The sequence below is a fragment of the Lepidothrix coronata genome, unplaced genomic scaffold (assembly GCF_001604755.1).
Source record: "Lepidothrix coronata isolate B3197 unplaced genomic scaffold, Lepidothrix_coronata-1.0 Scaffold40, whole genome shotgun sequence".
NCBI classification, from domain to species: Eukaryota; Metazoa; Chordata; class Aves; order Passeriformes; family Pipridae; genus Lepidothrix; species Lepidothrix coronata.
In genome coordinates this window covers 5,355,534-5,483,534 of record NW_016690220.1, presented here as the reverse complement: position 1 = coordinate 5,483,534, position 128,001 = coordinate 5,355,534, and the positions used below count along the sequence as shown (strand labels likewise).

At 38.6% G+C, this 128,001-nt stretch overlaps 2 protein-coding genes across 4 annotated transcripts; both read right to left on the bottom strand.

The window, feature by feature from the left end:
- Window positions 1–6,410: 6,410 nt before the first annotated feature.
- CLPTM1L (CLPTM1 like) lies at window positions 6,411–36,322 on the bottom strand. Of its 2 annotated transcripts, XM_017813254.1 has the most exons (17): window positions 36,058–36,322; window positions 35,050–35,150; window positions 32,638–32,827; window positions 31,678–31,820; window positions 29,644–29,722; window positions 25,774–25,891; window positions 23,369–23,463; window positions 21,180–21,264; window positions 19,411–19,514; window positions 17,913–17,978; window positions 16,776–16,826; window positions 16,061–16,143; window positions 13,801–13,835; window positions 13,451–13,506; window positions 13,309–13,353; window positions 10,097–10,212; window positions 6,411–8,696 (listed from the first exon to the last, which is right to left on the bottom strand). In XM_017813254.1, the coding sequence occupies exons 1-17, from the start codon at window positions 36,232–36,234 to the stop codon at window positions 8,612–8,614; spliced, it is 1,629 nt and encodes a 542-aa protein (XP_017668743.1). In that variant the 5' UTR covers window positions 36,235–36,322; the 3' UTR covers window positions 6,411–8,611. The 2 variants fall into 2 exon arrangements, with proteins under 2 accessions (XP_017668743.1, XP_017668744.1); XM_017813255.1 differs by lacking the exon at window positions 10,097–10,212.
- A 12,229-nt stretch (window positions 36,323–48,551) lies between these two features.
- LPCAT1 (lysophosphatidylcholine acyltransferase 1) lies at window positions 48,552–109,579 on the bottom strand. Of its 2 annotated transcripts, XM_017813303.1 has the most exons (14): window positions 109,326–109,579; window positions 102,772–102,914; window positions 100,997–101,211; window positions 91,141–91,253; window positions 90,418–90,478; window positions 87,931–87,989; window positions 82,856–82,890; window positions 80,268–80,322; window positions 77,353–77,435; window positions 65,898–66,023; window positions 58,883–59,036; window positions 57,952–58,050; window positions 53,613–53,751; window positions 48,552–51,255 (listed from the first exon to the last, which is right to left on the bottom strand). In XM_017813303.1, the coding sequence occupies exons 1-14, from the start codon at window positions 109,440–109,442 to the stop codon at window positions 51,071–51,073; spliced, it is 1,584 nt and encodes a 527-aa protein (XP_017668792.1). In that variant the 5' UTR covers window positions 109,443–109,579; the 3' UTR covers window positions 48,552–51,070. The 2 variants fall into 2 exon arrangements, with proteins under 2 accessions (XP_017668792.1, XP_017668793.1); XM_017813304.1 differs by lacking the exon at window positions 65,898–66,023.
- Between the last annotated feature and the right edge of the window lie 18,422 nt (window positions 109,580–128,001).

Genomic DNA, 128,001 nt, shown 5'->3' with positions numbered 1-128,001 from the left:
GGGGCGGGGCGGGGCGGGGCGGGGCGGGCCGGGAGGCCGCTGTCCAGCTCCACAGCTCGGGAACGATCCGCTTTGATTCCCCTCCAAGGAACCGTTTGTTTGTTGGTTTTTTTGGGTGTTTTTTTTTTTTTTTTTTCCCCAGGATCATCACTCCGTTGAGGATCTGTCTGAAATGGGAGCCGCTGTAGGAGAGGTTACGGTGGAGATGAACCCAAGTGGCTGCTCCTGGGTTTCTCTCCGAACTCATGAATTAAGAAGCCAAATCACTTGTGGTAGTGTGTAACCTACTACTCAGAATTTTTCTTAGCATCCGAAGACTTCATGGTAAAAAACTTGATGCCAGACTATGAGAGGGACTGCAATGGAATTGGGGGGAACTGTAGGTCTATGTCCTGATATTTATTCCAGGTGAATTAGTAGAAATCATAGAATCATAGAATGGTTTGGATGGGAAGGGACCTTAAAGTTACAACTTGTCTGCCATGGACAGGGCAATATCTGTGAAATATCTGTGAAATAGTAGAATATAGGATTAGTAGATGCTGGGAGAAATACAAGTTGCTTAGTCAACATTGCTCCTGTAAAAGGGAGTCCTGCCTTTGAATTCTGTCAAGTGTTGGAAAAACATGAAAATTATGGTCATCCGGTTGAAATATGCTACTTAAGTTCCCAAAAACCTCTGCAAGGAAATTTTATCAATAATAATAAAAAAACTAAAATACAAGGTGCTAGTACAGATATATTATTTTTAAAACATAAAAGATAGAGGTAGGGATAAATCATAGAATCATAGAATGGTGTGGGTTGAAAGGGCACTTAAAGATCACCTCGTTTCAACCTCATTGCCACGGGCAGGGATGCCACCCACTAGATCAGATTGCACAAGGTCCCACACAACTTGACCTTTATGGTCAGTTCTTTCAACTGAGAAAGATCTGCACCAGAGTTCCCCATTAGTCTGCACTGTGTAACTTTCATAAATTATCCAGAAGTGCCATAAATAAGCAGTAAGTAGAAAGATTTGCTGATGGGATAAAGTTATTCAAAGCAGCAAGGACACAAACAGAGTAGAAAATTGCAGAACTTTACAGGACTGTGTGATTGAGCAATTACATGGCAGATGAAATTTAATGCTGATAAAACAAGTATGGCACAGAGGTGAAACACTTTCCTAGCTTCGTGTATAAGATGATGAGTTTTGAGCTGATTAGTACTACTCAGAAGTGAGACCCCAAGGTTACAAGACCCAAATAGACACTGTGCTCAGCAGCAGTCAAAAAAGAAAACTGAATGTTAGGAATGATTGGGGAAGGACTAAAGAGGGCATCATTATGCCATTGCATAAATTCATGGTTTGCCTACACCTTGAGTGCAGTTCTGGTCTCCACATCTCGAAAAGGATGAACTAGAATTAGAAAAAGTGGATGGCCAAATGTATGGAACAGTTGTGTGTGAGCCATGACATGGTAGGGTGGAACTGGAAAAAGGAGAAGTTAGTGGGGAAGGACAAAATGCTGCATGCCATGATCCATCTCCTGATGCAGCTGAGTATGCACCCCGGGGCCTGACAGTCTTACAGGCTGTTTAAAGCATGTTGCAAAGGCATGGATCACCATGTTCCTCTCCAAGTTCAACTCTCCTCTTCCATCTGCTCTGTCCTGCTGGTCTCTCACATGCAGTAAGAACAAAAGAAAGGGACTCTAGTTCCCAGTACAGGTCTGCTGGTAAGGATGCACTCCTGGCCCAGGGGCTGTAGGTGCTAAAGATTAAGAACAGAGAAGGGTGTGGGACGACACATGGCAAAAATTAAAAAAAAATGCAGGACCCTAAAGTAAATGTTTAAGCAAGATGGAGTTAGCACTCTTCTACGGATGGTGGGGTGACTGCCTTCTAGCTAGGCTTCATAGTTGGGTTTCTGTGAGTACCCTGCAGGAATATAAGAGTTCTCTCCTTCCCAAAGATTAGAGAGTATCTCATCTTTGAGAGGAATCAACTAACAGCTCCCATTGTGGAAAAGATTTTTTTTTAGGCGTGTCACTAGGTGAAAGTTTTACCTCACCATATATGGATATTCGATGAAAGGAGAAAGGAATGCAGCATTACCCTGCAGAGGCTGCTTGGTCTCTGCCACCTGCCAGGAGCACTACCAGAAGAACTGACTGCTTAGGGTTACATTTGCATGTGTGGAGTAAATGCTGTACAAGTGCTCGGAGTATACCTAGCTCATGTTTGTGACTCGTTGTGCCAGAAGGCAGAAGTGTGGCTGCTCAACAGCCCAGTGTAAAACAATTCCTACCCCTATGACAGCAGGATATGAGAGCCTGTGTGCACTAACCTTTAGTAGTGTCCTGAAATGGTCCAGTGATAGAAAAACTCTGCATGATGAAGAATCTAATTCTGCTTCTACAAAGCACTTTTCTTGGCATTTACTCTTGGTCTTGGTGATTCTGTGTTACTGTCTCACTTCACAGATAGTCCATTCTGATAAGAAATTTTCAGCTTGACTCTAAAGAGTCAGTAGTTGGCAACTTCAATAGAGAAGGAAGTATCCTTTCACTTCTCTACCGAGTCCTCCAGAGCTCTGCCGCAGTACTGTGATACCACAATACAGTCCCAAGAAAGAACTATGGAACTGCATTTAAGCTGCAGAAAAGATGCTGGGGAAGATTAATATGAAAAGAGGCAAAATATATGATCATGATGGTAGCTGAATATAAGACCATTACCTTCAGTTGGTCAAATCTTCAGCAGAATAAAACACCTGTTTTGCGTATGAACTAAACTACCTTTGTCACTGGAAGACTTTCAAATAATGTGCTTCCTTTAGAAATGCAGAGGTCAGCAGCTTTTCTCAGCTTTTTTCTTTCTCTGTTTTTTTTTTTTTCTCTGCAAAGACTGGAAATGGCTGTAGCTAATTAGCAAGAGAAGAACACAATCCTTTCTGAGTTCCTGGGACAGAATATCAGAAAGTTTAAGGGACTTGTTTGGTACTCCAGCTACGGGTATTTATAACTAATCATGTAAAAACACAGCATAACCAAAGAACTGTCATCTTTTCCCCTTGCCCCTTGGGGCTGAATGCATATCAGGTTTGAAGTGACAGGTGGACAAAAGTAGTAGTGAAGGACATGAATGCTCTCAGAGTATTGTATCTTCAATTCTGATTTTTGAACTTTTGTTCAGTGGAGGTTTTTGATAATAAGCAAACATCCATAATGTACTGCTGATCTTGGCACATTTGGCATAGCTAAAGAGGATCAGAGCAGCGTGTATGAGGCTGCAGAGAATACTTAGTGTGTTCCAAGGATAATGGAGACAAGGTTTGTGATAGGGATTTTTTCAGATCACATGATCCTCTGATATTAATCTGAGATCTCCAAGTTTACAAAAACTTGAAACTACACAAATTCCTCTTTCAAGTTTTTTTTTTCTCTCTTTTTTTTTTTTTTCTCCTATGTACCTATAACAACTGCTGGGATGGCAGAGAGGCTAGCCAGTTCTTTCTCAAGCAAGTTGATGAAGGGTTTGTTGGTTTTACCAAATGAAACACTGCTTATTCCTTTTTGTTCTGATGGTCAGTACTAGGCAAACGAAACACTTGCTTATGATGGAGACTAAGGAGCAGATGTAGCAAGAGCTGAGAATTTCAGCATAGGAAATGTAAATTGCTAAGTCCAGTTGAAAAAGTAGAGGCTATACTCCAGTAGATCGTGTGAGTCCAAAGTAGGTACCTATGACAATCTTTGAGCTGAAGATGAAGTGCAGATGGGAGGTTGCAGGGCAGCAAGGAGGCAAAGCGTGCTGGATAGACACTGCTGGCTGGCCACAAGCAGGCATTGAGCTTTACACCGCACTGAGCTGGAGGTGTGCCAGGCCTGCTGTTCTGAGTGGAGTGTAGCTGTGATTCTCAGGTATATGCTCAAAGAAGCATCTTGCTTCCGTGGCCAAGTGAGTAGCTGGACCAAAGCATGCAGATGAACCGCATCAGTGACACATTTACCTGGCTATAGGCCTCTTGATACAGACTAACCTGTAGTTAGAGACTGCTAGAGGCAAATAATGCCTAGTAAAAAAGTTTGGTGTCAACCCTTCAAAGTCCAAAGTAAGAGTAAGATAGTCCATGAGTCTTTGAAGGTGCACGAGAATAGGACAAGAAATCATCATAAAGGCAACCAGCAGAGCTCAGTCTTAACAAGGATTGTGGAACTGTGGATGACAAAGGAGAACACGAGGATACAGAAACTGAGAGGCAACTCTACCCAAATACACACTTTTCTCAAAACAGCTTGCAAGAAATATTATGGCTAGTGTATGGCAAGTACTAAAATCACAAAGTACTGCTAAACAGAAAGCAAGGGGCAACAGGAGAGAAGCTTTACTATTCTTTTCACCAAACATAGGCAGGCATGAGCCAAAATGCCCTAATGTTAAAGTGTTTGTCTTTTGAATCTATTTTGTTCCTTTTGATGAAGGGGGGGTTGTAATAAAAAATAAATTTAAAAACCCCCACAAAATAAACCAGGATTTTTGGGGACCTGCTATTAAAAGGAGCAGTAAGAAACAGCATAACATAAAGGAAAAACTGGAGCAAACTGGTCAGCTCTAGATATTCTTAAAAAGGAGACATCACAGTTCTCCCTTTGTACTCAGAAGTCTTAAATAGAATCATAGAGCCATAAAATATGCTGAGTTGGAAGGGACCCATCAGGATCACAGAGTTCAACTCCTGGCCCTGCACAGGAGCATCCCCGAGAGTCACACCATGTGCCTGAGAGCATCATCCAAATGCTAATTGAACTCTGTCAGGCTTGGTACTGTGACCGCTTCCCTGGGGAGCCTGTTCCAGTGCTCAACCACCCTCTGGGTGAAAAACCTTTTCCTGATATCCAAGCTAAACCTCCCCTGACTCATCTTCATGCTGTTTCATTGAGTCCTGTCACTGGTCACCACAGAAAAAAAAGAGATCAATGCCTGCCCCTCTGCTTCCCCTTGTGAGGCTGTTGAAGACTGCAATGAGGTCTTCCCTCAGTCTCTTCTCTAGGCTGAACAAATCAAGTGACCTCAGCCACTCCTCATAAGGCTTCCCCTCCAGACTCTTCAACATCCTTGTGGCCCTCTTTTGGACACTCTCTAATAGCCTAATGTCTTTTTTATATATGCCTGTAACCACTGGAAAAGTGCATTGATCTCATATATACAGGACCAAACCTCTCCTAGTGTGAGAAGTGAAGCAGTCAGAGACCGTCATTGGGCATCTGGAGAAGTTGGGCTCTTTCTGGCTCTATTTCTCAATACTTATAGCTAGATTTATTCACTCAGAGGGACTATCAGGAAAGCCCAGTTAGTCTTATAAGAGGGGGAGGATGCTGTGTTGGTAACGGGCACCCACCTGTTTTAGATCTTATGATACGGCAAAGCTGTAAGCTGTAATGTAAGGGGGACTAGCACTATATATAAATTGCTATGTTTCACTTCCTCAAGATGAGATTTATCTTCTGATGGAAAAACTGGAAAGCGTGGTGTTTACAGACAAACTACAGGATTATCTGTCTTAGTGGTTCTGTCAGCAGCTGTAGATGCTGCAGTCACTGGAGCACTGTATTAAAAGGGAACATGTACTGGTGCTGAGTCCACATTTTAGCAGCAACACACAGCCCCTGCTCCAGCAGGAACAGAAGCAGAGCAGAGCAGAGCAGAGCAGAGCAGACTTCTTGAGCTCTGCTGGTAGGACAAAAACTGTCTGTGCTGCTGCCGATTTTGCGTATCAGTTCCTCCCGTGGCTCCAGACAAAAAAGTCATAAGGAGAGAAGGTCAGCTCCCGGAGAACAGGGTCACGGTGCAGGAAGTAGCAGGATATGGAAGTGGAAGGGCCATGCAGGAATACAGCACGGCCTCCGTCACAGCCAAGATGCACTGTGCCACAGGCCATGTACACCCACAGAGAGTCAAGCCAGCTGCCTTTTGTCACTTATGTCCTTCCATAAGTGTAAGGAATCACAACTGCTACGTTATTATGCACTACTAAATCCTGTGCAAGAGCAGCTTCCAGGAGTGTATGATGATTTTCTCATTTAATTCTAAAACAACCCCACCCCCCCAAGCCATTACAAGCTTAATGAAGATGAGGAAGTGAGATGGTCACCTAGTTGCCTATCACAGTAAATCCTATTAGAAGTGAGGAAGTTTTTAAGTTACTCTCAAAGAGTTAAATAGGTCCTAGATACTGATAATCCAGCATGAGCTGCAATACTTCCAATGAAATTTTATGTTTTTCTTCCACATTAATCACACTTTTAAGCTGATGCCATTTCCACAACAAGGTTAAAACACTTAATATCTCCAAAGTTATTCTACTTACATACTTTTTCCATCACATTTATTTCTAGTAACAAAAGGTAACTCTTTATCCCGTATGACAAGTCTTTTATTTGGAAATGGAATGCATAAACAATGACTTGAACGGGAAAGTCTTGCTCATTTAAAGACTTAAAATATTCTAATTTTATATGCTTTATGACTATTGTATAGGATATTATGAGGTCATTTTCATCAGAAATGCAAGACAGAGGACCAATAAACTCACAGTATGTAAAGGTGGAAGAGTGATTTTTCAACAGCTACATAAAAAAATGAGTGAGGAAACACCAGAAATATCCAAATATGGTATTCTGGATTTTCAGAAGCTACTCTAGAATAATCAGTGACTTGGTTGTTTTGAAATGGCAAAAAAGGGAAACATGCTATATGCATTCTTTATATCAGGAAAAATTTTCACACACATTTAACTTATTATGAAATAGGAGCCACAAATTAGTTTGCTTAAAAGAAAATAGCTCATTCCAAACAAATTCAAAACAGGTACAAGATATACCAAATGCAACCCCAGTTTTGCATAGACTTACTTATGTGTGTTTGATGCTAAAATCAACAGTCCTCCTTAGTTACAATTAACAGCATAAAGAGATTTTAACATGAACAAGAGCTAAATATTCACTTCAAAACTCCTTTCCATTGCCAGGAGCATGTAAGGAGGAATTCAGTATAGGAGAGACATACTGACATTTCTTTTGCCCGTGACAAAAGAGATTAGACACATTTCCTAATTTTTTTGGGACCCAAATATTTATACGTTCAGACTTTTGCAGTATCAGAACTGGATAAAATCCACTTCATTAACCAGTTACAGACCATAGGAGTTGACCTGTGTTCTTCAAGGTTATTCAGTGAATATTTTCCATCAATTCAGGTTTAACAGCTTTGCACAAACAGCATGCAATTGAAGAAACCTAAGACTCGTTAGCCTTAGTTTGTAAACATACTGACCAAAGCAAAACTAGAATAGGAAAGGAGAATTCTGCCTTTTGGAATTGTTTTAATTACATTTTATTTGATGCTGAAAGGAATGCACTCTGTATTTCACTTACTGTTACTAAGAAACTTGCTTTTTAAAATCTAGAACCATGGTTTCTAGATATAGCTGATAGCTGTGAAGTTTCTATTTTGGTATAATAATTCAACCCGATTATTTTACCACTTTGAAAGAAATAGAGCAAATACTTCCCTTAATGAATTCCATTTCCATGGAATATGCAAAAGCATATCTGTTCTTCACCACGATGGGGTTTTTTTCCTCTGTATTAGGGTAGTTTGTTGAACCTGTATTGTATTTAAGCGAATTTATTCCACCTGAATGAGGAATGTTTCATCTTATAAACAGGATGGGGCAGGTAGGGAGAGGAGAAAAAAACCAAGGAATTATTCCCTTTGAAACATGACAGAATTGACCTAGTAGGTCACTGAGGTACCAAATTATGAAGAATTTAAGATGTGTTACAAGACTTTCTTAGCACATAACAATGATTTGCATTATGTGAATAGCTGCCATGCAAGAAATCAGGTTTGTCAACAATGCAGAAGGATTTATGTAAACTTGGATACCTACCAAAGGAAATCATGTTACAGTTTTTTCCACAATTTCATTCAGTTTAAGACAACTAAAACCCTCTGCTGTGTTGTGGACCAAGAATGTGGCAGAATTCGAAGTTAACAACCCCATCTGTCCATCCGTCTCATCATATATTTCCAACAATGTATTTTTTAAGTTATGAAGTCACAATTTCTAGAATTTTCATTATCTCCATCATCAAATGAGAATTATTTGTAATTAATCCAGTATTATATCTTTTATTTTTGACAGCCTCTAGTTTGGCAATAATGCTTGGTTCTTTTCTAATGCATTGTCTCGTTTTTTCACTTTTCATAGCCTAGTGGTGTGGACACCACACTTTCACTTAATGAGTAGTCTTAAAAACATAGATTTGGATCTTAATTACCATGGTCAGGATGCTTAAGCTTTTACTGAAGAGAAGCTGAAATGCAGGAAGTTTATATAATGACATCTGGCAGACTTTGAACCTTGTGAGGACAAAAGAGGGTCTTGAAACAGGAGGATATCAAAACTAGATTTTGGCAATATAGAAGATGTATTGTCCATGTAGTTTTGTCATAAGCTTTAAAAATACTCTTATTAAATAAGTTTGTCCTTCCTTAAGACCAGATAATACACAAAGCAAGTAAAAGTCCAGGGGTCAGAATCTTCTTCAGTTCTTAGTTATTCTCTATGAGCTTTTTTTTTTGTCTTTTCTTCATAAGATTCTCCATACTCATTTACTCTGCTCTTATCCACAGGATAAAGCCTGGCAGAAAAAAAACAAATTATTAGTTACATTATAGTCTGCTATCTGAAGGAATTAAACAGCTCTATGATAGTTAATTTTAAAAGTGAATTTGTCATCATATTCTCAGTTTCATATTCTCTGCCCATTTGTGGCAAAACCCAAAAGTTTTAAAGATTAGCTACAGACATATCAGCTTCTTCACAACATGACTTAACCACTTGTCTCGTAACAGGACCTCTTAAGAGATGTATTAGCTCCCCTAAAGCTTGGCTGGAGTATTTCTCAAGCAATCCAGGGTACCTCTCAAACTTGAAACCAGTGTCCAGCCCCTATTTGAGCTCCTAACTTCCATGAAAATACCTCAGAAGGAGACTTATTTTACTACACTTACATATGATTATATAAACCCCAAACTGCATTTAGTATTCATAGAATCATAGAATCAGTCGGGTTGGAAAGGACCTCGGAGATCATCAAGTCCAACTCTTGATCCACTACCACCATGGTTACCAGACCATGGCACTAAGTGCCACATCAATGATTAGATGGTTAGATGTACACATCCACATATCCTGGTACAATGTGAACTTGTCTTAAAATTCTTGTTTGCTCCACATGTAAGTATTTATTCTTGGGAACAAGAAAACACTTTCTGTAGCTTCAATATGAACAATATTTCATGAGTACTGCATATAGCCTTCTTCCCCATCTGATTTTAGTTACTAAAGAATCTGAAACTCATTAGGTACTCAACTTACAAGAGAACCAGATAACTTGTGTTTGCAAACTAGATAAAGAGAAAAGCAGAGCAGGGAAGTCCCTCACCAGAAGACACCTTTTGCTACTGCCTTGCAGAGCAACTTGGAAAGCATGTCTCAGATACTGAGCATCTGCAGACATGTGGCCACTCAGCAAGGGTTAGAAGCCCAGAACTCATAAGTGGGTTTGTGAATACAGGTTTAAGAATTTCTCTCCTTCCCTCTGCTCCAGGTATTTATATCTCAGGCTTTAGTTGTGGGGTATTTGTTTGTTTTTGGGGTTTTTTTGGTTTTTTGGCAACTCAAAAATGTGAAACTATCTGTTGGGAGGCAAAAAGGGTAACTGACAAAACTTCTGAGTCCTATGAGAAGAGGAACTTTTTGACTACTCTGTAGCATGTCCACAATTACTGTCATTTATGGGAAAATGCTTTTGTTCCTCTTATCTCAAGATCTTCTTTACAGAATCCCCTGCTCACCATTCCATTCACTAGGCATATACACAACTACCACTATTCAGACCATACCATGCTATATATTATACTATAGTATAAAAATTCTGCTTGAAGTCTACTCCAAACTGTAGTCCTTTATAGCAATAAGACTGCAACCATCTACAGCATTTCTAAAAACTCCAATGAATATTAAAGAAAGTCATACCATCTTTGGTAAAGATACACCAGGAACACAACATCATCTCTAAAGCATGCCAGCCTATGAGATGTTGGCATAGTGATGATAAAAGCAAATATATCATCAATAAAGGTGTTGAATGCCTACAAATAAAAGAAAAGCATACTTCAGTGGGCTGTGAAGAAAGGAAGTCATCAGTCACACAAAGCTACAGATTTCCTGTTTTTCAGTAGGAACACAGACTACTTCCATATTTATTGCAACACTTAAGAGTTACGCTGAAAAACTAATTAATGCAAACTTTAAATGGCTTTCTTTGAACGAAGACCATACTGTCTACTACAAACCACACTGTTATAATTACAAGTAAAAAGAAGTAGGACTGTTTCAGGCAAATGAGAGTATTGTCATAGGAGGGGAAAAACATGGGGCTAATTTCCGTGAAATCTTAAAAAGAAACTGGAAAACCCCCACCACATTTGTTCATTTAGTACTCAAATATCTTAAGATTTGCAAAATGTCACTTCACTTTCATTTTCTGTAGAAATGAAAAACATGTTAATTTATTGCTCCTAAGAACATTAACTTAATAGCCTTGGAGAGATTTTAAAATATTTTCATTGATTTTCTGGAAGTAATCATGTCTTGACTAAGGGAGGGATAATGTTCCGCACCATTTTCACTCAACTAGGCATACTATAGGTTCTGTTTCTGCAGCAATAATGAAAGGTAAATAAACAGAAGAGCAACTCCTCTGGATCTGGCTCTACCCTACAGCGAGGTTACAGAAATCAACTTTTAACTGTGCACCGGCTCTAATACTCATATGTTGCAATAAACAGTTCCAACTCACAAAAAACATCAGGAAACAAATCCAGCAAAGAATATTCACTGTTGGGTTAACAAATTCAGTCATTAACATGGCTTCTCCTTTAAGTATCAGCAAGCTGTACATTAATCCATACCGTAAGAAGGGGGGAAGTGATGTATCTAAGCACAAAAGGACTCTTCAAACTGAACTAATGTTTATATGATAGAACAAAACATCAGCAGCAAATGGGAGTGTTGGAGAGTTCTGATTAGTTACAACAGGAGAGCTCTTTCTGTCAGGTCAGAACAAATCCGTTAATCTGGAGTGACTGAAGAATATGGATGGCACTTCTCAAGTCTGTGCAGAGGTTTGTCATAGAACAAAAAAACCAGGCCTTGCAAGTTGGAAGAGACAGTTTTTCCAAGTCAATACCTAAGTGAGTGATCCTACAATGATAAAAGGAAGAAAAAGCTAAGTGCTCTATCCTTCAGGCACATAGCCACTGCAAGTGAACGCATCAAGGCAGCCCATCTAATAGTGTTTAGACTAGATAATTTTCTTTTGAGAATACCTCACTTGAAGGTACTTCTCACAAATGTATAAAGGGCATAAACATAAAACCTACAGAAACTGGAAAGTCAGAGTTCAAATTAAGGAAAAAAACCAACAAAGCTCTCTAAAACAATAATCACAGATGAGCCCTCAGACTCTTCTTTCCACCTGAAGTGCAGGAGAGAGCAAGCAATTTTAAATATCCATTAAGAAAAAGTAAGTTACTCTCTCCAAAGCCCAGGAAGTTAAACATAATTGAAAACACCATATACTTCTTCCTCCATATGTACAAGCCTTTGTTCTGGGCAGTCTATGGCATCTAAACAGGAACCTTAAATGCTCTGTAAGAAAAGGCTATTCAGCAAGGTTGTATTACTTTCAAAGCTTCTTGCTTGAATAACCTCCCTTCACTGTTTAACTGCTAATGGCTCTGCTCAGTTACCATTTTTTGATGGTGAAGTGAAATTGTGAAATTATTTCACTAATACACCTTTTACTTCCTTTTTTTAAGAAACATGCTGATTTGCCTAGTCCATGCCTTAAACACTATGTTTATTGTTAATTTTCACTCTATTTCCACATCAAACACTGCTTAGTTGCTATTCTGCTACCAGCTATATTTCAGTCTGTTTTCCTAGATGTACTCTAGTTTCTTAAAAACATTAAGACAGTAGAAAGTTGGGCTATTGCTGTAGGCTTACAGAAATACTAAAGCTTTGAAAGGTTTTTTAAATTTTTAGATTTTAGTTCTTTTGTCCCAAATAATCTGTTCAGAATTGGACACCATTTCTTCAGTGTTTTTTAACACTGTTTCTTTTAAAGTACTGATGTTCTGTAGAACTGTAATACACCAACACAAAGGAAGAATGAAAGCATTTATGAATGGAAGCAGAAGTAAAAAGGGCACAAGTTGATGGCATCTAGGTCTCGATGATCCCAGCACATCCAGCCACGGTTTCTCAGGACACAATAATCAGGAAAAAAGGACAGTACAAAAATCCTAATGTCTGAGACCGGTAGGAAACGAGTCAAAACTAGTCAAAACTAAAGAACTGATGTTCTTTAGGGGTACAAGAACAAAACTAGCATATAGTTGCCAACTGAGGAAGAATGTAGGAGACATACGAACTCAACACGGGTGTCACTTGTTATCTATATCAGCACAAGGAATCCTGACTGGGATACTTGGATATATTCATCTTGGTGTCTGAATACAATACAAACCACGAGGACACATAAGTATACCCGTTATACACGTATCAAAGGGTTAGTAATTTGATTTCGTTTTGAAATAAACTCACCTTCTCCTTCTCCAAGGTCTGATATTAAGCTTTGTTGCAGCACTGCATTATTTCCTACTAGGGCAGACTAGGCAGGGGGGACACCACAGTGCAGCCCCTATTCCCCCCCATGGAACAACCCACCACACACCATTGCCCAGGAGCTCAGAATTACCACACCAGCACAGTGTGTATAACTTCAGTCTCTGGTAGCTCCTGGAACCTGCCAAAATAAGGTCTCTTAGCAGTCCTATCTGTTTCTTGAGAACTATTCCTTGTCACTATAATCTCTCTCTTCCTAAAAGGATGCATTAAATTGAGACTGATTGATTTATCTACAGGACCAACATCTGCACCCATACAAGACAGGTGACAGTACAAAAAGTAGTATTATAATAAAAACTAGGATGCAAGTATTCTCATTATACGGAAGTCATTATGAAAACCGAAAATTTATTTTTTTTTAAGGAGAGTTGCAAACAAGTTTAGTTCTTAAACAAAAAAAGTACTGTCAAGCTACATATTACTAAGATGTTTCTTACAGAAAATAATTTTCAAAATGACTGCACCAAACTTCAAACTAGAGCTTTACTTACTTTGTATGTGAAAGCCTTCCATGGCAAGTGTGCAACAGATTTCATCTAGAAATAAAAAATATCAATTTGTAATAAATTTGGAAGTCTGGAAGTATAAAAGAAGAGACTAGAAAAGCAGACTTACATTACTTTTCAATCTTACCTTGTAGTTTACAAACAGTTGGGGTAGCATAAACAGGAATCCAAAAGCATACACTCCTGAAGATAAAATATGGAAAACAAACAAATGCACACAGATGTACATCACACAACATACCTTCACAATTAGCGATTTAAAGTAATTTTTTTCTAAAGAGAGAAGATGTATCTAATTCTTTTGTTTGAATTTACTCTTCTCCCTTTCTCAATCACTGTGATTATTTTGGAACCTACAGCCAAGTTATTGCTCTGTATTATACTGATCCAACTGACAGCATTCAATTTTCCACTTTTGGGTCTTAGCCTCCATTTGAAGAAATAAGAATAGAAAAAAGAACAGAAGAAGGGACTCACCATTGACAAAACTGTTAATCAACCAGGAGTACCAGCTACAAACAAAGAAGACAGTCCAGTTATTTTTTCACTTCAGCCAAAATTATAACACATCCTCTACGTGACTGTATGCTGACTACACCAAGAAATAGCTATGTTGCAAATTACTTTACACAAGAACTAAATACCTCACATCTTCTTTCGATTAGGAGGGGCTCCAGAGAAGGTAGTTTAAGCAAAAGTTGCTTATCAGTCCATAGATGTCTGGAGAGCTTTATCAACTGCTTTTATAAGTTTTCAGACCATTCTAAGACTTCTGTATCCAAACTGACATCAGATAATACTGTGCACTGAACCCTGATTATATTAAAGCTTGCAAATGTAACACTCTATTCTAAATACCAAAGAAAAACTTAATATGGCACTGTAAGGACTTATCAAATTTCAAACAACAAATATCATTCAGTGCAAGCCATGATAGTAGGTACTTTAGAAAAAAAAAAAGTAAGCACAAGGAATCTACATTTTTCCTTCCTTACATCTAATAACCCTCCCAGATGTTCAACAGAGCACAGTCTTAGCAAAGTAACAGTAGTGATACAGACAGTGTTTGAGTTCCATACCTTTGCTAGTGTTTGTAGAAACAGCTAATAAATGTGATGCTCAGGTTGCGTCAATTAAAATTAAACTTGCACTGCTGTGTTAGTGATACATTAATAGCAGCAATACAGTTGTAGCAGCACTTCAATAATCCACAAGCATTTAAAAATGCATAAAAAATGCCTCCAAGATTAAAGGATAATCCACTGTCAACATTACTTGTTCTGTCACATTTCCTTACAGATTTAACAATGGTAAGAATTCTACAATATGAATTGTTTTCACTTCCTTAAGCTGCAGCTCATAAAACACCTGGCACACAGTATTTTCCAGTACTGAATGAATTCATGAATTTTGCGAGAAAAGGAGGATTTTTAAATGCTGCATATTTGCTAGTTCATTACTAAGACAAAAGTCCTTTGAAAAAACTGCTTTTCTAACAGCCCAGAAACTGTCCCAGTTTCTAGTACAAGTGCAACGGCTCATGAACGCAGCAACAATAATTCTCCCTGATGTTATTTTAGCTACTGCTTGCTTGTTCCCATCCCTTCTGGGCCTAAAGACTATAAAGAATATGTCTACATGGCTACCACCATGCTTGTGTTTGCAGATTTTTTCTGCAACAAAGTCTCACGGCTGCACACTTGCTTGCATCCCTCCAATACAAACCAGGTATTTTCACAGAATCGCAGAATATGCCGAGTTGGAAGGGACCCAAGGATCATCAAGGCCAACTCCTGGCCCTGCACAGGACCATTCCCAAGAATCACACCATGTGCCTGGGAGTATCATCCAAATGCTTCTTGAAGTCTGTCAGGCTTGGTGTTGTGACCACTTCCCTGAAGAGCCTGTTCCAGCACCCAACCACCCTCTGGGTGAAGAAGAACCTTTTCCTATTCCCTTAGGTCCTGTCACTGGTCACCTCAGAGAAGAGATCAGTGCCTGCCTCTCCTCTTCCCTTCATGAAGATGCTGAAGACTGCAATGAGGTCTCCCCTCAGTCTCCTCTTTTCCAGGCTGAACAGACCAAGTGACCTCAGCTGCTCCTTCTGCGGCTTCCCCTCAAGGCCCTTCATCATCTTCATTTCCCTCCTTTGGTCACACTCTATTTTGAGTGAAAATGGACAAGGATTTCACCTGTTCATGAAATATTGAGTCTCCAGCTCTTGCTGAAGCATTAATATGTTGCAGGAAATCCATAGATTTAAAGGAATAAAGAGGCATTTCTCAAAAATGCTTTTGCTTGCTTGCCATCCTAGCTATCTTGTTTAGGAACAGACAAGCCTCTTGGTCAGAGCAAATAATTTTGGGACAGTTTTTGCTTCTCTCTGTTAATGGACAAGTTCAACCACTGAGTTCATGTCATCTCTCCTGTCATCATATTGGTCCTCTGAACATCAATGGCAGCTTTCTTCCTCCTCTTCTGACTTACAGCTAACTCATGGATGCAAGTATTGAATTCTGTCCTACAATAATATCAGATTACTTGTGAAATACAACAGTCTGTAGCCTTACAGGGTGTTAAAAAACCAGTCAGACTCTTCAGTTTTAGATACTACAGAACAAGGAAGCTTTCAGTTTCTGACTTATGAATTAAATAACCCATCATCTCCAATTCATTAATATAGAAAAAATGTGAAATGTTTCAATTCCATATAAGATCATTTATAGAGTTATAGTACCTTTTGTATTTGACATTCAGCAAGGAATAACCTGCACCTCCAATACACAGTGGATAGAGCAAATATGACAAGTACTTCATAGCCTAATAGACAAGGAAAATAGCTTGTTAGTTCACATTTGATATACAGATTTTTAGTGGCATTAACCAGAAGACAGCAACATAATTTTTTCCTCAAAATCTTTTTCCTATTCCCAAATGTCTGCTATTATTTCCACTATGCTTCCAGTTCTAGTGGTGGTAGTGAAAATTCCAATGCCCAATTCAGACAACCCTTAGACCATAGGCACCAACAGGCAGCGCAAAGATCAGGGTCTAAGAGTAGCTCCCTACTTGGCAACAATGTTACCACTTATGCTCAATTCCTGTCAGAAATCAGGAAGCAGGTGAACTATCCTTCAGTATAAATAACAAGTACAAATATCAACTTTCGAATTTGTGAATGAACCCTTTCAGATCTCTCTTCTGGTAGTCAATTGCAATTCTACTTCTCAGAACAATGTTTCAACCAGATTCAGCTAACGAAAGAACTCTTTTGCTGTTTCTTTCCATAAATTATCAGAATAAGTCTTCACTATCTGATCATCCACACAGCGATGATCCACTTGACAACTATGAGAACATGAAAAATGCACTTACAGCAAAAAAAGAGCAAAATAAGTCAATCAGTAGGTCACATATATAGAATTCATAGAAGTCATATGATTCCCTCTTACCTGGGCATCATACTCCTCAGTTTTCTTTTCAGAGTCATTGTATGTACCAAACTGCAATACATATAAAAAGCATAATAAGTCAGAACATGGGGGGAAAGCACTTGCTGTCCAACTCCCTAAACTCAAGATTTAAACTGCAAACTAATCTGCTTAGACATTAAGTAGGTAACAGTTCAAAGTTCTTATAAGCTTCTATGCAAGAGAGTTATACATCTGTGCTGTGCAGCCTTACAAGGTAGGCAAAAAGATTAATTTTTCCCTTCATATTTTACACCAAACTTCCAGGACTATTTTGCTTAGAAAAATGTTGTCAAGACAGCAGAATTCAGAAAGAAAAAGCATAGTGAAGGAGCTGAGATTTTGGCAGATATAGGAAGCCTTTATTAAAAAACCATGACCACGTAGAGGTCAGTTCCACATGTCCAGAAACTATGACTGCTTAAACACAGTTCCTTGAATACTGACAAAGGAACAACAAGAGCTGTCAGTTGCTCAAGGCACAGACTTAAAGCAGCACAAAATTCCAGTACTTGTTGTGAAGTAAACACTGAAGATTAGACAACTGTTTTTCCTACCAACAAGATAAACTTTCAGAGTAGATTGCAATTTCAAAAGATTACACTCACATTAAAAAACGTTAATTTGAATCCCTGCTGCCAACTGCATGTTCTGCAGTTGCAGGACTTCATTTTTACCCAGAACAATCATCAGAGTGTGCTGTTCCCAGAACATGTCACATCTTCTATTAGTTCCACAATGGAGAAATTACACCTACAGCTTCATGAAAAAGATACTTTCATATTTCAAACCATGATGTCAGTTAAGAGCGTCTTTCCAACAAAGTGGCAGGAGCATGGTCCCACCTCAATTTAGCAGGACTGACAGAGAAGTTCTGAAGATTCCCACACCATTAATACAAATAGCTGCTTCCTCTACAGAGCTCAAAGAAAGTAATAAGTTTGAAAATGCTCATCCTGCTTTTGGATTAAGCCCTTCCTAAAGAGCAGATGTACACAGGAAACTTCAATGGGTTTTCTTTTTGAATCTTCATCTCACTAAAAGCCAAGTTGTATAGTAATGTGAAAAAAGATGGATGACTCAAGAGCATAATCATTAACAGGGCAATGTCTACTATACCTGAAATTTGGGTCTCAAGCCTTGCCACTTGATTGTCATCTTCAAGGCTTTCTTCACTTTCCAGAGCTGTGATTAGCAAAAACAAAACATGTACGTAAAAGGTTATCCAAAGGAATGTCTTATGCAGGATCCAGATAATTAGAATCAAGATTCCAGAGCACCTAGTTCAAGCACCCATTGCATAAAGCAGCCTGACTGCAGCCTTCTGCCTGTGTCTATACAAACCAAATGCCATGTCATCAGACAAGTAGAACATTGTGAGCCTGGACTATTATGTCTCTGTACCAGATGATGAACTTTAAATGAAATAATGTAGTCCTTCCAGGATATCTGGATTGCAGCGCTCAGGTGGAGGTTAGATACTCTCAGCACCAATATGCACCTGAGGCATTTAGAGTTTGACCCTAACGCAAGCAAAGGTTTAGTTCATCTGAAAATTTACTCAGGTACTCATGAATTTCTGACGTATTTAGTTGGTTCTTTTAAATTATTTCGACTCCAAGGATCAAAATATAAGATACTCTACAAAAGAAGGAGCATATTTATAAGGGCATATATATATATATTTATCCCTGAAACTTAGTTAAAATTTCAGACAGCTAAAGAACATTTGAAATATAAGACTAAATTGCTATATATAGGAACAAAACCACCAGAAAATCTGATACAGAAAACCTAAAACAGAGAAATACATCAGACTTTAAAATCTCAACTTACAGGAAAAAAAGGTTACAGTCAATGAAATGGTACTATTTAAGACACCACTGTTCATTACACAACAAACTGAAATTTGAGAATCACTTTCTGACTTTGCATTCAACAATTTAATCACTAGAAGTTCTGAACTGTTTTCCTTCCACAGGAAGTATCTGCAACTATAGTAGATGTGTAGTCAAAAATTCCACAAGAGTCTTGAACTTATTTTTAAATGCTGAGAAGTAAATAGACCTACAAGCAATGCTAGGTAGAGAAATCTCACCTTCCCATTACTGCTGACTTTGTGCTTTATTACACATAAATCAGGCTTCTAAGCAGTACCTGCAACCCAGTGACTGGATGTGGTCTTCTGGAATAATGAACACAACCAGCAGTCTCCCCCTTTTCCTCCTACCCCAGTCACCTCAGTTCGGGCACACTGTTTGACAGCACAAAGCCTGCTCTTTGACAATGTTTCCGTGAAGGTTTATTGACATGATTATACTTGCCTGGCCAGGAGTGATGCCTATCAGATGATGTGATAGGAGGAACCTCAGCATTGCTATATGTTTGGTTTCTACAATATCATCTAGACCATCTCAGAAAAAACTGATACTTCCAGTTTATTTATTTGATCAAGGGACACAATCTCCTCTGCCACTGAAAGCCAGTTAAATAATGATGCAAACACAGCATGGTACAGCAGAATTTTCCAGTAACTAGTTTAGCATTCTTTTTCTACAATAAACTGTGGATTTTGCTGCAAACACTTGTATTTGGTTCTAAAGCTTTAAGAACTCACCTCAATCAGTGCACCAATGCCTGCTGGGATCAGTACTAATAAACTTGTTTGTTCATCCAAAAGGAAAAGAAATATTACCACAGTACTAAAGCACCGCCAAAGCACTAGACAGAAAAAAAAAAAAACAAAAGGCTTATTAATATTTAAATGAACAGCTGAGATGACAGAAGACTCCTGGCCTATTTAATGTAATATTGTCTTACACAGTGTAAGCATGAACTCCTGTATACATCTTGATATATCTAGCAGCCCTAGAAACAGACAGTGAACTCCAGGCAAATAGGGAACAAAAACATTTTATGCAGGCCTTATCACAAAAGATGAAAGAAAATTGGAACATTTAAGGAAGACTTCCGTACTGCAGCAATTCAGCAATGTATTGCTACTATTATGAACTATATTCATGATTCTTGTTTCCAGGAAGCTGAAAGGCTGTGAGGTAATGTAATGTCAGTCTCTGAAACTCACACAACTAAATTAATGTTTGTAAATGTTATGTAATACATTTTATATACTGTCAAATAGATCTATTTTATGTATTTCATTTACTTATTTATATTTAAGTTTATTTTTCAGGTTTTGCAAAACCTTGGATGCTTGTAAGTGATTCCCAACTAATTCTTACATTGAATATCCATCCCCCCAAGCAGGGAAAAAAGGAAAAAATAGGTACAACACACTCAGACATCAACAATTACACTGTACCACTCCACACCAACTGCCTGTCAAACTTCTCCCTTAGGGTAACAAGGAGGCACAGGCAGAAAGGTGACTAAGGCCTGCTAAAGAGAGGATGGAACTATCAATATCTGAAGACCGATACTTTAACAGTAAAAATCCCTTAGTTGCTCTTTTCAATTTGACTTTACTGACTTCTGAAACTGAAAATTGACACAATTCTGGAATTCCATGGACCATTTTGAATTTTTACAAACCTTGTGGCATACACACGCCAACAGCAGTATAACTGCTTTAAAGAAAACCAAATGCACTCTAATAAAAATGACAGACATGGGAAAAACATATTGCTATTTATTGTAATTTAGAATGCCTTTTTTTCCCTGGTATTGATATTCCTCACATGTCCTAATCCATCTGTAAACATGCTAGAATTAGGGATAGTCTCAGAGGTCAAGTGACTCCAGGTTTATCGTTTTGGTTTATAATCAAAAATGGAAAAAATCTGTTAGAAAAACCTTCATCTATTTCTAGGAAGGCATGGCAGGATGTCAGATAACTATGTTCCCTCATCTTTTCTATATACAAGACAATTCAACCCTCCTATGCTCTCCCACTCCCCACGTCCCAGGAGTCTCTATTGCTCCTGTTTACATCAAAGCCCAAATCAAACAAGAGCATTACACAACAGCACTTTCCACCCCCAAATACTTTGGAACCTGGGACTTGCAGCATTACCCATGATAGCACACTCTCTCCACCCACAGAACTTTTTCTGGTCCTCATGCTTTTTTCAAAGTACTCTTCTGTTCCTTCAGTGAGGAAAATACGGTAATTGACTTAATATTAAATTCTCAGTTGCAAGACAGTCAAACCCAGAAATGACATGAGTGCTTAAAAGCAACTAATACTGAAGCTAATGAAGTTGGAACCATCTAACTCTATAGACTGTTAGCCATCTTTTTTCATACACAAAACCATCTCATTTTGCTATCTTGGTGAATCTACAAAGCGTCAACTTAGGCTAAGACTGAAAACACACAGCATATATTACACAGCATATGCACATCATTTTGCATTCTGGTCCATACCTGCTTTTGTAGACATCCCAATCATGCTCCTCTTTTTCTTCCAAAAACTTATGTCATTTTTGAATGCAAGGAAATCAAACAGAAGCTGCAAATAGCAAGAAACATACTCATTTACTTGAAACATGCACTAATTAGAGACTGCCAGTTGAACTGTTAGAAATGTGTTTAAAATGGAATTCAAGAAAAACCTGTTTTAGAAGCTTCAGAAATTAAAATTAAGTATCACAAATAAAAGCTAAAAAGAAAAGCTGTTTTAGGAGCCCAGGCTCTAAAAGCAGTGCAAAATGACAGGATGAATTTCAAATACTGCTTCTGTGCAGCTGCACAAATCAGCATTCTGTAAAGAAAGTCAATGACCCAATACAGGGTAACACATCGAGAGGGTGAAGAACGAGGACCCTGATGAACTGTGTACCTTGAGAGACCAGGGAAAGGTTCACTAAATTAGGTTCAAAGTGCTCTGTATTGGATTCATAGTCACTTTAGGTTTGGATAATACCAAAGCTTTTTTAAAAAAAATCCTACAATACAGCAAGTCAGGTTTCTTCTCTATTTTGTCACTGAACTGACCTAAATGTCGCCGGAACAGAGAGATTTCTCTGAACAATTTTTCCTGCACTCTGTAGGCCTTGCTTGCCATGGAAGTGACAAGCGTGTATTGTTGATACTTATAGACTGTGTGAAAATATGTGATGCTTATACTTGTTGGCTGTGTGTCTAATTATAAGGTTTGAGAACATAATATGTTTATAGAAAGAAAACCTTGAGAAACTGAAGATAATGAAACACCTGCAAATTTAGTAAAACCCTAAAAGGAGATTAATTAGAAAGAGGTTTCTATGCCAAGGATGATTTCAGAACATCAGGTCCAATAAACTGGAGACATGAGACGCATGCACAGACTGAGCTACCCAATCACCTTCTTGTAAGCATGTGCCCCAAACAAACTAAACTGTATAAAAGTTAACTGATTTAAATAATAAATTGGACATTGCTTTGATCATATTGATCGTGTTGCTGTGTCTCTGAACCTCCTCATCGATACCTAAACTTCCAGGATATTTTGGAATTCTTAGCAAGTTGGTTGTTTTTTAATGCAGTATTTTCATTTAATACATTTTTCAGTATTTCCTTTAAACATTCAGTGTCTTAAAAAAAACAGCACAGATTCAAAAAATTCTTGGGTCAGAGAATTTTGATGAGAAAGTTTTGGGGGGTTATTTTGTGTGTTTCCCCCTCCCCTTGGTTTTTTTGTTTGTTTGTTTGTTTTTGGCTTTGGGGTTTTTTTTTGTGTTTCAGTTTGGTTTTTTGCTTTTGTTTTTTGTTTGTTTGTTTGGGATTTTGTTTGTTTGTTTGTTTTAATTTGGGCACCCGATCATGGAAGTAAACAGTACCAGAAAAGCCTATCCCAGTCTACAGGTATCTTACAACCTGACAAAGAGAATGGAAAAAATAAATTAATATGTATGGCAAACCTAATGCTTTCCGATAAAATTAACTGTATGCAATGTAAGTATAAAGAAACATAGCAAACATTCTCAGCAAGTTCTTAACTTTCCCAAAGTAATTGTGTTGAGTGCAATTGTAGACTACAAAAATGTTCACAGTAGAACAATCAAGTCTAAAAAAAATTGTTCATTAAAACAAAGATTCAGATTTAAACCAAGACACGCACAATGTATGTGTGACATACACAATAACAAATAGCCATGACTGGACACCTGTGCTCTGCACTTTACAGCAACATTTTTGGAACAATTTATATCAGCTGATCTAAATTTCTCCAGGGATTAGAAGTCAGAGATTCAAACTCTACTATCAGTGCTGCAGCTATGCCATTGCAGTGGTAAACCTTGTGACATGTCAACAAAATTTGAACCAATGTTGACAGGCATATTAAATTTAGGGGCTTTGGTTCAACTACAGAATAAAAAAAAAGTGATTATGAAGTTTATGTTTTATATTTCATCAAGACTGTTAGTTTTTATGTAATTTATGTAATTTTATGTAATTATCCCAAATTTCTGTCTTATTTAGGATTTTTATAGCTGACTTGTACCAGAAAACACTTCCACTGCTCTACTGAAATTACTGTTTCCAAGACCAATTCTTAATAAACAACTGAAATTCAGACACCCGACTTTTTTTTTTTAAATATTATGTAGTTCCTAAAAATTAAAGCTACTTACATGGAATGCTGCTACGAAGAATGTCAGAGCCAGAAAGTAAAGGTTAGTATCAACAAAAATTCCTTTTACTTCATCTGCATCCTTTTCTGAAAACCCTAAGAAAAAGAACAAATCATTATGCAAGAAGTACCAGACAGTTCATTGCTGTTAAGCTAGAATATGAAAGGAATCGTATGTCACCTGCACAAGTTTCGTTAAGGAATCATAAATCCAAAACATGATGGAAACTTTATTGGTAAAACCCAAGTCTACCTATATTTTGACAAGTTTTTTGCTTGCCTTAAACTAAACCCATTAGTTACAAGCCTTTAACTTCTGTAATTACAATGTGTTTTGTAACATGTCTTTAAAATGTTGTGTGATTACAGACTAAGCTGAACATCTGACAGACAAATGCCAACACAGAGGAAATCATTTTGGCCTAAGTTGGAAGAAAAAAGGTTATTCAAATTGGCCTCTGAACTTTTGTTTGATAGACAAGAAGAGTTAGCTTCACATCAAAAGCTGAAAAGTCAGAAAAGGAATATACTGTAAAGGACAACAAAGGTCAGTGAGAAACACTGTTGTAGATGCAATGGTGTGATTCAAGTCTACAGTTCTCAGAAAATACACAAGGCTGCGTTTATAACACTGGTGCTAATTCTGACACTGGAGAGTTCAGCACCAATTTACTTCACCATCACAATAAGAAGAATGTACTCATTTTCAAGTGATTTTGGAGTTTTGCTACTAACCTAAGGTGATCTTTCAAAAATTTTTTCCAAAGGGAAGATTTCAAACCTTATGATTCACTACCTACAAACTTACAGAGAACAAGTAGCATCTTAGGCAAGCTTTTTTTCCAGGCAGAGGAAGCACTCTTAGGATAGGTCTTGCTATACATGTCCATCACAAGACAACCAAGATATGGAACATGAAAATTTCAATTATGCCTTTCTGAGGGGGCTCACCAAGAAAATCATGGAGAAGTGATGGTGGCCAAATACCCTATACAAACTCTGAGCAAGCAGTTACTTGATTCGTTCAAGACAGTTATTTTTATAGGACATACTTGCAGCTTCAATATATACTAGCCTGAGCTAAGGAGAAGCAGTTGGATTCTACTTGGGATGACTTTATTCCTTACTCGCCCTCTCTCCCCCAATAAAACATGAGAAATGCTTAGACTGCAAAAGAAATGGAGAAAGTCTAGGTTCTCAGTTAAGTTACACTGTACACAGGTTCTGTCTTACACCACTACATTCTGAAACCAGTGCTGAACCAGAGCAGATTATTTTTTCCCAGCGGAATCAACGCTTTAAGTGTTAAGTTGTCCATCGCAAAATATTAGCTCAGAGATGACAGTGAATAACCAAACCCTCTTGCCCTGACTAAATTTTGGTGAACAAAAAACCAACACTGAGTAGTATGAAAGCAGCATTATGTCTGTTGGGAAAGTAGTAGAATACTGCATTTATCTGTATTGGGAAAAAAAAGATAAACTTGGAAGAATATAAAAAACATTACAATAATAAAGCACAGAAGCTTCAAAGTTCAAATTGCTGTCTGAAGAGCTCCAAAAAAGAGGATCAGAAAGAATCCTACTCTCATAGATCAACACCAGTTCAGTTACAATGTAGCTCCTTAGAGAAGCATAAAGAAGCCAACTACAGTCTTGTAACAGAAAACTAAGTCAGCAAATATAACCCTGAAAATTAGATGTGGATTTTTTTAAGAGTGATAATTGGACTCACAAAGGTGTGCATCAGTGGAACAAGCAAAGATAGTAAATGTTTAGCTTGGCTATACTATCACCAACAGAGCACATGAACTTCAGAGTGAAAGTGTATACATTCCCCATTACATTTAAGCGAAACATAGAATTTAAGTTTCATGCATGTAAAGCCTCTAGTTTATCTGAATTACCTTATAAATATGTAACTGAGCCAAAGCGAGAGGTCAGACAGTTTTGGTGTCAGAATAGTATGATCAGAACCCAGATGATTCCTTCTTCATGCTAAGCTTGAACTCAGAGACTTTGCTGTGCCTGACTGTGTTTCACTGCAGATATATGGCTACACTGACCTGCTGTATATAACTTATATCAAAGTTTATGTACCACTGACCCAGCTTTTCTGTTCCACGGATGATAGGAGATACCCATGGTGAAAATTCTCCTCTTGATTATGTCCTCTTATTCTTTGACAGAGTACTATCCCAATAAATTTCCTTTTAAAAACGGCTGATTTACCTCTGTATTCTTGTTTCCTACCACATGTCAACATATATTTTCATCTTTAACTTAAAGCGAAACAACGCAAGATTTGTAGCATGAGGAAAAAAAAGGGTCATCTGTGTACTTAAAAGAAACAAATTGAGGGGATAGTTGTGGTTTTTTGGCCTAAAGACATTAAAAATAAACATACCAAATTGCTGGAGGGAGTACACAGCATCCTGCATGTGGATCCAAAATCGGAGTTTTCCAAGAGATATTTTGTCATATGACACTGTAAGAGGTAGCTCTGTTGTTGAACGATTTATAACCTGCATTTCAAAAAGATATAGTTTCATTTTTAATGGAAGAAAAATGGCAATGATTACTTCCATTCTTTCTTTTTATATAAAGAAAGCGATTGTATCATTCTATAATTTAATCGCACAATTTTAGGAAGTCTGTTTTTTGAAAGGGAATAAGATCTTAGACTTCTATACCATGCTGGAAGTCTTAGGGTTTTTTTCCAAGAAATGTTAAATTACCAGTTTGTTCTGTTCAAGTTCTTATATCAACCTCACTGTTCCTGTATACAAATGCCTCTGGGATGGCAGCATAAAGTGGAAAAAGCATACTTGAGATAATTCTTTTGACAGTACTTCTCTGAATGTAAATGCTAAGATTACCTAAACTAGAATATTAAAAAAAACCAAACCCAAAAAAATTGCCACAGTCAGAACTCTAGCAAATTGAGGCTGGTTTTGAGAGAAACTGAAAAGGTAGGGAAGCAAGATGATACTACTAGCTCAGACTAGTGAAAACGCCACAGCTAAAGCTAAGCAAGATACTTTGCGATCTGGGGTGTCACAGAAAACTTCTTCTTGCCCCAAAAGAAACAAATTTCAGCTAATTCTATTGTATCATTTACACTTCAGTTAGATGAGAACTACTTGGGGCCCCTTTAAGATGAGGAAAAAAAATGTCCTAAATTGCCTCAGCTCCTTCTGCATGATAGTTGTCCATCCTCTCAGATGTCAGAATTCTCTGCAGCTACTTCAGTACAAGTTTAGGTAGTATGTTTTACATTTCCAGGGATAGCTCAGGAACTCTGCAACAGTTAAAGATCTATTGCTCCAGGCTCCTAATTACTCCCAATCATGATTCCCATCTCAGTCCTGCTACTCTACACTGTATCTGTTTCTACAGTAATTAGTTATCTGACACTTAGCCAAGATGAATGGGCTGCTTCTGATTCTTGTGACACAGAACATGGTTTTAGCCTCCCCATGTATCAGTCAGGTGTGAACTGGAGTTACATTCACTCTCCCATTCACTGTTTCCTTCAGTGAGTACAAATGAATCTCAATCTCACCACCCTCCCAAAGACCCTGGAAGCTTTTCAGACTGTGGCAGAACATGCAAGTGTACTAGAGATACAAAGGGAAGCTGAGAAAGTTTAATGAATACAGCAGGGAGAAAAGCTTGAGAAACTAGAACAGTGCCAGGAATCTCTGAATTGAATGGAACAAAGCAAAAACAACTGGGTGAAACCAATGTGGATAGAGCTGACTGTAAGGAATGCTGCCAAGATTCTACAGCTGTTTACCAAAAACTATATAAACATCTGCTAGGCTGCTTTTCCTTTTTAAAGGATTCCTGTAATCTATCTACTCTCCTTCCAACTTGTCAGTCTATCCATGATAGCATTAACATTTTTGGGAGAAAAGGAAATTTTATCTGTGGAGGACAGACAGGAAATAAAAATTTTACAAGTGCCTGTAAATTTTACAAGGCAGCATGCAGCAAGTGTACCTCAAACAAAGAACTACTAAGAAGTTAGGGGTAGCATAGGGAGAAAATCGGATTGCAATACAAGACAGAGACAGGAATTCTCCAACAACAAAAGTAAATTAAATGGAGATAGAAGGATTAGAAGAATGAACCCTTTTTCACTGAGCAATTAAAAGTCCGCAAGTGCTGCCTCACAACCTTGATGTGAGTGTGATGGTTACTAAGCCTTTGACAGCTTGAAGTTACCAAACCTCTGCAATACAACCTGCTCTTGTAGTACAGCGTCAGAACACCACACATTACTTCTAGCACTCTACTTAATCAATACAACAAAACAGCATGTAAGCAGTATGAATTTACATTCTGCGCAATCCCCAAAACGCCAGCACTGCCAAGCACGTTTAAAAACACGAGGAACACACCACCTCTGGACCGCAGTACTTACCACAGAAGACGTACATCTTGATCAAAATAATAGTCAGTTCACAATCTACACAGCCTAGCACAAGCAGGGAAAATGCATCTTCAGCTCCATGACTTTAGATCTGGCACAGCAAACAGACAGTATCTGTTCCTCTATTTACAGCCAAACATTAACCTGGCTCCACAAAAGCTGTACCACCTTTTCCTGCTCTTCCCTTACCCCTCATTATCTCACAGTATATTTACTACAAGACCACTCTTTCTGCAGTGCTTGAGAGCAGTGTGGCCAGTCACTACTGAGGTGTCACATGAGTCAGTGCTGGAGGGGAAGTCAGCTAGTTTTAATGGATTGTCTTTGTAGCACTTTTCAGGATCTTCAATGACTTCAAGGCAGTGAGTTACAACAGCATTAACTGTAACTTGATGACGACTGGAAGAATGTCATTAGTAACATGAGAATGTGAATTTGTTTGTAAACAGGGTACATGACTTGATCAGTTAGAAGTTCATATGAATGTATTGAACTGAATGATCTGTGATAAAAAAACTTAAAACAAAGGATAAAACCACTAATAAAGACATTGCAAAAGTATACCCAAGGAAATATTGGACAAAACTATCTGCTATCAAGACTTGTAACAAATGCTCAGGACTTTATTTTGTTGAACAACCTTGGGGTGGAAGGGATACAAGTTCTTAAAGATTCTCCCCAACACTAAGTAGCAAAATTCTTTGAGCTAAAGTTAATGAATTGGACAGACAATTTAGAAGGTCTATGGAAAGTTTACAGCTACTAAGGCTTTCATGTAGAAGACGAAGTATTCAAACATACTCATTTAACAATTTTGAGACACTCCCCAAGATGGTTGGTCCCAGTAACTCCTAATTACCAAATTCCAATTGGTACAACTGAAAAGAACTGCAAGGCTTAACGAAGAGCTGCTAAGATGAACATGTTTTAGATACAGGGGACTGCCATATGTAACTTGTAGCAAAGGAACTGCATAATTTCCTACAAGAGAAGATTTGGGCAAAAACTGAATACAGAAAATTCTATTTAAATTTATAAAAAACTCTTTCTACTTTGTTTTTTTACTTCAGGAGTGACTGAACACTAAAACAAGTTGCCCAGGGAGGCTATGGCATCTCCATACTTGGATATACCCAAAACTCAGCTGGAGAAGGTCCTGAGCAACTTGCTCTATATGATCCTACTCTGAGCTGGGTCACTGTACTGGCAATCTCCAGAAATCTCATACAATTTCATCCTTCTGTAATTCCATTGATTAATGTGAGAGCACAAAATCATTGGATGTACTGGAACGTCAAGCTTTCAGGTGCTCAAGTTGCTCTAACATGACAGAGAGCAGTACCAGAAAATTTAACCACAGAAAATTTAATTTTGTGGAGATAAGAGAATGAGTAGCTACTGACTTGTCTCCTTGTAACTCCACTATCAGCTGTAGATATGTGAATATGTTTATTTCCTAGAAGATATCAGAAGCCACTCTGGGATGCTAACACAACTTCTTCAGGTTAGGGAGTCAAACTACTCATGAGACTTCTCCTGCCACAGCTACAGTGATGTCCTCCTATCACCCAAAAGACAGAAACAATGGAATCCAAATATCTTTTGGTGGAACAGAAGACAGTGCTTGGCAGATAATTCTGCCAGAAGGGAATCTCAAACCCGGATCCGGCTTCTGCAGTACCACAGTTGATCACATTAAGTTAAACTGTCATTGAGTTCTTTTGTGTATTTATACTTTTTCATTACAGCAAACAACCAATGAAAAAAATCTTAATTAAAACAACAGTGAAGATAACTGTTAAAACTGTTAAATGTAATTAAAGATATTCTCTTACTCACCATCAAATCTTTCACTCTGTTGCTTAGCTGATCAATAAATAATATTGGAAGGTAATGCACTGTCTTCCCCAACTGAACCCTAGGATGTTTAAACATGGATTTTATGACTGCAGTGATCTAAAAAGCAAACTACTTTTATTCAAATTAGCACTCATTCATCACTTTCAGATCTACCCATGTAGATATTTCCCACCATATTTTCAGGCACATTTTCTTTTAACACATAGCAAGAAATTAGCCACTGGCCTAGAATCTTTCACTGAAAGATATCTGCATTAAAAATTTTTGTTTCTTTTTACTCTTCTGTAGAAAGACAGAATAAGCAAATAAAAAGACAAATGAAACTGGTTGTGATGATGCTGAAGCTTTTGCATGATCGGGGTAGAGGAAATCTACAACTCCGTGGAAGAGAAACATGCTGAAGTCTACTACCATATATTTGTATCCTTTGTCTCAAGTATCCTGCTCGTATTGCAAAAATAACAACTCTCCACCATCTTCCCCACTCCTCTGCACCTGGCAGGTCATCTATCAGGTCAGCAGCATCATATGCTCTAGCATGAGGGCTGGTGTGCACACAAGGAGGCCAAATACTACCTCAGAGAGCGCCCAAGGAGCAGAAATCTCCTCTGCCATCTCCTCCACAGAAGGTCTCATTTGGATTGCTCTATCACCTCACCAATGTGCATGAATCCAATAGAAACCACCCAACCTTCGAGCTCTCTATCAAGTTGATTAAAGCTATTTAGCAAATTATAACCCACATGCAATTGCTTTGTCAGTATCTTAGAAAAGTACTTAGCCCAGTGCTCTAAGAGAGACAAATTCTTAAGGTCTTCACTAGAAAAGGAGTTATCTGCACTGATGTTCTCAGTAAAAGTCTATGGAACTAGTCTAAAAGAGCTTTGTAAAGCCTGAAAGTTGAATTTTAGTTGTTGACAAAAGAAAGAAGTATCTGTCCATTCTAAGAAAGACTGCATATACTAAGTCTAAGAAAGACTGTATATACTAAATATACAAAGTGCAACAGTAACACTGAAGAGTACTAAACTGAGGCTCAGAAATATTGCTTGGTTGTTTAACCAAAGCAGTTTAGACTTCTAAGTAATAACTACGATTAAAGCTATTGCTAGTGGAATTGCAGCAGGTTCATATCCAAACTATTTCCTGTACAATATAATGACAAAACAGCACTGATGCAAATCTAAACATGACCAGAAAAACATCCTCGTTCATCAACCCCAGTTCAACAACCTCTTCTTGTTATGTGCCTATCCTATGAGCTACTAAGTCTTTCTCTTCTGGCTGGAAAGCTATCCCAGAACCCCAGTTGCTTAATCAGTCTGCTGATTAAGCAACTAATTCTGGATACTTGTAGAGAAAGGCATCATCATATAACAGCACAAGCCAATACAGCACTACTTATATGGCTGACACTGGAAGTGACTTATGCAAGCTGTGAACAGAAGCTGCTGTCTGCATCTAGTGGCCTAAAAACCTATCTCTGCTTTTTAGTGCTTTCTTGAGAAAAATGACATAATGCAGGAATACATGCTGTGAAAGTAAAACAAAGCCAATCATAAACGCAGAAAAAAAGACACCATAGGAGACCACCTGTGCCTGTTTTCAGCACTTGGGGTTTGTACAAGTAACTCGCAGAAGAAGGATAACTGGAAAGGGTCTAGGGACAGTAACTGGTCTAAAGGCTAGAAGAACAACTGGAGAACAAAGACAGAAGCTGGAGAAGTCTGCTGGAGCATTTTACTTGTGTCTGCTTGTCCTACCATGATAACTCCTTACAAATAAAGTATTCTAAACTCTGACCTGCCCAGGAGCAAGGTATCTCCAATCAGGTTTTCTAGTACACAATAACTTAGTAATTTCTCTCTACGGAAAAGCATTCAGAGCACCTGTTCTTGTCTCTTAAGTGCCCATTTAAACATAAAATTACTAACAGTGGCCAGGGAGGATTTTTGAAGAAATGTGCCATAAGTTTATAATAGCAAATCTATAAAAACGAAGTAATCAACTTACATTTTCATGTAACGGTGAACATCAGCAGGGAGGGATGATCCATCAAACACAAAATCTTCCACCATGACATTTAAGGTTAATCTTGACCTCCAGTGAGAGATAGGTTCATCCAAAGCATTTGTGTGCTTTTCCGCTTCGATTTGCTTTAAAAGAAGAATAAAAATACATCCTGCTGAACAACACAAAATTTTGAATGGGATAATAATATAACTCACAGACTCTATGGAGTCATTAACTATATTACAAAAAAAAAGCCCATGAAGAAACACTTCACCTTAATTTTGCTCAAATGCAACAGAGTAGTATTTTGTAGTATGCAACAGATCAAGTATTTTGCTCAAATGCAACAGAGTAGATTGTAAAGGCCCACCATAATCTGACACTGAAAAAGTGGAGTGCCCAATCACAGCCTTGTTCATCAAGAATGAATATTCACCTAATTAACCTTAGGAATGTGTATACTAGTAAGAAAAAGTCACTTTGAAAACAGGACAGTACAGTAATTAGACTATATTTCAAAACAGTCAAAAGGATGTGGATGATTAACCAAACAGCATATCTGTTTGTTTTCATATGTTATTCTGCTATTTTACAACAGCAAAGCATATTATTTCACACAAATTCAATCCACTATAGAAAGCAGCACCATGCTGTCACAGAGAATGGATTCTACCATTCTATTACAGAGCAATATTTCTACCAAAAGCAATGAATTCTTTAAGTAATTAACGTTAACTAGGGCAGTGTTTTAACAGCAGTGTTAAAGAAAGAGCTCTGCCTCTGCTCTGGGGAGTGGTCTACTGTTGGCACACGATAATCAAGGAGTTTTGATTTTTTTTTCCTCCACGATATCATTTTCAGTTTAAAGATGCAAGCACATCACATACTAACACTACAAGTGTCTATAAAAGAAATCACTTTTTTTGCAGTTTTTCTTTTGTAGATGGAAGAGCTACCTACCTGTGTGGCTGATTCTCCAGTGAGCAAATTAATCTCTTCTGGTTTGGGGACCATGTATGTGGTCAGAGGGCTTACTATATGCACCTGCTTACCATCATGCCAAGGCAAAATGCCAGCGTGATGAAGAAATATATATGCATATAATGTGCCATTATTTCGCGTTTTCTTTGGTACAGAGACATTCACTGTCCTAAAACACAAAATAAATACATTATGAGATGTACATGCCAAAATATTTAGCTATTACTAAACATTTGGGTTGGCTGGAACACAACAATTACTTCTAGCTAGTATGTCCTAATGATGCATGCCTGGACAGGATAATTTTTTATGCTCCAGTACATATTACAATATAAGCATTTCCAAAGTTTTACTATTATCTTAAGATAGTTTAATCTTTTTCCATTTCATACTTTACTGCTCTAGCTAACACAGGACTGCATCATCAATTCTTTTGTTGCCTTCCTCTACTGCTATGTCATAGGGCCAAAATTATGACAACACTCACAAAAAACAGCCTTCCATGTGCTGAATATGTATCACAGATTGTATACACAATACAAAATTTCATAAGAAAATCACAAAGTTTTGCCATGCACTTTGCATTAATAAAATATCTTCTCGGCTATGGTATGCCAAGCACAGAACTCTAAATTGGAGCCCCAAACCATGAAGTCACTCCCCTTATTTTAGCCAAGAAATCATTCTACTTGCAACCTTGCATAATGCCTCCTCTGTTCCTGTACTCTGAGACACAGGTAAGATGCCTCTGCATTTTTAAAATAAGGCATTTTTTCTGGTTTACCGAAATAAGTTGTGTAGATCTTTTTTATGCGTTATGTGTGGTATTTGGTAACTAGTATTTGAGAATTTGTATTTGGTATTTTGGATATTTTGGTATTTTGGATATTAATTCGGGAGTTCGGACTCATTGGTTTATTTGCTTTGGGAACCAGTATTTGGTTTATTTTGTATTGTGGGTTCTTCAGGTTCCAAAGATGGAATTGTGAAGAAATCACCTTTGGGTTGTATTTTAAAACACTGGAGAGAAATGGGACAGACCTCTGGAGGAAGAGCTAAAATTGCTGTCCTGGGTGGCCAATGTAAAGAAAAAAGGCTGCAGGCAGAAGCATTGTTTGCTGCTGAGCTGGAAAAGAGGCTACAAGCAGAGGCATTGCTTGTTGCCGAGGATGATCATATCCAAAAGCTTCAGGTGGAGCTTTGGAATGCGCATGAGAGAATCTTACAGGAAGATCTGCAGGATGTAGAACCTGTAATGTTCTCTGAAACATGGTCTTGTAACTAAAACTTACTGTGTCCACTGGAGGAGCTGAGAGACTACTGTCTCAAAGCAAGTCTGTTGTTCTGATAAAGAGCAAAACGTAATGTTTGCATTGACATCTGATGACGACAAAGTAGCATGTCGACCCTTAATTAAAGCTGAAACCTCAACTGACTGCCACAGTCAGCAAACGGCTACTAAAACAGTGCCGCGTACAGCTACCAAGATATCAGAGTCTGGCCATATATCGGGTGAGATTGAAATCCAGTCAATATTAATGCAGTGGGATGCCGAGAAGCTGGATCCACTTCCCAGATGGCAGCCAATCACTGGAGTAAACTGAGGAAGTGTTATCTGTGTAACTGATAAGGCTAATTCATGGCTCCAGGGTAAGAGGCAGAAGCCTGATAAAAACCCTAGAAGAAACCCAGCAAAAGCAGCAGTGGCTTGTTGAATTTTTACAAGCAGTCTCACTCCCTCCAAACATGATATTAATTGGAGGAGATCCCCCTGAAAAGATGGGGCAAGCAAGAATAGCAGTGCAGCAAGCACTTTATGAAACAGAAGCTAAAACTCCACCTGAGAGATACCAAGTTCACGCAGTCAAACTTCCTTCACTTGGTAACTTGTAACAAGGGGTAACTTGTCGGGGAAGTCTGTGTTGTTTTTTTTTTTCTAGGAATGCCAGCATCCCCCCCATTGAAGATCAAAGGAACCACTTCAGACTGGGGAAACTACCAGAGGAGTTACAGGCAAAGACGTGATAACCATTTTTCCCTTAGGATCTGTCACCTTTGTGAATCTCAGCATTTCAAACTCAAGTTACTGCTTTAGCAGTATTATACCAGCCTTGCTTTTAATAATCGATCTGTATTGGGCCAAATTTTCACATATCTTTTTATAGGAAACTGCCAACAGATGAGATAGAGCTGTGTGAAACCTATGAAACTTTTAATTGCCCCATAGTTGGTTGTATTATCAGTTTATTAATTCTTGTGATTTGTTTGTGTTTGTGAAGCCTAACTTTGCTTCATGCACACTTCTGTCCACGTAACCACCAGTTAGGATTTTTGCTTCAGAATTAAACAATGAACTCTGACACCTCAGATTCTACTAGTTCAGATACTTACCTTTCAAATTTGGACTCAATATCAAAATCCTCCACATTCAAAACAAGATCTATATTACTCTCAGCACCAATGCTTGACCTTGTGGTAGTATACACGCTTAACTGAAATCAAAACACAGCATGAAGAAATCAGAGTATGGAAATAATAAATCCATGAATTGTTATGCCTAAAGTACAGGTCTGTATTTTGGCTTCACTAATTCCCCAGTCACAGGAAGGTTATATACATAGAAAACAATGTTCTCAAAAAAAGTCTTAACACAGCTTTCAGCTCCTTTTGGGGACAAAAATACATGATAACACAGCCACTAAATACATTTTAAAAGGATGACCTGTCCTGGAAGTTGAAGGCAGTGGAGCCATCTCACAAAATCACAGATTTTTTAGGGTTGGAAGGGATCTCTGGAGATCACCAGTTCAACTCCCCTGCCAATGCAGGGGCACCCAGAGCAGGTGACACAGGAACGTGTCCAGGTGGGTTTGGAAAGTCTCCAGAGAGGGAGACTCCACAATCTCCCCGGGCAGCCTGTTCCAGTCCTCTGCTACCCTCAGTGTAAAGAAGTTCTACATCAAGTTGAGGTGAAACTTCTTATGTTTTAGTTTATGTCCATTGCTCTTTGTCCTGTCGATGGGCACATCTGAAAAGAGCCTGGCACCATCCCCTTGGCACCTGCCTTTGAGATATTAACGAGCATTAATGAGATCCCCTCTCAGTCTTCTCCAGACTAAACAGGCCCAGCATTTCTCCTGCAATGCTGCTCTATCCAGTGTGTGTGTGCCAACAAGTACACGAAATCAATAAAAACCCCAAACCCCAAACGCTTCCACTTTCCCCGTGCCAGCAGCCACGGGTGCTCTGCACAGGGCAGGGACAGGGACGGGGGCAGGGACATGGGTCATGGACAGCGGCCAGAGGCTTGGGCAGGGGCCGAGGGCAGGGACAAGGGGAAGGGCGGTGCCGAGGAGCCGGTGACACCGAGGGGCCGAGGTCCGTCCCGGTCCCGCTCACCTGCAGCTTGGGCCTCCGCGCAAGGTAGGGCCAGACGCACCCCCCCGCCGCGCCGGCCGCCGCCGTCGCCAGGCAGGGCCGCGTGTAGACGATGCCGTACATGACCCAGCAGGTGTGCGCCACGTACACGGCGAACACCCCCACCACCAGGCTGGTGAACGAGCTGCGGCTCAGCATGGCGGCGCTGATGACGGCGGCCGCCCCCGCCTCCCGCCGCGGCCCCGCTCGGGATCCGCCGCCGCTCGCGCATCCCCCACGCGCCACCCGCCCCGCCCCGGCATGTCCGTCACTTCCGGCGGGCGCGGGAAGCCCCGCCCCCCCCTCCCGGCGACCAGCGTCGGGAGCCGCGCGCGCCCCGCGGGGACGGAGCGGCCCTGCTCGCGGCGGGCGCGTCACGGCACTGCGGGGGCCGCTAGGGGGCGCTGTGGGCGGGGCCCCCGCCAGGGACCGCCCAGGGCCTAGGGTTAGGGCAGGTAGTAATGATAGTGGTAGAAATGGTAATCATCCCGGAATCACAGGATCGGCTAGGTTGGAAAACACCTCTGAGATCATCGAGTCCAACCTGTGACTGAACACCACCATGTCAACGAGACCATGGCACGAAGTGCCATGTCTAGTCTTCCCTTAAACACCTCCAGGGACGGTGGCTCCACCACCTCTGATGTTTAACTAACCTATCTGAAAAAGAATTCCTCCAAATTTCCAACCTAAATCTCCCCTGCAGCAGCTTGAGACTATGTCCTCTCATCCTGTTGCCAGTTGCCCAGCCACAGGACCCCTACCTGGCCACAACCTCCTTTCAGGTAGTTGTAGAGTGACATCATCACTCTCCAGTGAGCCTCCTCTTCTCCAGGCTAAACACCCCCAACTCTCTCAGCACTCCTCATAGGACTTGTGCTACAGATCCTTCATCAGCTTTGTTGCCCTTCTCTGGACCTGCTCCAGCACCTCAATGTCCTTCCTGAATTGAGGGGGCCAGAACTGGACACAGGACTCAAGGTGTGGCCTCATACACGAGTGCCAAGTACAGAGGGAGAACCACTTCCCTGGTGCTGCTGGGCACACTATTGCAGATACAGGCCAGGATGCCATGGACTGTATCATCATGCTGGCTCATGTTCAGCTGGCTGTCGACCAGCACCCTCAGGTAATAATAACAACAATATTAATAATTGTGTAATAGTAACAACAATAATTGTTGTAATAGTAACAACAATAACAATAATAATAAAAATATCCTTTGGCAGTCTAACAAAAAATTACCTTACTCACAGACTGCAAGGTAGTGTAATATGTTGGGAAAAAAAGTCAGGGAAAGGAAAGAAGCAACACTTCAAGGCCAGGTTGGATGGGGCCCTGAGCAACCTGGTCTAGTGGAAGGTGTCCCTGTCCACAGCAGGGCAGTTGGAACTAGGTGATCTTTAATGTCACTTCCAACCCAAACCATTTCTGCTCTACTCTGCTCTGGTGTGGCCTCACCTTGAGTACTGTGTGCAGTTTTGGACACCGCAATAAAAAAAAATACTAAGCTCTAAGAGAGTGTCCAAAGGAGGGCAACAAAGATGGTGAAAGGCCTTGAGGGGAAGCCGTATGAGAAGCGACTGAGGTCACTTGGTCCGTTGAGCCTGGAGGAGACTGAGGGGAGACCTCATAGCCATCTACAAGTTCCTTGTGAGGGGAAGAACAGCGGCAGGCACTGATCTCTTCTCTGTGGTGACGAGTGACAGAACCCAAGGGAATGGTCTGAAGTTGTGTCAGATGAAGTTTAGGTTCTTTTCCCAGAGGGTGGTTGGGTGCTGGAACAGGGTCCCTGGGGAAGTAGTCACAGCACCAAACCTGACAGAGTTCAAGAAGCATTTGGACAATGCTCTCAGGCACATGGTGTGACTCTTGGGAATGGTCCTGTGCAGGACCAGGAGTTGGACTCAGTTATCCTTGTGGGTGCCTTCCAACTAAGAATATTCTGTGATTTTGTGAACAGGAGCAAACAGCAAAGGGCAGTGGCAGAACCCAGAAGAAGGTGTCCATCCGTCAGCAGCTGAAGAAGCACCCTCCAGGCAGTGCGCCTGCCAAGCAGTCACACTCTGCTCTTGTAGGCCTGAGCTACCAAACATTGTCCCTTGGGGGAGCTGGAAAGGTTCTTCCAGGCCCTTTGCTGGGAGAGACAAAGGAGCACTTCTTGTGGTCCTTGTATGCGCTCATAGGGGGGCAATTAGGAGAAAGTGGTGGTATGGGTATGTATCTCAAGTACACCTCAGCTGAGGAGCTCGGGTAGAAGGTACACTGGGGCAGAAGAGGCATAAATATGGGTTAGAGATGACTGCTCAGTGAGGTGACAACCAGGAATTTCCCTGCAACACAGACAAGTGAGAAAACAGGCACTTGGGCAGGTGAAGGGTTCAGGCAGTCTGGGGCATTACCATAAGTGCGTGGCAGGTTACATGGAGCTTTGAAATACCATGGGGGAATATGAAGATGGATATCTTCTTTAAGAGAGGAGAGTGGTAGAGAAAGGTGGGAAGATGAAGATGGAGAAGAAGGAATGATGTGAAGTGTCACAGCTCTTGCTGCTACCTTAGGAGAGACCATGCCACCTGAAAAGATGCCAAAACAAGAGAGCAGCAAGGAGAGGCTGGCTGCAGATTTAGACCCCCATCGGTTCCCTGTTGATCCAAGCAGCTCAGTGGCAGGAGATGCAGAGTAGAGCTCTGCTGCCAGGGCAGAGCAAAGCCAGGGCTATAACCTGTCACCTCTGGCAGGCCTCATGATACCCTGAGGCATGCAGCAGGGAAAAAAGGGGTTAAGTCGAGATGGTATCGGTTAGGGGTATCTTTACCTCTGGAAGAAAGAAATCTGGCACGCCTTTTGTGCATCTACATATCTGTAATATTTAAATTATGTCAATCACTTCCATTTTGTAATGAATAAACATTTGTGAAACTGTACCATACTCTGATTTTATCCTCTGGCATTAGTTGAATAATTTTCTAGTTTAATCTACTTTCATAAAATAGAAGACATAAGTTATTTGCATTTTAGAGCACAAGAAAAAGCAACAATATATTTAAGCAAAAGAAGTTGAGGTTTTAAAGCTTTTCTTCATAAGAAAGCATGCCACATTGCTGCATGACTAGTAGGACTTACTGAAAGAAGAAATAACTAGATTAAATTGTGTTTTAGACAAATACAATATTCAGTCTTTTTTATTACTTAGAATAAAATTACATGCATTTGCTATCATCTAGAGATGTCTGTTCTTTCACACAAAAAAGACAGAAAAGACTCTTTCAGGCAAAAGAAAATACTCAAACTCTGCATCCACGCCTATCCTGGTTTCAGCTGGGATAGAATTAGTTTTCTTCCTAATAGCTGATACGGTGCTATGTTTTAGGTTTAGTATTAGAATAATATTGATAACACACTGATGTTTTGGTTGTTGCTCAGCAGTGCTTGCCCCAAGTAAAGGGCTTTCAGTGTCCATGCTCTGCCAGTGAGGAGGCGCACGAGAAGCTGTGAGGGAGCATAGCTGGGACAGCTGACCTGACCTGTCCAAAGGGATATTCCATACCACAGAACGTCATGCCCAGTATATAAATCGTGGGAGTTGGCTGGGAGGGGCCAATTGCTGCCTGGGGACAGGGTCTGACATTGATCAGAGTGGTGAGCAGTTGTACTGTGGACTTGTCTTTCTTGGGTTTTATTTCTCTCTCTCTTTTTGTTGTCTCCCTTTTCATTACAATTACTATTATAACATTGTTATATTTCATTTTATTTAAATTATTGAACTGTTTTTATCCCAAGCCATGGGCTTTGCCTTTTTCCCATTGTCCTCCCCATCCCACTGTGGGGGAGGGGGTGGAGGGGTGTCAGTGGCTGCATGGTACTTAGTTGCTGGCTGGGGTTAAACTGTAACAGTTCTTTTGGGCATGTGATGTGGGGCCCAACAGGTTGAGATAATAACAAATCAGACAAGAACACATTAGAACAAATATAAGCATTATTAGTTTAATAGCTGCTAGTTGTACTGTTGATTTATTTGCTCTCAAAGTTAGTATGCTTGTTCTTAAAGTTGTGTTATGTGATGCCTTATTTGCAGTCTGTGTGTCCCCCTTTGTGCTGTTTATCACCCATGGGAACTGGGCCAAGGTTATGATTTTAATGTAACTCTTTTTTTAATGGAACTCTGTCTTATGATATGATGGAATGCCTGGACTTGAAACTAATCTCAGTGTTTGTACTCAGCACTGCCATCAGCTCTGGACTTTGTGAGCCATCTATTGGAAACTATTAATAATTATGCCTTTACCTTTTCTCCTCAGAGACCCAATCCATGAAGCAGATACCTTTTGAGAATTCTGAATATCCCTGGGCTGTTCAAACCAGCATGTTCCTATTGCTATGTCTCCTGCATGTGTTCCAGGGCTGGTCTAAGGTTAAACAGCTACTTAAGAATTCCACCCAGAGATTTGCTCCGGGGCTGGATATTTCTGAGTGGCAGGGTGTGTGGAATAGCATGGGCAAGTACCTAGGACAGTGGGCATCTCCAGCATATTGGAACTTCACCCTTGAAGAAGTGCAGAATCTGGAAAAGCTAGTAAAACATCTGGAAAAAGCACGCTGTCACCCTGTCTATTCCAGAGAGGCACAAAGGACTGCAACATGCTGGGGCCTGGCCCAGGCCTCCCAGGTAATCTTTGACATTATTCAGAAAAAGAAGGTCTCTGAATCTGATGACAAGACAAAAGAAACTGCAGCTACTCCAACCTCAGTGACAGGCACTGAGGCTACTCCAACCCTGGTGTCAGGCACAGCACCTGAACCAGGGAACCAGCCTGTGCTGGTATCAGTTGCCTCTATACACAAGAAGAAATGGACACAAAAGTCAGCTTCTTTAGTAAAGGAGAACAAAGCAAGGTCACCACAAGAACAGGAAGAAGAGGCAGAACAAGGTGGGACCTTCCAACATCAGGATACACATTTAGCAAATGCCACCTGGTTAATGAGCACTAGGGGATCTGCCAGCTGGGCTGGCCCTGCTCAATCAAAATTTCCACCTACTGTAGAAGGGGATAAAGTTCCTACAGTGCATGTAAAAAAATCTGCTGGGGAAAACAATCTGGGTTACTCCTGCCTCAGGCAAAGGTACACCCATCTGTGGGACTGCTGTTGCTCAAGGACCTGGGTGCATTTGTTGGGTAATGTGCAAGGACTGGGAATTCCGATGCGTACCTCAAGGGAATTTGATTTTGGATGAGAATAGCCAATGAATTAAATTCTATGTTAATTGCTATTAACACTGTATTATCACTTCTACAGTGACTATATGCTCATCAGTGCATTGTCTCTGCCACTCTGATTTGGGGATCTGACCCTGACTGTTCTTATCTCGACACACAGGTTTTTTCTTTTTTCCCCCCCAATTCTCCTCCTCTTCCCACTAGGCATGAGAAAGCAGCTGCATGGTACTTAGACACCAGCTGAGGTTAAATCATAACAACTTCATCACTTGAAATTAGAGAATAACATTACAAAAAACACTAACAAGTCTTCCCTTGAAATCGTCACATCACGATGAATATATGTACTTTATCTGGTAAGCTTCCCCATTGTTTCACTTGTATTCTTAATGGTTCAGCTTATATCCACTGGACCTCAGAGTATGCCTTTCTTCCACCCTCCATTATCAAGTTTTCAGGTATGTAGGCATCTGAACTGCTGGATCCCTTCTTAGCTATTCCCTGGACAAATGCAAGTAGCCAGAGCTACTTCAGCCTAATTTAGACAGCTTTATTCTCCAAAGTTCTGGAGCACCTTTTTCCAAATATTTTTTGATCTTTCAATATTCTTTAAGCACACATAATAGAACTGGAGTCAAGATCGCTGTCACACAAGGATATTGTTTTTTTCTTTTTTTTTTTTTTTCCCCACACAAACCTCCCCCTTAAGCCCCTGTATTTCATGCTCCCAGTTGTCAGGTAAAGAAACACTGTTTTCCTACACACACTGACAGAGAACATATATCAACAAAGCAAACCTAAACATATACAGACTCAGTCTCATTCACAGTTAGGGTTTGTATCCTTTCCCTTATTGTAAACCTTGTTGTTTATAAAAAAAATCTAAAACAAAATCCAGAGGAAACCAAACATTTTTTGTTTCATTTTTAATTTGGCTTCACGCTGAAAATTCAATTTACAAGCCATTCATGAGGAAAATGTCCAGTTGGGAAGAATGAGCCATGATTGCATAACTGCACATCAACACTTGTAGTGTATCATTTAGTTCCCTTTTAGTAAATCATCATATGCCTTCTATAGCACAGTTTAGGCATCTACATCATACGGCTCAGTTCATCACGCGCTATAGTCCATTTCAAACTATCAGACAACTAACAAGAGAAGAACACTCAAATTGAGGTATTTTCTTTAAAAATTTACTGATCACTGGTATTCAGAGGTAATGTTAAATCATATAGTTTTAAACATTGAAAAATGTACAAAAAACAAGTTCATTTTTAAAAAATATTATCCTTAGTCTTCCATGCATGTTAATAAAAAATATAAAAATCAAATTTGTAGCACTGAAGCTATACTTTTTGTTCTGCAAAAGTATTTCCACAATTGGAACCACAAGGTACAGTCATCTTTAGTACACTACTTGTTTTTGCTCTTCATTTATGAAGTATAGTCAGTTCAGTGCAAAGGTAATAGTCTATGTACACATATCATAAGAGCCACATGAGGGAAATTTACAGCAGAAAATATGCATTCAGATCATTATTATTCAGTAGCACTATATATCGTTACAGATTTACACTGCATATCCAAGGGCTCTTGTAACAAAAAGCTTGCAGTCAATATGCATCTTTAAACACATCAGGTCTGCTTGAGCAGCCTTGAAGTCAACAACAGAAGTTGTACCTCTGATGGAACAAAAATGTGATACCTTGCAAGTGAGTTCCTACAAAACAGATTCCTGCTCTGTCAGCACAGGTTTCCAACTAAAAGCATCCTCTTCATGGCAGTGCCTAACTTGGATTCAGTAACGGTAAGAGAAAATTCCAAAATTTGATCATTTAAAAGGTTAACTTTTTTGCTTTTGCATTTAAAGTTTCAAGTGTATTCAAAAACATAGCAATATTTTTTTCCAAAATATAGAAATTATATCCTCAAAGCAAGTTCAACAATAATTCAAGAGATCAAAAACTTTTTTCCTGAATTATTTCTCAGCTTGTTGATTACTCAGTTTTATTCTTCCAAAAAGATGAACTAATACTTGTGATCAAATTAGAAATGTCTCACACACCTGAAGAGATGCTGGGAATTACAAAAAGGATTAGAAAGTGGTCCCGTTGAACAGATGTCAAATACTTTCAGCACAACGCTGCAACACTGAAGTTTTATAGTACATAATACAAGGTTAGCTGATGCTTAGTCTTGGTCCTCGTCCAGGAAACAAAGTCTACCACTTCTAAAGAAATTTACTTCTGACTTCTATTTCTAACATTACTGATTTACATGGAGCTCTTAATACCCTTAGAGCAATTGAGAAAGCAATATAAACAAATCACCAAACACAAACAACTATAGAGACAAGCAGCTGTAACAGTTTCACTTTTTGTCTAAGTATATACAATTGCTAAGGAGACATGTTTGACTTAAAGGAATTCTAATTCACATATTTAAAAACACAATTTCAATTTTAGATGTTTACTTTATAGCTGTTCTTGTAGTCTGTAAAGTACAGCACTGGCTAATCTAAGTGTCCCTTCTGAAATATAAGAAATATTTTGCTTCAACTTCATTATAAAAGAAAACACAAAACAAAAAATATACCTACTTAGGGCATAAAAGATCTTTAAAAGTTTATTTCTTTAGCATTTAAAATACAAAATTGTCTTCATGCTGGATAGTGAATAAAAGATATGTATTTGGGTTTTTCCCATATACATTCATAGACTTAGAAACAACCTCGTCAGATGAATTTCATTTCCAATACCATGGTAGGATGAAAAGTGTCTGAGTGTCACCTTTCTTCAGTATTCACGAGGAGACTTTGTTTGCGATCACATTTATAGATTCTGTATTGGGAACTTGGAAGTAAACAGGCTCACACTGAAAGTGATACAGTGAGCCAGAAGTCAACCCCATTTAAGGTTTCATTGTACTGTATTTGTAAATTTGATTTCTTGTTGTTCACAGGAACAAACTGAATCTCATAAGCTCTTTCAGACCTGCTGTCACCTGGACACATCTGCAATGGTTGAAGTGTGCGAAAAGAAAAAGCAACTCTACTTAGCGGCAGGCACAAGCTAAAACAGTACATGAACCCTTAGTTTTGGGTGGCATTAGCAGAACAGGACTTTAATATTCAGCTGCCACTCGTGGCTCAGGGAGAAAAGTGTGTGAATGTCACCTAAGAGGCAGCAAGGTCTCCCTCAGGCTCTCTCTACAAAGAACAGACAGCACAAGCAAGAACTAGAGATACAGTAAACTGAATTCACCAGCCCAAGATGCAGAAAAGATCCTTTACTGTCAGAAAAGGTCAGCAGCAGAGTAAAAGCTCTGCTGCCATGCTAGCCTTGATGGGCTTTCCTACTTGCTGGTTTGGGATCAGAAGTTCAAACTGATTTTTCTCCAGCTGACTTTGGCTCAGAACTGGCATTCTTAAATAACACCCTACTGATAGCATAAAAATAGAGTATTACAAAAGTCATTATGACTTTCCTCTTGCGCCTAACATTTTTGGTCAAAGTAAAAAACCTGAAATTTAACATTTTACTGACAGATTATCATACAGCACCTTTTTTGAGATCCCTAAGCTAATCTCAAATGAGCTCTAATGTTCATATGGCTCTGTGCAATTTAGCTCAGAGTCAAGCAGCATGACAATTACATTCATAAAAAGAAATACCCCAAAGAGATAAGTTAATTAACAGTTAATTACGCTGGTGCGATGTGTGCTAAGGTGATTCTATCATTTCCGTTCCCAGAGACTCATCATTTTAAAACTGCAGATATGTCAGTATCAGTTACAGATGGCCTCTCAAAGCCAACCTGCATAGGAGTGCTCTGCTCTGCCACTCTGCTAAGGAGAATGAAATAAGCAGCCACTGCCATCACACAACTAGTAAAATTATTTTGCCTAATGATCTTGCAAGACAATCTAGGCAGTTTCAACAGCTGCAGAAATGTCTTAGCATGTCTTGCAGAAACATAAATGCTCCATTTTATAAGCCTCTTACATCCTCTCCTCTCTCGGTATCACCCACTTCAGTTTAATCCCATTACACATCATAAAGCACATCATACCATCTGGGGAAAAAGAAGCTGCTTTCTACAAAACAAATCACTCCTCCACTTGTAGAAGTCAAAGTAATTATTATCTTGAAATAAACCTGAAATATTTCGTAGAGAACAAAACTGCTGTAACTTGAGCACTGGGAGATTCAGGAAATACTCACAGACCCAAGCCCTGGCACATCTAATGGATGACCTGTTTGGTGCTGTGTTCTCTCAGTAGTTTTACATCAGTATTATATAATTTATGCATGGTTTATTACATAATTTATGCATTGTTTGATCACAAGGTGTTGGTGACTAACATGTATACCCAGTTCACTGCCATAGCTATAAGCATAGAACTATCATCTCTGTTGATCACCTCTGAGGTGGTGCTGGAGGATTTTACCTTTAAGATCTTACAAGGTTTGAATACTGTCATGGTTCAAATTTTTTTTTTCCAAAATTCAAAGGAAAAAGGCAGGGTGAGAAGATGAAATCTCACTGGCTGCACTGCTGGTGACCAAGATGTTACTTGGATACATGATGCTGCAGTACTTTCAAGAAATCATCCTCTGACTGAAGACCAGCTGGCTTAATTTCTACCAAATCAGGATAGCAAAATTACCTAAGTGACAATCTCAGCCTTCCTGCTCATATGTGAAACAGATCTTGCAGTTTTGCTGGACTGAACAATAACTGATTTAATTAATGGCACTGATGACAAATTCTTACTTTCCATTTTGTACTCTTCCTCCTTTTTTTTTTTTGTAATGATCTATTCAGAATAATTTGGTAATTTAAGTTTTCCAAATGAGGTGAAGTTCAGATACCTAAAATGTAGCAAAGTATCTGAAATGCTTTGTTCACAAGGAACTTCTGTGTCTCATTATGGCTTTAGGAGCTGAACTTTAGTTTTGCTAATACAGAATCTTCGGGCAGCACATATGTTATGTCTTATTTCTGGAGCACTCATGAAAGGGCTGCTAGAAAAAAAACCCAGAGGCTTCACACTAAGCAAAAAGCAACATTTCAGAAGGTCCTATGACCCACACTCTGACCTAAAGAAGAAGGAAACTGACTTGGTCAGAGCTTCTAATCAGAATTTTGTTGTCTTTCCATTCTTGTTTAGTCCCATAACATATGCAAAGCTGTGCTTAGGGTGGTGGTTTTTTTTTTCTGAGATCATACGACCTACAGCATGTGCTGCTAGTTTTGCAACTAGTATTCTTTCAGTCAGGGTGTGCTGGGGTTTTTCCTGTCTTTTTTTTTTTTAAATGGAATTCCATTTTTGAAGGAGCAGAGAGCAGAAAGAGACTACAATAGTTAACATGAAAAGTTGTACTTACCACATGGTAATATAAAAGCAGAAAGAATAATTTAATGGCAGTACCAAAGATGGCCTTATCAGGGAACTCGTAAATTAATAAAACCACATCAGCTTTAGAAAATGTATCAGATGCTGAAGTCCAACAATGACTTTGCTAGAAAAATGTTTACTACATTTTATGAAAATAAAAATATTCTAACCAGTCCAGTGCTTAAACTAGCTAACAAAGCTATTCAGTTTGCATGAAAATATTAATAAAGAGCTCTGTGCAAATCTTAGCTCTTTTTACTTCTGGCAGCTTTGTCATTAAAGAGTGCATCACTTCCCTTCTGCACACATGTCTACTTTTCAACCATTGTGGCCTAAGGATTTACACCTTCTAAGTGGGATTAGCTAACACACACAGGTCTGGTCACTATTTATCACGCTAAGAATATTCTAGCTAAGACAAATGCATTGAAATGTACAGTGTAATTAATTCATATAAAACAAGTGTACAACCTAGTTTCTCCATAAGGCTTACAAATTACCTATAAAGCCTTTTAAGTGTATCTGCTTACAGCAGTGGACTCTGAAAAATCTGTAATAACACTTGCCATACTGTGGTAGAGACAGTGGTTTAAACATGTTTTGCAGCTCCCACACGTTTGGTTTTAGTGGAGTTTCATTATGTTAGAAAGAGATAAATGAAGCAAAAAAACCCAAACCAAAACCCAGAAACTTCAGGTATCTTGGATATCATGGTTTTCTGTGTAACTTTAAATATATTCAAAATACAGAGTATACTGGTTGAGCCATACAAGAATAGCAAAGCTTTGGCTGTGTATCTCATACAATATGTAAAAATTCAGGCTGATGCAAGAGCTCTTCTAGGAAGGGATGGCAGTATCACATAACAGGAGAAAAATGCTCATCAGAAACATCAAACGCCTTCGCACCCCTGCATTTTCTGTCTAAGGATCATTTATTAAGTTAAATAGTTGTAAAGAACTGAAGTAATTTCTTCGTATCTCTCCCTGTATATTTAGGGACTGTTGACACCACCAGTTAAAATATAACAATCTGTCTGTAAAATCTGTAATATTTTAATGGAAAGCATTTACGTGTCAATGTGTGGTGAAGGGGAAAGGAAGTTTTTACTTAGAATCATAGCATAGAATCATAGAATCAGATGGGTTGGAAAGGACCTCTGAGATCAAGTCCAACCCTTGATCCACTACCACCACAGTTGCTAGACCATGGAACTAAGTGCCACGTCCAGCCTCATCTTAAAAACCTCCAGGGACAGAGAATCCACCACTTCCCTGGGCAGCCCATTCCAATGGCTGATTACCCTCTCTGTAAAGAATTTCTTTCTAATATCTAACCTAAACCTCCCCTGGTGCAGCTTAAGGCCATGCCCTCTTGTCCTACTTCTACCCTGACTTTGCAGCAAGTCACTAAAACCTGACTGTCGCAACCCAGCTGCTCCAAGTCAGGTGCCTTTTAAAAAGGCTTCTCATGGGGAACTACTAAAACACTTCAGGAGTCAGAGTTTGATAGATGAGTTGTAATGAATATTGCTGCAATCATGCAATGTGTTACAGGTCTTAGCCCTCAAGAGCCTGAGTTCTCAACCCTGTGGTAATGTGGCTTTTCTCTCACTACAAGACAGTCTAATATTATAGCTTAATATTCTACAGGTGCTAAAATTACCAGAATCATATTAATTGATCTCAGCTTTTTGTGACATGAGATCTAAAGATGTTTCCATGCAGGCTGATCCTTCACCTTATCATTCATCCTATTTACATCTCTACCTCATTCAATAATTTCTCAAAAGAGGAAGAATCACAATTCATTCCAGAATCTAAGTGTTGTTTTGCATTATGTTTTATTATTTGTTTTTTTTTTTTTAATTATTGCATCCACCAAGAGTACCTGCTCACCAATCAATGTGCAGGTCACTGGCCTTCTTCAGCAGGCAGCTCTGGTCTGAACTCACAGACACACAGGACTTCCAGTGCCTCTTCACCACACAATGTGGTGTCTGTTTAAGGGCCCATCTATTACAGGATGCAGCGCCCTTCAGTCACTCTGTACAGCTTAGCTGCACACAAGTATAGCCATTACACTCACCACAATTAAAAAACATCTCCTTCACAAAAAAATTATGAAGCCAAATGAACCTATGGGCTTTCAGAAGACAGACCCCCAAGATACACACACCGTATATGCAAATTAGACACACTCATATTCAGCCAACTTCAATCATCTTTCTTTGCTCTTTCACAGATGTGGACAGAGTATCTCTTCCTCTGGAGCTTTTCTCACTTCAAAGTTGTCCATGGGATACTAAGCTTACCTTTTTCTTCTTTTCAGACATGTCTGAGGGAACTCTATTTCATCCCCTGTAGTCTGAAATTCTCAAATCCCAAGCTCACATACAAAGCAAAAGATAACTATCTTAGACAGCCAGCTTGTGCCACGTGCTGTAAAAAGCCTTATAGAGGTGATGCAACACGCCCAGGCTACATGTGCCTTCCCTTACATACTGAATTAAATGCATACTGTAAAATCACAGAAACAGACCTCAGAGATATCTCCCTGTGACCAATAAAATCAAGTGTCTCCATCTCAGCTGTCTGTCTTCTCTGTTTTCAGAACATCCAGTGAAGGAAGGCAGGCTCCTCACCCCACCTGGAATAACTTATTCTCCTTAGCTTAACTAGGTGTATTGTAAGGAAATTTTCCTAATGTTTAACTTGCCTTTTAAATTAAGAGCCTGTATCTGCCACCCATGTGGAGAAAAGAACATTCCTATCTTCTCTATAACAATGTTTTCCACATTGGTTTTCACATCTTCCTCCAGTCTCCTCTTCTTTGGATTAAAGGATAATTTTGATCTCTCTTTTTGAGTACGTTATGTCCTCCAGACTTAAACCAGCTACTCCCCATCTCTCTCAGGTGCCCCAACATGGAAAGGTATTTCTAAGGACAGATGCCAATACCCTAATGAGCTTTAAAACACCTCCTGCTACTTAAAAAATAGTTATAAAAGCATTTGGTACAAACAGATTTCCTTCTGCTAAAATTTGTCCCATTTTAGCATAGCCCTACAAAATTAGTCATAGAAATTACTTGAAGGATTTTTTTGTTTGTTTAGAAGCAGAGTTGCCATCACAGTTATTTTGTAACAGAGTCCTCCTTCCTACTCCTTGAGGCTTTTGTAACATCTACTAACCAGTGAAGTGCTGTGGTTTTATAATAATCTAGATTTTTCTCTGAGACCTCCAATGGTAGTTAAGGCATCTGGCTTTACAAAAGGAAACATAAGAAGTATTATTAATACAAGTGTGGTGGTTTTTTTTAACAGTTTTAAACTATTTTAAGCTTTATATACGTCATATGCAGTATATGTAATGTTGCTATAGAGATGTAACTAGCACTTCTTCAGGATGTTCTGCAACTTGTTGCTGGCTTGGCCTCTGAAGTAACTGCAACCTTTTCAAACTTGAGCTGATACAATGAAGTTTCTGTGATGTGTTCCATGCTGTGTTATCTGTACAGGCTTGCTACAAAAGAAACCTGTGATCCCCAATAAATCTACATCAAATACAATTGCATAAACATCTCCCATTAAAATGTGGACATGATCTGAATTGTTTATAAGAGAAAAGCACAGTTTAGTTATGTATTTGCAAACAGTTACGTGGCATGTCAGTTTGGAAAAAAATTCATGTTTAATTGCATCCGGAAGGTTACAGTAGAAAAGTGTTGGGGTGAGGGATAAAGAGCCCTTCCTTTTCATTCTACCATGGAATAGACTGAAAGAAAAACAATTTTGTCATTCAACAGTAAAACTAAAAAATAATCCTTAGCAAGTTCTTGTATTACTGTTTCCAAACTGTTTACTGAAACCAAAACAAAGGGCCAAAATATGCTTGCTCTGCTCAAGAGAATAATCCAACTGAAGTCAACAGGACTGACTATGCAAATATGAACAACAACGTTTGGCCCCAAATAAACATCCCCATAACTAGGGAAAACACTAATCACCAAAGTGCACTTAACACCATAGTAGCTACAGTTTCTTTTTACATGCACAGTTTGTGCGACACTTTGTACAGGAACCTAACCAATGGAATATAAATAAGTGTGCCGCTTCCTTTAAATATGAACATTAATAATGAAGCACATTCACATTTTTGCCTTTCAAAGACCTTTTCAAAAAATAAAAACACCTTTCCCAAAGTAACCTGGAACATGTTGTTAAATACAGCACATATGATTCAAAGAATGATATTAAGGTAGAAGAACTTTCACACACAAAACTGGTATTTGCTGTATAATTGGAGTGACTTATGAAAATCCCAAGAAAAGACAACCCTCTCACCAGGAGAGGAAGGTAAGAGTTGCAGTGTTAATTCAGTTTCTTCTGTAGGGGCTTGTTTTTATCTTCAGTGTTATCAGGGCTGAAGTCAGTACAGATACCATTAGGAGCAGAAAGAGATGAAGTCTCCAAGCTGCTCTCAGCTCCCATCTGATCAGCATAGAGATAGTCTTCTGCAAAGTGTGGGTGCAATTCAGCAAACGTGTAGAAGTCATCTAAAAAAAAAATTGTTGTTACACAGAATCAGCTCTTTGAAACAGAAGGATGCTAAATTTGAATACTTACACATATATAATCATATGATCTCTTTGGAGAAAAATAGCAGCAGTTAACATAATGCTATCCCCATTGCTTGTTTCAGCTTCTCAGCGTAAGTTTAACACATCCTCAGAACTGAGATGCTGCAAAGAGTTATCTAAGCCCTCTTAAAACACTTCAGGCCAGACCTCACCTTGTATGAAGGGGTAAACAGGCTCAGGTTTGCATTAAAATGCATGATGAGCATTTTACACGCCCTGACATAGCATCTCACTGCTCACTGGGGAAAGGGCAGAAACCCTCCAGCTGAAGATCACTGAACAGCAAGAGTAGTAATTTCTTAAGTTCTTAAACTCTTTTGCAAACATGTCCTTTAATGTTTTGCTTCAACCTAACAGCAGCTGTCATTGCTGCCTTCCACTTTCAAGATTTCAGCATTTTGAAAGTCTTAATATTTTAGAGAACAATATTGTGAGATGATAATTTATAACATTTTATAAAAAACCTAATTCCTGCTTCACATTCTAACACCCTAGAAAGAGGGAGACTGTGAGCAGACATCTCTGCTATGTGTGTAAAAAGTAACATCAGTACTTTTCCACCAGACACAATGTTTTGATTTCTCAGAACTTGTCTGGACAATATCTTCAGAACTCTGTAGTCTGCAAGTTTTTTCGCCTCTCCTTCCTAGTAAGTAAGAGCAACAAATTGAGCATGTGCGAAGTTCTACATATTCTCAGGAAAGGCAAGAGATTGAATATTTATGGCAGGAACTTTCAAGACAAAAATGCAACACCAAAGGTTTATTTGCCTCTTCTAATTCTCTACCACAATATATTGGACATTTATTCTTACTATTAAGCTTTTGGATATTTTAAAATCACAGTGCAACATTTTTATTACAGAATGATAGCTTTTAATGGAAAAGGAACCAAGGAAAGTTTTAACGAAATTATGTAAAACCCATCCTACTACCTACTTTGTGTAGCCTCAAAAAAGACTGTTCTTGACTACAGGAAATAAAATAGTGAATATGAGAGCCAAGCACTTCAGTGGCCACTGCTGTGGCTTGGCAGTCCAGATATTCTTTGATTTTGACCACTCAGGGGAAAAGTGCAGATTAAATGCAACTATTAAAGATGAATATTAAAGTATTAATTCTTTGGTAAATCACATGAACTGGTCTGAATTCACTTGTACGTGATTTCAAATTTAGCTATTCTCCAACAATGAGGTGTGCCAAAATTAGAGTTCTGCTAGGTTTACCAGCTTAAGATTCTTGATGGTATTTTTGAAGCTGGCAATGGGGAGGTGGGGAGAAGAGTTGAGTCACTGCACAAATCAGTTTGGAGTGACAGGTAGGAAAAAGGCAATGGGCAGGATGTATGTGGAAATGCTGGGGATGTGACAGATGAGAGGTACGAAAAGGAAAGGGGTAGTACAGCAGGAACCCAGGAGAGAAGACAAGAGTAGTCAGGAAAAAAGGAAAGGGCAGTGGCAATGATAATTGTTAAAGTAACTCTAAAATATTTCTGCAGTTGAAGCTTTACGTACATATTGTATGACTGAAACATAGGAATTACTAGTGTAGAAACTATGATTTATTAACACTGATATCCTAATTTGTAAATTCTTTACAAATTAAATACATACTGATTATCCTAAAGGAAAACAATTACAACAGGTTATGTCATAAGCACCTCTACTGGAGATACATGATATGCTGGCTATGAACAACTCAGTTCATACTTAAATGATACAACTAAATTTAGAGCCTTACTTCAGATTCTTCATGTTTTGTGCAGTAACACGCATGTACTTTGGCTCCCAGCACAATTTATTCACCCAGGTCTCAATTTTTCAAATGCAACTTTTTCGCCTCTGTACCACCTACATCACACACTACATATTAGGCAGCCTGGTTAACCCTCTCATTTCCTGCCCCCAGATGCAAGAGACAAAACAAGAAGACAGAACTAAGGTACCTTTCTTTAAAAACACATATTCACATACATGGAAGTCACAGAACAGAATATTCTCTAATTGACATATCAACATAATCTCTAATCGAGCTAACTGACATATGTACCAATAAGGAAGAGAAAACTTCTGAAAACATGCAAATACGGTACTTGATATCAAAGGTGAAACTCATATTTGTTAAAATGTAAATTTACTTTGGTTGCAATGCTTTTATCAGCATTAAAGACAAGTCAACAAAAGGCAGAGTTTAATAAAAATATAATTGTATATCAACATGAGTTCAGGCAACTTTGACATTTTGTGACACTTCTGACCCACTTAAATTACTCACCATATGTAATCTTTCCTTTTTCTTCTTCATCTACAGCTCTGAAGAGATGTGTAACATTAATCTGTGATACACCCATGGCAGTCTTCAGAATATGAGCTAAATCCTCTTCTGTTATAGTTCCACTTTCTGATTGGTATAGCTACAAATCAAGATAGCATGATAAATCATTGCAAAGCCAAATGCCAACTCCTATAAACAGCATCACATTTAAGTAATGCAAAATTAAAATTTGGTATTGGAAATTCTAGTCACTCTCAGACTGATGTGATATATTAAGGATTTCAGGTTAGTCTGGGTAAAATATATCCATCATCAGTTCACCCGTGTATGCTTAGAAAGTAAAGCTTACTATATTCAGAAAAAAATCCTATGCTTACATGCCTAACCACTTGAATTACAGTGGACCACTGGAATTCAGTGACAAAACTGTTTAATGCTAACATATTTTGCAAATATGTAACTGAGAATAATATTTAGTCCATTGAGCTACATGTCCAAACTCCAAGACAGTCTGTGAAATCAGAAGATAAAAGGTCAGCATAAAGTAGATGACCTTTCCACTTGGTCAGATGTAAAACTCAAGATTCCTTTGACCAACATCCAAAAGCCAGTTTGCATAAAATGCCTATGTGTAAATGGTATTAATCAGCAGAATCCTCCCCCATACAGCGATGGGCCTATACTTTTCTACAAATACTTATTCTAGAAAACAATAATTTGCATATTCTTACATCCTGAAAAAGAGCTGCCTCACAGAAGGAGTTAGCTTTACTACTGATAGATTGATAACTAAAAAGAATTGTTCACAGTCTCATTTCATCTTCACATATGTGCAGTGTTTTTCCCTAAAAAATGGACCCGCGTAGTTCAAAACATCTGTACCAAAGATATATGTTTTAATATTACAGGATTACTTATAAGGGATGAGAAACTTTAGAGAGTTTCAGTTTCCCATTTTTGCNCCAAATACACAGCTTCATTAAACTTCCTTAAAATAACTCCATTTGCCTACACAATGGAACATGAGACATAAGAGTTTTTGAAACATTCCTGTCTCCTTTTCAAGCATGACAACACTGTAAATATTGAACCATGTAAAGAATCCTATTTTGGAAACTTCCTTTTAATTTCTCTACATCATTAAGAAGGTGGGAACTGATGAGATTGAACAAAACAGGCATAAGGATGCATATTTCCACAAGCAGAAGTTGCTGTCACAAGACAGCACACCTTAGTGGAATAAAAATATTGAAGTTCCATGGAAGACAACACTCATGATTAGATCAGGAATCTTGCCTTTTCTTCTCTAGCACCTAATTTGCACACTGTTTCACAGGAAAAGCTGCAAGGCCAAGACTTGTTTAATAAAACCTGCTACATTTTCACAGAACAAGTAGTCAGGTGATACTTGGTGGTCAGGTTCACACGCATCACACTGACAAGATTTACAACACCCTTTAGTTTCACTAGCAGTTCAGAAGGGAGGACGTGTAGCTCTTATTCTGGAGGGCTGCTCTTAGACTTGATTGCCATAATACCCCCAATCTCTTTTAATTGTCCACCGCTGTAGAAATCTGGTGGCCCTGTAACTCCTATTTTTCACAATCACAGAATCATTACAGTTAGAAGGGATTCCGGAAATCATCTAGTCCAATCTCCCCACCAAGGCAGGCTCACCTACAGCAAATTACACAGGAACATGTCCTGCTGGATTTGGAATATCTCCAGAGAGGGAGACTCCACAACCTCCCCGGGCAGCCTGTTTGAGTGCTCTGCCACCCTCAATGCAATGAAGTTCTTCTTCATGTTGAGGTGGATGAACTTCTTGTGTTTTAGTTCATGGCCACTGCTCTTTGTCCTGCAGCTGGGCACCACTGAAAGGAGTCCTCTTGACAACCACCTTTGAGATATTTATCTGCATTGATGAGATCCCCCCTCAGTCTTGTTTTCTCTAAACAGGCCCAGCTGCCATAGTCTCTCCACATAAGAGAGATGCTCCAGACTCCTAATCATCTTTGTGGCCCTCCCCTGGACCCTCTCCAGTAGCTCCTTGTCTTTTTTGTACTAAGGAGTCCAGAACTCGACATAGTATTCCAGACGTGGCCTCGCTGGGACTAAGTAGAGGGGGAGGATCACTTCCCTCAACCTGCTGGCCACACATTTTCCAATGGGCCCTAGGATCCCATTGGCCTTCCTGGCCCCAAGGATACACTGCTGGCTCATGGAAGACTCCCAGGTCCTTCTCCACAGAGCTGGTGTCTACTAGGTCAGCTCCCAGCCTGCACTGGTACTGGGGGTTATTCCTCCCCAGGTGGACCCTGCACTTGCCTTTGCTGAACTTCACTAGGTTTCTCTCTGCCCAGTTCTCCAGCCTATCAAGGTCCCGTGGAATGCCAGAACAGCCTTAAGGTGTATCAGCCACTCACCCCAGCTTTGTATCATCAGCATACAATGATAATATTTTTCAAGTTCTTCAGCCATATACCAAACACCTTCACTTTGAAAACTTGTAGCTATGTGAAATGTTGCACTTTCCCTGAGAGCAAATGACAATGGCAGAAAGTACCATGTGGCAGAGGACAGAACTTGTTCAAAGTCATACCTTCATGAACTGGTTAGAACCTGCAGTAACTCCACATAAGCTCTGTGAATATCTTACGGTACATTAAGGCAGGATGTGAGGTAGGAAAGGATTAAAAAAAGGTTATCTTTCCTTTTTTGGTAGAATAATGAGCAAAATTTCCTCAGCTTGAGACTTTTCTTAACCCTTCCAATCATCACTAGGCATGATAAAATAAGACATACCCACTTCCCCTTCTTAATACACGCATAAATCATCTTTGCAGTTTTACAGCTAAATTTATATTTTGCAATTAACCAGGCAACTCAAAATTATGTGTTAGGAGTTGAAGAATGAAGCAGATAATGAAGAACAGAAATTTTACTAAGAAACAGTTCTATTAAATTCAAGTGCTTCCAAAAGGAAAATAACTGTCCAATCTGAGCTTTTCCTCCTCTCAAATGGTAAAATTATATTGTGCATTATGAATCACAACAGCCAAATTTCACTAAAATATTTCCCAAAAGCCCCTTCAAGTTTACTTTAAGCTTGTTCATTTTACTATGAGGACACAAAGTTGACCAAACAGCACCCGACTATTTCTCTATGCCACTATATAGATCAAATTGACCAAGTAAGGACAGAGACCTTTCTGCTTTTGCCTCAGAAGTAGCAGTAAGTAGCAGCAGCTACTAATGACAGATTTCTCCCAATATTTATAGGAACTACATATTTTTGTTCGTTCCTCCTTTGTCAAATTTGATTCTGGTCAACAGGTAAGCATATACATGTGAACAGTGAGCACCCACAGGAGCGTCATTTCTTTAGTGTAACGCAGTTAAGGTTACACAGGTATGGTGAAGAACCTGAAAATAACTACTTGGAAAATAAGGCTACATATATAGTGCCATGCAATTGAATGTTCTCAGCTCCATGCATTCACCAGTGAAGACAGTATCAAGAGTTAGCACTTTTAGCAACATGAAAGACCATGTGAGTTCAAGGCAAAGGGAAAAGATGATGCAGGATACAGCGGAGTTTGCATGTTGAAATAGCAACATTGAAGAAATCAATGGAAAAGAAATAATTCAAGATGTCAGAAACCCAACAGAATGACAAATATTAAGCACTGTTGCTGTCACTTTCCCAGAAAGCCCTTATTAATGATCTATGCTGATGCTACAACAAACCACAGAGTAGAACAAGATCAGAAGCACTTCCTGGAAGTATAAAGTCTGGAAAACAACTGCAGAACCACCACAGAAGCATGCTAAGGCTAAGAGGGAAGAAAATCTTAACAGGAGATAAAAAAAATAATCTCTACTAACATGTAGGAATTTTTTTTAAATACTTTATTAACTTGAAAAGTATGATTTGATTTAAATATTCTAAAAGTTTACATTCTACAACTTAGCATTCTACAAACATTCTACAACTTAACAGCATTTAGTTTAGAGGAATCAATACAAAAGACTTGAGGTTTGAGACTCAACTTGCTGAGAAGGATTCTACCAGAGTTCTACAAAGAACAATTTCAAACTGCAAACTGCCATAATTTCACACAACTTAAACTTGCAATGGATTTCCTCTTAACATGACCTCTTAATCTAACTTTCCATTGTTTTAAAATGTATTAAAAGTATTAAAAAGTATTTAAAGTATTAAAAAGTATTTAAAAAGTATTAAAAGGGAATGTGAAACTTACTATTAAGTCTAATGGCAGTATAAAAAATTTCTAAAAGTAAGTAAACCATGTAAAGGCACGAAAACGCTGCTTACCTGAAATGCCAACTGAATTGTTTCCAGAGTTTTGGATGGCTTACAGACAACTGACAGAGCAATGACAAATTCCCGAATGTCAATTACACCATCTTCATTCTGTGAAGGAAAACCTCCCCTCAAAACAGTGCAGTTTTTCATAAATAACAAACAGTTGCTAAAGATGCAGAATATTCAGAAAGATAGTTACATATGTCATGAAGTCTCACTGAAATGAAATCACATGAGGGCAAGAACCTGTGTGAAAGCTGTGCATGCCCTTTTCGGTGTCTCAGACAAATATCATAGTCCAGATATTCTTAAATGACACTGCTGCAGTCACCCTTCACTTGCATATCTAAGATTTTTACATTAAACCATCTGAATTACTTGGCTGAAATTAAAACCACAGAACCAGAGGACAACACAGCCTAATTTAAGCCATGAATACAAGATATCTGCTCTTTGGTCTAAGAGAGAACACTGTGGACATATCCACCCCCTGGTCCAAACAGCACCTCATCCAGACAAAGACAATAGTAATTTCTCCATTCTGACTGCCAGAGGAATGAAAAGTCCTTCAAGTTTCAGGCATCCCAGAAAAACAAGTAATTTATTTACAAGGTAAGTGAAATATCAGCTAACAGACACTGCATTGAGTTGCAATGAGCAGCAGCAGAGGTTTAGCCTGACTCTACCTTTCTTCCTCTTCATATTTTGCATCTAGAAAGTAATAATTTTTTTCCAGCTGATACTCCTATTAACTTCTACCTGAACAAATGCTTTATTTAGCTGATGACAGCTGCCCTTACGTTGCTGAAAGAGAAAAGCAGTAGGCAAATACTATGGTGAAATGCTCAAAATCATATCTTGGTGAATGCAATTGGAAAAGAAGTAGGCTACAGTGGAATTCATAAAAAATATTAACTTTTTTTAATATGTCATTTCTTACCTCATCAAAAAGTGTGAACATATTTTCTAACGTGTGAGAAACTGGAAATTCCAAGTATGCTGAAAATTCTTTAAGATCAACCTTTTCTTTCTTCATTTTCATGGCACTTGCAGCATATTTATCAAGATCATCTTCAAGTGTTTCTGGCTTCAGCCTAGAAAACATAATTTTTGCACATTTTAAAATAAATCAGTATTAACAATGCACATTTTAATGTACCAAATGAAGCAATGGATGGTAATGGTGTAAAGTACTACAAAATCTGGAATCAGAATTATTACACAACTTTTTTATAAAATACTGGATTCCTATAATTTTAAGGCTCTCATTAGTTCTTGAACCATATTAGAAGTTACTGCAAGGGTTTAAGAACACTGGACATAAACTTGTGTCCTTTACCTTTATTATAAGTCATACGTATAAGCAGTTCAACATGAAGAAACACAGTCTAGAACTAGCTAATAAATACCAAGCATAGAGAGCTAGGAGGAATTCAGGTCACCTGAATATGGCTGTATTGTAGGACAGTAACATAAACCAATTACGTTTCCAAATTTACTAATGTCACTGAACAGGAAAGACCTGATGCATCCTGCGTAAAAAAAAAGATCAGGGATTACATAATAGCGATTATACTGTTAATCCTGTTTGTCAGTGCTCATTTTTCACATTCAGTCCAGAGCTGGACACCATTATAAGGTGACCTATACAAAATTATAACAGTGCATACAGCTACAGAATTTCCTCAGTCCTTCTTCTTGCAAAACCAGATTTTGACTGATGAATGAACAACTTTATAATTCTGTAGATATCTACTTCATGGTTGGTTATATTTTTTTCCCCTAAGTCAAGCTTCCTGTTTCCGTTTTGCAAAAAAAGTCCTACAGTGAATATAATAAATGGTGCTGCAGGCATGCAAGGAAAAGTAGATTCTCTCCCTAATACAACATCAAGCACATCTTGATCAGCAGGTTTCCTCTGAAGTGATTTAGGGTAACATGGGCATCCAAACTTTCCAGTCTGAAGACAAAAGAAGGCAATAAAGTCTCCTACAAGATCCTTCTGCAGTTGCCTGTTTTCCTGTTTGCTGCTGCAGACAAGGAAAGGCAGTTATTTACAGAACTCAGAAGCTCACACCAGAATTGTTCCCAGGCTGCAGCTGGGACTCCTCAGCAGCTTCCTCTCAGTAACAAGAATGAATAAAATGCTTAATATCAGCATTCTCAGGAGCTTCTGAAAAAAGATAAGAGCATTTTTGATAGGAAGATTATCTGTTACATCAGCTCCAGAACTTGACTGCTTGCTGTAATGATCCTTCCTAAACATCATGGCTTTTAAGTAAAAATACAACTACCATGCTGTCTGTCATGACCTATACTGACCAAATATGTATTACTTAAACAATGCCAAGTCCTGCATTTCTGAATTATAAGATCTGAAGGTGGTCATGCAAGAATTCTTCCAGAGACCCATGGCTCCCACAGAACATTCGTATGTTCTCCATCCTAGCATTAAAGCACCTATTGTAAGATTTAGTTCTAGACAGTATGAAAAGATGAGTGAGACATCCCTCTGCAAACATTCACTTTTCACAACCAAGTAGAAAAGTAGAAGAAACAATAAAAAAGAAATCCATAGAGGATTTGAGATGCACCCAGAACTCAGCTACTCACATGCAGGATTACATGCAAGAAGTGTCCGCAGATAATACATCCCACTGTAGTAGCTGAAATGGATTTTAACTGTAGGATAAGGACAGCTGGCATCTAAATCCTTCCTTGAGATAAGCCACCATTGACACAGAATATATAGTCCAACATCTGTCTCTAAATCAGAGAGATTTGGTTTGCAACAAATTGACTCAAAATTCACTTTCTATAACTGAGGGAGTACCCCTTTGGTGAGTAGTATTCAAGACTTGCAATATCTCCGTCAGTAATTAAATTTGAAAAGCTAAAATACAGTTTGAAGGCAAAACCTTGTATGGAAAATAGCATGACTTACCACAAATCTTACAGACACCTTGTGGTTTGTCTTTTGTAAATACAGAAGATGTGAGCCAATCTCAAAAGCAGTATGTGGATCAGTGAGGCAAACACTGCTTCAACTTGAGTATAGCTGCATTGTACTTCTGGTAATCCAAGATGGGCTTGCTTCCCTCTAGCCCTTCAAAATCAGAAAGTAATTGACGTGTTGATGACCAAAGCTGCTATGCTAAAGTTTTCTGAAGCCAAGTGCAAGTCTCGTAAATCGGTTCTGAACCAAGGTGAAATGGTTTGAATGTCTCAATTCCTTTACAATTGTTACTTTTATCTCAATGGAGGCCATAAAAGCTAGAAAGCCAACAGCAAATGTCTTTACTGATGAAGTCATGCTTGTTGGCCTAATGGCATCCACGCAGGATCTAGGCTTTATGATAAAAAATATTATTTGCTGTTGTGGTGTTTTGCTTTATTTTTTTAGGTCAGTGCACACTAAAGAGAAGAAAAAGCCATTCCTGAGTCCGTGAAGATGGAAAGGACATTTTTCAAGATTAATATTAAATTCTGAACATTAAACTCTTCACAGTAGACTTCACAAGGAAAACCAGATCCCTGAAGGTAGAATATTTTCAGCATAATTACCACTATTTTTAGCAAGTAAGCTAGTTTTAGCTGCATTTGACTATTTGAAAACAAACTCCCTTCTTGCATGCTGGGAACCTGCCAAAAACCTTCTAGTGTCTGACAGAGCTGGAAGAACAGCTGGATCCTGTAGATAGCTACTGTAAACTGCAAGCACAGAGAAACATGCCCTAAGCTAGAAAAGCACAATACATTCAGTTTTGTGTCTGCTGATGTACTTCTGTGACACTTCATGTCATAATGGAGAAAGGATACTGAACAGCTGCAAAACTGACCTTCTTGAATACTCTGAGTATTGCTTTTATCAGAAATGCAGACGGACAACATCCTCCAGAAGTTTTTTTTCTTTTTATAGATGATCTCTGAACACTTAGATGTCACTGAACTATTAGTTAGCTGTGAGGGTTATTACACTGGAAATTCAAAGTTCTGCCTACAGTTTGGACCACCATTTCAGGCACACGTGTAAAGCAGAAGTTTGCATTGTAGTCTGGATGCTAAAGACTGTTGAGCAAGAATAGACAGGCAGCAGGCCTATGAGGTAATTATTTACTCCTTACAGATCTTTTTAGAAGCCTACAGTAGCATTGTCTAGTAGGATCCTCACAACTGACTTGATAATACTGGAGAGTAGTAGTCAAAATGGAACTGCTCTTTAGTTCATGCCATTCTTACCAAAATACTAAGGCTTCTCAGAGACAGGAGAATTGATTCAAAACCAGTCGGTTTGAATTTCATTGAATTTCACCAGGGCCAGGGAGGTAAGGAGGTAAACTTTGCAGGCATGCTAAGGTTGTTGAATATTCTTCCAGGGCAGACATCACTACTACTCATTACATGGGTACAAGATGCCAATAATACTCAGGGCAGGAAAGCAAAGAGACGGTTAGGAATTCAAAAAGAATTCAAACCCAAATTGCTGCCCATTACTAAAGATAAAAATTACTAAAAGTAATCCTACTGCAAAACCTAAGAAGTCTAAAAGGCAAGAACAGTGGATTTTCCTGAAATACGACCTGAAAAAGATAATGTGGTGCAAACTGTATTTTTTGAAAGTAAGACATAATCAGCAAAGCCATACTGTCTTCAGTGAAAAGTATGAAGAACCTCAGAGACTGTGTACTAAAGGATTACACCACACCAAGAACCTGCCAAACCAAAGAGTCTTGTGCCACATGACACCAATAATAAACCACACATTCACCCTGTTACCATATGATAGTTTTGCTGTATTTTCTATACTCGTTTTTTGATGCACAAAGTGGAGGCCAACTACCATGCAGGAAAAAAAAAAGTGCCACTTTGGACAAGTATCAGTGCTGCCTAGCTTAAAAAAAAAAATTAGGGAAAACAGATGTATAACCTTCATTTCTAGAGAATATTTTTTCCAAAAAGACTTTAAATTAATAAGAAAAATCAAGAAGTAGAAAACAGTGACCAAAACAGAAGGACATAACACACATCTGCTTTTGCTATATGTTCCAAATCATACCTAGGGTTTTAAAAGTGAAAGATTTGGAATAAAACAACTGTGAAGCAAAAAAAAAAAAATAAATCAAGCATGGGATATGCAAACAGATGATCCTTAATCTGGCTCCAAGTTTGACAAAGCTGTTGCTTTCTTTCTCCTCCCCTTCATAACCTATACCCCACCCCCCAAATAAAAAAAAAAAAGTGTAAAAGGCCGGGACCACTAGAGTAAAATTTCAGGTTACTTTAAGACCTGACTTTATAAGCCCCATCTAACAGCATGCAGAACACAGTCACTAAAAAAATTCTACTCTGGATTGCAATATGTGCTCCATTTGGCTTTTTTTTTTTTTTTCCTTAGAAAAGAGATATCTCTAATTTTCAAAACCCAAAACAACTAAAACTGAGAACAACCACAACTGAAAAAATTAGAAAACCGAATTCTCTAAGAAGACACTGATGGTCTAAAAGCCACTGTTCCATAAGAAAGGGGAGCAACAATTAAAGTTGGAAGGTCCTTCTAGTTCATGAGCAAAGTGGATACAGGAATTAGAACAAACAGAAGTTTGAAACAATAGAAACAAATCAATTCAAATCAGAACTCAAGGATCTCCTTGCAGGCAACTGCCATAAAGCAGCTCATAAAAAGATGGAGATGAGATTTAATTAACTGTATTAACACTTCCTGAAGGAGATAATCTGAAGACGTCTTTAGTAAGGCACAAAATCCAAACAAGACTGAATGTCTAGAACATGGTAATAGATCCAGCCCAAGTAAAAATAGACTCACTTTAAACAGTGGGGTAATTAATTACGCAACAAATAATCAAATGAAGCAGAGGATTTACAATGTATAAAAACTATAATACAGACTGCATATAGTTTAGTAATCAGCTCATTGGTCAGACGTAAATTATCAGTCTCAAGAGAGGCATGACTGCTTGAGGACTAACAAATGCACAATTTGAGAAGGTTAGTCTATGATCAATTGATCTCTTTGATAAAGCAGTCATTTTACCGAGGAATTCAGTATGAAGCAGCTGAGTTTCAGCCAGCTATATAGCTCCGTTAACAGAGCCTGAGCTCTTTGTTAGATGAAGCATGAGAACTCACTGCTGTGGCTGCACGGCTTCTGAATTGAATCCCAATCAGCTGAGCACAGACCAAGCAAATTTTTCAGAAAATAATAATGAATCCTGTAGATACATAATGTGTACAGAAATAACTCTGCAGTGTAGCAAACTCAGGTCTACGTTGATTTCAAAGAATGTAAACCAAAAAGCAGTCTGAATTTGTCTCACTACAGAAATCTTTTAAAATTGCATGCTACCTCAAAGGTATGTCATTGCTCAAAAGCAAGTATTAACACTCGATGAAAAATCCATTGGATAAAACTTACTGCTCCAGTCACATAGCCATGCAAGTGGATGATCTTATTGCCTCCCTGGCCTCAAAACATTTGAATAAACAGCAAAATGACTACTTCTATCAAATGTGCATTAGAGATGAAGTCATATTACAATCTTCATCCAACTGTGCCAGAAAAACACCATCATAATAGCCTTCTTATTGGCACATACCCAACTCCAGACAGGATATTTCACCAATGAATAATTGCTCAAACCAGAGAGAACTTTTGGGCTGCAGGGAACTTCACTCACAAATGCATGTAATTGTTTTAGAGGTCAAAACAAAAACCCAGAAAAGCATAATTTGAAAGAACAGCTTTAAATTGAGCAGACAGAAGCCAGACAACTTAACAAGAGGATTAAACTGAATCCTGGGATTATCAACTGCATAATAAGAGATGTGGGTGGTTGGTTTGTTTTGTTTCGCTTGCTTTTTTTTCTTGATACAGTAAATTCAGAGCCTTCGAAACAAAGTGAGAATCTTTCTTTGCCCTTACAAGTCTCTCCTGTCCAAATGGAAGTCTTTTCAGATGGAGGTCCTGACAATGTATTAATATATGTTTATCATCTGAATGCATAGTGTATAGCTGTCCTACATTCCTTATTCTCCAACACAGCTTTGCTCTTCTTTATTTTCATTTATGTACACAAGCTGAAGATGAAGGAAAAAATAGTGAAAGGAAATAACAGTACAGAATGAAAACATGAAACTATGCTCTATACTTTCAGGTGATGAGAGAAAAAATGAAGAAGGATATTTGCATATTAAAACAGTTAATAGGATGCTGCTGCACATGTAGTTTGTGGTTGTTCAATAGGATGACTGAAGAAGCAGGAGAAAAACTGGAAAACAGCAGCAACAAGTTCTACTATTTGGTTTATGTGAATTTTTCAGGTTTGCTGAGGCTTTTCTGAAAGGTAAAGCCAGCAGGAAATGACACTGTGGGAAGAGAGAAGAGAAGATATACGCTGCATATACTGAGCTACAGTTTCATTAGAAAGTCCATCTGGCATCAACCTACTCAAAAGATCAACTACCACTTTCTGCTGCTTGGGAAAGGGTGACCCCTCTGTCCTCACTATTACAAGGTTAATCCAGTCTTGTGACTGGATGTCCTTGTTTAGCATCCCTTGTTTTCCCTTCACAGATGTCACAGGAAAAGGCAATTGACTCTTAACTGTAACAAATATTAGGAATCCCACAGTATTCCTGACCCTCTTCAGAAAGTGTTTTTAGTTTTGCTCAGGAATGACTGCTTCAGACTCACTCTGCCGACTTGTCAGACGGAAAGTAAGAACTTTATAACCTACTTCACAATCACTAGGATTTGGGGTGCTGCTTGCAAATGAATTATAGTATTGGTTTGATTTTACACTGGTGTTTCCCTGATCATATTATGACAACATTCCATATATATTCATAAATGCAGTATTTTTATATGAAGGGAAAACTATATAAACATGGATATATAATAAATATGCACCTTACATATAAATATTGTATATGCTCACCCAAGGCTTCTCACAAGCTTTGCAAATTCTAAAAGACATGTATCTGAAGGCAGACGAAGTTGTCCTTCAGCCAAAGCTAGCTGACAGTCTTCAAATGTATAATCTGTCACTGAAACTCCCAGCGCCCTTGAATAAACCAAAGAAACACTGTAAATGAGACAATCTAAGAAAAATGAACACAATCATCACTTTTCTTTTTTACAGCAAGAAATCCTGTATTATGTTCTCTAGTCTGAAAAATTATAAGGAAGAGCCCACAAAATAAGCTCACATAGAAAGAACAAAATACGGACTCGAACCATTGCAGAACATCTATTTTAATTTTCTGAGTCCATCAAAATATGCAAAAACAAAAGAGAAAAATTAGGCAGTGCATAGTTTCATAGACATATAAACTACTTTATATTTTCATATAAGTGAATAACAAGAGTTTCAAGATTTTTAATCCAGAACACAAATATATATTTATCAATAATTATTTTCAATATTTTTATTATTATTGATTTATTAATGTTAGTGTAATCACTTGAGCAGACAACCTATTACTTTCTGCTAATATTATATGACAGGTGACATTTCTTTATAAAGAACAGCTAGAATATAACATATAAAAGCAAGTAGAGTTAATCTCCAAGTTATTTTTAAGTGTATGATGTAAGAAAGGTAGAAGAAAAAATACTCCCAAGCTTTTATATATCAACAATTAAGTATTCATTTGTGCTTTATGTTTAACTTCATGGTCTGTAGTAATAGTAGCACCACAATATACTCCAAAAAAATCCTGATATTGTAGCTGCCCTTCATTTGCTATGCAAAGTTGAGAGAAAGACACTTTGGTTTGGAAGAGGCCTTTAAGATTTCGGCGTAAGATAAAATTTAGAAAGGAAACACTGCTCCGTATGGGTTACTCATGTGCCATGACTTCCATCATACTTGATTTTACTTATACTAGTAAGGAACATTACCTCCTTTATGCAGCTTTTTCTAGTTTAATGAAGCCTCACAAAATTTTTTTATTGACTTACCTTCACTCTTTCCATCTACAGTTTGTCTAACTTACTGCTAATCACCTTTTTCATATGTGGAGTTAATATACACTAGTGGCAAGATCGATACAAAACCCTGAGGCATGCCACAGTCACTTTGGCTTTGATGGAAACTCTGCATTCAATTCTATGCTTTATTATAAATAATTCGATCTGTAACTGCAGTTACTTCTCATGCAATGAACAATTTCTGTTAAGCAGTCTGTTCCTCAGAATCTCATTCTAAAGCCTTTGAATGCCAATGGAAATAACATAAGCCAGTTCTCTTTTGTCCATCAATTAACTGTCAAACTTCAGGAATTCTAAGATGTTAGTTAGACATGCACTTAACCTTAAAGCTACTGGTCAGGGTTTCTCTCTTCTCTTTAAGGCTGACAAAGTCAAATATTCAGGAAGAACACCTCACTAATAGATATTCAAGCTCAAAAGTACCAGATACATTAAAAATAGGTATTCTTAGTAAGCTATTTGTGAACAAAACAAGGACATACAAGGTAGTGATCTTGAATCAACAGCCTTCCTTTTGCGAAGAAGAAACAAAAACCAGGAAGAAATAAAAGGAAAAAGCCAACTAAACCAAAAATATTCAAGTACATAGAAAAGTCATCTTAAAATCATGCAGACTGTTGAAGACTAGATTGCCTTATATTGGTGATCTTAAGCAATTAAATTCAGTTCCTCCAAATTTTTCTCTTCTTGATGTGCTTCTGTTCCTCCTCCTAAGAAATGTCCTAGTAGTATTTGTAAACCAGTAAACACTTAACAGAACGGCCAAGAGATTCTTGTGATACCTTACTTCACCCCATAGACTTAGGGTTAACATAGCAATGAATACTGTGTAAAATACAGATGAAGATGTGGGGACTTAAATCCATTTCCAAGTTCAACCTGACTTAGAGATCAGGTACTGTGACTTTGTCAAAACTTCTGTTTTACAGTATTTAATATACTGTATTATAAAAGATTAAATCACTGGTATGTTACAATACAGAATCAATTTTCCTCAAAAGAAGAAAAAGGAGTAGATGAGAGAAGCAGAGTCTATCCTGCCAGTTGAGATTACTTCCTATTCCCTTCTTTTGAAGTGTCTGTGTGCTCAATCATCCCTATAGCCTTTCATGTCAACTGTCAGTGAAATAGCTGAACCCCTAGGTCAGCAAGGACATGCTATAAGCAGTACTATCAAGAGCAGCATACATAAAAGAATATGGTAATAAACAAAGATCTTGTCCAGCCAAGCACATTACACCAAAATTTATCAGTTCTTAAGGCCACAGTAGGTATAGTATGCAAAAGAAATACAGGAACTTACAGGCAATCAGCTAAAGCACAGGGCAACTACATCTAAAAGAGGAAGCTGGTTAAAAATAAGTTAAAAGAAACTGGAAGGGTAAAGTGTTCCTCTGTTGCACATATTAGGGGATCAGAAGTAGTAAAACATTTAACAAATAAGATTCTGAAAGGACAAAAAAAAAATTAGTGTGACTCAAACTGATTAAAGGTGCCAATTAGAATGAAGAGGCTTTAAAAAAACCCAAACGAAAACCACAACCGTTCCCTCAAGGAAAACAAGAAAAGAGAGACAAGTTAAAACATAACCATAAGGTGGCAAGCCAAAGCAAGAAACAATAACTTGTTAAAATCAAAAGCATGACGCTTTTCAAACGCATCAAAAGAAAGATGACTAAGAAAGATCAAGGCATTCAACCTGGGGGGAGCGTTGAAGACTGACTGACTGCCATCCCAGAACCAGTGTGAGATTTAAATAACTTCTAAATAATGGTCCATGAACATGTTGAACGAGCCCAGCCAAAGAGGAATTAAAAAACACAAAACAAATAATCAAAAAGCAACCAAAACTTAAGATCCAGAACAAATTCCAAACAAAAGCCAAATCACCAACGGGAAAGACAACCTTCATCTTTTTATAGCTTTGTGCAGCTCTAATAAAAGGCACGGTATTGGGCCAGTACAAGTAAATGCCCAGCACTACTAATACCTGCATGTAGGCTCAATGTCAACACATACACAAAACAGGACTGAGAAGGACAAAAGCAACTTCTCTTGTTCACCTGTTGGCAATTTTCCAGCCATTGGACTTCAAAAAGCAAAAGAGACAAATGGACTTAAACAGTGTGTGTGTATACATATACATATATATATATATACACACATACGTATACACGTCCAGACTTTCACAATAACAAAGATCAGAAGGAGAGAAGGGAAGAAACAACTTTAGCTCAGAGCAAAGTTCAGTCATAGAATCAACCAAGGCCAGATAGAGTCCAAGGGGCTCTTTAGTTCAGAAGACAAATTACAAGCTGTATAGGGCTACCAGTTTAAAGGACCCTGATTTCAGCTCAGAATATTGAAGAAACTGAAGGTGGAGAACACATAAACTTTATTATTTGTGATAAGACTTGTGAATTTTTCAGTTTCTTAGAATAAAGCCTGGCATCCCAGAGCTCTCTGTGAGGCTCAGGTACAACTGCAACTCACAGGATTTTCTACAGAACCAGTTACTAAACTATTTTAACTTATCTCCAAGGCAACCTTTCTCTACTTCAACTGGAAAAAAAGAAGAAAACAGATAATTTCAATTAGTGATGAAAATCAAAAGTGCAACTCCATATTTTTAGTAAACTAGAAATAAAACAACTTTTCCCATATCTTTATTTAAAAGCATTTTTTTCCTCTTCTTTTCATATTACCTCTGCTTTCACAGCCAGTTAACCCGAACCTGGCCTTTTTAATGTTCAGCAAATTTGTATGGTCTGACATGCATGTCTGGCTTGACACACCTTGAGGCTTTTTCCCTCCCTGCCTTCCCTGAAATGCTGGCTATTTACCTTTCATGATATCATATTGCATAAAATTTCAAAGTCAGTAAGTCACTTCAAAATAATAAACCCAAATGAAGCAAAACCCCAGAAGCTTTCCTGCAAACCCAATCTGTGACACACAACAGTTGTACTTATCATATCCTGATGTCTTACACCGAACAGCTCCCTACATCTAACACTTGTGCAGTCATAATATAAAGTAAATGATCAACTTTCTCATTTTCTGCATACCAATCCACTAGGCATGCAAGAGGCTGAACATAAAACAGAATGTGCCTGCTGTAATATGATGAGAAGTGAGAGAAAATAGTACAGGCAATATTGTGACATTCTGAATCTCCGCTTCAACAAAAACACTTTTAGAAGTGTTTTAAGTTGTTAATAAGCAGAACTGTGAACTAATGAATACGCCACAGGCTCTTTAAATCAGCTATAATCTTCATAAGGTGCTTAAAATCTTAAAATATTAAGATTACATCAAATCTGGTATTTTTCATTATGAGATGTTGAGCAAAAAGAGAGACAACACAGTGGACAAATAACTCCAATTATTAGTAGTCATTTGTATAGGAATTTCCTGAACCAGAGACCACTTGTATCACTATGTTTTAGAATTGCTGATTAACCACATTTTTTTTTTACAGTATATCTCAGCTCTGATGGAGTCACTTTATGTATCCGGCAGTGAATGCCACAATTTTGTACATGTTTTAAAGACTTACTCCATTTAATTTCAGCTGATCTACTGTTGAGTGCTTTCCATCTCTTCTGCTATGGAATCCCCTACTATGCATTTCCAGACCACTCATCAATTTTGCTGACCTTCAAAACAATCCTCCACTATTTTCTTTTTTTCAACCTTTCCCAAACTGAAGAGCTTTTACCTATTTAGCTTTGGAAGGCCAGAGTAGATAGTCCCTTTTTTCTTCTCAGACTACTACTTTGTGACATTCTCCAAGCAAATGAAGGTCTAGTTAGGAGTCTGAAGTTCACATCAGGAATAGAGTATCTCATGATGGTTTAATTTTTAGACGGAAAAAGAAGCTGCCAACAGCTGCACTTCTCTCTGGCTGAACCCGGGTCCTGTAATTGTTGGTCTTGCAGATTTGCACATCACAAATCTTCAAGGGTGAAAAACGAGGCAGATTTTCCTTGTGTTGTCAGCATTTAAAAATCTAGCTCAAACCAAACTGCTGCAAATTATTACTTAATTTTAAAAAATTTATTTCTTCCATGAGAAAATAAATGTAGCAAGAAGTTGCACAGTTAACCCTGTTCTGTAACTGTGTTTGCCCAACTGCCACAACTACAGCATTCACAGAAATGAACAGAGTGCACAATGTATTTCTCATGTCCATTTTTGTATGTGACCTGAAACCCAAATAAAGCATCGAATCCTTTAGGTTGGCAAAGACCTCTGAGATCCTTGAGTCCATCCTCTGACCGATCACCACCTCGTCAATGAGGCCACAGAACTAAGTGCTATGTCCAATCATTTCTTGAACACCTATAGGGATGGTACAGGGATGCCTTAGATGGCGTAAAAATAATAATAAAAAAAGATTTGAATTTCAAAGTTGAATGCTGAGCGTCCAAGCAGTAGCTGTACGGAATCACATACGAAACATTAGACAGCATAGGCACAGAGCACAGCAGCTTTTCCAAAGTTAGATTTAACTGGCCACTGAAAACAACAGATAAATATGAGATAGACCAGTAAGCTACTGTAAACCCACATCCTCAAGGCTGCTCTTCAACAACTGGCATTACTGTATCCCATACAGTGGCAGAGATCACATACTGATGCTGTCAAAGCCTTCAAGGAAAAAACCAAAACTGATTTTGACTGCATAGAAGATGAAAAAAGGTAAGATGGAAACAGAAGACCATCTGTAATATTCTTTGCCTTCATCAGCATACTGGAAAAAAGTATTAATTTTTCAAAAGCAAAAATGTAATGCTCATATGTCAGACTGGTAAGTTGCTGCTCTAACTATGGCATGCTCCAACAACTGGAAAGTGATCCTGGCAAGCATTTGACAGAGGAAATGTAAGGAAGACAGATGTTTTCAAGTTTCATGTCTAATACGCTGCATTTTAATCGATTTCAGCATCTACTGTAAATATGAAAATATATCTTTAAATGTTTGTGTCAGTGAGGAAGAAAAACAAATTATTGGAAAAATGCAAACTGGACTATTAACATTTTAGTATTTCTACAGGAAGTCTGCCATACCGGGCTCACCAAAAGAGAAACTTCAGAACTCCAGGCCAGTGTCACACATGTAGTTATAATGCTGAGTTTAGCATTACAAATATTGGAAAAACAAAATGTTCAAATCAGGAGTGCTGACTGAACTTTGGTTCTGAGGTTCTTGCAGTTTTGAAAAACAAAGAAGCAAAGGTGTCCAGTTTCCATCAAGTTTCAGTTTAAACACCTACCCCATGCAATAAGAAAATTAACAAATTTGCAGTATTTTAGCTTCTGTTTTTTCCCTAAATTGTACCATCTAAACCATATTCCTCCCTATTTCAAAGACAGTCTCTGTAAGAGAACTTAAAGGAAAACAAGTCGTGTTTATATGTTAATAAGCTACCAATGGGTCTGAGTATAATTATCTAATCAGTTTACATCTGTAATTATGGGTGAGGTTACTTTAGACTTGAACAAAGGGCCTGCAGTGCAAATTTTCACAATTAGCTGCCTACACCACCACTGGCTTATCTACGTACAAAATCAATTTTCCCAACTAAATAGAAGCTGAGCAACTGACATACTCCTTCCAAGTATATTTGATAAGGGATAGCAAGGTAACAAACCAGCTTTTTTTTTTTTGCAAAGTGGGAGTGAAAGAGTTACCTACTTTTTCTTTAGAATAGAATTTCTATACTCTAAACAGTACTTTGATTACAACTATTGTCTTACAGAATAAAGCTTTAATGAAAATTAGGTGTTCAAGAATCTATCCAACAGGCAAAAGGCTACAATCCTACAATGAAAAGAGGCAACTAAATTTTTTTTTTTAAGGGAAAATAGCCTAAACAAACCGCAAAACATAACTAACTTTAACTAGGTATAAAAAAATTAGAAACTACAATGCAGCAAAACAACACAGCAAGGTAAAGGATAAAAAGTTGCAATTGATGCAGCTAAGAAGCACAAGACTTTTTAATGCATAAGAAAAAAATACCAAAAATAACATAACTTACTACTAGTGAAGGATAGTAAAATTGTCAAGAGCCAAAAAAAGCTGTGATGTGCAATAAGTACTTTACACTAGGAAACAATTAAGATGACATATCTATGAAGAAACTTAAGTACTTTCCAATGCTCTAACAGTGGTAGAGATGTTTCCTTTATCACTATGAAATTTTTAGAAATAAATACTTGTGATGGCAAGGTCAAATGATTTGTTCCTAATAATTCTGGAAAGCTGGGATTAAAGTCTCAAGTGGCTGACAGTTTTACAACACTACCATAGTTCAAATAAATCATGACTTAATCCTCTGACGACAAGAAAAAAAAAAGTGACAACACAGGCCAGAAAGTTTGTCACTTAACTAGAAAATATATAGAAGAAACTGTGTAGAAAGTATTAAATTAACAGATCAAAACAACCTATGTTGACTAGCATCAACAGAAGATTATGCACAGAAGACTAAAATCATGATTTTGCCTAAGTAATACAAAAGTGAGGCAATATAATATTTACCCACATGACCATAATATTTACCTACATACCACCCGACTAGCAAGGTGGTTTTAGAACTGTGTTAGAGCAATAAAGAACACATAAAGTAAATTAAAGCTCAAGACAGCACCACAGTTTATTTACTGATTTTAATGAGAGAACTTGCCTGGACTGTTGCCATATTTAAAAGCATTCAACATTTTCTGTGATTGAAAGTGACTCTAAACACACTTTTTGATAGCATGTTGTGGATGAGATGGGCATCAACTACTCAGAGTAGCAGTCAGAACATAGTCAGAAGGACCAAACCAGACAGACTCGCTCAAACAAAATATGTTCTATGCGAAAATCAAATGCAAAGCATATTGTTAAGGAACAAGCAGGGGACCATACTTTAAACAGCAAATTAATTTCATCTGCACATAGCTTTTGTTCAGAATAAGCAAATGATCCAAAGGAAGACAGCCATATTCAGCAGCAGTGGCTATTCTGTATGAGTAATTACAATTCTGATGACACAGACAATCCCCAAAACAGAAGAAACTGTGAGCTGCATGACTGCAACAGGACTGCATGATTCAAGATTTTAGCCCAATGCTATTAAGTATTTATCTGTCAATGAGAAAAAGGCTGAAGATCACAGACATCAAAATACTGGTCATCACATAGGTGAGATTAAGAAATGCTTTTAGAAAGAAACTTAGGATTTTTATGGATGCTGTAAAGCTTCTAAGGCTTGGATCTTACTCATCTCTCTGATGAGAAGTGCTGAAAGATATCACTCCAGGGTAGTACTGCAGAAGCAAACAGCCATAGTTCCAAGTGAAAGGTCTGTATAAGTTGTGACCCTTAAATTCATTATCTATCATGACAGTGTCCTTTAAAAAATGGAAATGTATCACCTGGGTTCTTGTGGAATTTGGTGACAGATCAGTGCATAATACTGAAACACTATTCACCAAGAGATCAGCTCATATTACATTTGAATTAATTAAAACATGAAGCAGGTTTATTTTAGAAAAGTAGTCTGTGAAATGAGGTCCTGAAAAGCAGCAGGAAAGGGTTCTTACAAAATGGTCACCCAGACTGCAGGACTTTTGGTCACATCAATGAGATGATCATCCCCAATATGGTTGCTGTGGTTTAACCCCAGATGGCAATTTAGCCTCACACAGCCCCTTGCTCACTACCCTTGGGTGGTAGAAGTGAGAAAACTCAGGTTGAGATAAAGACAGTGTAACTGGGAAAGCAAAAGCTGCACACACAAACAAAGCAAAATAAAGAATTCAATCACCACTTCTCTTGGGCAGGCAGGTGATCAGCCACCCCCAGGAAAGCAGAGCGCCAGAGGGCTCCCTCAGGCATCGCCGTGACTTGGGAAGACAAACGGCATCACCCTGAATGTCTCCCTTTCCTTCTTCATCCCCCAGGTCTATATGTTGAACTTGATGACATATGGTATGGAATGTCCCTTGGGTCAGTTGGGGTCAGCTGTGCCCTCCCAACTCCATGTATGGCTGCCTGTTCCTGGCCTGAAACAGAGTCAAAAGGCCAGGCACACCTTGGATTTCATTTTTTGGGCAAGTAAATTCATCCAACCTGCAAGAAACTAATGTCCTAAGGAAGCAAACCTCCAAGAATGACAGCATCTCCTCCATCAAATATTCAATTTATATGCATAAGTGAACAGGAACTATCTAGAGACCCCCATCACTGGCATCTGTGGCTGCCCATGGAAAAGCTAATCAAATAAGGTTAAACCAAAAGTTTTTCATAGAATCAACAAGAATAAGCAGCATAAGAATCAGTTCTTATCAAATTCTTATCAAATTATCAATCAAAATTCTTCTTGTCAAATGTTTTGTTCAACACTTAATAGCAGCTGTTCACAAGAAAAAATTATTGTGAAGGCAAACAATTTCAGAAGTGGAAATTGTACCTATGGCTGCACTCAGCAACTTCTATCAATTTCCCTTGGAATCAGAAGCAAGACGTAAGCTTTCCACAACACTGGTTCTAGACTCGCAAACACATTATTATTTGGGACTGCCACCTCTGATGCTGGAAAATATCCAGTAGGATTAGACTATTCCTCCAGAAAAATATGAAAAATATGGGGGAGAAGGGGAAAGCAGACATCTAAATAGATCCTGACCCCTTGACAACAAAATGTGACACTGCCACCGACTTAATCTTCAAGAAAAGCTAGACAAATCTACAGGAAGCAGCAATAATGCCATTTGTTCAGCAATGCAGAACACAAGGCTAGCACCAAAGGGCACTTGAGGTACTTGAGCTGCAACTGCTACAGCTCCAGAACAGTCTAACAGCATCTGAGCTGGTATCTCCTGTACCAAAAGCCACAAGAACAAACTGGGAAAGTCTGCAGAACTGCCACTAGAAGTAGGCATCTGGAAGCCGTCAGAAGTAAATAATTTTTGACTATGTTGATGCTAATTGGTCTATAATTATCCATGGTATCCAGGCATCAATATTCTGTTTCATTCTGCATTTTAACTTCAAGACTTTGATATCCCATCACATTTATTTTCCCATTCACATCAACACAGCACCTACAGCCCCTTCTTCATGTCAAAGCAAGTTGTATTTGATAACACTCATTCTGATCCCCTTTAGACCTGCATCCCACTTCTGTTACCCCAAATACTTAATTCTTCAGGGATGGGAGAAACAAAATAACGTCTAAGCACACATAGAAGGGAAGGTTTTCAACATGCCTGTTGTTGTAAACTTCTGTAGGCTTTCACAATTTCTCCTTATAACACACATATATAACATACCTGTCATCTGATTGGAGCACAGTTCAGAATGAAGGTTTAAGAATACGGCCTTCTATCCAAAGTCTGAGAACAACACTTAGCATAGTGCCAGCTGACTGTCTTAAATTAACAACCAAAGTCTTTGAGGCCAGTGTACAGGTCCTTTTGTACAATGGATCAAGTATTGATCTATTGTTATATTATAGTCCTAACACCCTTACAAAAAATTCCCAGACCTGTGTTCTGCTTATAAACCAGAGAAGAATTATCACTTACTATCTACAAGCTGGCCTTTAGCTTAAACTGGTAACTTAGAAATGGAAGAGAAGTTGCACAAAGGAAATTCAGATTTCACAAGTTCTTTCAAAATCAGGACTACGATGATTTGTACATCTCTCAAGAGTTATCAGTGATCATAGACCTGAGCGTTTGCTGTAAATACCAAAAAGAGTATCTATTGACTAATAGAGGATTTACTGAAAGGACAAAGAAGGAATGAATAAGAGGGGTTAATCAAAAATAAAACAAAAAGAGCAAAAGTATCAAATGTAGCCTTTATTATACACTATAGGTAAGTGTTCTAAGTGTTGTCACATGAACATTTGATTTCAATTAATTTACATTGTATCAGTGCTCTTCCAACAGAAGTGACTTTCCTGTACTTTACTGTTCAAAATAACCACAGGCTAATAAAGAATATATGAAACAATTCTTAACCTCATTAAAAGAGTCACAGCTTAAAATGCAACCCCAACAGTACAAAATTTGGTTACATCAGCTTTCCTAAAATTCACCCATACCTTTCCCCCAAAAGACTAAATACTCACAGGAGCAAGCAGAACTGGCTCATTACATGAAGATACATTAAAAAAAACCCCCAAACCCAAACACACCAGCTCCTACAGTTCTTGTTGTATTTGTGGCTCCCTGGCCTCCTCACAGAGGAAGGCAACTGCTACGTAAAAAGTTTTGCAGACTACAAGCTTCATTGCAAGCAGGCAACTATGCCGACTTGATTTTGTGATATTTTCTTCATCCTAAAATTAAAATCACACATTATCTATTTTTATTCTGTATTACAAGATACTTACTCTGCCATTACACGTCTGACGTTATTGGCATATAACACTGGATTTTTTCTTTCTTCTTCTGAAGGAGTATACACAGGTAGAAACTGCATAAAGAGAACTGAATTATACCAAAAATATTTAACATTTTAAACAATCTCTCTTATAGCATTACGGTGAAAATTGTGTACAGTTTGTTGTTACTTACAAAATTATATTAACAAAAGGACTATAGAAAAATTTATAATTCAACTCTTAAATGCTTAAGCATATGTCATACTTCTAGAAATTCATATAACAGACTCTGCTCAATTTTTATCTCATGGAACCCAGGGAGAGTAAGTAAGACTAGGAATTTTTAAATAATTTACAAGTATTAGCATTTTCTTGCATAAACCTTTCTTTTACATTCTTTTGTTCAGCTCTTTCCAGATAACCAAAAAATTTCACACTGGTCTTTAAAAAATAAAATAACAACTGGGGAATAAATATGAAGTAGTTTCAGCAAATATTTCTCAATAACTTTGAAGTTAGCTGTATTGTCACAATTACATAATGGTATGATCAGCAGTACTCTAACGTTGCCATTAGATGTTTTTTCTTATAATGGGCAAATCTTGAATTTTTTTTGAGTTTTGCTAGTTTTCCTTACATGCACTACTGCAACTGCAAACATATGACTCCTGTCTTCTAGGTTTACATTACAAGCAGATACACCAGCCTGATTTAATATACAAAAGGACAAAGACTGTGAAGTTAACAGAGGTGGAATAAGTGTTCCTTCAACTTCCAAGTCCTATTCCATTTCTTCGAGTTGCAAACTGCTGTCAAGTCATTCACCCAAACACAGAACAAGTCTGAAGATGAGGAGATTTCAGAGGTGTTCTACATGTCCGTGCCTAACTTGATATAAATAGCTTGATATTTCAACAGCACTCACAAAACCAGAAGAACTCTCAGCTGCTGCAGATTGTGATGGATGTATGAACACTGAAGCAGACAGGTCACCAAAACAAACTGACATGAGCCAAAACAATCTACATGTGCAGATGAACATATCTCCGTTCTTCTTCACAACATTGCTTGCATGCCAGTTCCAAGTACAGGATGGATAGATGGGCCAATATTTACAGAAACCTATTATAAAACCTACATAGATGCTTGATTCTCAATATACATACTGGATGACACATATGGTATGCCAGAACATATGTTATATGCAGAGAAGCACAGACTAATTTTGGATCCTGATTGTTGGCTGTTTAACCTTACCAGCTATCATTTAATCAAAAACAGACCGATGTTGTGTTGTTCTGTTGTATGTCTCCCTGAGTTATCGCATCATAAGCAGTAACTGTGGTATCTAGGCTGGTTGGTATTTGCTAGCATCTCTGTGCTGATGGAACAGAGCAGGAATAAAAACCAAAAAATTCTGGAGACCAAGGGAAAAACACGGCTTTGAACAACTAGTTTTTCTTCTACATTCCTAAATCTGCCACACTTCCTTACAAAAACAGATTCAACAAGTAGATCTCAAGTATTCTGCCTCATACTTGAAAGCAACCTTGAAAACAGCTCTGTTCCTCTACCCTCTGCCAGCTCCTGCTCTAGTACGGAGTACTTTAGAAGGCCACTAGTTAGTTAGCTTTTTTTTTAAAGACTATCAAAGATCATAACTTATTATGCAAGATCTGTAAGAGCTACAGAAACTCAGCATCTGCTAGCAGCTGCTGCCTCAAAAATCAAGAAAGCTCAGCAGTGTTCACTTCTGTGTGAAAGAACATTTTACTTGCCTAGGGCAGAAAAACATGTTCCTGAGATAGAGTAAAAATCCTGCCAAGTAACTGGTTTGTCCTATCCCTGCATAAGGCAGTCGCTCCGTGGCCTTTCTGCAAAAAACAGGTCACTATTTTGGGAACCAATTTTTTTTTTAATATATGCTATTAATAGCTGATGATATCCAACTGAAGTGATAACACAAACCACAAATTTCTACAACAGATACAAACATTCAGTGGCTGGTATTTTGTACGTTCATTAATTTTGAGAATAACTGATTGCATAAATAAGCAAACACAGAGCAATGATAAGTACTGTGATTAGCATGCATTATATGTCACTACTGTAACACAATGTATGTAAATATGCAATAGTTCTTCCTACTGATTTACCCTGTCATCAGTTCCATCTGTCAGAGCTAAAGAGCTGCTTCATTATTCAGAAAGCAAATGAATTGCAGAACATCTGTCAAATATCCTATATAACACTTTCCAAATACTGTAATTGTCCACAAAATGTAATTACTCTGTCTAAAATACATAAAGGCAACAATTTAAAAGGAATGGCTTTAATAGTTTTTGCATTGTCACTACAGTAGTCTTCAGCCTTAGGATCACACAGTGTTTTCCTCAAAACAAAGTTAAGAATATAGATAGATTTTCTTTCTGTTTTCCTGTTTCACATTCTGACTAGTGCAGCCTAATTAAAAATTAGCCAGACATTAAATAACCTATCCAACCTATAAGAAATCACCCATGATTTTCCTCTACAAGACAGCCCTTAGTTTGTACACCAGCATTCACACACTTGGATGTCTAACATACAAAGTTGGTACACTATTCGGAATAGTAATCAGGCCGTTAAAAGACAAGAAATTTGTTCACAAAAGGCTCTTTGAACAGAGTCAGAAATTTATCTATTCAATTTAAATCAATAAGAAAGCAAAGTCTTATGCCAAGGGGAAAACTGTATTTTGCTATTCCATTTTTAGACTACATTTTCAGATACAGAAGCCATTTGTCTAAAATATAAGTGGTATTTTAACCTGTTTTTACAGACAAACATACAAAGTTTGAACACAAACTTTTACTGCAGAATCAAGTACAATATTACATATTCTGAACCTGCTCAGAATAAACTGGGTTTCTTTTTTTACTGACCTCGATTTCCACAGAATTGTGAAACTGACATAAAGTAAGCCACAGAATTTCAAACCTAAAAGGAGCAAGAGATGGGAAAGGATGGAGAAAAAAAATTTATATGTAGTGACACAGTAGTACATTACACTCCAAAGTCTTCAAGTAGCATTCCTACTTGTAGGTGTGATCATATTCAGATAAAAGTAACAGAAAAGGTCTTTGAAAGTACTTCTACACATTACATTCCGTAAGGTGCAACAAAAGCAGTTTACACTGAATTGGCATCTTAAAAAACACTCAAAAGCAGGAAGAAAAACAGTAAAAGATAGTGTATGCATAATGCGTAAAGAAAGAGTAAGTCTGCTTCAGGAAAGTGCTGTATTCAGCACACAGCTGGCAAGATTAATTATAACCAGTGAGATTTTATCATTACCTCGGTTTGGAATCAAAGTTCATTATACTGCAGAAGTCTGTTAATGAAATTCTACGTGTGCTCTATTAGCCTAAGATACAAGATAACTGGAATCAACTTGACCTTGGAAAGCATTAAGGTTCAAATCCAGGAAAGGATTTAGTAAACCTAAATTAGGGAGCAGCGTTAGTAACCCCATTTTTATACAGTATCTAGGTAGTTACAGAAGTCAATCATTGTGAGGGGAGGGCTGGTCAAAATCCTCGTAGGCAGATGAAGTGCAGTTTCTAGAAGCAAAACCCTACTCATTTTGTTATACACTCATGCAGGGGTGCAAAATATTTTCCCTCCTTCCTTCCTACTCCCAATGCATTAAAGCAAAGAAAAGGATCAAGAACAACAGTGGAATCTGTAATTTGAAGTTTACGGCACTGATAAGAAACATCAAAGTCCAGTTTGTAGGTCCTTGTCCAAGAGCATTAAAACCCCCCAAAGAGTTATAAGTAAACTTTTCTCTCTGCCACCTCTCTGGAATCCTAAGAGATTAAACTTTAAATTTAAATAAAAGTCTAAAACTGATAGAACCTGTATCTAACTCAAGTCTAATGTAGAGAAAATTGAAGTTGTATACTATAGTCATTCTTTGTTTTCAAGGTAGTCAGCTGATCTGCTCTGCATACCGTCAAATTAGTAAAAACATTACTTTCAGTAAGTGGAAGAAAGTGTCTAAGTTTGTATGTGACAAGTTTTCAATCCACTTTATAGGCTACAGCACCTTTGAACAAACAATACTCCTGGATACAGCAACATTTCCAGATTAAATTTTGACTAACACTAAAACAGAAGAGAGACATTTGCTGAGAAAAAAAAAAAAATGTATCAGTCTTAACATTATTTTCTGCTAAGACATCAGAAATACATTTTGGGTCACTCAGCAGAATTAATCTTAATTAAGTACAGCTGTAATTTAAACTGACCCAGTCAATTTGTATAACATCACATGCTGCCTCAGATTCAGATTTGGCTTTAATTTAATTTAACTTTTTTAGCAGATGTCAGCACTTCAGAATAAAGGCTTTGTAGACATTACAGTGATCTGAGGCAACACACCTACAAGTTTCTTCCCTCTTCCTCCTTTTATGTGTTCTTGACTCCTCAGTTAGGACACTACACTGGAAGTAAGCTACTTGCCTTTCTCCTCTATGGCCCAGTTACTTTTTCAGGTGAATTGCAGTGGGGTGAATTGCAGTGGGGTGAATTGCAGGGAAGAGGTAGGAGCTCATGAGAACAGAAATCCCTTCATGCAGTAAATGCTACAGTGCCTATTTACATTATGCACTATCATGGATTCACCTACTTCTAATGTGATACATTAATTGTAAGACAAACTTTTAAAAGTTATCAATTAATTCCTCAAGTCTCCAAATCTAGTTATGGCCTTAATTCGATTTGGTTCCCAAGTGCAAAACTGACAAAATTCTAAATTAATTGAATCCTGGCTAATCCCAATAGTTTCCTTGTTACTACTAAAATACAGGATCTCAGGTAGGACATTTAAAACAATAAAAAGCATTAAAAAAAGAAGTCAACTCCCCTTTACTTAGGGTTCAAAATTTCTTGTTTTCACCTTCACCTAAACATTTTAGAATTTCTATTCAAATTCCAGCATGAAAATAATGCTTAAATTTTTTTTTAAACAATCAGGAACTGCTTCATTTAATATCTTATATTACATGAATTTGCAAAATCAAAGTTATATTTGGGCAAGACAATGGAAACAGTATCTCCAAATTCTCTGAATTGACTTTTTCCATGAGACTAGACTAATTTCAAACAGTAGCCCTACAGATTTTATACAGTAATATACCAAATCAATTTGCAGGCAACAAAATACACAGAGCAGAAACAAGTTGTTTTACTTCAGGCACTTGGCTAAAAAAAAGTAAATCTGAAATAAAAACCTAAAATCCATTCTGCAAACCAACAAAATCATAGTGGCAGAAGTACACTGTTTGTACCTGGAATTCTCTAAATCAGGATTATCGTAATTAGGGAATAATAGATAAAAATTAAATTAATCCCAAAGAACAATCCAATAACCAGGAATTGGTTGACTATATGTGCCTGCAAGTCATGTAAATAAAAAGTAATGGAGGAAAGCAATCATGATGCAAGCAATAAAACATAAACCACTTACGCTCCTGGCCCTTGCCATGTCCATGTGATCGTGTCCTAAGAAAAGAAGTATGACAGTTGCAATTAATTACTGTGCTTTCAATTTTTTACACTGCAGACAGCATAACTGACAACATAGGACTAAAATGTTTTCATGGAAATTTCAATGTCCTTCTTGCAAAAGTTCTTAACTCTGTTAGGAATCAGCCTATCTTTTTACACAGCTAGGAAATATCCAGTAACACAGGTCTTAAACACCAAATATCTACATTCATAAAACATTTAAAGGTCTAGGTATTCTTCAAAGGCTGTTAGCCTTCAAAAAGAAAGTTACTTGCTTAGCTGATGTTCCTTGATATGCATAGTCCACATGTATTTATTTTCTTAGCCCACCCTGCTTGACAGTGTCCCTACAGTGTACTTGGATGTCCCAGCAATACATATGAACACTTTAACACTCCTGAAGTGTCCTCTGGAGATGACTGTAAGGAAGTCTGCTCAACCGACATGAAGCAGTAGGATGGGTAAGACCCTATGTCTTACCTCAAACAGTATTTTCACAGTTGCCTTTACACACAGACACCATACATCCACCTGCCTGATCCAAGAATCAAAAGGTACATTCTAAGATATCTAAACCTACAAATTTACTCTTAGGGAAGACCAGTAGCACTTCTGCATGGCCAAAATGAACACTGTGTGAAACACTAAGAGAGGACAAACAGCAGTGAAAGCATTTGTTAGATGCGAATAGCAAAAAGGGGTCAGAGACCTGGAAAGGAATATATAACAGATATAAGAGGTAACAGGAAGGAATATGACAGTAAAAGTCATCACATTTTTAACTGTAAGACTAAGAAATAGCACAGGAAAAAACCTGCAATACTTGGAGACAAGATTTAAGTGCAGAAGTAAGAATCTAAAGACCTGAAAATTAGTTCTGTTCTAACTGGAAAAAAAAAAGTTCAAGTCACTAATGAAAAGACAAGAGGACTCATTATATTCAGGTTTCCAAAAGATTAGATCAGAAAGATATTTATTTCAACTTACTGAAAATGTTCCAGTTCAGTTCTATTCTACCATTCAAATTCATTTTAGAGAGTTCAGGTGATCACATGTGCCAAGACCATGAAAAACCAAGTCAAATTCCAGTTTTAATTACCATTTAGAGCAAAAGGCCATCATAAGTAAAAATGAAAGAAAGCAAATCCATCCATAAAAGGTGAAAAATGTGATTGATGTAATACAATAATTCTTTATCATATTTTGTTTGATTGAAAATAATTGTTAGAAGTCAAGTTTTAAATTTTTAGTGGACCTTCCTCTTCAAACCATTTTTCTATCTATACCAAGTAACATACATACATAAAAAGAAGACTTATCCATGTAGTGATCTTTTAGAACTTTACTGTCTATAGCTTTATTGTTACACTGTTTCTGGCTATTTTGATGTCTGTGATAACACCGCAAGTAAACACATTATGGGGTTTGGTTTCTTTCCACAAGGAACTTTCATTTACAAACCCTGAGAAACCAGTGTAGACAGCTAATAATTTATCTAGACACTAGATCTGCCTTAAGAAAACAACACCACAGCATTACACATACCCAACTCAGCTCTCTAAATTGCAACAATGCAGAAGGAGACAAAGAAAAATGAAATCTCCACAAAAGTATTCTGATCACTGAACAGAGAATAAGTATTGTCAGAATCCAGCCCTGTGCTGGCTAGCCGGCAAGTCAAACTCAAATAACCCATGTATCTATCAACAATCCTGCAAGAAAATTCCCAATGTGAATGCCATAGCAGACATGCACGATTGCTCTCATCAAGAACATCAGGATGCAGCAGGGATGATGGCTATAAATGCAATTTTCTAGGGGAAAATAGGATTCTGGTCTGCAAGAGGCAGACCTATGCTACAGCAGACTCCTACCTCATAAAAATATCCAATATTTTTATGATAAAAACAGCAGGCAGACAATGGGAAGAGGCATTTTCCTTACCCAGTTACCTTTAATATTTATCACTGCTACCAGCTTATGCCTATGGACAGCATTCACTTCAACAGCATTCGGAGTACACTTTGAAACTACTGTATCTAGGTAATACTTTGAAATGTGTGGAAGCACATAAAACTCTAGAATGGCTTGGGTTGGAAGGGACTTTTAAAGGCCATCTATTCCAACACCCCTGCAACAAGCAGGGGCATCTTCAACTAGATCATGTTGGTCAGAGCTTCATCCAACCTGACCTTGAATGTTATCCTGCCTATTATTTCCCCTCAGCATGGGAGGAAACAGAGAGAGGAGTCATCTTCCATATAGTTTGAATTTGACACAAGAAGATACTGAGAATCATGCCAACCTTTAAACAGCAGACTGGCTGTTGTTTTTACATGTTCAGTCAACCCTGACATACCAAAACTGCACAGGAGATGCTGCCAAATCTCTTAGCAAATAGCAGTTACTTGTGGAAGACACTGGGACATAAAAACACATTTAAAATGGCTCTGTGATAATTACACAGGTATACAGCCTTTCATAATCACCAGCACTCTGACAGAAAATTCAAGTGAAGAAACAAAGAAAATAAGTGTAAAACCAAATTGCTGTAGAACCTATGATGAAGACATTAGAGCATTTATTTTAATTAGAGTATAGGTAATAGCTCTCAGGCATCCAATACCCAAAATATTACCAAATTAGATAACCAGTAGCAAATTTTGAATATCAGGTCTAAATATTTTAAGCCTTAAAATTTCTTTCTGCTCATGGATAATACTAACATACTACTCCTAAAGAAACATTGATACAGGACCAGAGATGTCATCTAACACAAATAATCACAAGCCCCAAGACAACAGGTATCCAGGGGGCAACCCTGACTATAAAAAAAATAAAATAGAGAGTTCTTCACAGTAACCAGAGCTACATTCATTTGCTAGAAAAGAACTGACTTTACTCCTTCCCTATTGTCACGTTTCAGTCCACTGCAGAACAGCAGTGCTTTCCCCAGTTCTTGAATAGAGTACAATTAAATAAACATGTAAGAGTGCCCACACCTACTACATTCACCCCAGGCTCGGATCTCAAAAAGCCTCCAAATACAGTAGGTGTACTCAAATCCAAGACTGTTCTCATCTGTACTGTGGAACTCAGAGCTCTGAATGTAGATCAGAGCAGGTACTTCAAGTGAAGAGCAGTGGGGTGACTGCACACAATGCGTATCTGGAATTCACTGGCTAAGCCAAGATCTTAAGAAGTTCCTTTCTAAACCTAAAATTATAATATGCAGTAGCTAAACAAGACAACAAATAGGAAGCCAGGGACAATTAAAGTTTGCTAAAAATGGTGTCTCAGTGTATGAAAAACAATATTCTCTCCCTACTCTGTTGTTCTTACATGTGTTGTGGTTTAATCCCAGCTGGCAACTAAGTACCATACAGCTGCTTGCTCGCTCAATCCTCCCCCAGGGTGGGTAGGAAAACCACGAAGAAAAGGTAAATCATGTAGATTGAGATAAGAATAACTTAATAACTGAAATAAAATAATCTAACTCTGCATCCTAACCAAAATAAACCTCACTTTCATGTACCACATCATATTCCTCCTTCCTCTTCTCTTTCTAACTCTGATAAAAGTCTTCTGCAGCCCCCAAGCTAATGTAAAAATCAAATAGTTATGGCAATTAGCACCCCCTTCATTAATGCTTAGATCTTAGGAAGGTCTCCAGGAAGTAGACCTTAGGGGTTAAATGACACAGAAAGGCACTGAAAACTAAGTGTTTCGCAGCAATTAAAAATACTGGGGAAAAGTAAAGTCCCATACACAAATTCATGCCAGCTCACAATGGATATCTATTTGAATAGTTACAGGTTTTTTACGATATTTTGCAGTAACACAAAGAAATTATGAAAATTTTCATTTGCATTTATATTGACTTACTTCAATGTTAAAAGCTCACAATTTCTGTCAATAAAGTGTTAGGAACATGTAATATTAGTTTACAAACTTTGCATATCATGTACTACAGGCAATAAGGACATCTCAGTGCGCAACTGGATTAAAATAATCTTTTTTCCTGAAAATAAAACAATCGTGTAATGCAAAGTCCCAGGCAACCTGCTACAATACACTTAAAACTATGTAAGCATAGTAGGCTGCTATTCTCGTCACAGTGTCTGCAAAGATGATTTTTGCATTTGTTACTGCAAACTAGTTGACTGCCATCACATCTTGTCTCAGTAAAGAGATGGTGTATATATATCGACTTTGTTTGGGTACTTCGCTTTTTTAATCAATCTTATGTGTTATATCATTCTGTAAGTAGACAGAAAGAACAATGGATAGAAGTATTTGTAAGAAACTCAGGTACCAAGACGAAACAAAATCCTTCCTTAGGACAAGGGATTATTAATGGGCTAGTCAAAGAGACAGAGATCTTCTGATGTGACATGCATCAGCTAAGACTCAACGTAGTCTCATTTTTACTTCTCACACTCCTCACACCCTCCACAGAGGGCTCAAAATGAAACTTCAGGTATTGTAAAAAAACAATATCATTCGCATTTTACCTGAATCTGATCTATATTGAAGGACTACTCTGAATTAGCCATTGTCTAGCATTCCTTAGCCAAGTGAATTTAAAACACAGACAAGACACTTTATAAAGGTGCAGAGGTCCCCACACACTATACTATTCAATCCTATTAATTCAGGACTAACATCCCCAAAGGCAGGAGGCACAGAAGCATCTTCCAGCTGTAAATGATGTTAAGAAAACTCTCCAGCAGTAATAGGGAGAACAGGGCAACACAGATCCTGGACAGAAACTGACATTTGCCTCATGCGGACAGTGCTTCTTGTAACAACACAAATAACTTTCAGAGCACTGTTCAGGAGTAACCTAAGAAAAGCAGAAACATTTAAACTGTCTCAGACTCTCTATATTGCTTGTGACTTAAGGAATACATACTTAGCCAGTAAGCATTTATCAATAATTTCCAAATTTCTAAACTTAAAAGATTACACAAGTGCAAACGTTTTTAAAGGAAAATGCCCTGCACTTCCAGCCACACTGCAAGCTGAACTTACCAGTTTGTTTGGATAACGTAAAACCACTGGCTGTACAGGAACTCCAGGAATAAATGCTCCTGGAAGACACATATGACACATAATTACTTTATTAGTGCATTGTGCTACAAAAGAAGTTTACTGCAGCAAGAAATAATTATACAATTAATGGGCTGACAGGAATTAGTTGATAGTGAAAAAATAAGATCTGAAAGTGGCCTCACAAGTAATTGAAAAAGCAAGCACTGGAGAAAGACAATGTATATCCATCTTTTCAGCAGATAAATAATTAAAAATGCTTTCTTGCGTTCTCTTAATTTTCCTCTACCCTTTACATATATTGTCTGCACACAAGTCAAAGTTCAGTACCAAATTCAGCTTGATAAATGATTAAAAAAATATGAGAATGTACAAGATAGTTCAGCAATATATTCCCCATGGTTATTTTTTTGGTGAAGAATCCGAGCTTGCTTATGCAAAAGAAGCTTTCTATTTCTATTTGAGCAACAATTTATAGGTAATTTATCTTCTCTGAAATAACAGAATTAACATAACTTCTATTCCCTGCTATGGAAAATCTAATAGTTATAAAGTATTGAACTGCAGCAATTATACAGAAGCATTGCTTCATTTCATATGAAAATTGCAGTTCTGATTAAGTAGCACAAGATCTACGTCATTTGCTAAGCATTTTCTTGGTTTCTAGTACAAAGGTTGGGTAAGCATGATAACTATCTTGCTCAGATATTTAGATTCCTCTAAACATCTTTTTCTCATGAAGAAATTAAACCAGCTTACTCAAACTACATTATTTACAACAATTTACTAAGTTATCTCTAATATTCTGACTAAAATTAAGAACTGAATGATTGAAGTGTACCGTATTCTTAGCATTACATTGGCTTTAAGAGTAATTGTTGAGATATAAAAGTAGTAACTGTTAATGGAGTATAAACATCTTTAAATGAAGGTTGTCTGAATAGAATCCTGCAGAGATTCATGGCCAGTAGAACTTTCCATTCAGTCTCGAAGAACATTTGAAGTAACTTTTGAAATAATCCAAAGCTGACAAAATCCGAGCAGTAGATGACAACACCCCCACTTGAATAAAACTAAACTACCTTGCCCTGTATGATTAGCTTGCACAAACATAAAACCAAAAAAAAGGTAGTTAAGGGCAAGGGGCATAGGCCACATGAGCAGAATGGGGAAAGGCATCCAGAAAGCAGTTACTTGAATAGAGACCTAAAGCAATGTATATAAGCAATGATATAAGTAACGAATATTCAGGTAAAGGCTTTCTGAAAGGCTAGATGGATACAGAAGCAGGTTTCAGTAGGAAAAGTGAGGCAGTCAAGAGGCAGACAGCAGCATGTACTAGGCCAGAGGAGAGGAAGCTAGAGTGAGAATTTGAGATGGAAATACATGCTGCCTAAAAGGTCTATGTCACAGAGGGAAGGCAGTAAATCAGGGCTTAAATGAAGGATTCAGGTTAGTTTCCAAAGCATAGTCAGGATTCAGGTGGAGAGAGATGGAGAGCAAAGAGCTAAAGAAGTGGGTGTTTCCCTAACCACCACTCATTCATCTAAAGAGGTAAGAGCTGAGAGACAAGCCTGAGATTCTTTCAGCCAAATGAATCAGAGAAAGGAATCACAATGCTGACTCACTGCATGGTATTCTAATAGTCATATGTAAGTTGCAAGCAATGCAAACTACAAGTCACACAGTAAGACCAGAACACAATGAGCTAGGCAGAAACCTAGGAAGAGTCAAAAAACACGTTCACAACTGCCTTGCTCACTGAAGCTTCTTCACTGACCATCTCCCTGTCTACACGATAACGGCAGGTTTACATTAAAGGTTGGTGGTTCACTGCAGTATTGGCATTTCTCCCTATTGGAACTGCAGTTTACAGCTGCAGCAATGTTCACTTACAGCCCCGTCTAATCTGATAAGCTAAAAAGGTGACAGTAATTGTAAAGAGCTTAGAAAGTGGATGTTACACAAAAATTGTAACCTTCCTAACAGTGCTATATGGGAAACTTTTGTGCCACCTTCACCAGAATGCAACTCCACAGAAGAGGAATCATCCATACACAACACAGCAACAAATGCTGAGGCAGGCTGAAATAGATTCATGCTGCTTCCTTAAGCTTTAGAGTGTATCTAAATGCTGCATGACAGACTCAAAATAGGAAGAAGTGGAGGAGGCAAGAAAAAGAAGGAAAAAGAAAAGAGACAGCCACAAACAAAAACCCAGTAAGAAACACTAGTCTTCCAGCTCATATGCATCTCAGAAGCCAAGAAAAAACCTGAATTATCTAAAATGTCTTGTTCAATTGTGGAATTACAAACCTCCTGTAGCATCAGAAAATTTCTATTCCAATTTCACCCTATTGCAAGATTTTTAACTCAACTTCTGCAACAGCAAGCAAATTACAATGCAAGTGGTATTTCAAGAAACAAAGATACAAGAACATTATGTAGAGAACAGAGTATAATACCTACCAGGTTTGAATGTAATTAGACAGGATCGGTTTGTGCAAGTGCCCTCTGGGAATATCATTATCTTGAAGTAAAAGAAAAGTTGACTTTTAAAAACTATTCCAATGTGAATGTATTTATAAACACATATTTTCAAAGCTGATTACAGCAAAAATGTTTTCAGGGAAAAACAATCCAGATAGATTAAAAAAATGGTGCTTAATAAAGAAGTCAAGTAAAGTTCTACCTTAATAACAACAATATTTATCTGCGAATTTGCCTCTTTCTTGCCCTCAATAATAATTTTATTCATTCCAACACTGACAGCGACCAGAAACACTTGTAGAGCATAAGAGTATTTTCACCAAAGGTTTCATCAAAACAAAATTCCTGCTCCCAGGCAGAAAAGAAAGACAGTTATTTTCTTGTTGCTATTACTTGGCATGTGCACAGATGTCCAAATTTTTTCTTCTTAGAGAACTTTATAAACTGCTGTGGTCTGTCCATTTAGTCCCACTTAGTTTAGCTCTCCATCTCATGTACTTACCCAGCTCTCCTTGAAACACAATGCAATGAGAAACATAAGAATCTTAAATTATATCTTCTAGAAAAAGGGGGTGGAGGAAATTTCACCCCCACGCCCCACCCCAAACCATCTAAAGCCACTCACAACAAAAAAAGTCAACTGCATATCCAAAGCTTGGAAATGCCAAATACCATTCCTCAAACAGTAGCAGAATACAGTACCTGTGGCCATTTCCCATCAGACTGAGCACGCCTCTTTATCTCTTCAACGGTTTTCCTGCGAGAATCCTGGTCTGACCGAGACACAAATACTGGTCGGATGTATTTGATTAGAGCTGAAGAGGAAGGAAAACAAAACCAAACAAATCAGCCTTTATTTCATCTCAGTTTGAGAAAGATCCCCCCACCTCACCTCTGCCTAGTAATCCTCTGGACAAAAATTTTGGTAGAAGAACATAACTACTTTACTATATTACACTGCAAACTTAAATACTCAGCTTAATTATTAGAGTTTTATTGAAATAGTTCCAAAAATGCTGGTGAGGAAAACCAGCTTTGCTGTTTTGGCATCATCTTTTCATGAATTTCTGTGAGGAAAACCATTTTCACAATTTTGCCACTTTGTAATAGTTCAATTTTTAATAGACCAATACAGACCAATATATACAACACACACAATGTCAAACACGATGGCATATATTATGCACAGTTCTCTGCAACAATGCAGCTGTGGCTTCTATAGGCCATTTCTTCCTGCCACAAAAATCACAAAGTCTATAATCCCTCCTAACCCAGCAAAGTAGCAGGAATCTCCCTCTTCCAAAGTGCTTCCAAAAGATATCCTGTGGGTCAGACTATCTCCGGTTTTTAGAGCTTTTATCTTCTATGACAGCTCAGTTTCACTAACGGTATACCATAAAAGATATTCCTTATCCTGATGTTATTTTTTTGTGAGGACTCAGTATCATCAAAAGAAAAAGTGTGCTTATTTTCTCAGCTGTCATCTGCTTGCCCGTTCCTCATACCAGCTGAATTAGATCTCAGACATCCTCTTCCTGGCTCAGTGGGAATCCTCTTGTACATAGCCAGACACAAAATGAACATGAGCAAAAATCAGCAATCAATCCACAAGATCCAGTCCATACATGTCAGTCACCAGGACACCCAAGACAACTTTCAAAATAATAAGCATATGTAGCTGTTTTGCAGTGTCCAAAAGCACTACAAGTGAAGCACCTTCAAATATACTGTTTCATGCTTTTATTTAAGCAGGTTGTCTTCAAATACCTTTTAATAACTTTTTTTATCTTGTATTTTTATTCAAAGGTTCTAGAGTGTGGTGGTTTGGAAAAATATTGGCTATTCTATTTGCCCAAAATACTGTTTTCATATTTCCAACCACTGTGGGATGAGTTCACTGCCACTAATTGTATAATCTTCTTTTGCCAAGGATAGACTTGCTGCATTAATGGATCAGCCAGTGCTTAAAGCGTGAAGAAAAAACAAACACTATAAGGAATTACAGTCCTGTACTCAGCAAAAGCTGCTGGTTCTGGTGTTATCCTACTGGAATTTTAGCCAGCAACTCACCAAAATCTTTCTGTGGCCCTGAGAAACTAATCTGTCAAAACTTACAGCAAGGTCCCAAACATTCAGCCAGCCTCTGAAATATTGCTTTTATCCCACAAGTTGCTGAAGCTTAGGAAACAGTATATCACAGAAAAGTTACCTTAGTCTTGCACTTATTCCTACATGCCTGCTCTTAGACAATACCTATACAGCAATGCTTGCTAGGGGAGCAAAGATTGGTTACTGCTGGGGGAAGCTAAAAAAAACAACCAATCAACCAACCAACCAAAAATAGCCCCCAAACAAAAACCAAAATATTAATACATAAAAAACTGGGGGAAAAAAACCCCCCAAACACAGAACAAGCAATAAAAATAACAAGGGAAATCATATCTAGTATCATAATTGTTTCTTAGTGATGCTACTCCTGAGTTTGTCCTACTGTTGCAAATTACTATTCCATAGCAAAACCAATATAAAATAAAAGAAAGCAAAAGACGCAAACATCCCCAGCATTCACTCCAAAGTTTCTTTTACGTTAGGCCCAAATGATGCAAATTGGGTTGCTTCAGGCCAAGGAATAAGATAAATCCAGAGCTCCAAGGCTTTGGAGGATTGCAAGGTCTTCTCTGTAACACAAGAAATTAAGCAAGCAGATAGATTTTACCTAGGGCAACATGACAGAAACATCCGATTACACTAATGTCGTCTGTATCTGAAAACTGTACAGGCAAGTTGTGCATAAACCTGGGAGCTTTACTGTTACAACCTTCCCAAAAGCAAGCTACTAAGCTCCAAAGTACTGAAAAAGAACAGAGACAACTGAAAGCTTTGTTTCCTATGGATTTGTCCTGCCTGTTGAATTATATGACACAAAACAGTTCAAACAGTATTTTCATGCAGCTTGCAGAACTTAGTATCTTTTAAACGATCACCTTTTTTCAAATACATGTGTGAAGGCATCACTATTTCAACCCATCACATCAAATCTTAGACAGGGTGGTCATATTAATTCTTATTTCCTTAGAGATCAGACTAAAAGCTGACAGAATTCTTGTTTTACTATTAAACAGCAACTGAAGATCCTGTAAGACACCAGCTACCAGATCTTTAGTGGTTAAGTCCAACAAGTTAAGTGAAACTGAAACTCTCATCAGTAGGAAGCTGAAAGCACACACCAAGGGAAGGCTAGCTCTGTACTTGCCTTTCCTCATACACTCTTTTCTTAATCACTTTTGAAAACAGAGCACAAGGCTACATAGACCTTTACTCTCACCACATATTTTCATATTCAGTAAATAGACAGAAATCTGAAAATTCAAAGGCTGTACCAAGTCAATCTCTGCAAGAAAGTCAGGGACAGGGCCAAAGGTTTGTAAAGAAAAGCTGAGAAACGTACCAAATAAGTGGACAAGATGAGACTGAGGTCACAGGTCAAGTCAAAACACTGGGAGAGCATACCATAAGGTAGTATGTGATGCAAGGAATAGGCAGGACAAGAACAAAGTCAGGCCAGGAGCAAAAAAGCAGCATGCATGAAAATGCACCAGACAGCTGGCATACTGAGCAGCTAAAGGAAACAAGCAGAAGTGTGCAATATGTTTAATAAACAGAACATAATCATATCTTTCTCTGCTCAGCAATTTAACTGTCCAAGACTGTAACCAGGTACTGAAGACCACAGCTCAAGTATTCAGAGATTCTGAAAAATGTGCTTGCCCAGCTCCTCTCACACCACTAAAACCACCCTTGAATTATCAATTCTATCATGCAAAGACAGACAACCCCTCAATTCACAAAACTGATCTTGCCAGTGTCATTATTTCAGCTTTTTCTCTAGCACTGTCAGTCCTGAGGACAGCTGACATGCTGTACTCCACCTTCTTAGGCAGATGCCTACAATTTAAACAGTTCTGCCTGTAATTCACTAAAACCTTTGCCTTACAAGGCAGCCAGACCACCACAGATATGCTAACCAACTGAAAGCTGCTCTAGCACAAAACAGCCTTTTTTAAGAGAGCCTGCAAAAATTCAATATTGCTTTAATTAACTGCAGGGTGGCAGCTCCAACTGACTTCAGAAATGTAACTCCCATGCAATCAATTTAAGCACCACCTCAGCGCATACAAAAAAAGGTTTCTCCCTGATGAGTTGAACACATACAGCTGGTGTCAATGAACTCCTTAAGATAATAGCAGAAAAAAAATTATTTCACCTTTCTATTTCGAGGCAAATGAGTGTGAGGAAACCTTGTTTCAAATCAAGACAGGAAGTGCTATATAACATACAATAGTATTGTAGCAAACCATTTAAATTATGTTTGGCAGTTACAACCATGTAGTAGATACAGCTACACTGGCAACTTCACCACTGGTTCTGCAAGGCATCAGGGAACACAAAAGCAATGGAATAGCAATGTGGCACTAAATACAGTTCTTCTAAAAGGTATCCAAACACACACTTTTGAGTAGGCAGTTACATTTTCACCACTGTAGAATCAGCATCAAATGAAGTCACAGATCTGCTGCAAAAGTAGAGAATGATGAACTTGAGGCTTTCACTTGGCCTCTCTCCCAAACATGGCAAAAATCCCATCACATACATTCTCCTGACACACTAAGGGGGCAGCCTACTGAGGCAGTACAACTGGCTCTGTTTGCATTTAACATGGATGTAAGCTATACAAGTAGCCTTGCAGTGGGCTATCTACTTACAGTATTTATCCCGATTTTTTTCTACTATGGAAAAAATATACATTATATTATTAGTTGCCCCCCTTGTGCATTTTGTATTTAGGGGTACAAAACCATGAAGGCTTTTTAAATGCAGTAATATCTAATATGAAAACCACTCTTTTCTGTAGAGAAAAGAAGAAAAGAAATCTACAAAGGACTCAGAAGCCTTATAAAAGTTATGGGGGAAAAAACCCATTAAGGTTCCAGACTAAAATTACTTCCTGTGTATATGGACACAGGGACCTTAAAAATGGAAAAACTGAAGCCCACACACACCAAGTACATGAAGTTGTATCTATGTACAAAACTCAAGTCAACCAAAATTAGGATCTTTTCCACTTGAAATTATATTGTTCTTACAGAAAAAGTTAAGAAAAAATTATTATAGTCATGGTACTCTACACGAGATCTGTACAGTTAGCGGTAGAACATTATTAGAGCAACAAATATACACAGAAACAAATACTGAAGTGTAAGACTAAAATCTGAACCAACCACTGAAGCTCAATGCACACCAAGAACTTCTCCAAGTCTGACTAAATGTCTAGCAGATGGACCACCCGACAGAAGGGATACCAAGTATTCCTGGTATAGAAGCAGCATTAACAAGAAAATTCCCCTCTCTATTTCCAAAGAGAAAGGCAGGACACACGCAGTCTGCAGTACAAGGAAAAGTCAGTAGTGGGAGGTAAATAAAGAGTGTCCTCTTAGCTTTAACAAAAGTAAATTCTGTGGTATTGGGGTTGGTCTTTCAAAATGTAATCTATTTCCCTTAAGGACTTCTTGAGGCACGAAGATCTTTTTTATGTCCCAGAGATTGCTGTTTGCTTTCACACCTGCAGTACCTGTATGAGAGCATGGCTGTATGTTTCAGCTTTCCACTGCCAGTCTCAAAAGTATTTAAGGCAGGCAGTAGTGTTGGTTTGCAGGTTTCCTACATACTGTAGTGACTTCCATGAACCATATTAAAAAGTATGCTTAAAAAATATGATGGTGGTTTAGGCACTCCAGCAGTAGTTTAAATGAGAAGTAATTTTTACTTAATTTCCCAGGACTCCAACCCAAATAATAAAGGCATACCTACAATACACAGATGATAGTACAACTATTTTAAGTCTTTCCAAGAGAGCTCTTGTGAGGACAGAAATCTTGCAGGGCCATCTGGGTGTCCACAGCCTGAAGGAAACCTTAAATTATGAAATGGAAGGTTTTAAAGGAAAGGATGAAATGGATAAACTTGGCAACAACTTCGAGATGCTCATCAGAATGGGGGAGCTCATTCGTGTACTCAAGGCAGGCTATAATGCCAACATAGTATAGGATGCTGGCTTCCATCCTGGCAACCTTAGTGTTTAAGCTGCTGATTTACAGTGTATAAAGACAAGAAATCTGTGATGCCTTCACCTTAGAGCAGGTTTTTCCAAAAAGGATTCAAGGACTGTTTTGATGAATCTCAGAAGTACCTGAATGTGAGATTCTCACTGAAGAACTACGGGTCTACCACAGTTCTCTTCCTTCTGTGCTTTGGAAGGGGTGGGAGAGAGGGAGGGGCATGTGAGTTGAAGGACTAAAGGATTAGGTTCCATAGAAGAGCTGATGAGTAATTTGGCATCTTTTAAGGTTTGAAATGAAAACACCCAGCTACTAAAGCATAAATATTTCCCCCAAATTACTTATTTCTCATCTTTTAGTCATGATGCTTTAGAAAAGCCTATAATGTCCTTTCAAAAGATGAGCTCGAACAAAAAGTCACGAGTTTACTAGATGTGGAAAAAACCACCCATGACAGAATTGATAGTTTTACAGCACAGTATGATTCTCCCTTCCTCTACAGCTCTTCTGTATTGGGCCAAACAAAAATTACCTCCTTCCTCTTTATAAACTTAAGTTAACATATCCCCCCACTTCGTTTCACAAGTACTAAATCCCTCTTCTTTTCAGAGGGTGACGTTAGAGATGTTGAGAAGTTGCTTAAAGTTTAAACTAGCTTATCACCTTAAATTTAGTTTCTAAAAGTTCAGATCACTGAAGACGTTCAAATCACAGAAGTGATACAACAAAATCCCCATAAACCCACCTTTTCCTTCTCATTGAAGCATTTCTGCAGCAGCACTGACCACTTCAGCAATGAAAAATTACTTTTTTCCAGGTTGCTTCAACAGTCAAAAATAAGGCAGTGTAACTATCCAGAATTTATGCAAAAACCTTGTCCTGACTTAAAGTGAGATTCAGCAGACAAAACAGGAAAGTGTAAGGATTTGTGCTGATAAATTAATTGATCTGATTTCTTCAGTCCATGTAAGGTATAACAGACTCCTAGATGTCATCTTCCCAGCTGCACGTTTCACACTTAAGTGGTCAGGCGAATTTCACATCTCCAATCTACCAAAACTCTGGAAAGTCACTGCATGGAAACATATGTCTTCCTTCAGCATCATGATGTCTGTTTGGCATACTCTACTTCCTAGATACTGACTTTTTTTTTGGTTGAAATCTCGTTTATATTTGGGCAAGCAGTTCCTCCTCAGAGTTTGTTAAACTTGTGTGTGTGCCAAGTGGATAATTTTCTTCACTACTGACTACTAACTGAACAGAGTTCAATACTCTTGTCAGAACAAAAGTGCATTTTTAAATTTGAGTTTTCTTCTCTTTGTTTTCCTAAAGAGGAAGATGTCTGTAAGAGTCACAAGACTTAAGTCTGCTTCTGAAATTGGACTATGTGGTCCAGAAGAGGGGCCTTCAAGTTAGGAAGCAATAAAACACTCATGCATAAGGACACTTGTGGAATATTCCAATCCCATGAAGAACAGGCTTTTAATAATCTGGACTTGTAATTGGATCAGAAGCTTCCATGACTAGCAAACTAAGGGTACAATAATACAGTTCCAGAAACCTATTAAAATATTTGCAGAACCAATCTTAGTAACCAGTTAGCAATCAGATCTTTTTGCACCTGCTAAAGCACCTGATCCCTTTGATACAGAACGTACAATGTCCCAATAAACACTGTCATTACATCAAAAAGCCAACTTATTTATATCACACTTGGATATTTTGGATGACTATCTACTCTTTACCCAGAGTCCTTGTCCTTGAAAACTATCTTCAAATTTCCCGTGTCATGTCATTTTTTACACGCCTGAGTCTGTTGAGAGAGTTAAATAAATGTACTTCATTCAAAGCTTCCCAGAAGGTTCTGAATAACAATTAACAAGACTCAATTAACAGATAGGAAGGTTAGGATTATCAGTGACTGGCTACAAAACTTTACTGGAGATGGTATAACAAGTCTGCAAGACTTACAAAACTGAAGAACATAAAAACCAATTTGATCTCTCTGGGATAAATTCTAGATGAATGTCTAGAGTGTTGACAATTCACAAGGTAATCCAATAAAAACATAAGCACCTTTCTACAGATAGACAGCAAGAGAGAAATATAATTTTTTAACTTTTTTTTATTTTTTTCATGCGTGTGTCTGTAGAGAAGTGTAAATAACATTAGGATTAAAAAATTAGATCAAAGAAGATAGCACTATTTGCTTCACAGAAAACTTCTTTCAAGCAGAAAAATAAATAAGTAAATGACAACTTTACTCCACTAGAAAGTTTTCACTACTTTTTAAGGCAAACTAATCTATATAGTGATTACTCACCTCTCTGTTAAGGTCCATTTACTTAAATAACACAAGCTGCTGTAATTAGTGTTGCTTATACAAAAGTACTCCTCTAAAAACAAAAAAGATTTTTGAACTCTGAATCCCAGTTACGACCCTTGCTATGCCTCATTTCTGTGGCATTTTTGTGAATACTTTAAAAGGGACTACACAACTTTTGTGGCTGCATAACATAAAGCAAATTCAATCATACAGGACAAAACATCCATTTATTTGACTGCACTGTACATTCCAGTAATAATCCACCAAATCACTACATGTTTTCTGTTTTTCTGTAACTGGTTTTACTCACACACGAACAAAATCAAGTGAATAATTTTTAATATGTATTGTAATAAGACCAGACTTTCAAAAGAATTCTTTAAAAGTTACCTTAAAATTAAATTAGGTACATAGAAATAGTTTTAACTACTTGATATGCATTATTTGCGTTTCATTCAGTGGAACTGCAATCTCCATATCCCTACGAATTCTCCTCAGGCTTTCCCACTATTTCCCACTGAATCTACAACGTGGGTAGTTAAGTACCCATTACAGCATTCTGTCAAATGCCATTCTGCCATTTCATCACATTTCAGTAACACAACATGGCCAAGAGTTACCTCATCTAGTTTGGGTCCTCCATAACAGTCCACCTTCAAGTCAAATGGACTTCCACACAGACTACTTTATTTTGCTGAGCCAGCAATTACTAAACAGCAAACTGAGTCACCCAAGAAAGAAGATAAATCTTCTATGTCTTCTATGTCTGCTTCTAGAGCCTAAGCTGGCCTGGATACACCTATACTGTATGAGAGTGCCAACATACTGTCTCACAACAGTATCTTCTCTCAGTACTGGACAAGGGTGTTCTTTTTCCTTTTGCTTTCACACTATGCTTGTTTGCGTACATCCGTTTTCAAAAGCACATGCTTTCCCCCTTTTTGTTCAAAGCATCTATTCATTTTTATGCAGATTTTTCACTGCCACAAACTTCTAAACTCTATTAAGATATTAAATGAAATTGAGATACAACTCCAGTTCCAGCCTGAGCTTCACCTGATACAGGCAGACCTTTATAACATAGGACTCCCTACATGAAACTTCCATGTGTAACCACTCACCATTTCCAGCCATGTCTCAGCTTCAAGTTTGGAATGCAACCTCAAGAACACATTGTCTAATGAAATTTTAGGAGGACGTCAACACCAACAGCCTGATTCCACTCAGTTGCAAAGGAAGCCAAAGCTTTCGTTTACACTTTTAAACTAAAGAGTCCTACCCAAGGCCAGAGTGAAATCTTTTGTCATTTTTATATTACCCACAAAATCTACATAATGAGACGAAGGGAGATTCTTTGAACTTTGCCGGCTGCTAGACACAATATGGTGGACTTACCAAAAAAAGCTTCCACACAGATTTTCTTTAGAAGTCTACAAGCCCAAAAAAATTGCACTTTTTTTTTTTTTTGGCACAACTGCACCAAAAGCCACATATATCTCTCAAACATTTGTGAGAATTTACACTGAAAAATGATAATACAAGACACTATTCAAACACTACTGACTCAGGCATCTGCTCTTCTCATGACTAAATCTGAGCCTACAACAATCTGCTCTTGCTCATCTCTCACACCCTGCCAGAAACAAACTTTGTGATGCGTGAAGGATTAGAAGCACTCCCTCAAGGCAGGGTACCATTCAGAGCAGACAACATTCCTAAAACATATTTCCGGCATGGCATGCCAGCTCGCACCAAGTAAGAAGTCTTGGTGGACTTCCTCTCTAGCATCAGTCTTTGCTTCCATAGGCCCATCCTAATTTGCTTTTCTATCTGTCAGGTCTTAGAATGTTGCAATTTTACTGCAAATTTAACCTGAGTTCTGTAGGATTGCTTTGACTTCATACAATGATTCAATTTTGGAGAAAGGGGAAAAAGAACAACATCTCCCCCAATTTTTTCCTATCAACATTCCAAGTACATCAGTTAAAAAAAAAAATCTCACCATGGGTTATAGCAAATTTTTCTTTGTGTTTCAGTCCTTCTCATACAAAGCCAGTGAACTTCCTAAGCAATGCCTTTCAATTGTTCTTGAAAAATCAAGTATCTACCAACTTACTTCCCCAAACAGGAATATCTTTGCTTTCTGCTTTCATCACAATGGAGGCGAAGGTCATAGTTACTGGAATGGCATCAAAGTAGGAAGAATGGGGAGCCACAGTTAATATTGCTGCTTCCTCTGGCAATGCCCGTCTGCCTTTAACATTTATCCAGTGGAAGCCACCAGCAAGCCACATCATTCTCATGATTGCCTTCAGCAAAACATCCACTATCCTGTAAAGAGTTGAGAAAACAGTTATGCTGCTACAGGAATACCTTACTACAATGAAAAGAAAAACATTGCTTAAAAACTTTATATACATGAGAAAAGTACAGACAGGATACGATGCTTAAACAGAGCTTCAACACTGCACAGACTTCTAGTAGATTTAAGACCACTTTCAAGGTAAGATGCTGTTCAATTCATTTTATGCCTGAATATTAATCCATTTTAATCACAGTAAGACTGGCATTTATTTTATCATTAAACTAATTTTTATTCAGGCCATGACTGTTGAGTTTCTTCTACACAATGCCTAATGTTTTCTAGTAACACTCAAAAAGCTGTAATAAACTGAGTCCTAGGATACCGCTAGAATGCAATAACCCTGATTCTTGGTTTCAAGTTTATCCAAACAAAATAGTGGAGAAATGTAGGGCAGAGATTCTCAAATACAGGAATGCCTACAGAATACATATGAGAGCACTGGAAATATTTTGCTTTCTTCCCTATTCCCCAACTCCTCCTAAAGTGTTTTGGGTGATGTGTTTTTGGTTTTTTGCTTTGTGGAGGTTTGTTGGTTGTGGCTTTTGTTTTGTTTGTGGTTTTGTTTGTTGTTTTTTTTTCTGGAGTTTTGGTTTTCTGGGTTTTTTTAAACGTTCTGATAGTCATAAAAAGAGAAACTTTAAACCAACAGAGTATAAAACCCAAACACAACAAATTGTTACACTTACAGGGACTGACTGGGAAGCTGGGGAGCAGGGTGACACTGAAAACTGGATTAAATGGGGGAGGGACAATTTAAAAGGATTTAAAATAACTGTATGCAAGACTGAAGGCAGTCCATGACTCCTTTAGTTATTATACTGACATCACTACGAATGAAATGTAAAGTGACATGCCTCTGTGGTTCTCAACCTCCTTCCCTCCTGTGATGCAAAACACAATCAGCTTCCCTCATGCTAGTGTTAGACCCTAATTTTAAAGTTCTCTACAGACAAGGTTATACACTCTTCCTTTCTTGCTCCTCAAATGGCAGTATTCATGGATGGGTGAACACTATCTTACCTGCTATCTTAATCAGCATTCCAATATCAAAACAAGTACAGACTTTTAATAAGCACTAAAGTATGGGGCAAGCCCTCAGGCAATCAACACAAGTTTTGCCAATTCACCACAGGGTAGAAAACAATGGGGTGAAGCAGTGTAAAATAACGATTTAGAATATGAAATCTGGGCACATTCCATAGAGTCAATCTTCATAACCAGAAGTTGACATTACAAGAATAGGTGAAAGTGAAGGATGTCACAACAAAGCTTCACACTATATACTTGATAAAGATAAGAAGCCAGAGATACCAATTTTTCTCCCTGTAATTCTTGGGTCACCTGGTAAATCCAAGAGTTGAGGTATCTTAGTTTCCCATCGGAGGAAAGAGTTTAATTTTTATATTTTTCTTTTGAAGAGAAAAGCACATCTCTGAGACAGAGATGAGGTATTTCCCATCTTCTCTATTTCAAACTGCTGAACAATATGATGGTTCTCTTAGTAGTTCACCACATCAGTGACTCACCTTCGCCACCAGGAGAGGGGCTTTTCAAGCTCTTGCTCATCAGATCCCATTGAAGCAAGGAATGCAAAAGGCCAGGCCAGCAACATCATAAAAGCAGCAAAAAAGAGTCGGATAGGAAACAGAGTCAAGGTCATGAAGGCAATCTGCAAAACAATAGTAAAAAAAAAAAAAGCATTATTCTAACACAATCTCAGACTGAAAAAGTCACCCATTCCTAGAAACTGATATCAAGTCTTAAATGAAAAATACCTAATATTAAGAACGGCAGAACGTGACTCAATTCCAAACAAATAACTGTGGGGTATGCACAACAATTTTGTATTCACAATCTTAATTACAGCTGAAACACAACGTGCTCAATAGAGCTAATGGAGTTTTAGCTTTCCACTCTTCTGCTTACCCTATGTTTGTCAATGAATACAACCTCATGCTCTTTTTCCCTTTCTGCAGCCTCACATAAAGCAAATATTTAGCATGAGTGTGTTGTAAATTTTGTTGCACTACAGAAAAGTCAGTCAATCACAGCAGCTACCAGACAGTGATGTACACTTCAGCAGGGTGCACTCACACAGCAAAACAGGATGCAAATGGGAAATCTCTTCCTCTCTAGTATGTTCTTTGAACCAGAAGCTGTGGGAATACTGTACAGAGACCCCTGGACAAACATCCAGACATGTATAGGATTTTAAGTTCCAGGTCTGCGCTAGGAGGCACAACTCCCTGGAAAGCAGAGGTTTCCAAGAAATTATCCTCCTCTAGGAAGCCATGGTGAAGCCAGTTGCTTCTGCACCTCCTCCCAGCACTCTGGTTCTCAGAGAGGCCATTCCCCGACAATCAGCCCTCTTCCTTCAATTCTGCTGAAAAACATGTCATGCTGGAACTTCTTCCTCAGTCGTTCAAAGAATTCTCCCAAAAGTAGAGTCTTTCCTGAGCTGTTTGGAGTTATTTCCAACTGTCCTCCAGAAAACACTATCTGTGCAGTAATCCACTTGCTCCAGGAAACAGTTCCACGGTCCAAGTCACATCTTTCTCACTCAAAAGACAGGAAGAAAGAAAAAAAACCCTCTTAAAGTGGAGGGGGTACAGCTTCAGGACTAGCTAAGGGAAACAGAGGGAACTGAAAACTGTTTGAAGCTGACTGAGGTAGCACCAATGTTCCTCCAGTTGTACAATGGAGGCTAACAGAAGATGAAGACACTAGGAAGCAAGGGCCATGTAAAGAGAATTTTAAAGTAAATATGCTACATATTCACAGGTGTAACTAAATAAGGTTAAAAAAAAAAAAAAGCACTTTTCAGCATCACAATGGCTGGGCAAAAATGAGTAACAGGCATAAGCTGCTGTCTCACGTTGTGCTTAATCTGATGAATCTCCAGGCTGCTGTGGAAAGCTTTATTCATATTCTTCTCTTCCCTGATGCAGATCCAGTCATCATGCAGCTCAGTTTCCCATTGATCAGTTCCCAATTCCTCTCACTTCCCAAAACAGCTCAAGAACCACCTCACCCTGCAGCTGCACGTATCTGTAAATCTAGGGTAGGGGCAGGGAGCATACAACAGAAGAAAAGCCCAAGGTATCAGTTTCAAGGCCTAAGCTATCAGCCCACTGCAATACCAGATTTTACAGTGATGGTTCAGACTGGCACCGTTACAAGACATCATCCTGTAACAGTAATGGTCTCACTCCCCAAACCAGGATTCCAGTCCTTGTGTAGACTGCTTTAGTTTGCAGAACTGATAGATAAAGGATTAATTTTTTTCTTAGATAGGCTATTTTCTCAGACGAAATAGTAAAACTTCACACACTGCAATGGTCAGATGAGCGCCAAAGTTACGCCAACTCACAACTCTGCATCCACAGAGAAGACAACCATGTCTGGAAGCAGATAGGGGAGCTTTCTGGAGATGAGAGAGCAGCTGCCTTCTAAGTTCTTAAAATGAGAAGGACCAGCCATCAAGAAATAAGGGAAACAAAATGCAGGTGAGGACACAGTCCTCTGGGATTCACACTCTTTCCCTCCCACTCCCCGAAGTCTCCTCCTATACCAAGGCAAAGCCAAATGGTAGGTGACTGGTAGTGAAATATTCCATCCTTTGCATCTCTGTAGCAATCCTTTGGATCAAGATCATTTTAGTGCCACATCACAGAAGGGAAGCAGTACTTGCGCCCATCACGTCATGAAAGGTAGCATAAATGTGCAGCAAAGGCCTCTTGTTCTTCCAAAGACAGCATTAGTGGTAATGGCCAGCAAGAAGCAAGTGCACCAAGTGTGCAGGATTTGGCTGTGACACCAGCCTCTTTTTAGCAGGTGGTAGTTCAGTACCTGTCCACATAAGAAATTTGGTAGGAGAGAGAAATATACTTAGCCCCTGAAGGAGGTTAGGAATTGTGAAAGACACTAACATTTGAAAACCAGCTCAGTCTACATCTATATTCAGACATCTTCCTGGGTAAGAAAGCTTCTATCCTGTAAAACAGGATAATACAGTAATAGTGTCAGTGTCAGACAGAAAAAGGGATAAGATCCTGTCCCCACTGGCTATTGTCAGCGATCAGAATGCAGGAGATACACACTTCTGGTCTGACCTTGTACAGATATCTTATGTTGAAGATCACATCTTTACACATTTAGGACATTCACCCAGACATGTCTCCCATTAAAATTACAAATTCTGTCTGCTAATAAGTCATATGTAAACAAATGTGTTTTGAGATACATTTAAAAAACCCTAAAGGTTCATTTGGAGCTGTATTTTGGGAGGTTCAGCTCATGATCAAAATTCTCAAGAGGGGTTTGACTACAGCTTATTTAACATTTGCTGGTCTACAGGATCCAACCTGCTTTTTCAGAAGTTGAAGTGTAAACTGTGAAAGACCCATGGACAGCAGGAAGGGAGCGGATGGTCTTACAGCTTGTAACAGAAGGCTGCCCTGGGAAACTGATCTCCACTCTGCCATCAGAATGGCTTCAATCTAATGTAAGGCAAGTCACTTAAACTAAAAAGGTATCATATCTTCTCATTGTTTAGAGACTCAGATTTGAGTGTGAACTCACGATGAAGGTATAAAATATGGACTTAAAAGGGACTTAAGTTCTTCAGAACACCCAGAGCAAGAGAATCAGAGAGTACCCTTGTTTCTACTTCTGTGGGTCCAATTCCTGTCTTGAAATCCACTATCATACCTCTCACGCACAGAGAGGCAGAAAAAAATGCAACTTTGAAATTAGCGATAGTGAGAAATATCATTAAAAATCAGTTTATCCATAACAAAATTTCCATGACTTGTTATAAAGTAATTGTAATGTACTGAAAAAAGGAAACAGTATTTGACATGGTAGAAGTTTTGATTTTTCTTTTACACATATCAGATCGAGATTACATCTTGCCCCACGCTTTTACTTCTTCACTATTATCATCCCTACAGCACAACTCAAAGATGGCACTGAAGGAGCTATGAATTCATCCCTCAGCAATTCTCTTTCCCACTCTCCGAATTCCCCACTTGACACATTCATGGAAACAAACAGAGGAGTAGAAATTTTTATGTGCAACTAAGCCAAGCTAAGAGATCACTGCTGCTAAAGAGAGTGGTCCTGTTCACTCCCTCCTCCATCCTCCCCTTGAGTCAGCTCTAGCACTTATGTGAACTTGCAACCAGAGAATATAGCTCATTAGTGGGGGAAAAAAAAAGCCATCCCAGCAAAAGAAAACAATCAGAACACAGAAAAACACAATGATATGCTGGTTTAATGAGCCAAATCAGCTCACCAAGGCACCAAATGAATGCCAGCATTGGTGAAATAAAAGGGCCAGAAACACTGGAAGCAAGGAAAATGGCATCATACTGTGTTTTTAAGTAGCAGGGAAACAAAGCTATGGACAGTTAGTAACAGCTTAGCTCCGGTAATGCTTCTGCCTGTTCTGCAGCAGTAACTAGAATTAAGAGCTTTGACTTACGTGTTGGTGCCTAGAAGAAATTCACGGTTAATGAAATCATGTCTATCTTCTTCTCAGAAAAGATCTTTTTATTACAGTACCAAAATAAAACAAGTAGCTTCAAGAATGACCCCTACTGTCACCCTCAGATCAGAGTAAAATAGCCATCATTTCTACAGGATGAATGAGATTCAGTTCTGAAACAGCCTCACTGCTTTTATGCTCCTGTAATCTCCCAGATTATAAATTTTATAAAGTCAATAACAGATGATGTGAACAGTTCCTTCACAGTCAAAAGGATTTCTTTTTGCTGTTCTTCCCCGAGGTTGTAGGGAAGATAATGGGGCTATCTGGCAGACCATCAGCAACAGACAACACACCTTCAGACAAAGCAGTCGTATCTCCAAGTTTCCTGTGCTTCCTATTTCTCATACCTGCATTCCTGACTTTCCTCGATAGGGTCTGCAATCCCAAATGTCCTCCGCTAGATTCACAGGACAGACAGAAAAGCCTGTGACACAATATGTGCCCACAGCTGAACAGGAAGTGAGTTCAGCTGTAATAGTTCACACCGAACCCTCTGTAGCTGGCCAGGACTGTATGGAAGAGAACATGCACTGCCATAATTCACCCTGGGGAGCACTTCTTCTGGGAGCATTTCTCACAAGTGGAACAGTTCCACACCTCTTCTTTAACAGCTTCTATCTCAAGCACAACTTTTAATTGGTGAAGAAGCTGGAAAAGCATGATTAAGGCAAAGAAGAAAATCTATCACAGTTCCGTTTGTCAGCTTACATGCTTTTTCCTCACATAAAACTGTGGAAATAAGACTGTAAGAAAGGCTGGGTTCAAGAAATTGGTGCTGCTGTGTATCAGTAAAATATAACTCACTTAAAAAGCAAGACCGAGACACGTTCTTTGGCAAGGCAGCTATTCCTTTGGTCTGTGCACCGTCAAAAATTACAGAGCTTTAAGCGCATCTTGCAGTTTTCATTGAATGTAATAAATCCTTGAAGTCCATTAGCAAAGCTCACATTTTGTACAGATACACAGGGTAGCCCACACAGAAGGCAGATATGTTCTACAACCAGTCACTTCGCTGACGAAGCACCTAAAAGTCTGTCAGGACTAAGAACAGATCGGCAATGCTGATAGCTCCTATAAGACTCAATACTGCAAAAACTGTAAAACTGATACTCTGCTCTCCCAGCAATATTTTTAAAATTTCTTATAAATAACCAAGTAGAAAGTAACAGTTAAAAAATATAATAACACTGCAAAATGAAATATTGTTATAACTGGACACAATTCTAGTCCCTATGAATACACGCTATCTTTGCTTCTCTCTGCTCCCTGAAAGACTTCTACCTCATTAATTACATAGAAAACGTGACTTCAGGAACAAAGTAGAAGAACACTGAAAGGAAATCATTACAGCTATGCAATTTATTGAGGAAGCCCTAGGTATAAACTAAATGCAGCAAATGACAGACACCTTTTCTCACTTTTCTGGCTCAAGCAACAGTTTCTCAGTAACCACTGAATGCATACTGGGAAACTTGATTAAAAAAGTAAAAATCTTTTCTACTGGAGTCTACTATAAATTCCTTGGCTGCCAGATACGTAACATGAGGCACATTCCAATGTTTTTTAAGTCAGGCCATACATTTCTTGTGTTAAATATCTAGACAGCAACAGGGCATTGCAACAACGAACTTCACTGAAAATGTAATTAAATCAAAGTCGGATCTAGAGCACCTTGATCCAAAAGGTTCGCTATTAGTGGATCTTGATTTCCAATATCGATAGGTACTGTACGCTGTTACACTCCCAAAACAACAGCTTTAAAGAACTTAAGTATTACAGTGATGGAAGTCACAGAAATGGCCAGCCCCTCATAAGGTGAGTCTCTGGCGGTATTTCTCTCTCCAGCAAGTGACCCAGATCTTACCGAAAGCCTAAGACAAGGGCCATGCCCTTTGAATACCCAACTACCTACTGCTCACAGCGCGAGGCGAGTGAGGCTGAGGCACAGAGGGGGTGGAAAAAAACCCCAACCAATCAACCAAATAAAAAGCCATGCAACTGCAAATTTGCATCTTAATACTGCTTCCTGTCATCTCACCGCTACCTGTACAATGCCTAAATTACGCCGCAGGGACTATTTACCTAGGAGCCAAACTTGGGCTGCACGGGATGCCTCGGCCCAGGGTTAACACCTCAACCTGACGGTGGAGACCATGGGCTCCGCAGGGCCGCTTCTCCGCCCCCCATTAAAAGCCAAACCAAACCAAAAGAAAAAAACCAAATCCAAAACAAACCCGTTAAAAAAAAAAAAAGGAAAGAAAAGAAAACAAAAACCCACAGGTTTTTTTCCTTTGAAGAAGGCATCGGAGCACAAGTTGAGGCGCTACAGCATCACAGCCGCCCCCAGCCCCCCGCCCGCCCCGGGCACGGCGCCGCCTCCGCCCGCCCCGCACACACAGGCACCGGCTCCCCCCGGCTCTCCCGGCCCCTCGGGCTCACAAAGCGCCGGCGGGGAGCCCCCGCCCGCCGCAGGACGCGGCCCGGGGCCACAGCGCGGAAGGAGGAGAGGGGGGCCCCGCACGCCCCTACCTTGGCTTTCTCCAGGGGGCTGAAGCGCAGCTGGTGCACGAAAGGGCTCCGCGGCGGCGGCCCGCGCTCCCGGCTGCCGCCCACGCAGCATCCCCGGCCCCGGCTGCTCAACTTCATGGCGGGGCAGGACCCGGCGCGGGAGAGGGCGCGGGCGCTGCGCGGCGACCGCCGGTGCCCGGGCAGCGGCGGGCGGGAGTGCGGGAGTGCGGGAGAGCGGGCGGGGACTGCGGGCGGCACCGGCGGCCGGAGCGCTCCCCACTAGACGCCGGCCCCCGCCCTGCCGCGCATGCGCCCTGCGCGCCGGCTACAGCGGCTCGGCTGGGCGCCGGTTTCCGCGTCGTGTGGGAATGGGAAGCGGGTGGGAATGGGAAACGGCGTGGGTAGGGGCGGGGGGGGGGGGGGGGGGGCGGGCGCGCACCCTCCCGCCCTCCTTCCCTCCGCCCACCCAACCACCCACCTACCCACTGGGAGCGTCCCCCTCGGGCATGCCGGGAGCGCGGCCCCGCCCGGCGGGATGAGGGGCGCTGCCCGCCCGCGCCCGGGGTCCGGGGAAGCGCAGCATGGCCGGTGGGAGTGTCGCGAGGGGCTGCCACGGGGTGGGGGCTGGCACCTCGCTCAAACCCCGGCGCGGGTTGCTGCTGGGCGTGGGGCGACGGAGGGGAATTTAAAAAAAAAAAACCGTGAGGAATAAAAAGGGCTGAGGGATGTGAGTCGCTCCGGGATGGAGGTGATCCTTGGGTGCCGCGGCTGTAGCGGCGCGCGCTGCCGGCGGTGCTGGATGAGCATCTCCGGCGCACCTGGGAGAAGACAGGTGCTGTGCTGGCATCACGTGGCTGGCGCTGGGGAGGTCCGCGGGGAGACCGCTGTTGCGAGCAGATCTAGACAGTTTTAATGATGTCTGGCTAATTTGCACCTTGGGATCTTGGCTGAGTTGCCTGAGGAAGTAGCTAAGTTTGGGGTTTAATAAATCTTTAAATACAAAAATATGTTCTCGAGAAGTGAAACGAACAAACCCACTCGTGTTCTGCCCACTTTCAGAAGACCAAGCAGGGTGACCTGTGCTGTTCTCGACTGTTTAACAGCAACCAGAGGGAAAGCAAGGGAAAATATGTAAACGATTTGATAAGAAATATGTAAGATATCCTTAATATGAATCACCTCACTTGACATACAAACCAATTCTGATAGCCTTATTCAGTGACATTTGCAGGTAAATTGATAAAAGTAACTGCAGAAATATCATGGTTACTGTTTTTAATGATTAGGCTTACAATTGCAAAATGGTCTCCGAGTCCTATGTGTAATACCAAATATACTTCTAATGGCTAATGCTTTTGAATGGTTAATGTGTTAAACAAAGAAATCCTTTCTGACTTTTGAAAGAAAATTTTTCAGAGGTTAGTCTTCATGGGTTTGGGTTTTGCAAGGTTCTGCAGGCTCAGCGTCTTTTAAGGTTTTTATGAAATATCCAGAATAAACTCACTTTGTTAATAGCAAATCCGTGGATGTGCTAAATGGTAACTTGGTAAACTACTGTGAGAGCAACTGCAATGTCATCTGGACTGCTTAGTAAAATTAACACTTTCAAACAGGCTGTTACAGCCAAATGTATAAGCCAAATTTACAGCCAAATTTTCCAAGGATGCAAGCCACACCTCTGGAATGAGAGCTTAGGTCTTAGAAAAAGTCATCTAAAAACCATATCAAGCAAACTATTATAGATAAGGTCCTAGTGCAACGTGCCCAGTATGAGTGTTGGATGTACTACCTGGATTACTGTGTGTATTAATGAGACTGAGTAGAACAAGGTGTGTGGCTCTTGACATTGAAGATCAAGTCATGCAGAAAAGACCTGCCAAAGGACTACAGCACTGGAGGAAATATCTTATAAAATACGTTGAAAAAGCATTATCGATTTGTCAAAAAGATCTGCAAGATTTGGCATGCTAAAGCTTTTTGAAATGGTCAAAAAGAACATAGAATAGAAATCAGTGTTTGGGAGCTGAGATAACCTAATGCAATTATAATAGTTTAATCACGAACAAGATCCTTAGTTCAGTTTGGGACTAGTCGAAAGACTTACTGGCCAGTGGTCAGTGTGTAATCCAGTGATCCCTTTTAACCTTAAACTCTCTGAAGTATTTTAGCTGCATTCCAAATGATTTGGCTTCCCTCTCCTTTTTTTCCTCTCCAGTGTCTTCCAGCCCATTGCTAGTTCAGCCATAGGGGGCTGATTTCAATAATAAACGACAGATTTCTTAAAGAAGGAAGCAGAGACTCTAACAGGGCCCACATGCCACGTAGCCAGGGAGGAGTTCATTGCATCTTCCCTCAGGGATCTCTCTGACTCGTCAGGCAGTAACAGCTGTCCTGGCAGGTCAGCAGGCAGGAGGTTGTGGCCACTGCCTATCCAGCACACAGCCCATCAGAGCACTCACTCCAGCACACACACTGCTTCCCCATCCAGTAGGTGTAGGACACCAGGTGCAGTGAGGGTACTGGAACAGGTTCATCTGTGAGATGCAAGCAGGCATCTTTATTTCTGCTAATTGTGTTTTATCCGTTTTCTAAAGCCAACTTCCAACAATGAACTAATGTTATTATTAGTTGCACCAGAGCTTTTGGTATTTGTAGCGTCTTCCTCAGTTGTAAAATCTAGTGAAGTACTTGCCACCTGACTGATCCTTTGGCTCTTAAACCTTTCCTCCAAGAACACTTGTTCTGTATTACTGAGTGCATAAGCAGTATTCTAACTTTTTATTACTGCTTTCATGGGTTTAGTCTATTATTTTTTAATTAACCACATCTGTAACACCTGACACAGTTTCCAGGAGACTTTGTAATTTTACAGAACTCATTTGTTCTGTAGGAATAATATTCCCTGAATTGTAATGTCATGACCATCTTCTAGGTTGTTTTAGTGTCTATATGTACTTACATGAACTATTAGGAGGTTAAGAGGAGCTTCCCTGATTTTTGGTTCTCATTTGTTTTCTTTAAAATTCTGCTGTGATCAGTATAACTGAAGACAGATAACTTAAAAAATGTACAGCCTAGCCATCTTAAATTTGCACAAATATGTTTCCCTTTCTCTGTAGTCCCTTTAATCTGAAGTTGTAAAGAGATGGATGTCAGCCCTGTTTCTTGTAAAAAAAAAAATTGCCCAGTGAAGGAACTGACCATGAGCCCTGGATCAGGGGCAATCCCATGGCAGGACTTGAATGGGAAGGGCAGGCAGGGAGTCTGAAAACAAACCAGTTTAGCATTTGATAAACAGAGGGGTGAAGGGACCAGCCAACATGGCAGGGCAGAGTAAGCCACACTTACACGAAGATACCACTTACTGTGCAGAGAACTAGAAAATTTATTTGGATCCTTCCAGAAATACATGATAAAAGTTGCTTCTGGAGTGTTACTATATGACCCTAAGAGGATGGGTTTAAGACTCTGCAAGCATGAATAAAAAAGGGGCAGTATTTTATCCTTATAATACATGGAATCATAGAATTATTTAATAACATGTATAATCTTTGTGAACTAATTTGGAGCTTGAATAAAGTATGTCAATATTATTGGGGTTTGATAGCTAATTTTTTGTGCAAATCACTAAAGAGACATAACTGTGGTGTTGCTATCAGGACTAGCATATGCTTCAGAACTCAGCTAATAAGGGCTTATAATGATATAAGAAGAGGTGATGAATTTATTGCAGGATTTATAGAATTTACCTTGCTTCACAAGAGGAGAAAATGTGTGATACATTATGTTGGATGTAAGTATATTATGATACAATTGGAAAAGGAAATGTTGAAGCTGGCTATCATGAGAATAAATTGCAGTAAGCTCTCAAATAATCTCCCCAGGGGAACTGTGGAACCTGAAACCATTAAAACAAGACTGCACAAACATCTAAGTGCCATTCTACCCTGGTGCAGAAAAAGCTCTAATTGGTCCTTTGTGTCATTCACTTAGATGATTTATAGGGAGCTGTATAAATAAGAGGACTCATGCATAAAAAGCATACAAATATCAATTGTGAAATATGCTTTTGTGAGCCTTGAAGTAGGAAAAGGAGTATTCAATATTTAACAGCTAAACTGAAGTGGTTTTCTCAAAAATAAATCAAATAAGTGTTTATAAAAAGCAAGTATGTTGACCACAGCACTGAACTTTATTTCAAAATAAAAAAACTCTTGTCTAGGAAAAGTCCTTGCTTTGATTTTTATGATGGTCCTTGACCTTGATGGCCATTTGGTAGAATCAGCTGATACCTATTGAAGCATGATTCAGGTGCACTTTCACCCTTAAAATGATTTTTCTACAGTTGATTTCACATGTTCCATAGGGCGTTTTGTCTCTTTTTTTCTTATTTTTCCCTCATGACTCCCATTGCAAATTTATTCACTGCTTAAACCAGGAAAGGTTGAAGAAAAAAAGTATTTTGTGAAGGGAAAAAGCATATAAGGTGAATTACTAGCAGTAGTACAGATTTTGCAATGAATATGTACTCACATTTGTCTTTTGATTTGTGAGGAAATGCAGAATCCATTTGACTATCTTCAATCACGAAAGGAATGGCTGGAGTTAGTGGCAGGTCTATGGGAAAAACAGCAGTTTCTTTTTTTGATAGTTCTGTAGTATCTTTGATGTGTCAGCCTGAAGAAATGAGGCCCATGTGCCAAAAAAAAAAGCGATAAGACCTCCCTCATTCAGGAATTATTAGAAAACATAATAAAACATAATTCAGGGTTTTCAAGGAATAATTGTTCACTAATATGTACTTTTCACTTCAGGATTTGCAGTGTTATAATTCACATGATCTCGGCTTCAGCAATTGCAAACAAACTCATCAGTTCCCACCTGCTGATGGCCTCTCCGTAGTGGAGGAGGAGCAGGCAGAGGTGTTAGGTGTCACAGGGTCGTTGCCAGGTGCTGAGCAGTCCACACTTAGTGCACAGACCCTGCCCCTGCACACTACTGGGAGTGAGTGAATTTAAGGTGCAGTGTGGGCTGATTTCATCCTTTTGTAGTTGAGGAAAAGAAATTTTGGGCCTTGCTCGACTCATTCAAAGACTGATCCAAGACTATGGAAAAAATTGCTTTGGGATTTGAGATCTGGCTCATACTTGATCACTTGATCAATGCTATCCCGATTCATCCTGTGTATTTCATTTCTCTCTTGCTGTTCTTAAACTGAAACACAGAATAAAAGTCCATACTATTTCTGGTAATATCTCACAGACATTTAAAAGTATTGCTTCTTAGGAATGGTTTATATCTAGACTGAACTCCTCTTAGTTTTTATTGCAAAAACCACATCCTTGTAAATAGCCACACACACAAGGTGTATGAAGTTAAAAATAGAGCGCAGATAAAGGGAACTAGGTATAACTTAATGTAGCAAATATTTTCAGTGATTTACTATGATTGTAGTCCCCTACATCTGTGTTCATTTCTTTCTCATCTTCATATACACTTTCTCCCTCTTCTCTCTCTGAATGTCTTTATGTTTCTAGTTCTGTCAGGAAAGAACAATCCTCAGGAAATGAAACAGTCTCTCCCTCACATAAGATAATCTTGGAAGGTAGGGAATGAAATCCTTGAATTCTCTTCTGTGCCTTTTCAGATATATCTGTGGTTTGTAAGTAAGATATGCATGTTCATAAAATTCTGCAGATGTACTTATACCCCAAAGAAGCAGTTTTTCTCTCCCCCCCATTTAAATACCATGCCCAGGTATACAGCAGCTAAAGCTCCATGACTGTCATGATAATTTCTGCAAGTTAGAACACTGAGTCAATATTTTTCATCCTCGAGATCACATTATATAAAGTAGATAAGAACATCTAAAGCTTTCTGAATACTTCAGTTGTATCTTTGTGCAAATATTGCAATATCTTATGAAAATACCTTTTGAATTCCAACACATTTGAACTTTAAGTTTACACATATTCTCTTCCGCCCACTTCAAATGATTTCTCATTTCTAAGTTACTCTACTTATTTACAGAGGTTTTGTATTATGCAACCTTTATTTAAAGAGCACTACATTAACTTTATTCAGAAGATGAGTAAAACGGTATCCGAAGATTTATATTAGGAAGCTTTGTTCATTATTCACATAACAAAATAGTCATAGAGATTGCTGATAAGGTGGATCAAATTCATATAAATGATTTCACCAGAAGCAACCTTCATGAAATCAATACCATGATCAAATTGCATCTAATACCATTTTCCAATCACAGTAATTACTTAATTTAATTTTTCTGAAGTAGTATACTACTTAATATGTTTTAAATATGTATTTACTATAAGCTAATAACACTGGTTAAATATGCAAAACAGAATATACAAACATTTTATGCTTTTGGAAGTGCAAGTAGGATGAGCTGCCAAAAGATCCCTGGGCAAGAATGTCCAGATTCAATCTATTGCCATGGGAGGCAGATTTTAGGGAGGCAAAATCTCAGCCTAGAGAAAAGGAGACCATATGGGAGTCACAGTGGTGCCAGTGGCCTTATGCCCAGCTCATGCCCCTGACCATTCCAGATCCCTGGCAGCTCAGCTGCAGCCCTCAAATGAGACAGAGCAAGGTAGAAACAGGCATCCATCTCTTTCTTACTTGTATACCCCTCCCCATTCTGCTGTGGAAAGAAGGAGATAAGTAAGTATGTTTATGGGGGGTTGCTGGTGGGGAGAACTTCTCTCCAAATACAGATGGATGCATGGATCTTTCCTAGGGTCAGTAAAATCCAGGAATCATGTGAAAATACAAAATATGGTTGTGCCATGGTGAGTGTTTCTGGTTTCCACAAATAAGAACCACAAAGGCCTGCACCTATATATCTGCCAGTTATAACCCAGGGACAGGACAGGACACAACACAGGGAAAGAAGTGTGTAGCCAGTAGAACCAAGTAAGATGATAAAGAACTGCCAAATACAGATACATTGCTTCAGGATGCGTCATGTACTGCGTCATCCAGTGGAATAACCCATCTAAATCTAAGCATATTAAGTTCTCCAGTGAGTATATTAATGTGGGCTAACACCATCTGTTTGTGGACGCAGGGCATTTTATCTCTCGTTAAAATGATACAGCAGTTAAATTTAGATAGGTTCTTGTATGAGCTCAGAATCACTTAGCTCTTCTTCATGCTAAGAATGATTTCTAGGCGCTGGAGAACAGAGTGGTTAGTTAATATGATTGATTGTACCTAACTTTTCTACAACTTTTCTTAAATTCAAGATCATCTTGCCACTAAAAAGACAATTCTTTGAATAGAACATTTTGTGTTAGTAGCATTTCAAAGGAAATATTTTACAACGGTGAGTGATGACAAACTAAGGATGGCTAAACAGGATGCATTAATTTAATGTGAAAGTTTTAAACCCTGTCAAGTAGTAATAATCACTTGAAATGATCCAGTTATAATTTGCATGGTCCTGTTCTATACTAATCTTGAGCTCAGTTTTTAACACTTTTTTATTAGCTCTTGTGAAAAGGTAATTGATTTTTTTTCGGTGTCTGTTGTAAAAGATGGTAGTAGGTATCCAATTTTTAATTTGCAGGAACTCCCTGCTAGTGGCTTTTGCTTCATTCATAGTGTTCTGTTGCTGGCTGGATCAGATTGTTTTCCCAGAGCTTTGATAAGGATGGATAGATCTTAGAAAATCTACTCAGTGGTAGAGAAGAATAGCCATACTGATGGTCCATAGAGCAGCCCCTGTTAAACAGGGGCTTAAGCTCATCTGTGTGGCTTCACATAACTCCACCCACAACCACTAGTAATTACAGGTCAGCCAGCAGAGGATTTGCAAAGGGAGCAGGGAAGGTTATTGTCCCTGCACCTTGCTAGCAGTACAGATCTGCTCACATGTTGTCCCAAGAGGTAGTTGTAGGCCTGCATGGTGGTTGTAGCCCCTCAGCGGAGCAGCCATATCCATATCCTTTAATTCATGTGCCATAATTCTCTGACTCACATAACAGTGAGCCAGACAGAAGGGAAAGAGTATTCAGAGATGATGCATTTATTAACAGGACAAGGGGATCATCAGCCCAGAATCAGCTGATCCTCCCAACACAATATTCAGGCTCCCACTCATGTCACAAACATGCAATAACCTGGCTCTCCTGTTTGGATTGAGCATGGGTCTGTCCCATTGTCCTTTGTTTGTGGCGTAAGTGAGATTGTTACCACAGTATCACATCCTCATATATGACACTAGTCTTTAAGTGAGGTTTCAGCCAAAACACAAAAGAATATTCTGTGGTCTGGAAGAAAAACAGCTGGTGAGAAATTTGGAGACTGATTGTACTCTGTAGGATTCATAATTACATGCACTTAAGGAGACTGCCAGTGGTAGATGACTCTATTCCTGCAGAAAACAATATCATAACAAGACTCAATGACTGGAAGTAGAGGCTAAAAGCATCCAGATTCAAATTAAATTGGAGAAGAGCAGATTTGGGGAACAGCTGGTTAAAAAAAAATTAAACATTCAAAGGCTGCCTTTCAGATGCTTACTTTTCTCCCATTAGATGTTTGTAGTAAATATTTTCTGGTTTTCTTAATAGAAATAGAAACGCATGCAAAAGTTACTGTCTGGGATTTGGGGCAGAAGTTACAGAGATCAGCTTAGGTAGTCACGTGGTGTTCTGCTTGAATGGCCATTGCTCCAGAAGTGTTGGACTTTACCTCTTTGTCTAGTAAGTTAAACTACTGAACTGCAGAGAAGATCTACCAGCAGCCAGGGACTTGAGCTATGGTCACAATCAGCATCAGAGAGAAAAAGCCAAGTGTGACAGGTAGCTAATATATTTCAAGGCTCCACTGCCCTAAAAATCTCAAATTCATTATCTTTAGCATCAGTGAGACTGTTGTTGTCACATGATGTGTTTGTGAAGTTAGGGAATGACAATGACTTAAAAGGAGGTTTCTGCTATGGTGTAAAGCACTTTTTCCCATCCTTTTTAACTATTCTTTGGGATTTTTCAAAAAACTTGAGAAAAGCTTATGCCCATACTCATGTCTTTTTTGTGCCATCAACTCACTGCCTTCTGATGTTTGATAAGATGAAGAGAATATTTTATAATGCTTTTCAAAAATTAACCATGCCACAATCCACAGTGTCTGAGGAATACTCTCTTAGCTTGGCCTTCTCCCTTGTAATGAATGTCAAATTCTTAGAAATTGGCTTATTGTCTGACTTGCAAGAAATATAACTCGGTAGCCTCTCACTTCAGCAGAAGCTTTGCAACTGCATCATATTTATAAAAATATACTGTATAACAATAACTTACATATAGTCACACACACAGATGCATGCGCCAGACTTTCAGTTCTTGGTCTCATGTCATTTACCATATAGAGACTGGTTGCATGCAGATAATTTGTTGCCACAGACCACATACAAAAACTGTAGTTTCATATCTTCTTGCAAAAAATACAGGTCAATTAACCCACAATGTCTTTTGTTCTTCTGTGAAACCCCCAAACCTCTGTTACACTGATGTTTTGCTCTTCTTCACTTGAGACTGCTGCTAAGTGCTCTTTGCTCATAGAAAAGAACCCAAAGGGAATCATCTTCACTATATTTTTCAGGAAAGATGCATTGACAAATTGTACAGTAGGCTTTTTTTTTTATTGGTAGATATTTTTAGCCAGTCTTTATATTCTGCCACATTTGATCTTAAGTCATGGAGTGTGCATCTTTTGTTTTCAAGCTTTTTGCTTTGGAGGCCGAAATGTTTTGACACACACAAATCTGTTGATAATATGGATAAAATTTGATTTTTGTTGCATGAAGTAGTTCAATAAGTTTCAAGATAATTATTATTTCTTGATGTATCGCCTTGTTCCTATGTGATTTCCAGGCAGGGTTCTTACATAGAGATAGCTTAGATAGTTAACTAGATCACAACAGTTTTCACCCATTACCATTTAAGTTGGGGCAGGAGGTGATACTCAGTACTGAGAGCCATAAATCTGGGAGGAGTAGCTATTTTTATTTTGGGTAACGTGCTTAACACTCACTGTCCATGATGCTTCCCTTTAAGGGCACTGCTTTACTTGGTGCACAGGCATGCAATCCATAGCACACAGTCAAGGCTCAGTGTGGCAAGGCAAAGTGGGCTACCCCCATCAGTTACAGATCTTCATAGAAGGGACATCTGCAGCTCAAACTTCAGCAGCTCTGTCTGTCCATTTCTTCTCTACCTCTTGCTCATCCAGAATAGGCTAAATGGATCTGTCAGCCTCAGCCTCAGATTTCTCATTTGTCTGTCAGTGCAGATTTCACTGTCAGTCAGCCTAGGGCTAAGTTCAGCCATTCCTCTCTTCTAGCAAAGTAACTATTAAAGGAATTTGAAGCTTAGAGAAGAAAACAAACTGTCTTTCCCTATTAAGAGTGATAAACCAGTCTTACTGTAACTAGACTTCTCTGTAACTCTAGCAAACAACAGAAATATTCTTTCCATGAATAAACTCAGTGTATTGGATGCAGGAATCTCACCAGCAGCCCACATGACTGTGTGGTATTTCCAAAGGCATTGCAGCACTGGGTACTACTCTTTCATGATGGCAGTGTGTACTATGTCACAACTGGTTTATCAACAGTGCTGTAGTTATAGCAATTGTAAATGGTGATCTTCCAGATGTAAGAGGAAAATCTTAAATCCCGAAGAGAAATCTCACTTTAGTGGACTGTGGCAGTACACTTTTGGGACAAAAATTTTGATGGTGCTGCCAGCTGCTAGTCTGTTCCACCAACCACTGGTAGCTGTTGTGAGCCAAAGGGAGGTCTTAAAAAAAAAAGTGTCTTTGGGAAGACTTCACAGTCTGCTCAGTTTTAGCTTCTTCATCTCACAATGCACATGAAACCAACTCTGCTGCACACTGATGTTGGACTGAACTAAGTCTGTGTTTTTTGTTCTGTACTAATTCTTAACTTTCTTTTCCTATCTTGGTATGTGATGTTGCTCAAGCACTTTTAAAGTGGACAGATTTGAACTCTTTGAATCTCTCACTGGGAAATACTTTTTGCTATCTTTGGTCATTTTTGAAACTCATCTCTCAAATATCTCCAGTATTTCAGCATCTTTCTATGTATGTTACTGGTATGAGAGCGGCTGATGAAAAAGCTGCTCTGCCACTAGATGGAAGAGAGTACAGGGGAAGGTATTACCCAAGAAGTTAAAGAAATTAATGCCTCGTGGCAGGGGTGAGGGGGGTGTTAATTTGTACTATGGTATCTGCCAATGAAAGAGCAAAAGTGAGTGCTGTGGGGAGCATTATTTAGGACATTTTTTTTTCTGTGTTTACCTGTCAAAAATGAAGAAGATGGTAACACTTAAGGAAATAGTGGAGGAGGTAAAAAGAATAGCAGTAAGAATGAAGATGACCAGATATACTTATTTTTTCCTAAAGTAGCTTTCTGAGAGATGGCATTTCTGCATGAATCTGCTTTGCAGAAAATATTTTAGAAGCATCTTTACAGGCTTGTGAAAATTCGTGGCTGAAAAAAAGACTGAGGCAGGAAGACCAGTGGGTGGGAAGACTGGAACATGAGAATGAAATTGAAAACATTACACTTGTGAGTACTTAGGAGATGTGAGAAAAGAGCAAAATTACTGCAGCCTAGGGATCTAGGATCCCTTGCATTGCAGCAGGTTAATCCGCTTACGGCTTCCCTAAAGCTAGGAGCACCATCTAGCGGAAACCTATGCTGGTTCAGCAAATAATCAAACCTGTTTTTAGAGGATAATATTTTGTATTTATGTTCGAGTAAGTATATACACTTGCTTTTATCTCTATCTACAAACACAGGAGAGAAATTTAAGTCTAGCATCACAAATCAAATGAATTACAAAAGTGTTCTTATTCTGTCAACATTCCTATCTAACCACTGTTACTATCAATTTTTATGGCCATCATAAAAATACAATATCCCTTTACACAGTCCTTTATTTTTAAAAGCTGTGGATTCCCCATTCCTATACTTAACATTTGGTGTTTTCATGTTCGTGTTACAGACCTCAGTGTCCACACCAATGCCCTTAGAGTCAGTTTATATGCCTGTAACTGTCTGAACTAGGACCAAGGGGTTCAGAAGAGTCTGGTACAAGGGTAGAGTCTGTAACCCATGAAAAGTCGGCACAACTTTTCTGTAGTAGGAATTGCAAATTATAGAAATAAATGTTTATCCTTTAAATTCCTGTGCTTTATCTGTAATAAATTTTGACATTAAACTCTGAAAGCTCCCTCTTAAAATATGTACTTTCTAAAATTTTATGAGAATAATTTTGCAATGAGTAATAAATATAAATAAGTAAATGAACTGCTTCAGGGTAGAAAAGAGCTCTTTGAATGCATGGGAATAACATGATAAAGATCCCCTGTTTTTTTAATATCTTCTCATAATGTGGTGAGTGGAGCACTTCAATGAAGGCTCTATTAACAAAGTAACAAAGATGAAGTGCATTTATAGACAGTTTACAATGAGAGTTCAGAATTCATTGTTGCAAGATAATATGGAGTCAACATACAGGTTAAAAAATGAGATTAAGCATAGTTTAGGAGGGTAGAACCTGATGTTGAACTCAGCAGCATAGCAGCAGCCCTGGAAATCTCCCACCTGCTGCTAACTAGAAGCTGATAGGATTTATCAGTCCTAAGAGTAGAGGAGTGGATGGACTAGTACAGATCATTGGCTAACTAATCCATTATCCTGACTCCAACAGTGTCAAAAAACATATGGCTTGGGAACAATAAAAGCAAATGTATAAAATACATCCCTTTTAAAACTTCCCCAGCTGCAGGTATTTCTTGAGTCTGCTGTGGTCTCTTTTGCAGCACTCAGAACCTTCTAAGTGCTCCTTCAGACTTTGAGCCCCACCAGACTTCTTGAAGCTGCAACCTCTTGAGTGAAGAGTTTCCCAGCTCTCTTATCTGCTGTGTGGTGAGGCACTTCCTTGTATTTGTTTTGAACGTGGCTGCTACTAAATTAATTTTATGGCTTTTGCTGCTTGTACTGGACAAGACAGAGAACAGCCAGTCTCCTTTCCATTCAGGATATTGCAAAATTGCTCACTGTGAGCCATTGCTGACCCCACATGTTACCGAAGAACTGCTCTCAAATTCCAACTCTCCTTGGTGCATGGAGGCATGATGAAATTCCAGCTGATTCAGGGCGTGTTTTCACTGCAACATAAAGCAGACTGCTCAGGGCTACTCTGGTCCTTTTGTCTCCTCTTCTTCTTCCATGATCCTGCTGCTGGCTGAAGGCTTCTACCACTTTGTACCAACATCAGTGCGATTCAAGAACTGTGCCTGTTAATATTATTGAGATGCTTTGAGCTGCACTACCTCCATTTCCAGTTCTGGAAATGTGGTGCAGGGATCTCTGGGCTGAATTGTCTCAGAATGGGTTGAGATGAAACCAGATGGACTTGAAACCAAAAAGCATAGGTTGTCCAGGACTGTGTCTCAGCCCATAAACTCATTAAGACCTGAGATGACTCTGCAGGTGCTTTGCCTTCCTACTACAGGGCCTGCCGAGTGTGGGGTCCCAGGGAGAGGGCTAGGGGTGAGCAGGCTGCCAGAAGAGCAGTGTATCCCAATGGCTCAGGGCATGTTCCTGGGGCCAAATAAAATAAATCTGTCTTTGGAGCTGGACTCAGACATCCCAGACTTAAACAAACATAATGATACTATGTGTCTCTATTTTGACATCTCTTTATAAACTACTACCATTACCTAAGTTGGTTTTTACTAACCAGGAAAAGCTTCTAGACCAAGCAGTTTGCTTGAGACAGATTGGCAACCTCATCACCAATATTCATGTAATCCTTTTCTTATTTTTCTTTTTTTTTTCTTTTGCTTTGCTTCTCTTTGTTGCTCTTCCAGATTCTTTCTTTACATTACCTTGTCTTACCTGCAATTTGTTTCCTTCCAGCCTTATGGATTTGCTTTGCTGCTATGCATGCAGCAGAAAAGAGTATGTTGAGGATGGGAAAGTCCATCTTTTGGTGAATTTGGTGTATCCAGGTCACTGATGTAATTTCAGCTGAGTTGGCTGTCTTGGGAATGGAGCAGTGCTATTTGAAACAGCAGCTGCTCTTGTCTGAGCCTCCAGCCTTGTAAGTATGAATTGTGCCTGTGGCAGCGAAATTAATGGCTAACATAAAAGGAGAAATAGAAAGCAGGTGGCCCCTTGAAAAAAACAGCCAGATCTTCAGGACCACATTTGTACTACAGAGCACATCATCAGCCATGCATTTTCTTTACCCAAAGTATTTTCTGTAGCCCTTTTCTGTAACCTCACCTCTTACCTGACCTACAGTCCTCCCAGAGGCCCATCCATCAGCCTGGGAAACTTGATATTAAAGTATAATTAAAATGAATGTGTTCAAGCCCCAGTAAAAAGGCTGCAATGTTACACTCACCTATTCATAGTTATTTGTAAAAGAAATTGAGTCATGAACACCCGTATTCTCAGAAGAATGTGATGCCATCATGCAAGGCAACATGTAGTTGAAGTCTGCATCTTCCTTTCTAATTACAGTGAGTGATCTCTCTTTGTTGATTCAACTCTATGTTTCACTTGATCAAATACACTTAAAATTACTTTATCAGAGATGAACTGGAGGCACAGAGATCAGGTAGGGCTATGAATCTGGTACATCTCCATTTTTTTTTACAGATCTGCAGTCTGATCTACTACACCAGAGGATCATTCCCTACCAGTGGCATAAAATGTGAACCTTACATTTTAAAGACCTATTAAAAAAAATCTGCCTTTTAAGACAGGCAAAGTGAGCTACCTAGGGGTTCTTATGTGAGTAAAAGCTGATAGACTGGGCAATCCATCTGAATGGGTAATTAATTCACCTAAGTCTACGTTATGTGATACACATCGATATTACAGAAAAAATGATTTGTAACATTTTGTAAGTACTAAAATTAATGTTGTATGAATTTGTCATTTCAATAGAAAAGTTATAGATTTTATGTATTATAATTTCATCTTGTTAATGTAAAAGTAGGAATTTTGCTTTTGCTGGCCTCTTGGGAAGCAAAAAACCAGTGTATCTAATTATCTGAACACTCAGAAACATAAAAGAATAGCAAGTGGTGGAATTATAAATCTGTTGGAACAACTCCATGTTTTCTGATTAAACTCTATTTCTAGTGGCTCTCAGCAATCATGTTCCTCCTATGTTCATATAATTGCATGTGTCAAAGCTGAGGCCTTGTGTAAACTGTACCAAATGAGTTACAATTTTAATTTAGAAGGAGATAACTGTATTTGCCCCTGCAGGCAGATTGCATCGGGTCAGAAGTTTAAAAACGAATAAGAAAGAGTGTAGGGAGGAGGCCTCCAGGTTAATAATAAGTAGAAAATCTAATAAGGCTTTCATTACAACAGTTAAATTTTAGGAGAGGGAGGGAAAGAAAAAATGCAATTTGCAAACATGAAACCGAACTCTGTTACTTGCATACGATCCCTGTATATGAGTGCACATTACTATATGTATGTGAGTATATTTTGCTTCGGTACAGAACTATCTCTGTGCTTTATAGTTGAAGGCTACAGTGTACTTGACCCCTGTACTACACTGATGAATAATTTTGAAAAATAAAAGTTTTCAAAAACGTGCAGGCTCTCAAAACCTGATGTATTTTCACAATCTAAAAATATCTACTCAATCCCTATAATTGCGATATACTTCAGATTGCTTTTGGTCTAAGCAATGCACTAGATAATTGTTTTAATGTGATGTGGCATTTTGAAAAGTGTCCTCATGAAGAATAATAGATTTTTTTCTGAATCTAAAATATTTTCTTTATTTGAAAATTTTATCTAGGCTGTTATAAATATGGATGAATACAGCTATGAAGGTACACTAATTCTGTGTATATTTGAAAGCAATCACTTTAGTGATGACTAGATGCTGTCAATAATTTTGCTTAGTACTGGGATGTGAAGGTTGTTTTTTGTCTGACCTTCTATGGAGAGGCCCAGTCAGACCCAAGGGTTGTTTGAAAAGAATGAGCAGATACCACTGCTTACAATTAAGACTTAATTTAATTTGTCTACAGCCCTGCAAAATTTCCCCTTTAAGAAGCCTGCCTCAAGCTGATTCTGTGTCTGTGCATGTTTGATTTTCACCTGAAATAGTCTGGTCATTTCCCAGAATGATATTACAAGAAGAAGCGTGTTTTCTGCCTGTTAACATTTTCTTTATAATTGCTTCATTACAAAGCTGTAGTTCCTTTGTGTTTCAGTGCGGGATAGAATCATAAACTGTTTTGGATTGGAAGGGTCCTTAAAGATCGTTTAGTTCCCACCATGGACACCTTCTCAGGGACAACTAGACCAGGCTCCTCAGAGCCCTATCCAGCCTGACACTGAACATTTCCAGGGATAGGGCATCCACAGCTTCTCTGGGCAACCTGTTCCAGTGCCTCACCACCCTCACAGCAAAGAATTTTTTTCTAATATCTAATCTTTTAGTTTAAAGCTATCCTCCCCTTGTCCTATCACTCCATGCCCTTGTAAAAAGTTCCTCTCCAGCTCTTTTGAAGGCCTCTGTTAGGTACTGGATGGTTCTATAATGTCTCCCCAGTCTGCTCTTCTCCAGGCTGAATGACCCCAACTCTCTCAGCCTGTCTTCATAGGAGAGGTTTTCAGCTCTCTAATCATCTTCATGACCCTCCTTTGGACTTGCTGCAATAGGCTGTTGTCTTTCCAGTGCTGAGGACCCCAGAGCTGGACACAGTACTTCAGTTGTGATCCCAGGAGCGTGAAATGGAGGGGCAGAATCACCTCCCTTGACCTACTTTTAATATAGCCCAGGATGTGGTAATTTGAGTAGTTAATTTGAAGACCACGAGAGACGGATAATTGGCTACTTCCTCTATTACCATGTTTCAGAGGTAAACTACCCTCCCCTTTAAAATATTCTGCCTGTTTAATAATGGGAATGTCAAGCTTTAGCTTTCAGCCTTTAGTTCTTGTTTCATTTGTAGGTGCTGGTTTGAAAAACTACTTAATACTTATTTTAGTATTTTTCCCTCATAGAGGTAATTATACTTTTCCCTCATAGAGGCAACTATACCTTGTAATCATTTCTCCTCTCAGTATGCTCTTTGATAACTTAAAAAGATTGAGGTCTTAAAGTCTCTCATTCTTAGAGGCATTTTTTACAGTTTGTGAATATTTTTGAACCACCTACACATGCACTACAAAGGATGGTGAAATACTTTCATGACATTTCTGTATTTAGAAGGAAATGTGGTCTTTGTGATTTTTACTATTCACTGTATGGATATCTTCTGAAATGTTTTCGGCTCTCACTTCAGTTTGAGGTCTGTTGCTCTCAAATAATAGATCTCCCTGGTCTTTCTCAGCATCAGCACAAACAACTTACTTGCCTTTTCTGCAGGTCCAGTACTTCTGTGCATGCTGCAGATGAATCTCTCAGCTAAATTGGATGCCCTGCTCTATGACAGTGGTCGTGCATCCTGAGTTCTGAACAGGGCCCTTCAGTCAAGACATGTGATGTTCTATTAAGAACTTTAGAACCAAACTCATGTGTTTGATTTTTAGTGGGTTTATTTTTTGGTTTTTTTTTTTTTTTTCATCCTATTGACTTGTATTAATTTTTCATTGCTTTGTTAGTGTAACCCAGATCATCTTCTGCATGTGTATGAACACAATATGGAGGAAACAGAATCTGCAAGGACAGGAAGACAGAGTAAGAGTACAAGAAACACAGAAACATCATTTATCTTTCTACAAATGACCTTCATTCGTCTTCTTTTTTGGATAGGGTGCAGGCTGGATGTTCAAGAGGAGTACACACAAGTATTGGGACATTTCCTTTTTTTAAAAAATCAGTTTGGCATTACAGTGAAGCTGATCATGTCTTTTATGCGCTGAATGTGAAACTTTAAAAGATGTTGGATCTGTAATTATTCCAAAATGTTAAAAAAATTACATAAAACTAATATATATCATCTGGATTATAGTCTTCAATAAAGTTTTCTTTGACTTTGTATATATCAGCCATGATTACAGACTTCAAAATGCCTAATGAAAGTTGATAACTGAACACATCTTCCACTAGCATATTTGCATAAATATATCACAACACATTTACTTATCATGTCTATTTGTTTTTTAGTTTTGTGTGTCACTTTTGAGCAGAATGCCCTAACAATCCATCAAGAATACTAAAGTCTGTAACTTAATAGTTTGAAATTGATTGTGATACTGATTCAATATTTGAAGAAGAATGATAAGACAGTAAACAATGTGGGCAGACTTCAGCTCATTTTCGGAGAGAAGCTTTCATGTAGTTTTGTACCAAAATGAACCACAGATGTAAATGTGCTCATGTCTTTTATATAAAGGAAAGTATTATTCAGACTAAGGGGAGTAAAATAGATTATAGGTTATATGGTCCTTAGCAAACAGTTCTATCATTTCCATTTCAATTTCCTATAAAAAAATTTGCTGGGATAACTTCTGAATGGCTGAAAGCAAATGAAAATACTTTAGTCTTTTGGCAAACAAAACTAGTTTACAGTAGAGTCTCCTGCAGTGTTTTGTAAAATGGTGGGTTTTGCAAAGTAGTATTGGTTCCATAGAAAAATTTCCACCCTCCAA

What these genes read in the sequence shown, in the direction of transcription:
- CLPTM1L (XM_017813254.1), bottom strand. Translation starts at nt 36,234, where the DNA reads ATGCTGAGCCGCAGCTCGTTCACCAGCCTGGTGGTGGGGGTGTTCGCC. An exon ending in CGCGGAGGCCCAAGCTGCAG is followed by an intron (nt 35,151 to 36,057) that starts GTGAGCGGGACC and finishes TTTTGATTTCAG; the next exon opens with TTAAGCGTGTATACTACCAC. An exon ending in GTGTATCTTTACCAAAGATG is followed by an intron (nt 8,697 to 10,096) that starts GTATGACTTTCT and finishes TTTTTCTGCCAG; the next exon opens with GCTTTATCCTGTGGATAAGA.
- LPCAT1 (XM_017813303.1), bottom strand. Translation starts at nt 109,442, where the DNA reads ATGAAGTTGAGCAGCCGGGGCCGGGGATGCTGCGTGGGCGGCAGCCGG. An exon ending in TACGTTATCCAAACAAACTG is followed by an intron (nt 82,891 to 87,930) that starts GTAAGTTCAGCT and finishes TTCTTTTCTTAG; the next exon opens with GACACGATCACATGGACATG. An exon ending in GTCAGACGTGTAATGGCAGA is followed by an intron (nt 66,024 to 77,352) that starts GTAAGTATCTTG and finishes GGTTTATTCAAG; the next exon opens with GGCGCTGGGAGTTTCAGTGA.